At 39.5% G+C, this 144179-nt stretch overlaps 7 protein-coding genes across 12 annotated transcripts; 4 read left to right on the top strand and 3 right to left on the bottom strand.

Annotated features, from left to right (window-relative positions):
- The first annotated feature begins 725 nt into the window (after positions 1-725).
- LOC134656885 (DNA primase large subunit-like) lies at positions 726-2130 on the top strand. The gene has a single exon (XM_063512430.1). It carries the CDS (start codon positions 857-859, stop codon positions 2111-2113), a length of 1257 nt encoding a protein of 418 aa, XP_063368500.1. The 5' UTR covers positions 726-856; the 3' UTR covers positions 2114-2130.
- Positions 2131-2671: 541 nt separating this feature from the next.
- LOC134656876 (eukaryotic translation initiation factor 4E type 2) lies at positions 2672-7644 on the top strand. The gene is made up of 5 exons (XM_063512416.1): positions 2672-3130; positions 5741-5905; positions 6508-6630; positions 6793-6984; positions 7358-7644. Exons 1-4 carry the CDS (start codon positions 2918-2920, stop codon positions 6946-6948), a joined length of 657 nt encoding a protein of 218 aa, XP_063368486.1. The 5' UTR covers positions 2672-2917; the 3' UTR covers positions 6949-6984; positions 7358-7644.
- Positions 7645-20308: 12664 nt separating this feature from the next.
- On the bottom strand, positions 20309-28407 carry LOC134656869 (activin receptor type-2B-like). The gene is made up of 5 exons (XM_063512404.1): positions 28054-28407; positions 26062-26948; positions 23827-24194; positions 22828-22978; positions 20309-20489 (listed from the first exon to the last, which is right to left on the bottom strand). Exons 1-5 carry the CDS (start codon positions 28109-28111, stop codon positions 20340-20342), a joined length of 1614 nt encoding a protein of 537 aa, XP_063368474.1. The 5' UTR covers positions 28112-28407; the 3' UTR covers positions 20309-20339.
- A 164-nt stretch (positions 28408-28571) lies between these two features.
- On the top strand, positions 28572-33993 carry LOC134661954 (splicing factor 3A subunit 1). The gene is made up of 6 exons (XM_063518206.1): positions 28572-28820; positions 29221-29385; positions 30047-30368; positions 30697-31964; positions 32673-32860; positions 33843-33993. The coding sequence occupies exons 1-6, from the start codon at positions 28703-28705 to the stop codon at positions 33942-33944; spliced, it is 2163 nt and encodes a 720-aa protein (XP_063374276.1). The 5' UTR covers positions 28572-28702; the 3' UTR covers positions 33945-33993.
- A 2690-nt stretch (positions 33994-36683) lies between these two features.
- On the bottom strand, positions 36684-50531 carry LOC134656860 (xylulose kinase). The gene is made up of 11 exons (XM_063512393.1): positions 50402-50531; positions 49793-49875; positions 49251-49398; positions 47974-48150; positions 46121-46354; positions 45541-45697; positions 43936-44193; positions 42850-43023; positions 41488-41585; positions 40492-40576; positions 36684-36825 (listed from the first exon to the last, which is right to left on the bottom strand). Exons 1-11 carry the CDS (start codon positions 50456-50458, stop codon positions 36710-36712), a joined length of 1587 nt encoding a protein of 528 aa, XP_063368463.1. The 5' UTR covers positions 50459-50531; the 3' UTR covers positions 36684-36709.
- Positions 50532-62059: 11528 nt separating this feature from the next.
- Positions 62060-128010, top strand: LOC134661607 (diacylglycerol kinase theta). Of its 6 annotated transcripts, XM_063517781.1 has the most exons (18): positions 62060-62298; positions 101050-101129; positions 103345-103447; positions 105716-105927; positions 107352-107520; positions 112525-112668; positions 113803-114055; positions 114587-114786; positions 115372-115584; positions 116390-116524; positions 117571-117745; positions 119177-119325; positions 121325-121501; positions 121768-121894; positions 122194-122349; positions 123346-123502; positions 124503-124610; positions 127803-128010. In XM_063517781.1, the coding sequence occupies exons 1-18, from the start codon at positions 62169-62171 to the stop codon at positions 127908-127910; spliced, it is 2796 nt and encodes a 931-aa protein (XP_063373851.1). In that variant the 5' UTR covers positions 62060-62168; the 3' UTR covers positions 127911-128010. The 6 variants fall into 6 exon arrangements, with proteins under 6 accessions (XP_063373851.1, XP_063373821.1, XP_063373827.1 ...); XM_063517751.1 differs by lacking the exons at positions 62060-62298; positions 101050-101129; positions 103345-103447; positions 105716-105927 and adding exons at positions 106298-106512; positions 108012-108116; XM_063517757.1 differs by lacking the exons at positions 62060-62298; positions 101050-101129; positions 103345-103447; positions 105716-105927 and adding exons at positions 106298-106512; positions 108012-108116 and having other exon boundaries at positions 127698-127951.
- A 3599-nt stretch (positions 128011-131609) lies between these two features.
- Positions 131610-143876, bottom strand: LOC134656854 (F-box only protein 9). The gene is made up of 10 exons (XM_063512380.1): positions 143704-143876; positions 142919-143059; positions 142004-142132; positions 137195-137342; positions 136783-136931; positions 136319-136482; positions 135684-135878; positions 134976-135108; positions 133782-133895; positions 131610-132000 (listed from the first exon to the last, which is right to left on the bottom strand). The coding sequence occupies exons 1-10, from the start codon at positions 143704-143706 to the stop codon at positions 131824-131826; spliced, it is 1353 nt and encodes a 450-aa protein (XP_063368450.1). The 5' UTR covers positions 143707-143876; the 3' UTR covers positions 131610-131823.
- Between the last annotated feature and the right edge of the window lie 303 nt (positions 143877-144179).

The raw sequence follows: 144179 nt of genomic DNA, 5'->3' as shown, positions 1-144179 counted from the left end.
GATATCTAGTACCTTCTATGATCTGAGTTAATGATAAACAAAACTCAGCTGAGACCGTTGAAAACGTGTTCAAAAATGTTGTAGCTCCATTAAGGATTTTTTTAAATTCAATCCCCTGTGGTTGAAAATGGTTTTGAAATTTTAATTAGGTGGGTACTTACCTATTACCTACCTACTCCTAACGTAGGAGAATAAGTCGTTGGCGGAGTGTAGGTAGTGCAATATTATAGTTTTGTAAGTATCTATATTAAGTAGTTGTTTAACCCCTTGTGCTAAATAATGATACCTGCTACCTGAGCAAGTGAAAGACTCCAAAAATTAACCACGATGGTAGCGAGTGGATGGAAAAGTTGAATCTTGCGAGTGTTGCGAGGGTTTCAAAGCATAGGGGTTAAATTATTTTAACCCATACAACACTTAGGTGTTCTATCTTTTGGGTGCTAGTACTAGTGTAAGACAAAGATAATATGATTCTCTCTGTCTATGTTTGAAATGAGACAGTCCTTTGACAAACTATATAAAAAAATATGTATTTAATACCTACATTTCTAACACGGGGAAAAATTGTAATAGATTCTATTTAACGAAAACATTTATTTTAGATAGGAAGAATGAGATATTTCGACAAATAGGTCGAAGTATATTGGCTGAATGTGTACAACAGTTATAAATTTATCGGAACGCGTAACGGTCCGTCACTGTCACTGCTGTCACTGTCAGTTTCCTCTTTCTATGTTACAATTTCAAGGCGATTTGTTTATCTTTTATATCTTCTTAATTATTAATTGTGTTAAAATGAATTCAAACCCCTGTGATCACTAAGTTAACTCAGTAATTTACTGACGTAAGCTTCGCAATGTCTTTCTATTATTTAACACCCGTGAAAGGTGATATGCCAGCGCACTTACTTGAAACAATTGTCTCGACGAGATTGGATTTTTTAAAGGCTATTTACAAAGGAGATACCATTGTTTATAACGAATACATGGTCGAAGGAAGTATATACGATAACGTTGGGCACTTTATGTTATGTATCGTAACTATTTTGACCGGAAATACAGCCTTTTCTCAGTTCTTTCTAAAAGCAGAAACGGAACTGTTCAAGAGACGCATTAATACACTTTCTGCATACGATTTAAGACGATTTGCTAAGAGACTTCTAAACAGTATTAAACGTAGTGACGATACTCCTTCTTGTGAAGCATTGAAAGTATTGTGCCAGCATCTTGTGTTGAAAAATTTAGCTCACCATATTTCAATATCTCATAATACAAACTGCTCAATACATAGCATTGAATTAAATTTTAAACAATGTCTTATGTTCGTAGCTAGCAGGCAGGTTGAAATGAAACAAGGCATGGCGAAATTGCCATGTGGTAAATGGCTACAATATTTATTATCACTATTTAATACTAATTTAAGGTACAGAATATCTCAGACAGATGTGACACCACTAAGAAGTGATCCTCGCATCACTGACATGTTAAATAAAATAAGGAAAGACTTGATACCATTCATGAGCAGTAATACAGAGGTACTTCTCAGTAGAAATGTGGATAGTTCAACTAAATTCTTCCCACCATGTATGCTAAATTTGCATAGAAACCTGCGGGCCAGACACAGATTGTCTCACACACAAAGATTCTTCTACAGTCTCTTTTTAAAAGATATTGGTATGCCTGTGGAGGAAGCTATAGATTTTTGGAGAAATGAATACAAACTGAATCCAAACGGCACCCATGTTTGTTGCCACAGTTGGGAAAAAGATGAAAAAAAGTACCTCTATGGTATAAGACATATGTATGGACTTGAAGGTGGTAGAAAGAACTATACATCTGTAAACTGTCAAAGAATTCAAGGGTCAGATAATGCATGTTCAGAAGGTGGATGTCCATTCAAATTTGACTATCAACAGATGGTGAAGCTTCTTCCTGGATGCCCAGATAATGTTTTGTCTCAAATAAATGAATTTAAAAGAAAGAGGCAGTATAATGCTGCATGTAGGACATATTTACAAAGTAGTTTAAACACTGACTGTGATAGTATAAGCTTTAGTTTTACTCCTGTTAAATATTACATGATTGCATCTAAGTATGAAATGCAGTCAAATTGAAAGTTGTATTTTTTTCTACATCTGCCCTTTTTAATTTGGATAGGTACAGAAGTGCTGGTAGTTAACTAATTAATTGGTTAACCGCGTTTTTCTTCTGTGGCGTTGATGTCCGCACATCCTGATTTGATCCGACAATTTAATCAGATTGGCGAAAAATTGTCCTCGGCTGGACAGGCCTTAATACTCACCAATGTGGACGCTAGATGAGATTGACGCCAATTTATTTTCTGATCAAATTGGTCAATTTTATAATTCCGTCTGGACTGGCCTTAAAGAATCTGGTATAAAAGTGATACACACTGTCGCACCGCACCGCGACCTTGGTGCGGTGCGTAGTGTGTTACCACTTTAAGAATTAATATTTTTTGGAACGCGTCCATAATTTTACCAGCGGTGCATGTATCCGAACGGATTTAACCTACAAAAAATAAAAGTTACATAATTAAGTCTGCTATCTCACTTTACACTGTACATCCCTGGTTGATCTCTATTTCACTCACTCTTCATTAAAGTGTATTCCAATTCGGTAAGAGAACCCCATGCTGCTGACAGTGCTGACATTTGACAGTTTGATTCTGATGACGGATAGAAAAAGGTTATAAACAGAAAAAGAGGAAATAATAGGCTGATTTAGATAAATTAACAAATTTAGAGATTCTATTAATAACGTATAAGATAATTACTTTAGCCACTATAGTAAATATAAACAAATTTATTAACGTAAGCACCCGGACACCTGAGAAACCGCAACGTGTACTAGGTTAGGCCGTTAGCGAAACATGTTAGTACAATATTTAAAATAACATGACTGACAGAAAAATGTGCAAATTTTACAATTTGAATGTACCGGAGCGACGATCTGGCGAAGGCGGGGCGCAGAACCACAATGAGGAGGACGAGCGAGCGTTGGAGGAGGCGATCCCGCCAGTGGTACCCCCCAATGAGCACAAACTTGAATACAACTACTGGATGTGGTTCTCGCGACGAGGTGCCGCCGCGCGCTCCGGCTACAGCCAGGTAACTATTCACTATAAAATATAAAGATAAAATAAAAAATAGTTTATTCAAGTAGGCATATTACAATGCGCTTATGAACGTCAAATAAAGCTACACCGGCTCCAACCCTACACCTCTGCCCCGAGAAGATTTAAATCCCCCCTCAATTGGAGGAGGGTATCCCTATATGGGACCGGCAACAAACTCAACGGGACACATCTTTTGACAATATAAAAATACCTTCATTTTAGTGGTTAATCTCAGTGCAGCCACATAGGTTGTCGGTGGTGATCTTGCCCACAAAGCTGGTGGGCCTGAGTTTGTATCTCGGTAAGGATATGTGTTTGTGTGATGGAGTCATGGATATTTTCTGTATATCTAAATATTTATTCACTTCGTGCAATTGGATATTGACAACTAGTACCCAGACGAGAGAAACTGCTTACTTACTTTTGGATTAGGTTTGTCAATCTGTATCAGATTTTATACCAATTTTTCATTTTGACTCTTTGTATAGCTTTAATTTAAATAATCTCAAGTAAAGGAAATATGCCAATAGAACCATTATGAATGTTATGACAACCATTAAAATAACTGGTATATTTTTTCTAAGAAGATCACATTTCATATCCATAATTACAACATTATTCATGTATTTTATTTACAGTTTGCATCCTAAAAATTTACTTTAGGGTCAAAAAATCTGTGGTCTCCAAAATATGGCTCAAGCCCTCACTTTTGAGATGTAGAAATGCCCCTTGCATCAAAAAGCAATGCTGGTCAAAGTGTTCTTATTGCTTTTAATTATAAATATTTCTGCTATGCATTCAATTCATTCCTGAAAAATGTGCATATTGTGCAAATGAAACAATTTAGGGACTGACAAAAGTTTGTTCAGCATAATAGGAATATTGTGAAAGTAAACGGATTCAGGTACATACCTACTGATGAATCATATGGTGACAAAGCAAGTGTAAACTTTTTTGCTAAGTTGTTGTTTGGGAGTTGATTTACGTTTCAAGTAATTATAATCATTATTCTTACTAATATATTGCATGTTACTTTTACACACACACATGTGTTTTTAATTTGCCCACTCAAAATTATGACTTGGTAAAGTTGGTAACAATTAAATATATCAAGTTTTAAAAATAAATCTTAGAAAAATCTATCCATCGCCATCTTTGGCGGTCAAGGGGTTAAACTTTGCTCATCATCCTGGCCTGGTTTTGATATTATATTGCCTAATATAATATCACATCAATGCTCTGCACTTGAACTGTTTTTAAAGGAGTTTTTTGAGGGTGCACTGATAAGGATTCAGGCAAACACTACCGTTGTTCCACACTATGACTACCGTCAACCCCAGTGAATAGGGATGGCTGGGGTGAATAGGGACAAAACTTTAAATGTGATTTACCTGACAATTTCTTAAAAAATACACACAATCATTGTACAGTCAGTAGCAATAGTTGCTAAGCGGGCGAGGTGTTCAAAATAATCTTGACGCGACTTTATTCTTAAGAGAATAAGAGCGCGTCAAGGTAATTATGAACACCTCGCCGGCTTAGCAACTTCTGCTGCTGACTGTATCATTCGATTGAAAATAATAGTAGGTTTTGTATGATACAATTTGTGTGGGTAGTTATATTAACAATTTGACACTTGGAGACCTTATACATCTCTAAGTTTTAATTTTATTTTTAATTTGTTTGTACATATTTATATTTTTAATGATTCTGACACTTGAGAGACCTATACATCTCTTAGTCAATATAGGGCATTTTGCTTAGTAATTATGTGAAGATATACCGTTTTTCATGTAACATACAAGAACAAAATGTTGTGTCTCACAGCTATACGTTATTACAATTTAAATATTAATATGGCCCGGCAGCTTGAATATGTCATGCTCGCTTAAAAGTCTTTGCTTACGGTGGCGTTGTTGATCGGGTCGCCACTTTCCCGAATGAAGGTTGAGAGAGGCGATGGCTGAGATACGCGTCATACTCGTGAACGGGTGCTGTTTGTGGAGACTGGTCTATTTAAGCTAACACGAGCTATTATATTTAGTAACTTTATTTTTGAGTATAATTACATGGACACACCTCATTCAGTTCTCGTATGCTATTTTATTTTTACTATCATTTTCTTTAATTTAATGAATGTTTTAATTAGGTATACAGGATTTTGACTCTTGGAGACCCTATACATCTCTAAGGATAATTTGATTAACTACTATATATTGTAATCTTCTAGTTATGATGACACTTAGAGACATTTACAGCTCTAAATAATTTTAGATTATAGTTTTTGTATCTTTGTGTTTTTTTTTTCAATACTATTGTTATTGCGTTTTTTGTAATTCGACATTTAGAGGCTTTATACATCTCTATGTTAGTTTGATTTGATATTTACGGCTTAGTTGTATTTTATAATTATTGATGTGTTTTTTTTGCTGTATGTAAATTCCATATTGATGTGTAAAAGTGCCCTTGTGGCCTATTTGCTGAATAAATGTTGATATTTGATAATTTGATATTTGAATTGTCAAATGTCCCTACTCACCCCAGTCATCCCTATTCACGCGTACCCACGGTACGGTAGTTTGATAGACCATTATGGTTGCAGGCGCTCCGTCTGGTGGGTCGCGTGGGCAGCGTGGAGCAGTGGTGGGGCCTCTACGCGCACCTCGCGCGGCCCGCCGACCTGCCCCCGCTGTCCGACCTGCACCTCTTCAAACTGGGCATCAAGCCTATGTGGGAGGATCCGGCTAATGTCAACGGTGGCAAATGGGTGAGTTGTAGTAGTGGGTAGTTAAAACTCGCTCAGCTAGACGCACACAGAGGTTGCACACGGAGTCAGAAGAAACCTCGAACAAGATGGGAGGATAAACTCAATATCACAGCGGGCCCGAAATCGAGAAGAGTGGCCCACGACAGACCCCAATGGAAAGAGCTAGAGGCCTTTGCCAAGCGGCACACTGAGCTTAGAGACATACTCTAACTCAGAACAAAAGGTCTTAATAGATAGATAGCTAGATGTTGATGTCAACTTTAGTGAGTCTTTCTTTGAGACCACGGGGACAATGCCATCCTCGAAACTTGGGATTAGAACATATATACATACATACATATAATCACGCCTATTTCCCGGATGGGTAAGCAGAGACCACGGATTTACACTTCTTACGATCCTGACATACCTCTTACGTTTCCGTTATAAGTATACGCGATTTAGTGTGAGGTAGGATTTAGTCCACTAGGTTACAGACCACACAACACGCAAGACAGAGAGCGTGTTTGAACGTAAGTGGGTAGCAACTTCGCCTAGTTGTCAAGTTTGCCCTAGGAGTTAGCGCACGTCTTTTATTATATTTAAATGAATGCATATTGCAGACGGTTCGGCTTCGCAAGACGCAGACGGGGCGCGCCTGGGAGGACCTCTGTATGGCGATGCTCGGCGAGCAGTTCATGGTTGGCCGAGAAATCTGTGGCGTCGTGCTGTCCGTGCGCTTCCAGGTATGACTATGTCTCTGCCGTTTGTATACCTACAACCTTTGAGAAAGTGTGGTGATCCTAGTCCAGACGCTCTGTGCAAGGTTTTTACGGCTAGAGTATCTGGCATGATGCGTTTTAGTATCTCTTGTCGTCAAATACGTCCCTAACGATAGAACGTTACAGGAGGACCACCTAGCAGTGTGGCACCGGACGGCCTCGGACCGCGAGGCGGCGACGCGCGTGCACGACACGCTGCGGCGCGTGCTGCAGCTGCCCCCCTCCGTGCCCCTCCAGTACAAGGAGCACCCCGCCCCCCGCCCCGACGACGAGCGCTCGTAGCCCGCGCCCGCCCCGTGTGCCGTGCGCGTCCTGCAGGTACGTGTGCGCCGTTCCCCACACCTGCCCCCTCCGTGCCCCACACCTACACCTGCCCCCTCCGTGCCCCACACCTACACCTGCCCCCTCCGTGCCCCACACCTGCCCCCTCCGTGCCCCACACCTGCCCCCTCCGTGCCCTACAGCTGCCTCCTCCGTGCCCCACACCTGCCCCCTCCGTGCCCCACACCTACAGCTGCTCCCTCCGTGCCCCACACCTACACCTGCCCCCTCCGTGCCCCACACCTACAGCTGCTCCCTCCGTGCCCCACACCTACACCTGCCCTCTCCGTGCCCCTCTAGTCGATGGAGCACCCTGCCCCCCCGCTAAAATTTGTGCATCTTGTTTTATAAAAGTTTTTCTTCTTTACAGTATCCTCCTACAGCGCGGCACGGCACCCCAGGCCCGACACGACACGTCGAGGTAAACCGACGCATTTACCTGCCTTATATCTCAGCAGAAATCGGTGGCGCCCAGATATTTCATTAGAAACCTATGACTGGATCGCTATTTGCCTTGAGGGTTCTGCGAAATACGAAGTTTTTTATCTCTCTTTATCCTAAGCTTTTAGAAAAGGAGGGAGGTATAGACTTCATGTTTCGTAGGATTTTGCAGTTCTGTTTGTAATAGTATGGGTGCAGAGATATGAATTCAATGAAAATACGAGTATGTCGCTAAAAACAAAGCGAACGAAAAATAAAAGAAATTTCGTGATCTATTAAGTAGCAATTTGATACAGAGATGTATTATTGGTTGAGGCATTTAAAGATCAGAAATAAATTTGGATATGTCCGTGAAAACGTCTAAATTAAATCAATAAAAAAGTACCTTTAAATTTAAGACAAAAGTAGTATTTTACTATATATTCAGATCGCACGGATGCTTATATCGCTCCACCAATACTTTTTAAACTTAACTGATATTAACTATAGTTGCCAGCAATAAACTTTTAAATTACCAAAAATAACCTCAAATAAATAATTTAATGAAAAATCTTTTGTCTACGCCCTAAAACAGACTGAAAAATATCACTATTAGTAATAAGAATTGTTACCTAGTTATTAAATAATAATTTTACTAATCATTTCGTATTTGTGCCGCACAATAAATATCTTAAAAGCTTGGGTTATAAATAAACTAGTACAAGATCATTATCAAATAAATAGACGTGAGAAAGTTCATTAAAATTACTATTTAAATGAATTTTGAGGTTATATTTTTAAAAGCTTTATTGGTGGCAACACTGAATCGCGCGAGCAATAACTCATAATATATTGAGTTTATTGTCGATCCAGTTGTACATATATGCAATACAATGTATAACAATAGCTCGTGAACTCTCACTCATTTTCAGCGTCTTTTGGACGCAGCGCCGTTTTTTACTTATTAAAAAAAAAATGCTAAACACGATCTTCCAACACTAACTTACAGAACGGAACGACGCGGTACGGATCTGCCATATTTATATATTTGAACAGGTTTTAGTATTATGTCTGATGAAGTTAAAATAAATAAAATAATCATACTTACGACCCGTCCACGCCAAGCAAACGAACAGCTAACTATATTTGGTCAAGCAGATCTTGTCAGTAAATAAAGGTGGCAAAGAAAAATGTAGGCGCGAAGGGATATCCTCCCATAGAAATTTTGAATTTCGCGCCTTTTTTTACTGACAAGATTTGCTTGACCAGCTATAATGTCCTTTACAAACGTCACCGATAATCGCATGCGATTTGCAATAAATTGCGGCGTTTGATCCGTTGCATTGTAGCCGCAATTATGTAAAATCGCACGCCATTTATAGCATCGTTTGTAGAAGCCTTAATTTACTAATAGACTGATGTCATATGGCTGCGTTCCTCTCGGTTTTTGTTGATTGCTTAAAGTCTATTTTTTTATTCGGTAGACTAAAATGACATTTCATAGTATGAAATGACATTTTATGTTCATACTATGAAATGTCATTTAAGTCTACCGAATAAAAAAATAGACTTTAGTGTGGTCCTTGTTGGTTGCTCTGTCTCGGTTGCCTTTGGTTCCTTAGTGTGGACGCACCACTAGAACAGTGGCATAGTTTCATTTTCAAAGTACCCAATATATGTAGTTATGTTTTCATAATGTTCCCTCTTAATGTTTTTTTAGCTCTCATTTGGGATATAGTGTATGCACTGGCCATTTTATAACTGTTTTTGTCTTGTCATTGTGTATTTTTCGTCGATATGTTCAACTAGTATCCAAAAGAACTCTCAGTGTAATAGTTTCAATCAATAATATTAATACAAATTGTATGATATTGTATGGACGTAGTTCATAAGTATGTTGTATGATTTGAAGCCAAGTTGGCAGTTTTAAAAGTATAGTATAAATGAATTGAAAGTTTTAGATAAGTTGACTGAAATGAAACTGAGTGAGATTACGAATGATTTTGTAGCAATGCTCAACTCCATAGCCATTGACGGGTGAAATAATTAAGGTTTTTTGACTGTTAAATTATCTAGACGCAATGATATAAATAACTCCATATAAGTTATATGCGTTTCAAAATTAAAATGCTTAATTTGTAGGGATGTTGCGGATGCCGATTTTTTGACATCCGCGGATGCGGATTTTTAAAGGCTCACATCCGCGGATGCGGATGCGGATGTCAAGATAGGTACATAAAAAACGTCAAATATTACATTTTAGTAATTTTTATTTCAAAAAACCGGCCAAGTGCGAGTCGGGCTCGCGTTCCAAGGGCTCCGTACATTAAGTCCCACTCACGCTTGACTGCTAATTTCTAATAGGTTTTTTTGGCTAATGACTAAATTACCTAGCAGTCTAGCACTTAAGCCGATGCTAAGACGTTCCTGTACCAACCTGTTGATTGCGGATGTGCATCCGCATCGATTTTATGCGGATGCGGATGTTGAAAATAATGCGGAAGTTCCGCGGTTGCGGATGCGGATATTCGCAACATCCCTGATTTGTACAGTTGTTCTTTAGTAGCACGTGCTAACGAGCTCCCACACACCGAAAGGGACAAAGATGAATGATATACGAAAAATAATCAACAAAAACAGATTCATTCTTAGGTAATTAAATAAATATGGAAGTATTTTTGTGCTCCTTGTGTATGTAGGGTAAATGGTCAATTACTGACCACCCTAAACTAAAAATGAATTCTATTCACCTATAAATAATCAGAATTAATTTTAGTATAAGGTATCAATAACCCTTCAATAACTAGCCACTTTATACTGAAATGAATTATGTTTATTTTTTAGTATAACGTGGCCAGTTACTAAACAGTTGCCAGTAATTGACGAATTACCCTATAAACTATCTAAAGTAATATAATATCATTGTAGAGACCTAACACTTCTACCTTCATGTTGTATTCTTGAGGATGACAGGCAGTGAGGTATTCTAGTGACATCGATTTAACATCAAAAAGCCTTATTGTTTTTGACATACTAAAGCGACATCTATTGTGATTTCGCTGTAACTATGCCTACCTACAACTCGCCCATGCGATTCAGCAGAATCATTCTCACAACGCGCAGTGTACATAATAGTAAAATTGAGTGAATATCAAATGTTGTAATTGTGAGAATGTGTTGTATCGTCCATAGTTCTTGTACAGTTTAAACTGGTTTACTGAAAATAAAGAATCAGCCTTTGTATACTTTCAAACGTGGTTTTCTTTGTATTAAGATCCTTGTGTGTATTTGCAGTGGCGTAGCTAGCTGTAGGCGAATGGGGGCTTCGCAAAGCCAACCTTTTTATTAGGTACGTTGGGACAACACATCGAAAAGGGCCTCGCAGATGTGGACTTTGCCCACGGCTAGATTGGTTCACGCTACGCCACTGTGTATTTGCTAAATGCGTGTCTAAGGCGCTGCCTGACCACCATGGACAAGACGGTCAACATGTTTCATGTTTGTAGCTGGATACCAAAAATAAATGACTGCAAAGATATAAAATTGCCAAGCGCTATATACGCTATACACACCACACCTCGACAAAGAGTTACAAAATTGTTTTTTGCCCTCATCTTTTTTGTTTTTTAATATTTAAAAAAACCGGCCAAGTGCGAGTCGGACTCGCGCACAGAGGGTTCCGCACCATAAACAAAAAATAGAGCAAAAAAAGCAAAAAACGGTCACCCATCCAAGTACTGACCCCGCCCGACGTTGCTTAACTTCGGTCAAAAATCACATTTGTTGTATGGGAGCCCCACTTAAATCTTTATTTTATTCTGTTTTTAGTATTTGTTGTTATAGCGGCAACAGAGATACATCATCTGTGAAATTTTCAACTGTCTAGCTATCACGGTTCGTGAGATACAGCCTGGTGACAGACAGACGGACGGACGGACAGCGGAGTCTTAGTAATAAGGTCCCGTTTTTACCCTTTGGGTACGGAACCCTAAAAAGTACATTATTAATGGATTTACATCTCAAATTGAGTTTAGCACACAAATAAAACCACAATTTTGTCTAGAAAATATACTTTAATACATCAAATTTCAACAGACACGTTATTTGAAATAAAAATAAATGATATTTACGCTACCACAATAATCTCGCACTGAATCCTAATACCTAGTTACGTCTAGGAATAGGCTAACTTAGTTTACGTACACTAGAGCTGTGAACACGTGTAGGGACTGCTGTGGACGGAAATGTATGAGACCATACCCACACAAAAGAAAAGTATAGTTTTTTTGTTCTTAATATTTACTGACCAACTATAGATAAACTTTTTTTAATCCAGGGCACCTAAACTCGCAATTAAAGTAGTCTTACTCACGCAACGCACGCAAAAACAGTCTGTAATCTGGGCCGTATGCGTTGCGATAGCAAGACTAATTTCTTGGGGTGCAAATATTTAAAATGGCTGGTATAAGTAGTTTTCAACTATCTCTAAAACGCAAGCAAAAAGTTAATCTGCAATGTGTAGCGTCTGAAACATTTCCGTCAAATAATATTATGTGACCTTTAGCTACTTTAGTTAGGCCGTAGGTACTCTGTATTTACGCGCCTAGTTCGTTTGTATCTTCAAAAATATACAGTCCAAAATCTCTTTATAAAATAATGGGACTTAAGAGTCAGACGAACCTAGCCGCCGCCTCCATACAATCCAAGTTGGGCTTCTTGGAGGCGGGTTCGTGTGATTCTTAATTAATTTAATTATCTTTCGGTAGTAAGAAAATGCGACCAATGAACATAAATTGAGTAAAGCAAATAATTATTGATTGTAGAAGAGTGATAATCTAAGAAATAATCGTGTCTCGAGTTTGACAGCTTATATAGATGGCGTTGTACTGCGCATTATATGAGGTGACTGTTTGCCAAGCTTTAACAGCGCCATCTAGATCTGTCGTTAAATTCAATCAAGCATTTTCTTCGATATTACAACTTTTCTACAATTACAAAATTCGAATTAACACATTCACTGCCAGCGACTCGCTAGACGGGTTATCTAGGCTCTTTTCGCTACATACGGTTTATCCCGTGTTATCAGCTACGCTCGTAGCTGGGCGATGGCACTGAATGTGTTAATCATACCCAAAAGTACAAAACTTCAGTTTTTATAACCTGAACCTAAATAAAACTATTGCATCCATCAAACCAAACTGAACCCTATAATTACACAATAAGACCTATTCTCCCACATGCCCACAGCCTAATCTGACACTCACCTAAGCTATACAGTAACTATGTACATTTGGCAACTTGTCTTACGCTACTGTGATATGCTCGCGGCATAGGGATATCAAATAGTACCCACTGATATTTCGTTTTTTCCATCACAATGTTTCCAATGATATTCGTTTCGGGGGCGTGGTACCTAGTTATCTTCTGTTTCACAAGGATAGAATCTACATAGAAAACGTCTAATTGGTATTAGACGTTTTCAAACCAGTTCAAATCCAAATTAATGTAATTAAATATTTATCATTCAAAATCATCATTTAAAAGTCTATTCTACCAACAAACATAAGAAAACAACTGAAAATTTTCATTTGATTACTTTACCTCGCATGTGAATAAAATGCAACTTTGCTATCAGTTTTTGGACAATCAAGAGAGCCTTTACCAGTTGGTGTAGTGAAAATAACTATTTTATGATAACCCTTACCCACGCCCTTCTCTTCTTGTACTAACATTTATCACACATTTATTTAATCTTATATGTTTCTAATACAGTAAGCTTTAAAATAAGCTTCTGGCCGAAGGGTGTCGTGTTTCGGAGGTTCCGGGGCAAACTGCCGAATCCGACACAGAAGCAGCCGATGCAACGGAGCCACGCCGTTTTGTCGACTAAATAACTAGTGTTTAGTTTTAAGTTTATAAAATACATATGTATGTTAATCGGCAAGGTATTTGTATCGGTAAGCCAACTGACATTTTAGTAGGTACATAAAACCTTAATAGAATATCGCGAGTTTATGCCCAACAACAAAATAAGATAATTTTTATTGAATGATACAATAATAACATAATGCACCTGAACATCTACGTTGTGAAAAAAGTTTTTGAAGCAGGTAATAAAGCATTTCAGAGAACAAGTTCTATCAGTGATATCAGACCGCGACAACGCGACCTATTAGCCGTGCGCCGGCGCTCACTCACTACGGACTACTATAGAGAAATATAGTAAGACAAGAGTGCTCACTCCATACATCAGTTAGACTATTAATTTCAGTGTCTACATCTAGCATCGAGTAGCGGAACTAACAGTACTGCTACTTGACAATAGATGTAGCACCAACCGGAAAGTCTTATTTCAACAGCATAAGACTTTCCGGTCGGTGCTACATCTATTGTCAAGTAGCAGTACTGATAGTTCCGCTACTCGATGCTAGATGCTAATAGTCTTTTTGGTACTAAAACTGATGTATGGAGTGAGCACTCTATGTATTTTTTTCTCTATGGGACTACGCAGAAACTCGCCGCTTCCCCGCGCCCTTTCACTGCTCAATGCGCTCCTGGCACTGACACCTGAGTGCGACCTATTTGCGTGGAGATGGACGGAAGTGTATACTGAATGCTTGAGATTCTGTGAGGCGATGGATGCTAGGTGCTCAACTGTTCCAATGTAATTTGTCTACACTAGTGTAATGTGCTATTATTGTTGTTATAAGTATTATTGCTGTTAGTCTAAGTTTCGTGACGCATTGGTTTAGCTGTAAAACATGTAACGTGTAAACATGTTTATCAATAAAAATATCAGTTTTTTTTTCATGTACTATGTTGTGGCGTTAAAATAAATGTATTTCTTTTTTTCTTCTTAAATATGATAAATGTTAGTAAGAAGACCTCACATCCGTACATTCTACGTGGTGTGTTGTAGATCTATGTGTCTATTCTGATCGCTACACTTCAAACTCTTTATTTTTAGCTGGACTCTATTTAAATGCTCATATAGTCGATACGGAAACACGTTTCACGTAATTTGTGATAGCTATGTCTCTTTGTAACTCTTTTTATAAGAAAGGGACTTTCACTAGTTTTAAAGGGTACAGTCGCCATTAGATATATTGGAGCAGCCCAGGGGGCCTAGCCAAAATTACGATCGTTCGCAGAGAAATGAAACAAAACGCAAACGATCGTCAACTTGGCTAGGCCCCCAGGTGTTCACAAAAATCTAAACAAAGCCTCTATTATCAAGACGTTAAAGTGCATGTTCAGATGTTTTTGAGCATCTTAGCCGTTCCGATATATCAGATGACGAATGTACCTACAAGGTTTCGAGAAACAAGTTCTACACCGATCAAGTTAGGTTTAAGTCACAAACGACCTCGGTCTATAGGCCTACCGCTTAACTCAGACGGTAGATAGGTAAGAAGATGTACCTAAGGATTAGCTGCGTCATAAAAAAACTAGATTTAGTCCCAATTTAAGCTACCTTCTGCACGTTCGGTGGCAGCAAAGAGAATTGATTGTAATAGAAAGGTAAAGTCTAAGAAAAAAATGTGCCCCTTAGTTTGACATCCAAAACAGCTGGCGCTGTACTGCGCCATATGGTTTGGGTGTCACTGAATTGTCAAGCGTCATCTTTTGACAAGCAGGGTTACCGCAAAATGTATGAAAAAATGTACAGCGCCATCTCGTTTACCTGTCAAATTGGAAGCACGAAATTCTCTTAAATCTTACGGCAATATCGTCCATAACCGTACTTGTCAATTTAATTTAAACAGTAAGATTTAGCAGTACGGCTATGAACGTAAGTACCGCCGCCAAACGTGTTAATCAGCTCATCTACCTCACTAACCGTCCGAGTTAAAATATAAGGTAGTTTGATATATTAGTTACCTGATCTTATTTTAAAAATTAGTTTATTTAAGAATTTACCCCAAATTTATCTTACGAGCGACTAGCTCAAACATTATACCTAATCAATTGCTTTCATAGTTTGTATGATGAGCAAAAGTATTTAAAAACGCACAAAATAATGCCAGTCTTACCTATGGGGTCCCCAATATCTTCCATCAATATTATAATTATTTTACCTACTTTTCTTGATAGCGTAAAGTTACACTTATTTACCTCTTCTTCTTGTTTTCGGCCAAGAGCGCAACGACACATTCGAAACGTTAGGTAAGGACGAATAAATATTATATAAATTTACGCAATTGATGATAACATATACAAAATTCACGCAACTCCATTTCATACTTGGCAAGATATGTTTCTCTATGGGAACCCCATCTAAACTAAATAAACTTAACTTATATATAAGAAAAAAATATAATTGTAAAAACTATATTAGTATACAAAAAAAAATATTTATCTAAACTTCGATAATTCATGAATAAAAGCCGCTGTTTATTAATAAAGCTTTAAATTAATTTAGCGTGTCAGTGTAAATTACACCTTATGGCATCTTCTTAAAGTCCAAATAGTCCAATACTGAATACACAGGAAATACAACAAATGGAACAGTTTTCGATTAGGTAATATTATTAGCTAATTAACAAACTGATTTAGTAGGTAAGAGTTGCCGTGTCAAACATAATATTGCCTTAAGGTTGCGTCTGTCTGTCAAATTCATCATATTTCGTAAATAAATTAAATTAATGAAAATTTTGACAGCTCACTATGGGTTGACAGCTGCCGTCGCCATATTTAAAGTTGATCAGTTCGTTAACTTTGTTTGTGATGCAACATACCCTAATACCATTTGAGAAAAAATGTGTTGTATGAACCCGTGTAGCCAGTATTGAATTGACTTATTATAATCACTCGGACTACGTTAGTGTACCTTACAAGTAACACCGCGTGTCAACGCTAGTCAAAATCTAAGTCAGATTTCAACTAGTAATCGTAAGGCCCAAAGTACGTTATTTGCTTTTGACAAGATTTATATCAATTTGATAAAAGAATTTTAATTGTTAACAAGCACAGAAAAAATTAAAAATTGGAAAAATTACTGTCTTGGGTGAGACTTGAACTCACGGCCTCTGGAGACCGTTATCCACTTTTAAATTTATTCTAAGCTTGATAAAAGATAAGAACATTGGAGATGATATTATATTCCTTGTAAAAAAAGTGCTTGAACTTGATATGTACATTCTAATGTACACGGGCCTCACGAAGGTATACTTGGCCACCACAATCTATTGTTTACTCGAGAAATTTCTACCGGTACCGCCGTGATCCGGGTAGCCTACTTGTTTTGACGTATGCTGCGAGTGCACAAGAGTCAGAAGACGGTGGTCCGATCCCATCCTTGGGCACAGGAGGCCTTGGTCACTATTCCTTCCGTATGTGACATTTATATACAATGAAAAAGGTACATTTCTATACAAAAGATAATAAAGACTAATGGTGGTGACCAAGCCAAAGTTCACATAGGGATGTATTACTAGTACAGTCAGCAGCAGAAGTTGCTAAGCGGGCGAGGTGTTCAAAATGATTTTGACGCGAGAGCGTGACAAGGTAATTGTGAACATTTCGCCCGCTTAGCAACTTCTGCTGCTGACTGTACATCATAGTTTACTAATTACCTAAAGGCGGAATTAGATAATGGAGGACACACAAGAATTGCTAATTTGACAGAAATCTGTCAAACTTGTCAGAATTTTAAGGCATGAAAGTGCGATCTTCAAATGAAACCGATTAGTTAATTAGGTTTCTTTTTCTTAGTTGTGAAAGGTATCTCAATATAGAACGTCTAATTAGTCTAAAGTACATAAGGTTACTCCGTATTTACAGGTAAATTACTCCTAGTTTGACATATGGTTTTATATACATTTGATTTTCTACCTTACACCAACAGAATAAAGTTGATATTAAAAACTCAAAGCCCAATAGTGTTACCTGATGGTCATACCCTTTAAATACAGATTTAATTTTGTTCGCATTAAGGTAGAAAACACAAACTAAGCTACAAACTAGAGTAACCAAAGTGTACACGTCCAAACATTATTATAATTAATAATTAATATATCTCTTTTGATATTGCGATTTTGGTGTGCCGTACCTCAATTCGTACACGTAATGACATAAACGCTATTAAACGCTAACGTAATTTACTTTCTATACATCTCGCTCGTACTCGTATATTAGTGCGAACGAGATGTATGGAAAGTAAATTACGTTCTCGATAGCGTATATGTCAGTTTTGACACTGTCAGTGACTCATGGTACGAGTTCAGGGCATCTTGATACAGTTTGGAAACCCCTGGCTTATCGTATTGTTAACATATAAAGCCACATATCAACAAAAGTGTCACGACAAACTTGATTGCTAGTATCAAAGTAGCGCCGTCTGGTGATATATTTGATCCCTAAAATACATACCTAATACAGTCAGCGCTTAAACTTAGCACGGTCTTGCTTGCAGTTAGAGTGAGATGTTTTTATACATAATAATTACCTTTCTTACTCTAAGTGACAGCCTCATGCGACGGCAGCATGGTCTAGTTTTTATCGCCTGTGTGTCATGCGTCACTTTCGCACTTACTTGTTAGAACGTGACATGCGATAAAAACGCGACGCGCGTTCTTACACTGAGTCCACAAACTAGCTGATGAATCGAATGCAATAGCTATATTTGTGATTATTGATTTATTTTTCCATATGGTTTCTGCCGCTGACTGTACATAACAAAACTCGATAGTGTATTCATTGCATCGTCAATCATATTCATATTAAAGTGATAGTAATAATATCAAACCTCACACTATCTCTACACAATGATATATCGTAAGTCGTCAATAACTGGCCACCCTAAACTAAAAATGAATTCTATTCACCTATAAACAGAATTCATTTTTATAAGGTGTCAATAACTGGCCAAGTGGCCACCCTTCAATAACTAGCCATCTTATACTAAAATGAATTATGTTTATAGGTGAATAGAATTCATTTTTAGTTTAGGGTGGCCAGTTACTACACTGACGAATTACCCTATATGTACTTTAAAATAGTCAAATCCCGGTCATTGGTTAATCACATAATATACATTCCATGAATGATAATTTGTATTTTGTAGTCGCCTCTTAGTAACTGATTTTGTACCTTAATGCCGTTACTTAAGAATCGGTTTTAAACGTAACTGTTCCATTTCAAGATAACTTATATCAAAGCTAACAGTTTTTTTTAAAGAAATCCGACCCTTTGAAAGTATTTCTATACAATAAACAAAATAATTTCAGTTAGGATCAATCAAAAATATTACCTAACGTTTAGCACTTAATTATTGCACTGAAGTTATCCTTATAACAGTTGTAAAGAATTGATTTAACAAGCAACAAAACTACCACTCAATAATAGTCAGACGAACAAGTCATGTAAATCATAATCAACTTGTTCCTCTAAATTAAAAATGTTGAATGATTGTCAAATACAACTTTAACTCGATTTTGTAACAGAATGTAAATACACATATAAAGCGTGACAAATAAACTGTAATATGACAACTGCAATCAGCAACTTAGAATCATATTACTAATTAAATTCATTGTTATCATCCTGCTATTTTATATTTTTTTAATCTGGGAAGTCATTTATTTTAGTTGGAGCACAACAATACTATGTCATTCTTCGATTTCTTACTCGAATAGGCCATGAAATAATCATCATTTAATCATATGGTTGCATTCTGGTTTCAAAATCATTTCTAACAATGTTGTGAACACCTTTTTACAACAGAAATGACATTACTTCAAATGTTGAGATGTTGGAATTGTTGGATACACCCATATTTTACGATAACTTTACAGTTGACGTCAAAAATATGTATGTACGAGTATTTTCGTTACCCCCTCAAATTATTACAATAAAATTGTAATAAAATTGTAATAATTTGGGAAATAGAAGGGAGTTTATTTTATGCATAATAAAAAAATATTTAAATATCATTGAAGCCGTTATATAGGTAGGACTGCGCCTCTGGTATCACAATGATTTAGCTGCAAAGTACACATATTTTTGATATCAATTTTTAAACATAGAAAGTCTCTTACACATAGGTTTATAACCTATAAAGACCAACACTTCTACCACGACTCACGCGCTACCACTTCACAAACAGTTAAAACTTTAGGAAAAAATTCGTTTCATATTATAACACTTCACAAATCTATAGAAGATTTTCAGGCAAAAATGACTTTTAATAGTTGGAAATAAGATCCTTTTTGCCTAAAAACACATCTCTGTCTTCGAAAAGTCTTTTAGCTTCACTCACTAGTCTACACTGACAATTCGTAAACCTTATTACAAAGTCATAAGGCTCATCAAGAGCGTTGCTGTTCGTACCATCGTTCATGATAACTGAACTAAACATAGCTAAGATTTAAGGCCCACCAACAGTTAAGAATGTTAGTACACCAGCATCATAGCAAAATGCCTTAAAAAGTGATGTTGGGTCAATCAACTACGAGTATTTCTTGTTGTTATTCTGTCCCATCAGCGAGGAGACAAAAGTAGCATAGATTGTTAGAAGAACTGCTGTACCATGTTCTACTAACATGCTCAGTAGATGTCCCATTATGGAATAGAACTACCATAAAATGCAAGTTTGGTTCATTTAAATACAAAAAACCTAGAATTCAGGAGACCGTATACATAGCAACGCGTGACAGGAAAGAGTTGACAAACCCTGTTGAAGGCATAGTTTCAGATAGCGGCGCGCTTCCATGCGAGCCCAAAGGTCAAACTGCGAGTAAGATTATGATGATGATGGCCAATGGCCTTCGGAACAACTAACCATTGTCGTATCCGAAATCTCCTGCAGCCATGCTTTCGGCCTCGCGCCGTGGCTGTGAAATCTCGAGAGCTGGTCTCTACAATTAGTGTGCCTTATATCAAAGACAAAGTCCACGTCACTCACAGATCTAGAAGTGTATGAGGGGCGTGTGTCAGCAGGCGAGGTCGTGTATGAGCAGCGGGGTGTCGGAGGCGGCCTGGCGCTGCGCGCCGACGCGCTCGAGCACGCACGAGGCCGACAGGCGCGCCTCGGCGTCGTGGTCCCAGCACTCCTCCATAGTGTCGCAGAGGACGTTTAGGCCCTGGGGAATGAGAGTATATTATAGTATTCTGATGTTAGACGCATTGCAGTTGAGGGGCTGCCTGCGGTTTTCATCGATTTTTGACAAGTTTTGAATCTTATCTCCTACTTTGGCACCACAGATAGAATTATAAGACAAACGGCTATCAGTTCTTCAATCTTTTATCTCCATTTTTGTCGACCGGATTTTAAAAGAAATGAATGCTTATTTTTTTATGATTTTTTTGAACATTGTCTTAAAAAATACACTTTTTTCGTATCTAGTTTGCTGTGAAGGATCTAAGATATACGAAATCTACATATTTGGGTTCGTCTTTGACGTCTCGACGATTTTAATTTTAAACTAATTAACACAAAAGTTATGGCCAGAAAACCAGTTTTTTGGCCTAAAATTGTTCAACTTTGATGCCAAATATCTCGAAGACTTGCTTAAAGCCGTTGCTGTTAATATGATAAGCTACAAAAAACAGTAGAAAACTAAGGGATTCAGATCGAAGGTCATTGGCGTGGGGGAGCCCCTTAAGGTGGGGAGTAAAGTCAGGAATATGAAAGGAGCAAAAGATTAGGCGCGATTTGGTGACGCACGGGATGTTCCCTCCACCGCGGCGGGATGGCTGGCCGCAGTTTCCGCTGGACCACCGCCTCCTGCATCTCCTCAAGCCCGGGATGAGGGCCGACCTCCTCCTCCAGAGGCAGCCTGTATTGCGCTGTTGGCTCCACTCCGCCTTCGTCACATCTGGAAATAAGACTTGGTAACTCACGGGATGTTCCCTCCACCGCGGCGGGATGGCCGGCCGCAGTTTCCGCTGGACCACCGCCTCCTGCATCTCCTCAAGCCCGGGGTGAGGGCCGACCTCCTCTTCCAGAGGCAGCCTGTATTGCGCTGTTGGCTCCACTCCGCCTTCGTCACATCTGGAAATAAGACTTGGTAACTCACGGGATGTTCCCTCCACCGCGGCGGGATGGCCGGCCGCAGTTTCCGCTGGACCACCGCCTCCTGCATCTCCTCAAGCCCGGGGTGAGGGCCGACCTCCTCTTCCAGAGGCAGCCTGTATTGCGCTGTTGGCTCCACTCCGCCTTCGTCACATCTGGAAATAAGACGGTAACTCACGGGATGTTCCCTCCACCGCGGCGGGATGGCTGGCCGCAGTTTCCGCTGGACCACCGCCTCCTGCATCTCCTCAAGCCCGGGGTGAGGGCCGACCTCCTCTTCCAGAGGCAGCCTATATTGCGCTGTTGGCTCCACTCCGCCTTCGTCACATCTGGAAATAAGACTTGGTGACTCACGGGATGTTCCCTCCACCGCGGCGGGATGGCTGGCCGCAGTTTCCGCTGGACTACCGCCTCCTGCATCTCCTCAAGTCCGGGGTGAGGGCCGACCTCCTCCTCCAGAGGCAGCCTGTATTGCGCTGTTGGCTCCACTCCGCCTTCGTCACATCTGGAAATAAGACTTGGTAACTCACGGGATGTTCCCTCCACCGCGGCGGGATGGCTGGCCGCAGTTTCCGCTGGACCACCGCCTCCTGCATCTCCTCAAGCCCGGGGTGAGGGCCGACCTCCTCTTCCAGAGGCAGCCTATATTGCGCTGTTGGCTCCACTCCGCCTTTGTCACATCTGGAAATAAGACGGTAACTCACGGGATGTTCCCTCCACCGCGGCGGGATCGCTGGCCGCAGTTTCCGCTGGACCACCGCCTCCTGCATCTCCTCAAGCCCGGGGTGAGGGCCGACCTCCTCTTCCAGAGGCAGCCTGTATTGCGCTGTTGGCTCCACTCCGCCTTCGTCACATCTGGAAATAAGACGGTAACTCACGGGATGTTCCCTCCACCGCGGCGGGATGGCTGGCCGCAGTTTCCGCTGGACCACCGCCTCCTGCATCTCCTCAAGCCCGGGGTGAGGGCCGACCTCCTCTTCCAGAGGCAGCCTATATTGCGCTGTTGGCTCCACTCCGCCTTCGTCACATCTGGAAATAAGACTTGGTGACTCACGGGATGTTCCCTCCACCGCGGCGGGATGGCTGGCCGCAGTTTCCGCTGGACTACCGCCTCCTGCATCTCCTCAAGTCCGGGGTGAGGGCCGACCTCCTCCTCCAGAGGCAGCCTGTATTGCGCTGTTGGCTCCACTCCGCCTTCGTCACATCTGGAAATAAGACTTGGTAACTCACGGGATGTTCCCTCCACCGCGGCGGGATGGCCGGCCGCAGTTTCCGCTGGACCACCGCCTCCTGCATCTCCTCAAGCCCGGGGTGAGGGCCGACCTCCTCCTCCAGAGGCAGCCTGTATTGCGCTGTTGGCTCCACTCCGCCTTCGTCACATCTGGAAATAAGACTTGGTAACTCACGGGATGTTCCCTCCACCGCGGCGGGATGGCCGGCCGCAGTTTCCGCTGGACCACCGCCTCCTGCATCTCCTCAAGCCCGGGATGAGGGCCGACCTCCTCTTCCAGAGGCAGCCTGTATTGCGCTGTTGGCTCCACTCCGCCTTCGTCACATCTGGAAAATTTTACTTAATATTTATTTGAATTTTTAACATACTTATATCGTACTCGTTTATTATTTTAAAACAATTTAAACATTCTACGCACTTGGATGCGCACTCAGTTCTAACCTAGAAATGAGTCCGCGCGATACTTATATTGTAAGTGACTAACATGCAATGCAATACAATCTTTCAAGTCATTTTTAACCCACTTCTAATAGCCGTGTCGATCTGAAACTTTGACAAGTTACGGAAAGTTTAAAAAAAGTTAGAAACGCTCTCTTCATAGGAAACTAAGAAAATTTTCATTCTGGACACGGAAAATGTCGATCCCTATTTCTCTATGTGGAAATTTCACTATTTTTGAAACTTTCCGACGGCACACGGGTATTTTACATTTTGCCTTTCCGACGTCAGATCATCATATACTCGAACTAATCTGATAATAGAGCCAAAAGATGGATAGTGGAACTCTTTGGTGGCTTACTAGTAGATCCCTCGAGGTTCGCTTCACATGATTCTTTCTGACGAGTCAAATTTTTCGATTAGATATCTGACTGTACCTACTTAAATTACATTCTATAACGTGTGAAACGAACTAATTTTGTTTCAATAATTTATCGTAATACTGTGTGTATTGAAGTGGGTTTGATGATTATGCAACACCAACTCTTTTTTATTAAAAAAAATCACTGATGCCGCTATCAAAAGGTTGTCTAGAGGATAAATTATCGCTTTATAGCGATAACGATACATGTTGTTTGACTCTATCTTTAACAAAATATTTTTTTTGTATTGTACTGTAAAATACTAAGGCGAAAGTCAGCAACGCAGGCGACAGGTCGAATTATAAAAATCTTACCTCGAAGCGATCTCCCACAGCACAAGCGCGCACGCGTACATATCTATCCTCAGGAACGCGTCCTTCGTGAAGTTGATCGCTCCATCCAACACCTCGGGGGCCATGTATCGTCTCGTCCCGACTTGCCCATGGGCATCGCCACAGCCATGCCCGGCTACAAACACCAAGGCTAGACCGAAGTCGGCAATGCAGGCGGATAAGTCGGATTTTAGAAGGACGTTCTTGGACTTGAAGTCTCGGTGTGCGACGGCGGGTTTTCCGCCGCCCTCCTCGTGGAGATGGGCCAGGCCGCGCGCCACGCACGCCGCGATGCGCCAGGCGTCCGACCAGCTAAGGGTGTGCGCTTTAAGGTAGTCGCAGAGAGAGCCCTGTGGGACGTTTGTATGTTTTTATAGGAACGTGGAATATTAGTTAACTGCACACTATTCTTAAGCAATTCGATCGTTTCTTAGTCATGAGGGAAGAAGAATTTTTAAACGTTACAAACTTTGTATGAATATAGGTATAGAAAGTTTGATCAGACAATTGGGGGCGGTAATTTATGGTATCTAATAGAGATAATACCGCCCAAAGTTAAACGTGCAGTATTTAGTCATGATAAGCAGGTCAAACTTTGCATGTTCTTAGATACCTCATTGCCATTAGAATGTACAAAGATATATTTATTTTTAGACAGAATTGTTCTTTGATGGTATATATACTATATACTTTGAAATGGTGAGATTTCTACACTATCAAGTAAAACACAAGGTGTTATTATTACGATAGTCAATAAATAATCAATCCACGAGAAACACGTTTTTTTTTAAGTTGACAATTGTGCGACATATTTTGCACCATAATGAGTAGCTTTATTAAATTGTACAACGGGACTTAATCGCGTATCTAAGTTTTAAGATTTACCTCCGACGTTTCGAGGACGGCGTTGTCCCCGTGGTCTCGTCGTGGTCGTGGTCTAATGTGTAAAAATCGTGAAAGTTTAAATCAGTGTTATGAGTAGCTTTATCTAGCTACAGCCAGCCCATCGACACCCCATACTATGATAACTTAGGAACGTACTTGTTACCAACGTTGAGGCATAGTAAATAATCTTATCGAATTAAAATGACTGCTGTCGCATTTTGGTAGCACATACCATACTTGCTTTCAAACATAGACGTATTATACCTACTTTTCTTTAGGTTGGTATGATCGGTAAAACGTCTACCGTCATTCTAAATTGTCGTGAAAGCGGTTATGTTACGTGTTTATTTTTGTGTTTAGACTAAATAACTTTAGCTTTTATTTAAATGGGGGGCAAATCTTTAAGAAAATGTGAAGTTTGTGGTCAGGCGTGTAAGGAAACTTACTTCTGATATATTTTTGGCAAGATTTCCCCTTGATTCGAACAGGTCGGTAAACTGATGTTTTTGTGCGATATTTTCATTTTGAGTCGTTACCAGATACTAATTTAATTAGTTTGGAGTAGTTTTTATCGTTTACAATCCTTGATTAAAACGAAAACATTCTGTGAATAGATTCTTCTTGTAAAAAACTAGGTAACCTAAGACACTAATAGTGTGCGAACAACTTATCGATAATCCCTTTATTTCAGATATCGACTATGGGTAAAGGTAACAGGTAATGAGGATTTGGAATATTGACCTATGGCTATTTATATTTACAAAGGCTGAATGAAACTCCAACCTCTGAATATCTACAAGTGAATGTAAATAAGCCTGACAGCTTTTTCTCTTTGTGGGAAGTTGGAGTTCACAGCCTTCACAGGCAAGACTCAGTGTTTGCAGGAGTGCTCTAAAAGTAGATTGTAGCTTTAGTTACGTTCATAAGCGTATTGTAATATGCCTACGTAAATATAAAACGATCTGTATCTTATCTTTATTATGTAAAATAAAATTATTTTTATATTTTGCATTTATTTTATTAATCCACCTGATTCTCAATATTTACTTTTACAGTAGTGCAGTACAACAGCACGTATCGCACATTTATCGATATCGATAAACAGTAGGTACCGGAAGTGTCGAGCCCTAGCGTTGTTTTTTTTGTGTTGGCAGTATTGACATGTATTTGGTGTGTTGGCACAATGTACGTTCTTAATTCGGTTTAAGGCTTGTTCGAGAGTGCCGACTCTTAAAACGTAGTGATTTAATACTCTTTGGCTACAGCCTCAGTTTCGCAAAATTTACCTGGTAAAAATTTACTTCTAAAGTATTTCCTAATCCTAATACTAACCTTCTCATGATATGCAGTGATCAGCCAATACTCGGCTTGCAGATTGTCTCCTTTCTTATCCACGCCAATGTAATGCAGGATATCCTGATGGTCCATCCTCGGGAGCCTGTAGATCTCCTGCTCGGCCAGCCAGGACTGCTTGTCCTGCAGCGGGAACACCTTGACGGCCACGTCTTTCTGACCGAGCTGCGCGCGCCACACAGCCCCAAAGCGCCCTCTAGCCCTCACCTCACATAAGGTCACTAGGCCAACCAAGTCTACAGGCTCATTGTCCATTCCCACCCCCATAGACGGAGGCCTAGATAGAGATCCTTCGCCATTCGCGAGCTCAGCAAACGTACTGCCTTTGCGCCGTCTATACAGAAGATAACAGCCGACGAGAGCAATGAAAAGTATGAACAACGGTGTCAGAGTATAAGCGATGATAGCTTTCGTATCATCATCAGATCCAGGTATCCGTTCCATTGGTATTTCCTCTTGAGGCTCATCCGTAGAATCTGGAGGCGGTAAACCGGGGAATGTGTCATTAGTGTTGCACATGTCGCCTTCGCAGCAGCAGTGTAGCAGCAAGAGTTTTGCGCTGTGTATCCGGCATGGTGTGGGTTTGTCGCTGCAAGAGACAGTGTCGAGGAAGCAGCCTTTAAACTGTAGTGTGGAGGTGTTTGTTGTTGTATTGTAGTGCCATAACTGCACGCAGTGGTTGCTCTTGTCCTTTTCGACTGGTTGGCAGTCCTCTTTCTGGATGGGGTCGCAGGTGGGGTCGCTGGGATCACATATCGGTGGAGAGCCGTTGTAGTACGCGCAGTAACGCGTCTCGACGCCGCCGTCTTTCGGACGGGGGGGCAGGTGCTCGTCTTGTGGTGGTACTCCCAGAACTAAATGGAAACCTAGAAGAAACAATTGAAAATTGTTTTTTTATGTATTATTTGAATTATGTATATAGGTATGTATGTTGGGGGTCCCATTGTTTCCCATAAAGTTTTAAGTCATAATGTATTGTTTGTCATATTATCATTAGTCATAAAACTTTCAGGATTTTCGTTAGGTTATCCTATAGATACGTTAGGTTTGTTTTATGGCAATCCAGAAAAGTGACGCGTTTCTGAACCGAACCAAATGAACAATGATTAATGAAAATGCGGGCAAACAATACTTTTTGTTTTGTTAGTAGAACCTAATAGTAGCTAGTAGCATGGCCAACAATCTCTCTGCTTTGCCTTAAGGTTGACTGGTAGAGAATGTCTCTTTGCATTAAGTCCGCCTTTTGTACAATAAGTTTTCTTTTGTGCAATATAATTTAAATAAATAAATAGAATTTTGAATTTATGATGTGCAATTAGATTCTTCGAATTCAAGTGGCATGTCTTTTTTCAGTTTTTGAATTTTGATTTTATTTCTATTAATCAAATTACAATTTTAAATGACATATTTGGTCAGGAGCCAATGGCCTACCACTCCAAGGGTTATACTATTTATTGTGTTAACTAAATATATTAAAATTATACCCGATTCTACTAAGCAAAACCATCCAATGAATTCCAATGCAATGCAATGCATCTAAAGAAATCCTATTTGTGTGATCAAATGAAAGAGGAAGTCCAATTCACAAACTTTTATTCAATAACAACAACAACCACAAATGGGTCAGCCACTATTTTGCATAAATGATGCAAATTCAGACATTGCTACTAAAACCAAGAGTAAAAATAGATGAACTGCACAGTGTATGAAGTATATAGATTATAGGCATAGAGTTATGGCAAGCCTTCAGATCTAGCAGCAAACATAATCAAGATCTATATCAATGGAGCTAATAAACATTAAACTTCATTAATTTGAGATTTATCTTCACTAACAAACTAAACATATCTCACGATCACTGCAGATAACGTGACCGATATATAAATATATTCACATACGGTCCAATTTCCAAATATAGCGCCTTCACTTTGCGGCTCACAGTCAAAATTGTTTACTCAAAAAGTTACTTACCGAGAATAAACAACGTTGCAAAGCATATCTTAGCCGTCATCGTTATGAACGTAGCCATGATCAGGCTCCGCCGCTCACTGACCCTTCGACGCAAACCGATGTTATTTTTATTCTATCCCCCGACATAGAAGTCTATTTAGGAATTCCGTGCCATAAGTATATGACAGACAAACAACGCACATAAGATTCCTCTCAATCTCGGATCACTGAACACACAATCCCATAGAATATTAGGGCCGGGAAGTCCAAAGGCCAACAAACAACATAATAAATCTAGGCAATCACGTTAATTGAGTCAACTTTAATTTTAATTCCGAAAATAAAGTAGATAGTGAATGCACGGAAAGCTTCCCTCTTTTGACATTTGTAATGTAAATGTAGCCATATGAGAAAATTATATTATATATACAAAAATGCAAGCATATTTGAGACATACTTTAAAACGTTTTTGAACTTCGCATGCGACGCCATTTTGCAAGATTATTGACACTGACAGCCAACGTACTAGCGTTGTGTTGGTTGAGTGTATTTTTTATTTTACGTATGTATTTGAATTGTGTAAAATATTTAAATAATATCTAGTCTAAGAGAATAAGTCAGAAAGTAAACAGTGTAAGAAAGCCACATCAGGTGCCAGTTTATTGGCATCATGCCTTCAATAGACATGATGGGTCCTCCGGGGCAGCCGCTAGACGCGGCGCCGGAGGAGCCTCAGGCGCCCCCGCCGCCGGTTATCGGGATCATTTACCCACCACCAGAAGTCAGGAGTATCCTTTTCATCACCAACTATTTATTTAGGCGGTTTATGTGAGGTTACAACAGTTTTTTGAAACATAACCTAGTTTTGTGTATTGCGCCTATTTTATTTGGATATAGTTTTTATAATGCTGTTATTTAATAAACATTAATGATAAATAGATAGTTGCCCTTTAACTGAAAACATTGGTCATCAACATTGTTAAAACTAATTTTAATGTCTATAATTTGAATCATCTGCCTATATTCATCTTACTATTTATACTGTTTTCAAATCTGTTACGGAGAAATATGGGACTGACCCTTCTCTTGCATACCATAGATAATATAACATAGTTATTTTATTACACTTCATTTTTGTAAAAAATTCAAAGTTCCAGCACAACTAAGAACCTTAACCACTTTCCAAAGATATTGTGGATAAGACGGCCAGTTTTGTAGCTCGCAACGGGCCCGAGTTTGAGGCGCGTATCCGGCAGAACGAGCTCGGAAACCCCAAATTCAACTTCCTCAACTCTGGGGACCCCTACCATGCCTACTATCAGCACAAGGTCAAGGAGATCAGGGAAGGGAAAGGTATTGTATTAAAATTTATGTGATATTGGCATACCTCACGTAATTAACTTAACTAGGGCGAATTGGCAATGAAATCATGAAACACTAATCAATCCACACAATTTAACTTGAGTGCAATTTAGTGAATTTATCCTTTTTTTAATTAGTAAAAAGTGTACTGCGGTAATAACAATAGGGTATTTTCCTACTAGCTTGTCAAATCAGTTTCTTTTTTAGAACTGTCAAAACGATTTGCTAATATAATATGAAATTAATATGAAACATTACATTGTGACATCACGGTCAACTCACCTACTTTTTATATTTCTATCCGATTTATTAAATAGAACTTGTGTTTAAAAATAACTGCTATCTATATTTTTCTAATAATTATTTGGTGCTTTATTTCATGCATGGTGTGAAATAATTTATTTTAAATACAGGAAAATACCCTATTGTAAATTACGTACTCTCAATTGTTTTGTTACTTTTGTTTCAATCATGTTGGTTTTTTAATGAATTCACCATAAACTAAAGCTTTATGAACTTTTATGGACTGTAGAAGTCATTTAGGATAAAAAAGGTGACACTGAAAATTCAATAAATTTTGAAATAAATATTTTCAGTAAATCCAGACAAGTTGTTCAGGAGTATGATAGGTAACATTCTGTAATTCTCTCAGACACCGGCCCGCCACCGTCCGCCGGCGGCCCGCCCGGCATCCGCGGCGCCCTGGCCCCAGCTCAAGCGGCGCGACAGCAGGAGCTCCTCAAGGCCGCGGCCCCCGCCGAGCCCCCGCCGCCCCGCGACCCTCCCCCAGACTTCGAATTCCTCGCCGACGCGCCCTCTATCTCTGCTCTAGAGTTGGACATCGTCAAGCTGACGGCTCAGTTCGTGGCGAGGAATGGAAGGCAGTTCTTGACGGACTTGATGAAAAAGGAGGAGAGGAATCATCAGTTTGACTTCCTTCGCCCACAGCATTCTTTGTTCCAGTACTTTACCAGGTAAATTTTGTAGCGAATGGGAACTATTAGAATGAGTTTTACAACAGGATTTTTTATGAGGAATTGGTTCTTTTTGTCTCCAGAATCGCTTTTTGTAAAGCAACAAGCTTCTGAAATATATTTGTAAGAAGAAAAGGCAAACAATGAACTTGTAGCTTTATAAATTGTGACCCAGTTGACGATTTTGTATAAACGTTTGCTTAAAATATGAGAATATTTTCAAATTGAAGTTTTAATGTGTATCCAAATTAACACTAACAACACATGGTCCTCTTTCCAGTTAGCTTGGTCCCGTTTGGCATAATTAAATTACTTCATTTTGTACTAGGTTACTGGAGCAATACACCAAAGTGTTACTCCCACCAAAGGAGCTAACATCAAAGCTCGGGCAGGAGATCCGGACCGGGGCCCTCGACGCGGCCCGCGGGCGCGCCGCCTGGCTCGCGCACCAGGCGCGCCGCCGCGCGCAGGACGAGGCCCGCGTGGAGCGCGAGCGGCTCGCCTACGCCTGCGTCGACTGGCACGACTTCGTGGTCGTCGAGACTGTGGACTACCCGGCGGGGGAACCTGGCGACTTCCCCCCGCCCACCACACCACTGGAAGTCGGAGCGAGAGTGCTGGCGCAGGAACGCGGTGTGACTGCTCCTATTGATGACGATACAGAAATGCAGCTCGAGTCCGAATCGGAATCGGAAAGCGATGAGGAACTGTCCACTATGGAAGATCGTACGCAGCAGCAGCGACCTGATGATACCCGCGTCCAAGACATGGAGGAGGACAGTTCTTCGAGTGAGGACGAGCGCGCGCCGGCGCCTCCGCCGCCGCGTCGCCCCGCCCGCGAAGAGGCGCCGCTCCCGCCTCGTCTGGATCGCGTCGTTGTCAAGCAATACGATCCGAAGCAGCCGCGACCGGCCCCCGCCCCGCCGGGCGACGAGTGGCTAGTCTCCCCTATCACCGGGGAGAAGATCCCCGCGAGCAAGGTCGCCGATCACGTCCGCATCGGTCTACTGGACCCTCGCTGGCTGGAACAGAGAGACCGCGCGGCGGCCGAACGCTCCGACCGCGACGAGGCGCTCGCCCCGGGCGCCGCGATCGAAGCCAGCCTCAAGCAGCTCGCCGAGCGCCGTACCGATATCTTCGGTGTCGGGGACGAGGAAACGGCTATCGGTAAAAAGATCGGCGAAGAGGAGAAGCGACGCGACGACAGAGTCACTTGGGACGGGCACACGTCTAGCGTCGAAGCGGCCACGCGCGCCGCTCGCGCTCATATCACGCTTGAAGATCAGATTCAGCAGATCCATAAAGTCAAAGGGTTGTTGCCGGATGAGGAGAAGGAGAAGATAGGTCCGAAGCCCGTGTCGGCGCCGCCGCCGCCGCGCATGGCGCCGCCGCCGCCGCGCATGGCGCCGCCGCGGGCCGTGGCGCCGGCGCCCGTGCTGCTGCCGCCGCTGATGGTGCTGCCGCCGATGGCGCCGCGGCCGCCGCTGATCGCGACGCCGGTGGCGGGGTACTACGCCCCGCCGGTCGAGGAGGACGAGCCGGCGGCGAAGCGCCCGAGGACGGAGGACACGCTCGAGCCGGAGTCTACGTGGTTAGGTGAGTTTCGCGTCTCGTGCATCTCTCTTCAATATCCCAAGAATATCTCTTTGCATTATGTTTGAATATGCATATACATATCAGTGGCGGCGCGTCAAACATATCCATAGGCGAGCCGGGGCTAATTTGGCTTACATATGTCCTTTACAACTCTGCTCAAACGTCCAAAAACAGGCAAGCCGGTGGGAATCGGCTTTTATGGACGCGCCGCCACTGATACATATATGTATCTGTGTGTTTCTATATAATGTGTGTGAGAGAGAGAGACCCTTAAATATCGCATCAAGGGAGACTCGAACTAGTCGGATCCTGTAACCAAATCAACCAACCTGCAGTTCGTTTTTTAAGCATTAGAAAAAAGGTAAACAATCTTGACATGTATTTCTATTGAAGAATGGTTTTCAGAAATCAGTAACTACTTGTGCAAGCAAAAGATTGTAAATGATTTACAATTGTCACATATTTGCCGTGACTTATTTTTCGAAAGTGTTTTTCAATAAAAAGACACGTCAAGATCGCGTAGTCTTTTTCTAATGCTATAAAAACAAACTATAGCTAGACTGGTTTGCACGAAACTCAGCGAATATTTCCGTCACGTAGCGACATCTACTGTACAAATATATTAACTGTACCAACATCCAAATCATATTGAAAAGTAAAAAAAGCCACAACAATCTGTCCTTGTACTAAATTGATTCGTTTTTCCAGCGCGCCACGGAGGCGGTAACGTAGGCGTGAGCGTGATCCTCCCGGCTCTGCCGGAGCGCACGGAGTGGCGCCTGGACGGGCGCGCGCTGCCGCTGTCCATCACGCTGAGCGCCTCCGTCGCCGACCTCAAGACCATGCTGCAGCGCTCCACCAACATGCCCATCGCCAAACAGAAGCTGCAGTACGAGGTTAGTCGCTAATACAAGCAACTTCGTAGCACGTCACTCTATGCCGTAGCACATCAACCTTCGTAGCACATGACAAGCTACGCTACGTGTCTTTACCAGTGAGTGTAGTACTCCCGGCTCTACCGGAGCGCACGGAGTGGCGCCTGGACGGGCGCGCGCTGCCGCTGTCCATCACGCTGAGCGCCTCCGTCGCCGACCTCAAGACCATGCTGCAGCGCTCCACCAACAATACCAACATGCCCATCGCCAAACAGAAGCTGCAGTACGAGGTTAGTCGCTAATACAAGCAACTTCGTAGCACGTCACTCTATGTCGTAGCACATCCTTCCCTGCGTAGCACTTTAACCTTCGTAGCATATGACAATAAGCTATACGCTACACCGCAGGATCTATATCTGAATCCCTAAAGTCTTTTCTCCTATCTTTGCATTCCCTAATATTGTTTGTCATAATGATCAGTTGTCCTAACACTAAAAACCCTAATTTTGGTTTCCCTAATTATTGATTACTCACCCTAATGTTATTAAGCATATTTTCTTTTTTGCGAGGGTCGCAGTTCTAACCCTAACCTAACCCACTTTTGTGGCAGCAAGTTCTAAAACCTAACCATTTTTCAGAACCTTACATTATGGAAAATAATCGTTATGGCAATTGATCGTTAGGGCATGTGCCCATTAGGACAAACGAATTAGGGCAAGTGACTTTAGGACAAACGTAATTAGGGATTCAGAATGACACCACAGGAGGATGAGGTAGCACGATGAAAAGAGAAAGAAAAGGAAGACCTGATTTTTTTTCTAAAATTTATTTGGAATGTTATGACTTGGGTAGAAACCTATGCTGGCGCCATCTGTAAAATCCTCATCTAAAATAACGTTATTAAAATATAACATAACTATTAAACTACCACCATCAACATCATATTCATACTGAAGCCTAAGAAATAACTATTGCAAATTGAACTTTAATTTGTTGTCAACAGGGTCTATTCTTCAAAGACAGCAACACACTGGCGTACTACAACGTGCCGCCCGGCGCGGTCATCCAACTGCAAGTGAAGGAGAGAGGAGGACGCAAGAAGTAAAAGAGAGAGAGACAGTACATGCTTATTCTGGCATTCAAGTGCATAAGCTATATATCATATATCGAAGAAATATCTTTTTGAGAACCCATAAAATAATGAAATGTGCACTTAAATATTATTGAGTTGAATCGGTAAAATGACAGAAAATTGTATCTTGAAAAAAGGTGTTATGGTACTAGCAAACTAAATAAAACACATTATATTAACATATGTACGATTTAATTTAATACCACCATATATTCACTACCAGCATTTTCTAGGTGAATTTTTTTAGTGTTCAAATATTATCGATACCCTAACCACCTTATATAAAAGTGATACGAGTCTTTTTCTTATCTTCTCTTTGTAATTATTTAGTTTACTTCCACCAATAATAAAATGTTGGAACTTGTAGTCAGATAATAATGAAACAAAAATGAAAAACAGAATTTCAATGATTTTTTTATTAAAAACGCATAAAAAATACAAGCTTACAAAAGCTTCACTGCTCCATGTTACAGTTAAGGTTATGTAATATATTACAATGTAAAATATACAATTAAATATTGCACTGCAAGCACCATTACATAGTGATATGCTTGTGATGTAGTATATAAAGAAATGGTGTAAATATATTCTAAAATCTTCATAATAAACTTCAAAATATTTGTAAAGCTTTGGTTTCCTCCGAAAGCGGTGCCGTCATATAGCGGCCGTCTCCATACAAATACTACGACATCCATATTTAGCCGTATTATTTAGTATGGAGACGGCCGCTATATGACGGCACCGCTATCCTAGGAAAACCGATCTTAAGTAAGATATTTAGGTCACATGTAATATCAGATTCTTAGATCACAAACTAAAAATAGTTAACATAAAAATTAACGGAACACATAGTAAAGGCACATTTACAGGGTTCCAAATTATCCAGATAATTATAGTCTTTGATAACTATTGCGATAATTATCCGATAAATATCGTTTTCTTTAAATTCTTTGATAGTAAGAAATAAATGGGGCGTTTTTTGCTATTTTTTTATCATTATCAATTTCATTAAGTTATTATCAAATCGATAATTATCAAGCATAAAAAATCCTTTCGAACCCAGCACATTTACATTTAATGCTAGGTACTAATGGAATGTAAGTTACTTAAATGCAGAGACCAGACCGTCAAAAGTTTTACTGTCCAGTGAATCATTTGTAACTCGGCTACAACCCAGGCCAGGGGTCTCAAAACTACCGCCCGCTGAAAGTGAGAGAACCAAAGGTTTGGGCGTGGCCAAGCATCAAAAAGTTTTAACACCCCAGGGGCCCGTTTCTCAAAAGCTTGTAACTTGTAATACAAGCGGAAGTCCCTTGCTAACAAAAGCTGTCAGAAAGTGACATCCAACAAGCTTTTGAGAAACGGGCCCGTGCTATAGACTATCAGAAACAGCATCAAGGACAAATCACAAGAAACAATACTTAAAAAAATCATAATTGTGTATTTCGGGCGTAGAGTTGATCCGTAAATGCCGCCTGGAGTCTTTTGCCAATCATATAACGACCTTGAGGTTTTAAAATTAGAATAGAATTTTGATTGACATTTGGGATGCGTTATCGCATTCTCGGTATTCAAGGGGGTTAATGTAAAACTGTTTTTGTAAAATGGTATAAATCCGTCCTGAATAAATTTTATTCTATTCTATTCTAATGAAATGTCTTACAACACACGTCATTTGCCGAGCGTATGTTTTTTGACAAACCTGACACATTTGAACAAAGTTTTCATTCATTTGTCTTTTCCATACAATTTATGACAGGTTTATACTTTAGTGTATGCTTTTCCACTGGCAGTTTCCATCACATTTCCAAAATATGCTTTCCTGAGTATAAAAGAACATGTCAGCTATCTTGAGCATTTTTCAAACATTCCGTTATGGTCTTTCCTTCAAAAATAGATTCTAGGTAGTATAGATAAATTATATCACTCAATTCTATATTAAGGAACTTAGACCAAAAATTCATACCAAAATCTCACAGCTAACAGAAGTGCAAAAAGTGCATACATACATATGTATACGTTTAGTGTATCTTTGATACGTTAATATAGGCGTGCTCTATGTATAACAGAGAGACAATAAATTATAAAACAACATCAAAAATGCCTGAAATTAGGCAATTATAGAATAGTCTTAAATCATCGTATCTAATTTTATTTTTATTACTGTTATTTAGCGAAGTTTTAACTTTTTTTTTTCTTTCTTTTTAGTGTGCAATAAGTCATTTGACAGCAATACCGTTACCATGAGTTAATTCTGGCTGTATTCGCTAATAGTATCCTCAAACTAAAATGATAACCGGCTGACCGGGCATATTACTATTTATCTATTTTACTCTATGGTCGTGTAAGTGTTAATGAGAAGTTTTACAGTTTTGGATAATTTAGACTGCGTAAGCATACTCACAGCGCAGTGCATGTCGCGGAAATATAATTAACATGAACTGAAAGTCGCTAATGTATAGTTGGTCAAACCAATTTGTCAGTCAGTAAGAACCAGGTAAACTATACTCACCCTTTTGGGTGCTAGTACTAGTGTAAGACAAAAATAGTATGATTCTCCCTGTCTATGTTTGAAATGAGACAGTCCATTGACAAACTATAACTAAACGGCCGAGGTAAAGATCATGGTAAGGGTACAGCTTTGGTGTAGCATACTACATATAGTGTTATTTTACTTCGGCTGATTAACTCTTATGATTAACTAGCTTTGATATACGGTGTGAGGTGTAAGTAAGCGGTTACTGTAGTTTAGGAATGTCTTCGAGCATCTTGCGGTACCGGGCGAGCATGGGCGTGTAGATTTTCTCCGCATCGGGGTATGGAGTGGCTACCGGGGCTACCGTGGGTTCCGAACCTAAAATAACATGTTTTGAATTTTAGAATAGAATAGAATAGAATAGAATAGAAAAACGTTTATTGCAAAAACCATCTACATACAGCACCACACATATACATTTAAGAAAGAAGATCTTATACACTAAACAGTTAAAACTATTAGTAGCTTAAACTAACATGCAATAATAATCGTAGTTTTGATGCTGCTATAGAGGCTACAAATGGACACCACTCAGCATATGCTCTAACATAATATATATGCTATAGCGCTGGTCTTCCGTGGAGCCCAGGGCAAGAAGATAGCTCAGAACAGTAAAGGCAGTGTCAAAATGTGATTCAGTACCTAATTAATATTTAACACAAATTACAAACTTATACATGAAGACAAAGAAAAAGAAAAAGAAAAAAAAGTGAAATTTGATATGGAAGTGAGTGGGTTGGGAATATGTAAATATATATAGTCAGGCAAAGCATGTATTTAGTATAATAATATTAAATATAGTTGAGCATATATACATAAAAAAGGGAACTCGAATAAATAAAGAAATATAATATAAAATAGGTGAGTTGGTAGTTGTAAATAGGTTTACAGAAAAGGCAACGATCGACGGCTTTAACCAACAAAAAAAAAAAAAAAAAAAAAAAAAAATTATTTAGCTAAGCTGCATGGAACGCTAAGAACACGGCAGTTGCAAGCTGAAAAGATATTGTTTAAATTTAAGTTTAAAAGTATGTAATGTTTTTAAGTTACGTATTGGAGGGGGTATGTTGTTCCAGCATTTCGTGGCAGAATAGCGAAAACTGCCACGAAACGCTGCGCAACCGCCGCGTCTCGGACAGAGAAGTCGAATGGCATCTCTCATTGGGCGGGAGGAGAACGACAACTTGTTAAAAAGGTATTGGGGCTGTTGGAATTTTACTACACCGAAAAGTAGGGTCGCAAAATGCAACGAACGACGTGCTTCCATTTTCAACATCTTACCACTGTTAAGATAAGGGGTGACATGAGTACGTGGAGGGATGGGGAAACAGAAACGGGCACAAGCATTCTGGATGCGTTGAAGGAGTGCCTTCGAACGAGCCAGTAAGCAACCATTAATCACAGTGTCGACATAGTTGAGTTTGGATAATATTAAAGTGTCGCATAATTTTATTCTAAGGTCGACACTGAGATATTGACGAACCTGATATAGTACTTTCAATCTATAGTAGCAGTTTTTAGCGACATCGAGTACATTTTGTTCAAAACGCAAGCCCTCGTCTAAGAGTAGGCCGAGGTTACGGGCTGCAGAGACTCGTTCGAGGCGTTCCCTCCCGAGCATAACATTAATATCAAACCTGGTGACTTTGTCAACTTGGCCTTTAGTGCCAAGCACTAGAAACTTTGACTTGTTGGGGTTAAGGACTAAGTCACACTGTCCAGACCAAACGTCGATACGATCAAGATCCTGATTCAACAGCTCCACAGCAGTTTGTGTCTCCCGAGGATGGAACGTTTTATAAATTTGTAGGTCATCTGCATACATGTGATAGTGACAGTTCTTTATACAACTAGCAATGTCTGCCACGTACAAAATAAACAAAACGGGACCCAAAATCGACCCCTGAGGGACTCCGCAATTTACAGATACATTTAAAGAGTAATCTGTTAGTCCAGAATAATTACGAAGCCCAACTTTCTGCGAACGGCCAGAGAGATAGCTATCAAACCATTTTATGGTTCCGACGTCGAAACCATAGTAAGCAAGTTTAGACAGCAATAGTGAAATATTTATAGTGTCGAAGGCACGGGAAAAGTCTAGGAGGACTAGGATAGATGCCTCTCCTTTATCCTGCGCTGTTAGTATGTCATCGATCACGTCCAGGAGTGCCGTGGCTGTGCTGCGCCCTTTCCGAAATCCAGACTGCTTATTTGGTAATATGTTATTTGCTTCTAAAAAATCTGTTAATTGCCGACATACCACTTTTTCTAGAATTTTCGACACGAAACACAGAATGCTAATAGGCCTGAGGTCCTTTAAGTCAGTAGGTTGAGGTGTTTTGGGTATAGGCCTAACTATCGCCGATTTCCAGTCATCTGGAAAAACACCAGTGCAGATGGATTGGTTGATGATACTTGTGATGATAAATAGGGTTCTAGGCAAGGTAAGTTCAACCATATCCAACGTGATGTTGTCAGTGCCTACTGCATTGCTTGAAAAGGATTTAATGATCCTCAAAACAGTGCTTTCATCTACTGGTTTTAACATGAACTTCGCAGAACCAAATCTATGGAACTCATAATACATTAAACTGGTTAGGGTGACACCTCTTCTAGTAGGTAAATTAAGAAAGTGGCTGTTAATCTGATCTGGATTATTAAAGTTAGGAGGCAATTCATTACGCTTTTTAAAATCGGCTATGTTACTTTTGATATTTTGCCACAGAACTTTGGGATTATTTTGATTGCTTGTAATATATGTCTGATAAAAGGCTGATTTTTCGGTAAAAATAGCTGCGTTAACTATGTTTTTTAAATCCTTATAATATTTTTTATGAGGGTCAAGCCCAGTTCGGCGAAATCTTGCGTGCGCTACATCACGGAGCCGCATCATCTCCCTGACCGTGGGTGTGATCCAAGGATGAAGTTTCTTTTTTATTAGATTTTTTTTTTAACGGCGCGTGGAGTTCAAAAAGCTGTAAAGCTTTTACAGTACATATGGTGCTACTTTACCGCACTAGTGCGATAATAACACATTACGTAACTATACCGAAAACTTAAAGGGCCATATGTCTGTAAAACGTTGAACGATGCATGTGCGACTAAGTTCGTTTTTTTTTTAGCATTAGAAATAAGGTAAACAATCTTGATGTGTCTTTTAATTGAAAAACACATTTTAAAATTTACGGTAAATATGTAACAATTATGAATTTAATACGATCTTTTATAGTCTTTTGCTTTCATAAGTAAAAGTTATTGATTTTTAAAAAGTGTTTTTCAATTAAAAGACATGTCAAAATCGCTTACCTTCTTTCAAGTTCTTTCTAATGCTAAAAAAACGAACTATAGTGTCGATTTAATTTATCGCCACTCCTATTTTTCGCACTAGTATCGTAATGTATTATGTACAATTTTAATGATCCTAACGGTATTGGGAAACTAGGCGTATTTCTAAAATCACTTCCAATTTTATTTAACACCTTAAGAGCCAACAGGAGTGGTCATTTCTCCATACAAACGTACTCGACTGTTTCCTCCGTGGGTTTTGAAGCTAGAGCAATGATTTTTTCAACACAGATTAATATTGTCAATATCTGTGTCGGACCGTTTTGCTTTTTTTTGATATTTTTGTTTTTTAAGGCGCTAGAGCCCTTCAAAAATGGCCAAAATGGCCTAATTGACTATGCCGCAATGAGAGGCGTGCTATTCAAAACTGACATCAATTAGTCAAAAAAGCAAAACGGTCCGACACAGATAATGTCATAATCACTTAGATTTCCAAATTTGGTTACGATTGGTTAAGTTTTGGAGGAGGAAACAGTCGAGTACGAAACCTCGATTTTTGATATCTTTACGCAGGATTTTTCGCCTTGTCCTTATCGCACTAGTTTTAGGAGCCGCTTCCGTTAGCGAGACGGGTATATTTACCTAAAATACTTAAATCTTAGCTCCTGTTGGCTCTTAAAATCAAATTGGATTACGTACCAGGAAGAGAGACTCCCGTGTTAGCGCTCCAGACTTCGGCGGCGCGAGTAGCGGCTCCCAGGAGAGCGGCATTCGCGTGCTGCTTCTAAAACACGCAACATTCTATACAGGGTGCTTTATTTAACACATACAGTGCCGAAAACCCGACAATCGGGTATTTTTATGAATTCGTTCCCAGGCCAGACGACCCGATAGATTTATATGACGACTTTTTGCGGCCTGGCGCGGATGTCTTGTTTGGCTGGGTGGCAATGAATGTGTTAAATGGAAATAGGGGTAGCGAGGGTAAACCTGATACTGTGACTTAGTACGATTAGGACCACTAATGCAAGCGACGACGTTTAAAGTCGTATAACGTTGGATACCTAATGAAATAGCTCAACGTTTCGTCAGGGGGGCGAAACTTATCCTTTCGGGCATTCTCGGCTCTGTTCGGAGAAGAAGATGACAAGGCCAATTTTTTTTTAATGTTTAGAGTTTGGACAGGGGGGTGTCACTCCGCAGTTTAGGTACATTTGGCCGGCGCGCCCATCGGACAGGCGTATGGCAGTGGGATGCCGCTCGGCGTGCACGATAGCCGTGTCACGCGGCGCTCGCGCAAAATTGAAAATACATAATGGCTTCGAAACTTACTTCCGTGAGAATCAAACATACTATCTCCGGATAAAAAATGTATGTTTACATAATCAACGTTTGTAATTCCTACATATTTATCTTAAAAATAATAAATCAGTGGGTATAGGTATAAAAACTTGTCAAGTGATAACCCCGTGCCGACACTCACACCTCGGTCATAAAACTGCGGCGCGCAAAGGAGATTCACGGTTCGTGCGCGGTTATAAGTTTCAGTTTTGCTTGCAGGCGGCGATATAGGTGTAATTTTATACCTAAATCTGACTTTTGTGAAGGAGTGAATTTTCTGTACGGTAGTACTATTAGTTATTCTGTGGTTTGGAGTAACCAGTTTAAACAATTTCTCCAGTTACTGTTGAATACCTGAACATAGACGGGCGTGTTGAACACGTCGGCGAAAATTTGTAGCAGCTCCTTGTTTACACTAGCACCTCCCGTGGCGATCAAACGGGAGTTCTCGTCTGAAATAAACGATTTTATAAAAGCAAGGTAATCGAATTTAAACTGTTGTGAGACATACTAACATTGAATAATTTTACGGTCGGAAAGGAGACCTAGGCTCTCCGAAACATGTCGCGCGAGTGACTTAAAACAAGTGAGTTCAAAGCAATGTAACTTTGAAATAATGACATTATTAGCTATTTATAGTGTAGGGATTGGAATGAATAGTAATAAGTATATTTTTTTCATAAAATTGTTAGGTAGCGCCCAAGCCAGGCGGTGGTGGATGCCAAGTGAATGTCAGCTGTCGCTCCGTTGGTGGATTGACAAACGAGAGGCTAGTCAGCGTACCTAGTATATTTTCTTTTTTTTTACTTCTGACATATGTAAGTACAGTCAGCAGCAATAGTCGCTAAGCGGTCGAAGTGTTCAAAATGGTCTTGACACGACTTTATTGTTAAGAGAATAAGAGCGCGTCAAGGTAATTTTGAACACCTCGCCCGCTTAGCAACTTCTGCTGCTGACTGTATGTCAGCCTAATACAACGACTAAGGGTCGGTTGCACCAAACTATCTCTTCATTAAAGAGTTCGCTAAATTTTATTGTATGGAGAGTTTCATAATAAATCGCCGCGGCGCGCCGGGTGACGTTGGTCAGTCTGTCAAGTGCGGATGGTGCAACTGGCACCACAGAATAAGTAATAGTATTATCATACAGAACGGCTGAAGCGCTGGTGGCCTAGCGGTAAGAGCGTGCGACTTGCAATCCGCAGGTCGAGGGTTCGAACCCCGGCTCGTACCAATGAGTCTTTCGGAACTTATGTACGAAATATCATTTGATATTTACCAGTCGCTTTTCGGTGAAGGAAAACATCGTGAGGAAACCGGACCAATCCCAATACGGGCCTAGTTTACCCTCTGGGTTGGAAGGTCAGATGGCAGTCGCTTTCGTAAAAACTAGTGCCCACGCCAATTACTGGGATTAGTTGCCAAGCGGACCCCAGGCTCCCATGAGCCGTGGCAAAATACCGGGACAACGCGAGGAAGATGATGATTATCATACAGAACGGCCACACACCGCCCCGCCCCGACTCGCATTACCTCGCCCCGTGACATGAATCTGCCGGACTTCTGGCGTACTCTCAGTGAAGCAACTTACCCACACATACACAATGACGTGCACAATAAACGTGCCGTGCACACATATAAACGCAAATTATTTTTGATGTATGGCGTGTCCGCTCTGTGCTGGCATTAAGAAATAAAATAATGTAATGAAACTGACCTAAATGGAAGCCCATATCCTCGGCATGAGCTCGCCGCGCTAACGCCTGTCCCTCGAGCAGAGCGCGCGCCTCGAACTGCGGCGCCGGGGCCGACACCGCGCGCCCGGCACTTTCCACCAGCCAACGGCCCGGGGCGCAGCGCGGGACGATCTCTGCCGTGTCGTAGTAGATACCTGGAAGGAAAAACATAGTTGACGTTATTTGCTTATTTGTAAAATGCTTTCTGATTTGGACCTTACATCCAACTTTTAATCCGGTTCAAATCCTGGCTCGTACCCGTGAGTTTTCTGAACTTATGCACGGGATATAATTTGATATTTAACAATTTCCCACACAGCTTTGGTGAAGGAAAATATCGTGAGGAAATCTGCATATATCTGCGAAGAAATTCAAAGTTGAGAGTGGGGTACAGTGAATCACTTTTTTGTAAGATTTAACTCTTATTATACCTAATAAGAGTAGGGAAGCTCGGAAATAAGGTTTAAATTGGAGAAAGATCCAATGTTACCCATGTGTGCCATGTTTCAGTAAAATGTCATTCAATAGAAATTGCTAACTATGTAAACAAACCGCCATACTAAAATTGACACTGAATGTCAAATTACTAGTAAGTTTTGTTTACATAGTTCGCAAGTTCTATTGAATGACACTTTAGCTCTCAAAATGTCATTGAAGGTGTCCCAGCTAGCTCCAGCCAGCCTACCCCTATAATTCTGCCTAGTGAGTGACCCGTTGGCAAGACATAGTAAGGTCATGAAACAAAACAGTATAACACTTACCCATATATCCGCTGCTGGCCTGGTGGCCAGGAGTGCGACTTGAAATCCGGAGGTCGCGGGTTCAATCAAACCCCGGCTTTTGTACGAAATATCATTTGATAATTACCAGTCGCTTTTCGGCGAGGAAAACATCGTGAGGAAACCGGACTAATCCCAGTAAGGGCCTAGTTTCCTCTCTGGGTTGGAGGGTCAGATGGCAGTCGCTTTCGGCTTTCGTAAAGGCTAGTGACCACGCCAATTCCTGGGATTACTTGCCAAGTAGGAGCCGTGTCAAAATGCCGGGACAACGCGAGGAAGATGACTTACCCATATACCCCATATTTCCTCTAACCGTAGCTCTCAGAAGGTCATTGAAAGCGTCCCAACTAGATCCAGCCAGCCTATCCCTATGATTCTGCCTAGTGAGTGACCCATTGGCGAAACACAGTAAGGCCATGTAAGGGGCCTCGGCTGGCCCCACAAGGACGTGTCCCGCGGGAGGGGCCTGCGCTTGGTCGAGGCCGAGGAGGATTGTGTCTGATGTGCCGAGGCTGAGGCCTACCCAGCCAGGCCGGAGGCGGAGACCTGCGAAAAAAAAAGATTAACTATGGACCATTTTGGCAAATTAGTTTTTTAGTAGTCGGATTTCGGTGAAGGAATAGGCTACATGACTAATTTTTTTTTATGGTATCAATCGATCGGGTTTGTTTTTAGGATCAAATGTCTATATGGGACCCATTGCATTAAAGTAACACAAAAGTCAGAAATTGTAGTCAAAGTCCGACAGTCGCACTTCACTCGCGAAACGGCCAGAGGCCGTGACGTCATCGCCCATCTTGTAGTATGGACAAAACAAGAAAATTGCGTTTTTGTCGGTGAAATATTGCGTTTATGTATATAGTTGCTATACAATATTTTTTTGGATGAAATGTAAGGAATCGAATGGTACCCTTACTTTTATCGTTTTTGGAAGTTAAAAAAAAACTTAAATTTTGAAACTTTCAGGTCCTGTAATTTTGTAATTTTTCAATATTTTATTTTAATATCCACATTATTGTGATAAATTGCTCGTTTGCTATCTATTTTACTAGATTTTGTTATAAAATTCAACATGTGTCATCATCCCTATTAATTGTGAGGGAACCAAAGTAATTCTTTTAAAGCCTAGTTATTTTGTGGGTTGGTCAAACGGCAGGCACTTTCGTAAAAAAAGATTGCCACTAGTTTTAGGGATTAGGTTGCCGAGCAGACCACTCTCCATAGTTCCTTTGAAAGACATGTATTTAGTTTGATACTTCTATGAAACTTATTGTATGCGAATATAACTTTTATTTTGATATGTTTAAAGTATAATTTACAACAACAATGTCAACAAAGATAGGTTATCAATCGTCTAATTTATCCAGATCGCTGGTGGTTGTATTTGCTAAATGATTACATCATCTGATCGTCGTTATCTTATCTAAGACGCATTATTATGCCTGCTCCTTATCCATTACTCGAGATAGCACTGAATTACTTTATAACGGGTTAGATTATAATACAAACGGCAGGTTTGGGTTATCTTATTAAAATAGACTTCCTTGAACACGTGCAAATTAAGAAATAAAACATTAAAACAATTGTGTTTTTCGTCATTTCCGTTCAGACGACGTTGCCATTTTCGATTTTCTAGCGAATGTTTTGCAAATACAGTGTCGAAATATATTTTCATCTGTGTTGTTAGATTCAAATTAATACAATACTTATTAGCTTTTATAAGGCAGAGGAAATAATGTAATTATGAACTTTATTTCAAAGTGATAGGGTTAAATTTGTCAAATTTCTAAATTCAGGTTAAGTATGGCGTGATAGTAGGTACCTAGCAAGCTCATCGAGGTTTAGTACCGACACCACACACAAATTTTTAGTTAATTTATTGACAAATCTCACCCGCGAGAGCGGAGTTGTTGTCGCCCGTGAACGCGACCACTTGGCAGTCGGGTTTGAACCCGTATCGCTCCACGAAGTACGGCGCGATGGTGCCTAGCACGCTCGCCGTGGGTACTGGAGTACCCAGTTTGTCTGCTAGTGTTTCATCGCCGCAGGCCTAAAAAAGAAATATAGTCATATGTATTTACTGTATTTCATATAAATTATTTTACACCATGCATGAAATAAAGCACCAGAAGATTAATAGAGAAAAGTAGACAGCAGTTATTTTTAGACACAATTTCTATTTTAAAACTCATATAAAACTATAAATAGTAGGTAATTTGATTGTGACGTCACATGCTAGTGTTTCATATAAATTCCATAGTAGCAAAATCGTTTTGACAGTTCGAAAAAAGAAACTGATTTGACTAGTAGTCAAATACCTATCCTATTATTGAGCAATTTTACACAAATTGACCTAGTTTCTCCATGTACTCAATCAAGCTTGCATTACTCACATGTATTGCACCATGTGCTCAATAGAGATAAATACTAAGATATCTTAAATAAAATCCATATTTGAGCAACAAAAGCTTACCTTAAGGCACTCTTCACTCCAGCTCTTGCTATGGACATCAAGCAGATTCATCCCGGAGCCATCAGACAGGTCAATCTCAGCTATCCGTCCCAGGAACAAGCTACAAGCGAATGAAGACACTAGGGATATTCTCGAAGCCGCCTGGTATACCCTGGGCTTCGTGCGGAACATTTTACGGATCTGAGAGCCTGTGAAACGCTCGTAGGCGGTGGAACCTGTGATTTTGGCGAGCACCTGCAATGGAAAAAGAGATTTTTTGTTTGGCAATAGAATAGTTTTTAGAATGTAGGCATACATATACCTACATCATTTGGAAATCCTCGTTGGGGTAAGATGTAATGTAAGATCATGGTTAAAATGGTGCTAAAACATTCTAAATGTGATAAGCAGGGATCGGATATTCGGATCGATATTTACCTAAACTTGGCAAAATTCCGGAAATTGTTGGGAAAATATGGAGTCGGCTTCTTTTTTATTATAAGTTTAATAAATATGCTCCGGGACTCCGGGATCGCACGAAATGACATAAGATGGTACAAATTTACCTACATGTTTAGTTTATGGCTATTTTTGACAATTTTTGTAAGGAAATATGTTGTTATATAGATCTAACAAGAACAGTGTATGTAGTGTAGCCGCAGCGTGAATTGGCAAAATAATGTAAGCATTTCTCTATACATATCTTACATAACTATTTACTACTTATTATAGTAGATTCAAGGGTTCTGTAATATAAGAGAATAATAAAACATTTTTTTTGTATAACACATATATGTGACGTTTTCAAGCAAAAGGTACAATTTTGTCAGTTGTACATAAGGTTCACGTCTAGTTAAATCTTGATGGTATTCGTGACACTATGATTTACTCTCAACACCCCACTTAATCTCTAAGATAAAGCCCACGTACATACCTAAAGTACACGTGGTGACGAATTTTCTTTGTATTGCCCGTCTTTTTTTACCTGCTATGCGTAAGACAATGGCGGTAGGAGAGATAGCGGAAGGGAAAAAATTTGAGACCACGGGCATAATGTCGTCCTTGAAACGTCGAAGGAAAACAATTTCTAAAGTACTCGTAGTTTTAAAAGTACTAGTACTCACGACAAGTTCCGTTAAACTAAGTTATGATAATGATATTTCGCTAGTTGAATAAATCTCAGGTACATTGAATTTAATATTTCTCCATAGTAAATTACATTAAATACATAATAAATAAGCGTATTAAAATGTTCAAATATGAGTTTAGATTGCCTTGTTACATAGTTAACAAATCCCGGGAAATTTATTACGAAAATAAAGTTGAGTCCGTCTCCATACCGTTCACGCCGCCAAAGTTTAGGTAAATATCAATCCGAATATCCGATCCCTGGTGATAAGTACAATTTAATCGTCTTTTATTTACGTTTCGTATTAGACATCTGAATTGCTGACGTTGCTTATCGCAAATCCGATTACTTCGCGCCAAGTCAAACAATGTGAAATTTAGCTTAAGTCTGTTACTGTGCATCACATTACAACAGTTTTTATTGTTTTTTTTTCGTTTCTGCTTATACTCATATTATCTTTTTTAATGTAAATTATTATATCGCGATATTATAGCCGAAATTCGGGAGAGCACATGTATTTGCGTACCTGACATATCCAAACTGGTTTTGTTGGGGTACCCCACAGAATTACCCTCATATTTCAATACACTACATAAATTATTTTTTTATTTCTTTATCAGTGGCTGACTGTCATATGCAATGGTGAGGTAAGGCCAAGGCTCACCTACCATTTGGTTATTGGTGTCACAAAAATTTATTTAAAAAAAATGGATATGTTACAGCTGTAGAGGTACAATAATCTTACCTCTGAACCTCCAACAGCCTCCTCTAGTGCTCTGCAGTCTACTGCAGTACTGGAATCCATCCAGACCGGTGAGTCAGCCACAAAGGCAGTGGCTAGTTGCGTGTGCAGGAACTCATCGGAAGACAGTTTCGAGAGACGGGCTTCACCATCTTTGGACCACCATACTGAGCCATGTTGCTGCAAGGTTTCATATAATGATTTCAAGATTCAAGGGACAATCTAACACAGTTCAACCTAGCCCCAAACTATTTTCCTCATATTTTTCATTACACTGGAATATAGTCTAGAATTTTTAAATTATATTTATAAATGCTGTCTTTGTTTGGTTCCAGTTAAGATAAGATAAGATAAGAATTGCCTTTATTGACCAAAAAAAATAAAATTCATTACATTACATTTAAATTGATTCACATTTCATTTAACATTTTTGTTAAGTAATTTTAATAAATATATTTTTAATGTTATTGTTTTTTTTATTACTTATTTAGTCTGCCTTCTTCGCATAGGCATTGGTTCCAGTTAAATAATTTAAAATACAATTAAAAAGACATACATACAGTCAGTCATACTTACAAACTAAACTAACTAAACATTGCTGCCGCTCTAGAATTTGCCTTTAAGGATATTTAGCCTGTGTTCTCAGTGCCTATAGGTGTATGAAACACTGGGGATAAGGTCAAGTCAAGCATGATGATTAGTGCATCCAAAGCGTAAATATGCACATTTTCTGGAAAGTATAACCTTATGCAATTTACCACAGACATCTTTGACATACCACTCTGTGAATGCAACTGCCTTAATATTTGAAAAGAGTTCAATTCATTTCAATTCCATGGAAACAATTATCCAAGCCTCCTAAGGCCCAGCCAACATACAAATGAAAAATTCTAAATTTGCCACTGAAATTTGAACCTATAGGTACCTAGGTATAGGTTCAAATTTCAGTGGCAAAATTACCAGTGACAAAATCAACTCTAGAGTTGATTTTGTGTTGTTTGAAAACTGAACGAAACAAAACAAATGCAACTCTTGAATGGAATATGATTTAAATTTCATCAAACTGATTAAGTAGTATAGGTAGGATCTTGAGCCTTAGGAGCATACATCAATATTTTGTGATGAGGAAATAATGTACTACCCTGCTAAGCCGAAAAGCGCGAAAACTTATACTTTAGTTTCTATAGCTGAGAATTCCATTTTCAAAATCATTTGTTTTTGAGATAGCACTACTTAGCTTAGGAGGGCAGTGTAGTGAGTGTAGTTAAGTTAAATCAAACCTGTGCAGCACCAGACAGTGCTTCAACAGTGGAGAAGTCTACTCCGGCAACTATGAGCCTGTCCATCACCATGTCAAGGGCCTTGACCCATAATAGTGGTGGTGCCGTCACCTCACCCTGCTCCCCTCGCCGCACCCCACCGGCAGTCCTGAAATGGAAAATGTTCTTTATATTAAAACTATAATTTTAGGAATAGATACATACCTACTATACCTAGGTATTCTACTTCCGGATTTCCTCTTTTTGGTGTTACTTACATACTTAAAAAAACTATTACATGATTCCTTCTAGTCCCAGAGTGCCTACCGCGAACCACGTTTGTCGTGTTGCCTCCCTGTCACACTTACGTACAAATTTACAAGTGCGACAGAGAGCCAACATATCTAACGTGGTTCGCGGTAGGCCCTCAGTTATAGGCAACTGGAAATACCTTATATATTAGAACTTGATTTTTTTTAAGATTTCGCATGAAATTGAGTGTGCACTATTACATTAGTAGAACTTACAGATAACAAAATAACTGCAGATTTCTGTACACAAACCTGAACTCTGGAAGATCAACATCAAATTCAACATCGGCCTCTTGCAATATTCCATACTCCTCATCTATTACTAGTGCCTTGAGCTGCAACAAATATTTAAGAGTTTAAACAAGTTACTAAAACTGTTTACAAGAATGTAATGTGAAGTATGACTTCATTCCAAGCTAAAAGTTTGTAAACAAGAATGGTATTTGAAAAATTGACGATATTATCTAATATTTATCTCTTTATGTACGTCAACTGCAATGGTAAAGTGCCTACAAATATCAATTGGTCAATCAGTTAATGAATAAAGCACAGAGGCATCAGAGGCTATCTCTTTAAGTTCAATGTCAAACTATATACTTGCTGTTTTCGTTGCTATGATAAAACTTTGAACAATAATTTTGTTCAGGCTTAAATAATTCATACTACCGCAAATACGCACCTTATTAGCATTTCAACAAATCACTTTCACGCAATCACTAATTATAAAAAGAATTCTCAATAAGCACTAAGTTATATCTGCGCGCGCTTAAATCATTATTGTAACAAAACTTTTGCGAAAAGAAAACAAATGAAGTCACTACTGAAACACAGCCATTAATCATGTTTTTTTTTACAACTCACCCTCTGTGTACTAAAATCAAAACCCAAAAAAGTTTTCTTCCGTGTGACTTCGGTCATTTTTTGACAGCCAAAGTGAACTATACTACCTAGGTGCGTTCGGGAGCGGGTGTGTTCACCACTTCGCACCGCTCTCGTGACTGAATGCGGCGGCTAATAAAATAAAATATTCGTCACAATATAGCGCGGTTTCACGCTATCACATTTTATTGCTCCAACTCCAAGCTAAGAATTCCTTAATAAATCTCGTAAAGTTTGATTGACATAATTTTGATAAGGAATGCATCGTAATCGTGTCGCGCGTTAATATAGTAACACATGATTCACATGAACTACAATAAACTGCCTATTAAAGACTAATACCTAATAATTAACTCTAGAGCAAAAACTACTAATTTTATTAAAAGAAAATAATAGGTCTGAGCCGTGAGGCGAGAGCTTTTTTTTAAAATTATTAACTGTTTGGCGTAGGAAGGGCCAGATCTAGGGTAGAGCGAGTGGAGCGGCCGCTCTAGGCGCCGGATGATAAGGGGGGCGCCAAAATGGCTAATGGCTCCTCTACACGATGGGCCAGCGCCGGCCACTCCAATAAGGGACGCATTTATGCGTTAGAGGGAGCAAGTGATATTGCTATCTCATTCTACCGCATGGCTGCGTCCCTTGGAGTGGCTGGCGTTGGCCCATCGTGTAGAGGAGCCATAACGAGAAAAAAAAGCCCAAAAGACTTGGGCTTGGGCGACGCTATGATTGGTCGAATTTATATGTTTTGTCCCTCACGGAGGCACGCGTAGACCACTTCTATAGGATGCTACCTTCTATGGGTTCCCTAGTTAGCATAGGGGTGACCGGATTGAAAAGGTTAGGAACCACTGTGATAGATAATTCAGAACGGAGCTACCTACACAGCGCTAGAGAAGGAGTCAAGCCGATCTGAAATATGCTGGTTGCCCAGTTGCCGACAGTTCGAGTCGCTCTGCGTTGGATTCGGTCCAGAGGATATGAAATTATTAAGTACATATTTCATGCATCCTTGCACAGTCCTTATGCATAATAAAGACGAACTTTACGATTATAGGATGTGAACTAAAACCTAACAATACAGAACCTAGATCTGTCTATAAATGGGTGTGAAGGTAGTGGTCAGGTGTGTCGTAATTTCCGTGCTGCCTAAATAGGTTATACTCGTAGGTAGCGGGGCGGGCAAGTTCAGTGACCTATTAAAAGATGGTTGATGTAAATTTTACTGCTTATCAATTTTTTTAAGGTTTAAAACCTTTTAATCTGTCGCTGAACCTAGACATATAGGTACATAATAAACATAAAACGAACTCAAAAATAAATCAACTTTTTAATTTACTACTTAAATTTAAAAACGTAAAAGAGTGTAGGTACCTCTTACCTACTCGTAGTAAATACGAGTACCTAGGTAAGTAGGTATAAATATGAAGAGGGAAAAATAAAATGTAAGCTTGGGACGCAAAAAGTACTTAATTAAAACTAAATGAATACGAAACGCACGTCGGTGTACTTGTGATTACGTCGTGATACTGAGGGCCTACCGCGAACCACGTTCGACGTATTGCCTCTCTGTCGCTCTTGTAAATTCGCCCGTAAGTGTGACAGGGAGGCAACACGTCGAACGTGGTTCGCGGTAGGCCCTCTGATACCTACTCCAAATTCCACGTTCGTTATAAAATAACGGTACCTACAGTATCAAAGAGAATAAAGAATGAACGTCCATCCGTATGCGACTTATGCGCTCACAACAACAACAATCACATCATACCATACCTAATTTATTTTTTAAGCGAGCGTGAAGCGCGAGCGAAGCGTCTCTGTTTCAGCTTGGACATAAATTGGCTCTAAGGCACAGTCGACTTCAAATATTTATGTTTACACTTGTGCACCTTGTTCCTTTGTAATAAGGCGAAAAATTGTACAGATCGCATTTCTCGGCTGATTCTTGTGAAATGCGGTAAGTAAGCATTTTTGGTCGATTAAAAAAAATACCGATGTAGTGTAGGTACTTATACATTTATTCAATTGTATGACTTACTCGTATTAAGCTATACAAAGACAGACTCGCCAGTCGCAAGGTCTACGACAGCTCACAGAGTCACTAGGTAGATATACTTAGGTAGGTGAGAGAGGTGAGTCACATGAACTAAATATAGCCCACAGCGGCCACAGCCATAGCGTAGCCTATGTATGTGTCATTCATATTACCTAACACTGCCTACTAAAACTTTGGAAGCAACTCAAGCAACAATTTGTGTCGGGAGCTATAAAATATGGTATCTTTCATATTTTAGCATTACCTATAAACAAATAAAAAGTGGCTGTTAAAACCTGGAAAGCCACTACCTACCTATGTCGATAGCTACGTATATGATTAGGCGAGAAAAGGGTCCAAACAAATATCTATTTCCTAGGTAATAAGGTAAACGTACTGATGCTCGTCGCGGTCCCATCCCAGTACATGTCATCTTGAAACTTAATTCATTGCCAATAGAGGTGACATCAGGGTGTCATCTATTGGGCATAAGCATGTCGAGCACTAGTACGTTTACCTTACCTACTCTTAGTACTTTACCCTTTTATTTAAATTTATAAAAACAAAAGAGGACGAAAATACAACTTTGCTATTACTATTTTGTAGGCGCTTATTAATATGACATTTTTCTTGCATGGACTGGACTGGACTCCCTAAACATAAGTATTCTGAGCCTAGTTGGAGTTCTGAGAACTTCATGTACAAAATATAGATGATATTTAAGGAAATCATCGTCAGGTAGCCGGACTATAATCCCTAACTAATCCCATATTTTTCCCTGGGATCGAAGGTCAGATTCAGATACCAGTCGCTTGCAGGCCGAAACTATAGTGCTTGCGGCTCGCTCAGGTTGCTAATGGCCTCTACAAACGTAAGTGATAATCATATGCGATTTGCACGCATTTGATCGATCTATTGAATTCGTTGCTCTTACTTTGTCAGTATTATCTAAAATTGTATGCTTATTGTTGCAAGGTCTGTAGAAGCCTTAAGCGGATTTCATGGGAAGATTTGGTTGCCGTGGCAACCTGGACAAACGCTAGGAATATCTTAGTGTCAAATTGTGTTGTAATACGGTGGCAGAGTAACAACTACACGGTGTGTGTATAACGGTCGCGGTGTCTAATCACTCGGAAGCACACTCCCTGTCACTGATATAGCTCGCACAGACCAACACAGTGTCGTCACTTTTAAACGGGAGTTCTCAGTTCGGCGCGCCCTTAGCAAGTCCGTCGATAGCGGGGGTGTAATGGAACGCAAGTTGATATGAATGGAATATGGAAAAAATTGTTACGAAATTTGGTGGTTGCCTTATATCGTATTTGGCCGCTGTTATTCTCATGTATAGGGTGACAGTTCAGTATGAAAAAAACAGTTCCAGTAAATTTCCGCAACATGGCGCGTGATCATATTTATATTCCGGTCGGGCTTTTAGCCGAAGTGCGTCGTGCTTCGGAGGTGGCAAAATGCCGAATCCGAATTACACGATCCGCAGAGGATTCAATGGAGCCACGCTGTTTTGTCACTATAGTGTTTTTTAAGTTGTAAGTTTATGAAATGTATTGTATGTTAATCTGTAAGGTAAGTATGTACTATTTATTATGGCCCTTTTGTTAGGCAAAAAACGTACACTTGCTTATAACTTATCTGACAATAAATGTTTTTTTTTAAGGAGTTGGCGATGAAAATGGCCCGCTGTTGAATGTTCTGCGCGTGTATCGGCAGGGAAAGTCGCTCATTACGTCCGGGACGGTAATCGCGCCTTTGACACTAAAATAGAGGCGTTTTTACCTGCCTACGGAAAGGTCGCAGGCCTAAACATGCTAGCTGCCTAACGTACCTACTTATTTGAGCTAGGGCATGTCTGAAGTATGAATTATAACATCTAGGCAAAACTAGGGCATTCATGCACCTGAAGTTGTGGCACGTCAGAAATATCTATAGATAAGCCGAATCCTATAAACTGAAATAAATGTCATATACCTACCTACTAAAAAAAAGTGACCAGCGGGCTTACATAGCTTTTAGAGGCTTTGGAGGCCAGATTCGAAACGTCGAAAATGTTGAAGTGGGTACATTTAATGAATTAGGTAGGGGAGGTAGGGTACCATTTTGGGCACCCCTACCTCCCCTACCTACATCATGAAAAACGCTTCGTTCGTGATTTGACTCTTAGGTAGTCAATTTTTGTTTGCATAGGTACGAGTACCTATAATGCATAAACTGAAAACCAAAATAGTTATGTACATTAATTTTGTATCAAGCAGAACGAAACAAATTTAAAATGGGAAAATTCAAGGTCTTGGGTGGGATTGAACATTGAACCCACTGCCCATATCCGTGTGGTGGTCAGTGAATTTTTCGACTTTTAATTTGTTAATTTCTAAGCAAAATAGTTACACTTTTATAGGTAGGATGTTTTTGTTTCATATAAACAAAAACTACTAAGATTTTTATTTTTAAAACCTGAATACCTATTATGTTGAATAAGGCTTCGTTGTTTTGAATTTTAAATCCGAAATCTGAGAGTAGGCGGCAAAATATGTTCTACAATTTGTTTTTCTGTCGGCCGCGCCGCGCGCCCACGCGGCGTCATAATTATTTTCAAAACATGGCGCTGGAAAAGTCGGATCTCCTTGGTAGCCTCGTAAGGCCCAAGGTCCTTCATACAGTATTTATTCAGTTTGACGAGATTTAAATCATATCCAATTGGAAGAGAGTTGCATGTTTTTGTTTCGTAAAATTTTTATACAAAGCAAAATCAACTCTTATTTCCTACACTATAGGTTTAAATTGCAGTAGCAAATTTTGGATTTTTCATTTGTATAGCCGGGCCTTAGGAGGGGTACACAATCGTTCACTCGCAGGTTAGCTGGAAGAAATCCCTAAATAGCGATAAGTTCGCCTTTGTATTATTTCTGTGAATTGAAATTTAACGTAGAGCCCGATTCAGTTTTAACAATTCGTTAGGTATGTATGATTTTAAACTAGTTTTGATACGATCTTGAAGATCGCTCACGCGGATTGGTGCATACGAAATGAAAGTGAAAGTCGTGAGATGCGTGCCAGCAGCCTCCCCTAGAATCCTCGAGAATAAATCTTGTAACTAAATGTATGCTCCTTTGCCCCTCCCCCTCCCCTTGGCCATCGGCCATATCAACTAATACTCATGGTCTACTTATATTATACTTATATTTACCTAAATTGTTAATTGAAAGTACCTACCTACCCTCAAGAAATTACTATAAAAGGTTATACTTTTTCATGTTTTTCTTATATATACATGTGTGTATTTTACTTTCCTCGTATTTGAAATGAAAAGTAGAGTGATTAAGCCAGGTGAAAGGCATCATATCAGCCACGGATTATTGTAAGACAGAAAAATCTAAATTTTAATGCCAGACCCAGTTATGCTAAAAAAAAACGAACTATAGATTCATGCAGAAAAATCATAAATATGAATATGATTTTTTTTAAATTGAGTTGAGAACAGAGAGCACAAGGAATAAATGTATTTGTTCTGGCCAGTGACAAAATTATGGCTTCGCCCAGCGAGTGAAGCTCCCTGAAAGATACAACAAAAAAAATATTATGGATTTTTTTTATTGGAAACGCAAAGGGATTTTTTTTCCTGCCAGTGATAAGATATTTGACGTTTTTGAAATTATACGACGAAAAAAAAACTTAAATTTTTTTTTTTTTACTTGGAAACAAATACCTCGCAAAGGGAAAAAATTAACATATTTTGTTCTAGCCAGTGACAGGCGTGTCTCACTCCGCGATTTCGTCGCTTTGCTACAGGTAGCTAAAAGTACATCCGTTCGGCCCCAATTTTGGGGAAAGCCATAAGCCGCGCGTGGCGCTGTCGTCACCTAGCGGCCATATCTGTGCTGATCGTAACAGACGCGTTTTGTTAGAGAGTGAGTCTTCTGTACTTAGTACTATTATTTATTCTGTACCAGTGACAAGATAACATTTGACGTCTCTGAAACAAACGACGAAAGAAAAATTATAGAGTCCGTCTAAGTGAGGAACAAAGTGAGGGAGTGTCATTATAAACGTCATATTTTCATAGAAATATGTTACACTTTGTCATTGCAAATGCCATAGTAACTTGGTCTGACTTTAAATGCATTTTTCCGGCCGTGATAACATAATGATGTCGCTGAAAGAAAAATCATAAAGAATTTAGTTTTTTTTTTAATGTGGAACATAGCAAAGGCAATGCCGGCCAGTGGCAAGGCGGCGGCGGCTCTGTGCGAGCGGAGCGGGATGCTGCGCTCCTTAATATTGTAAACAAGAGCTTTTTCGATTGGTGGGCGGCACCGCGCACGCGCCGCGCGCTGTGACTTTGTAGGGAGGTCGGGAGTTTAAGAGCCAACAGGAGCTGAGATTTAAATATTTTAGGTAAATATACCCGTCTCGCTAACGGAAGCGGCTCCTAAAACTAGTGCGATAAGGACAAGGCGAAAAATCCTGCGAAAAAATCTCAAAAATCGAGGTTTCGTACTCGACTGTTTCCTCCTCCAAAACTTAACCAATCGTAACCAAATTTGGAAATCTAAATGATTATGACATTATCTGTGTCGGACCGTTTTGATTTTTTGGCTAATTGATATAAGTTTTGAATAGCGCGCCTCTCATTGCGGCATAGTCAATTAGGCCATTTTGGCCATTTTTGAAGGGCTCTAGCGCCTTAAAAAACAAAAATATCAAAAAAAGCAAAACGGTCCGACACAGATATTGACAATATTAATCTGTGTTGAAAAAATCATTGCTCTAGCTTCAAAACCCACGGAGGAAACAGTCGAGTACGTTTGTATGGAGAAATGACCACTCCTGTTGGCTCTTAATACGGGTTGGCTTACGCCTTAAGGATGACTCACGTTAAACCGGGCTGGGTCCGGGCCGGAGCTTCCGGCGCTTCGTTTTCTATGGAAAGCATCACGTGACTACCGGTCACCTGTCATAGAAAAGTAGGCCCGGACCCGGCCCGGTCTAACGTGTCATCCTTTAATCGGTGCTTACAAAGCTAAGGAGTGGAAAAAGTTGCTAGTGATTCAAAAAATTAGCAGTAGGTAAAGTATTCAAGATGTTACTAAAATTAAATAAAAGATACGTAACCTAGGTATAGCCTGCTAAACACTGCCGCTAATGTCGTTACTAAAAAAAAATTAAAAAATGAATAATTTATCATAGGTATAACTATAATAATGCACTTGAACGTATGATCTTAAAAAAAATTAAATAGAGTTAGACCAAGAAAAGTCTGCAACGATTTTGAGATTTTGATGTCATACGAAGTGCAATAATGCACTTGAACGTATGATCTTAAAAAAAAATAGAGTTAGACCAAGAAAAGTCTGCAACGATTTTGAGATTTTGATGTCATACGAAGTGCAGTGTTTTTTATACGTCATAATTTCATAGAAGTTTGACGTTTAAAATAACACTTGCACTGGGTGTGCTATCAAAATCGTTGCAGACTTAGGTATCTTAATCTAATTCTAGCTACAGATATTTTAAATAAAACACATTGTAATTGTAAGTAAGTCTAAATATTACATTGCTAAAGTTTCAAATCGCTTAAGTATGTACGACGGGCGAGTTTTTGAACGATGAAACCTTATAGTAATTAATGTAATAAACAATTGACATTTAATCTAAAACCTAAATTATTTGACACTCATAACCTATACGAATTTTATTTAATTTTATACGAAATTTGCTCTGACCAATTACTAATTATACATAAATTCAAATATTATACATAATAGCATGCAGGGCCTGTAATATAATTTAGTATTAAGCTAGATATAAGACAATTTGTGTGCCCTAACGGGGTGTCATGGAAGCTTCCTGAATAATTGTAACAACATCCTATGTACATGACTATACAAATAAACATCTTATCTTATCTTATCTTATCGACGTGTGTTTTAATTTTCCAATTTCCATAGAAATTTTAGCTGAAATTTTCATTACTGTTTGGTAGTAGTCGGCAAATTCGCCAAGTTTTTTAAATATTCGTATTCGGCTGAATTATTCGGTTAAAGTGTCGTCATTCGTCAAATATTTTTTATTATGTTTGTCTAGTTACGAGTGTTACGACACTGTAATTGTTGGTATAGGTAAGCTCCTCCAGAACTTTTCAAGTGCATAAACTTAGATACCTATATAATGAACCAATAGTTGGATATACTACGTTGTTGTTGTTAAATGAATAAATCAAATAAATGTCACGATAAAGCCGGGGACGCACTTATCCCACGTACTAGACGTGTGCGCCGATTAAAAAATGATCGGCGGCGGCGTTTGCCAAAAAATCGGCGGCGGCGGCGTGTTTTCGGCGTGAAATCGGCGTGACCTTGACTTTCAGGTTTCTAAGTAAAAATCATTAATTTGTCGTTTTTTCTTGAAAATTTGATTATTCCAGGTTGGTGGTTAGTGAACTACGTAATCTACGTATAGTTTTGAATAGGTTGTGAGTAAAATAGGGTCGCGTTTGTAAATGAATATAGGATATTATAATAAATTGATTTTCCTAGTAACTGGCTTGCATCAAGGGGTTACCTGGTCCCAATTACTTTCGATCCGATCTGTATCTCTCTGTAACTCCGTTTTCTCATGCTTTCCATCGCTTTATCTTTAAATATCCTTAAAATTTGCTAGACATAGTGGACTATTATGGCTTCCATTTAATGGTTTTCTTGTCGTACAAGCACCAGGCTCACTGAGACGTATCTTCATCTTTCTCGTTTTCTCATTGCTGAGGATTGCGACCACTTGTAATTTGTCTCCATTTCGTGCGTTCGCGGTCATAAGCCGCGTGGACTGCACGGTGCAGACTGCCGCCAGCCATCGACTATCTCACACATGCTGCACTCCGAGCACGTTTGCCATTAATTGGGCCTCAATTCATATGTTTCTCCAGATTATGCGTTGGAAACCGTATAATATGGCCGAAAAAAGATGTTGTGGAGAGCCGAGTGGCCATATTGAGCTCTCTCAGAATTAAGGGGTTTGTTCTTCTAGCTGCCCTAGGTATAAGCAGCAGTCTTCGCCAACACCACATCTCAAAAGCGCCAACCCTTCGACGTCACACTTTTTGAGGCTCCACATTCGTACTAAGTGCACTTTAGTTGCACGTCGAAGCCATAGCACTCTTAGCAATGCCAGATCTGCGGCATATCTCGACGGTGCAAACCGCCGGCACTGGTTATCAACCCAAGATATACAAACTACTTAGCTTGCTTTTTCGTAATCGCCGAGTGCGTCGGTAACTCGGAATACGTTTGCCCTGTCTACTACTATTACTTTGGTCTTGGAATCTTAAGACCTCTCTAGAACTTTCAACTTCCATTTTCTTCAGAAGAGCCGCCATTTCATTGTATTTATTTCTTGATGTTATTCCTGTCAGCCAGTCAACAATAATACAAGCAAGGATGATGATCGCAACATTAGCTAGTTAGTTTTCCTTTTCTGTCGCACCTTGAGGTCCCATGGCACATGAGCCCTGTTTTATAGTTAATTTCAATGTAAACATTTTCATGACGTACCATTCTAACTTCTTATGTTAGGTGAGGGCATAAAAAATCTAATAATCTAATAGTTGAATGAGAATACAAAATTAACAGGAAAAATCCTACTTCATATATTACTCCCTCATCTTTCTTGACGCTGAACACTGAGGATAACTCAGTTACTTTAATCTGTGTGTCATAACATAAAGTTTGTGCCACTGGCTTAAATCCGTTTCATTTAAAAATAAATGGTAAGTAACAATTGTACAACAGGAACATATATGTATAATACAAATAAATCCAAATTTTAATCCAAATACCAAGTTATAATAGCTGATTAACAACACTCAAGGTCACGCCGATTTCACGCCGATCATTTATCGGCGGCGGCGGCGTGGCAAAAAAACCCGGCGGCGGCGGCGCGCCGGCGCGGCGCACACGTCTACCACGTACGCAACGTATGCAATGCATTATGAGATCTGCACCCTAAAATTTGTATGCTTAGAAATATACTTGTCATAAGCAACGCAACGCATAACAAGTATATTTCTAAGCATAACAACTTTCAGGGTTCAGACTGTCATAATGCATTGCATACGTTGCGTACGTGGGATAAGTGTGTCCCTGCCTTAATTCCTTTTGAGGTAACAGAAGCAAAGAACTAAAACTGTACGGCAGCTAGATATGAGCGCCGATAGGCATATAGCCGGCGGCGGCGCGCCGGTCAAAATTGGTCGGCGGCGGCGGCGAATCGGCGGCGTGGCCTTGAAATACCTTCGATTAATGAAAAAAGAATTCAAACCAAAATTTTACCGAAAAAACATGTTTTTGCTGTAAGAAAGTTACGAAATAAATGCATTTTTTATTTTCAAGGATAATTTATTGAATAATGGTACGAAAAAAATAGATATCGTATAAACTGTGGATAAGCGGTATCGCGCGGCATCAGAGGCGGTCTTAATCATGGCGAGGCTTTGGCCGGAAGATCTTAGCGAGGCCCTTATCTTATGTACTAAGTTAAAAATTGCGGATTGACTGTATCAGGGAAACGTCTTGTCGACAGAAAAAAAAACGAGCTCCGTCATTAACCAATATCGACCAAACAAAACCGATTTATGTCAAAAAGTAAGGCCCAATGCCGAGCTTCATATAACACCGAAGAATTGATTTCGACGCCTTCCAATGCGAGGCCAGAGGATGAGCTGCAAGTAAGCATACAGCTAAGAATCGAACGCCAAGTGTAAGCTTGGCTGACGGCTGAACGCCTGGAGCATTGAGCTGCGAGAGAGCAAAGCTTGAAATTTCAACAGTGGCCAAGTTTAATTGAGACCCGATTCCGACGCCCTTCCGTGTGAAGCCAACGGCCCGGACATTTGGACGTGAAAACGCTTAAAATCTCAAAATTAACCCCATTTTATACCTTTTAAAGACGTTTAACCATGCTTGCAATGGTTAAATTCGCGGTAAATGACGGATGGTTAGCTGGCAAAATTAGTTATGCATTGGATCGGTAATCCAAAGATGTGGGTTCGAGTCTCACGTTAGCCAGAGTTGATCACATTAAATTTTTTCATTGTGATTGACATGTCTAGTGTATATATACAATCTATAAATTGTAATGTGGAACGTTCCATAATAAAACTGGAAGGTAATCAGTATGTTTATTACAAGCATATTGATGTTAAAATTGATATTAAATAATTTCGTTTCCCCAAGACTAGTAGCGCGGTTACTAGACAGATAAGTTTGCATTTGCCTTCGATATTTTTGAATTATATGGGCCTACAATACCTTTTCAATGCCTATAAACTATTCGAAGTGGCGCCGTTAATGATCTAAACTCGATTAAAAATATATTATCTGATTCTGAAAGTAGTAGTAACTACCAAGGTCACGCCGATGCCACGCCGATAGCGCAACGTCGGCGGCGGCGGCGCGAAAATTTTGTCGGCGGCGGCGGCGCGCCGGCGCGGCGCTCATATCTAACGGCAGCACAAGCTCACACCAGTGGTCCGGGCAGGGCGGGCTGGATGCGCGCGCCGCTCGGTCGGGCGGGGTCGGGGGGTGGCCGGGCAGCGCCGCGGACACGCAGACGCGCCGCGATGGTGGGCCGCGACAGCCGCTCTGTGAGCGCGGCGCGCCCCTGGGCGCCGCGGCATGAGTAGCGCCCGCCCGGCCGGCCCGCGCGCCCGCCATGGCGCAGGCCGCGCCCGCGCCTCACCGCACGCACTCCTTCGCCAAGAAGACCTTCCACAAGCCCACCTACTGCCACCACTGCTCGGATCTCCTCTGGGGCCTCATCGGCCAGGGCTACGGCTGCGAAGGTACGCGCATGCGCGCCCGGCGCGTCGATACCGGCCACGATCAGGGTTATGCAACCCGGGGCACGACCACCTGTCCGCGCCCTCGACCTTCCTACCCTTAACCCTCGCGTGCCGTGCGCCGCACGACCGGACCTGAAAACCCGGAACGACTACCTTTTGTGAGAGATTTTCCACGGTCCCAGTTTTAGCTAGTGTAAATATATGTGGTGTTTCTGATCAGGAGATGATGGCCGGCGAGTGGACGGAGCATATTGATCGATCTGTTTTGTAAGAGGTTTTTTCCTACGGCGGCGGCGCGCGGCGCGCGGGGTGCGGTTGGTACCTACCTCCTAAGCTAGACGTGGCCGATCTGCCGATTTGGTCCAGTACGGATATGATGGTCGTTCTTGTCTACGTGACAGCGTGATAAAACGGTGTCCGTCACTTTCTTTCCCACGGTGTTAAACAGTGACAGTTATTTTATCACGTGGATAAAGATGGATAATAGGCTGGCAGGTCTGTAACCATTCCTCTATCCTGCTCCATCAATAACATATTAGACAGAGACGGATGCGTTTGTCGTCGCTCGAGTCGTCACTGCCACGTCTGGCTACTGCGCACCAAATTTTTAACAGCTTTCATTTGTGTCTGTCGTCCTGAAAAACCTTTTCTCTTTTGTGTACAATTATCATTATTCTAGGTAAGAAGATTCTATATAACTTTCTACCTACGTATGTGCGTGGAAATCTCCGTAAAGATTTGGGCGAGTGGTATGGCATCGTAATGATAATGATTTGATTAAGTTTTGAAATTGTATTAGTTGCCAAGCGGACCCCAGGCTCCCATGAGCCGTGGCAAAAATGCCGGGACAACGCGAGGAAGATGATGATGATGAAATAGTTCCCAAATAATCGATACATAATACTAAGCAGGTAATTTTCAGAAGTTCGATCGAAATACATTACATCTCCAAAATAAGTATAGGAACAAAATTAAGCGTGATGCACTTGCAATACTCATTTCGGTAGATCTTTCCTTTACCTATCTATACGTAGTATCGTCCAACCAAGCAGAAGCATAAATAAACGTTAGCATGAAATACCTATCTGTAAGCGCTGGTGCTCTAGCGGTAAGAGCGTGCGACTTGCAATCCGGAGGTCGCGGGTTCAAACCCCGGCTCGTACCAATGAGTTTTTCGGAACTTATGTACGAAATATCATTTGATATTTACCAGTCGCTTTTCGGTGAAGGAAAACATCGTGAGGAAACCGGACTAATCCCAATAAGGCCTAGTTTACCCTCTGGGTTGGAAGGTCAGATGGCAGTCGCTCTCGTAAAAACTAGTGCCTACGCCAATTCCTGGGATTAGTTGCCAAGCGGACCCCAGGCTCCCATGAGCCGTGGCTAAAATGCCGGGACAACGCGAGGAAGAAGAAGAAGATGAAATACCTATCTGATTCATTTATTGACTACTTAAGTCCTTACCATGCACGGTATTAAACTGTATCCAAATCCAAAATGAATATCTACATATATCAAACAAAAAACTATAAGGACATAGAAAGAATAAAAGATACCTACTTCATTTAATAAACTTGTGATTGCTTAAATGGTAGCTTTCTAGTTGCTAATTCAATTACCTTTTCTTTAATTTTATGACATTACGTGTCAATATTTTACTAAAAACTTGAAACATCACTCGTGGTCGCCGTATCCTGATATTTATTTTTATACCAAATAAAAAACGAATCATAATAAACAGCAAACAAGGAAAGTTCACTTCAAATAATTTAACCATTTTCTTGGCAAACTATTTACACAAGTTACATATTTTTTCTACGCGCATTTTTTGCTCTATCAGGCGCAATCAAAGCTTGAACTCATGATTTTTTTTAATTTGCCAAGAAAAGTGCCAAAGCATATTTTTTCACAAATTCATTCAAGTTAACTACCAAAAATATTCGCATAAAAAACACTTTAATTGTGTACAAATAAATGACCTCGCCACTTTTCATACTACGAGTACTTTAACTTTATCGTTGTTTAAAGAAATTACATAGATTGCATTCCATGGTTTTACACGAACACGGTATTTTCAGGGTTTCGTATCTCAAAAGGAAAAACGGAACCCTTATAGGATCACTTTGTTGTCCGTCCGTCCGTCTGCCTGTCAAGACCAATGGGTAAGGGAAATAAAACACTCGGGAACGCTTAGAGGTAACGAGTTGAAATTAAAACCATCCAGTTAACGTAAAAAAAGATACGGCCGTTTATGCCGCAAAAAACGTATCTTTCAACACTCCCAAGGGAATCAAAATGTATAGGGTACTTCCCTTTGACCTAGAACTATGCAATTTGGCAAGTAATTTACATTACAAACCGCTTATAAATGTATTAGAGTTAGATCGACTCGAATTGCGATAACGTCATTTTCCATGTACTATCGTGGATATGCACGCTGTTACGCTTTATTAACGTAAACTATCCTTAAATGGTTGACTAGTTTACTAGTAAAGAATGTTATTTGGCATGAAGTCGGCCATTTGTAAATTTTTTATTGTTTTTGTGGAATAAAGAGTAAATAAATCAACGAAATAAATAACCCGAACTATATTATTTACTAGCAACCCGCCTCGGCTTCACACGGGTTAACAAATTATACACAAACCTTCCTCAAGAACCACTCTATCGATAGGTAAAAACCGCATGAAAATCCGTTCAGTAGTTTTTGAGTTTATCGCGAACATACAAACACACAAACAGACACGCGGCTGGGGACTTTGTTTTATAAGGTATAGTGATATTTTGGAAGTAAAATTAGCAACATTTTATTCTTCTGCTTTTTCCTAATCAGAACACGATGCCGAATATGCCCCTGAACGGATCCCACTATTATTCTATCTAACACCTTGTGAGCTTATTACGTACCTAAGTTGGGTGATGCGATTATGGTATCATCGAGCTGATCTAATGATGGTGGCATTAGGAACTCTGGGATAAAACAACGCAATTCATCCTCATTGTGTTTGGGTTTGTTAGAATTATTTCGAGGAGTATTAGTTGACAAAGAAGTACACAGTGATCTAAAAAGTTTCTATCAACAATTAAATTATTGTCATTTATTTTATTTTAATTAATACATTTTTTAGGGGACATCTTACACAGATCAGCCTAGCCCCAAACCATAGAGAAAAAAATACATAGATTGCTCACTCCATACATCAGTTTTAGTACCAAAAAGACTATTAGCATCTAGCATCGAGTAGCGGAACTATCAGTACTGCTACTTGACAATAGATGTAGCACCGACCGGAAAGTCGTATGCTGTTGAGATAAGACTTTCCGGTCGGTGCTACATCTATTGTCAAGTAGCATTGCAGTACTGATAGTTCCGCTACTCGATGCTAGATGTAGACACTGAAATTAATAGTCTAACGGATGTATGGAGTGAGCACTCTTGTCTTACTATATTTCTCTATGCCCAAACTAAGCAAAGCTTGTACTAAGGGTGCTGGGCGACGATACATACTTACTTATATAAATTCCCGTACCGGGATTCGAACCCAGGACCATTGGCTTCAGACTTCAGAGGCAGGGTCACTATCACCCACTAGGCCAGACCGGTCGTCAGATATACATAAAACTTATTTCAGTTAATCTTTTTGATGCATTTGAGTACATATATGATATTTTTATTTCCTCATATTTATATACTATTAAATTGTAATAATTACCGATATGTAAAATCTCGACGGAAACATCGATTTGTCAAAACGAACAGTACCTAAATACCTACGGTTATTTCTGTCTATTTGACATTTGAAGCCTCAAAGTAAACGACGCGTAGCCGCCTACGCTACGCCCGCTACGCCGTAGCTCGTAGGGTCTGCGTAGCTTCGTAGAACGTCTACCGCGCTACTGCCCCAATAATATCTATACAACTCTCAACTTTATTTAAGACGATTAAGGTGTAATATTGAGTAGGTTATATATATTTGTGGATTTTTAGGAGTAGGAGTGATTTTGTTAATGTCTCACCATACACGCGCCACTTGCACTATTCCACTAACCCGGGGTTAACCGGTTAAACCCGGAGTTATCATGGTTACCAGTACAATTTGACACAGGGTTAACTGTTTAACCGGTTAATCCCGGGTTAGTGAAATGGTGCAAGTGGCCCTAAGGGGTGAATATGTAGTTCATACTGAACAACTTTTACTATGGGTACCAACTTCGAAAATTCAAAAAAACCTGCTTTCTCAGACATTTCGGAGAATCATATGTCAATGTTTTCTATAAAACAGCAGATATTGTTCTCGATTACAATGTTCGCTTTATAGTAAAAGTCGTTCGGTATGACCCAGTTATTCACCCCTCAGATTATGGTCACGAGGACTTTAAAAATAATGATAACAGTTGACAGTATTATATGTACATTTATCGTTTTTTAATGAGAGTATTATGCGTTTCTATAAACGCATAAGTACGCCTGACCAAAACAATTAAAAACTAATTTCAATACATAATATAGTTAGCGCTGAGTTTGAGACTATTATGCTTAATGCACAACATTCATTCAAAACGTACAACGCCATCTACTTCAACTATCAAATTTCCTTTGTTTATTTGTCTCTTAATTTACCCATATAAATGATCCTTCCTTTACTGTTTTACATTCTATTTGCCTTTAGCAAACCGCCCCAGTTTCCACTCAAGTGTATACGCTTCCACACAATCGCATTGAGCTAAGAATCGCCACCCAATGACGTCACAGTAAGCCAACATAACAATGTATGCACAATTTTCCTCTCTAGAACAAACCCAGGCCTGCCAACACAATAACCGCGCATTATTTCATTATGCCACTATCGCGCACCACAGACAAGCACATTGTGGCATAGACAATGGACGCCGGCATTGTGCCAGATAGCGTGTGATGGCGGGAAATGGAAATGGACAAGTTGTGTCGTGTAGAGTTGTTGGATGGTGTGGGTAAGGATGTACGTTGTCTGTGTTCGAGGTCGCGTGTGATATGTCCGGGATGGTACGGGGTACTGTAAACATTGAGGTATATATAAGAGACGACATCTCGAACAAAATGTTTCCGCACCTCAGAGAAGTGCACGCATGCATGCGAAGCCGAAAATTGTTAATAAAGACGCCACGAGTATTTTTTGACTCAGTTAAACAACGTTGCATACAATACTTTTTCTACGACCAAGCACTTACTTTGAAATGAAATGAAATAATAATAAAAGCAAAGAAGTGCATGCACTTCTCTGAGGTGCGGAAACATTTTATTCGAGATGGCGTCTCTTGTTATACCTCAATGACTGTAAAGGATGTCAAAGATTTGGATATGCGAGTTGGATTTGAATGGACGAAATACTAAGGTATAGTGAATACGGAGCATCTATCAAAACATTTGGTTTAAAAGAAAACTTTCCAAAACTGACTATTTACAAAAATAAAACCTGTTCACCAAATTTCACGTGAGTGTTTCGTGTTTTTTCAAACAAATTATTTCACTCCATGCACGAAACAAAGCACCAGAAAATTATCAGTAGGTAAAACATAGACAGCAGTCATTTTTTGACAAAATCTAATAAATCGTATAGAACTAAATAAGTAGGTGACTTGAACGTCACAAGTTACGTTTTCTTATAAATTCCATTTTGGCAAATCGAAAAAAGAAACTGCTTGGACTAGTAGGAAAGTACCGTATTAAAATTTCGTCATTCGATTTTCACGGTAGGCCCTCTGCTTCTTTGGTACACGTACATGTATGTTTGGTATATTACCTATACTCGTATACACATACATATATTGCTAATAAGCATTACTTGTAAGTTTAAATGTGGGGGCGATGGTACTTAGGCACGAAGATATAGGTACCTATGGTAATCCAAATATTCACGTACGATTTCTATTTTTAGGGAGAGCAAAAACCGGTATATTCGCATTCGGCAGGAGACCCCTTCCCTTCCCTTCAACTCAGAGGCTAAAAATAGAATGCCTGTATTGAATCAGAAAATATCAGTTAAGGATTTTCAAATGACGAACGAGGTTTTAAGTATGATTCTTAATTTGGAAGTCGAAATTAAGAAACATACTTATTGGTATTTTATTTAAGTTATAGGTAACCTACAGGTGTATTTAGATTTTTATAACAGGTTATGAATTAGATCTGGATTGGTTAAAATGGATCTAATTCATAACTTGTTATTAAAATCAGAATACGCCAGTTACAGCTGTGAAATACACTTATTTAGATAATATTTATCCGAAGCTTCTTATGGTTATTGGTTACAATTTCGTTTGCCAAAAAAATATTATTATTTTTTAACAAGCAGAGTCGTCTGTGAGCGATACTTATTTCCTTTAAGTATATAAAACTTGTTGATGGGGGCGCATATTTGCTAAAAAAAGTTGTATGATGATCGATAGAACATATAAATTGTTGGCTTAACATATCCTGTACGGATATGATGGTCGTTCTTGTCTACGTGACAGCGTGATAAAACGGTGTCCGTCACTTTCTTTCCCACGGTGTTAAACAGTGACAGTTATTTTATCACGTGGATAAAGATGGATAAAGCTATCCATAATAGGCTGGCTGCCCGAGTCCCAGAGGCAATTATTTTATTTTTGAACATATATAATAAAATGACATTTTGAATACGCACAATATACCTACCTATTGTATAGTACCTACACAGAGAGCTTGGTTCGACTAACAATTTAATAAAATATACCTACTCATTCACATCCACTATTCCTTCTATAAATAACCATCGAAACACTTCGTTTGACCAATTCATTGTATCCATAATCGCTCTGATAGTTATTAGTCTCCTCAAAACTCGCCTTTACCACTCGGTGTTACAGTCCAAAAGCACGAAGGCTGCAAGCAGGGCTACGCCCGGTGTATGTAGGGCAGCCGTGACGTCACTGGTGGTGACCCAGTTCCACTGCCATTGAGAGACGCGCGTCAATGGTCCCCCCTGCATGGACCCCCTGTAGGCGTGGCAAATAATTTTTTGTCAGGAAAATTGTGACGTCACAAAGAAAATTCAGATTTTTAGCAATATTTTAACTTGGTATAAAAGTAAAATTCTGAATTAGGTCATAAAAGGGTTTGCTGCAGAAATGCATTTTTTCGTCATTGGAAATCTGCTTTGATAGTTGAAAAAAAAATGAGTTAACTTTAGGAATTTTAGGAATATTTGTATTAGGTTTGCGTTTAGGGGAAAATATTTTTATTGCTAATTTAACGGGGAAAGTACGTTTAAAATAACACTTACACAGTCTGTGCTCTCAAAATCGCTGCCAACATAGCTTGGTCTGACTCTAATCATCATGTTGGCTAAGATTTCCCTGACTTCATTATATTAATCAGTCAATAAAGGACTGTATTAAAATAATTTATGTTTTATCATATTAATCAAAATTTATTTCCTTAAGTTCTGTTATTTTTTGAATTACTATTATACTCAATGAGTTCGGCTATTTTTTTCAGTGTTTCGGACTCCGACAATTCATGTTTAACTGTTGAGTGTTGGCAGTATAAGCAGTATTTTGTGTTATTTCCTAAAGGTAGCGGCGTGTAATTTTCAGCCTATTTAATAGATTAAATATCTGCCGATATATGCAAAATATTACCTTTAATACATTATGTAACGATAAATCCGTTCTAAAGCAGCTTTAACTCTTTACACAACCTACAATAGCCGGTATAATCCGCAACCTTTCCCGTTTCCCGTGTAAAACAGGCACAAAGACGGCGCCTGCACTCGCATTCATCGCCGCATATAATATTTATCAATGCAAGCGCTCAACGGAGCGGCAAAGCTTTGTATTGTATACTTTGTCCCTGTACTTTAAAGCGTGTTTTACAGAATTTCAAAGATATTGACATATATATTTTTAAATTGAATACAGGGAAAACACTTTGTCATAAGATTATTTTATCAAAAGTATTATAAAATGTCTCAAATATGTGCAGCAATCAGTAAGGAAAGAGTTGTGTGAAAAAGCCAGGTTTTGAAAGAAATATAATTTAATTTATTATTTATTATATGACCCCATTTACTGCGCCATTCGGATTTGAAATACATACATATATGGATAAAAATTACTCTGACAGCATTATTTACTCGTAACTCTTTACAGAAATTACATTATCAACTTTCTCATTTCTCGTGTAGGTAAATATTATGACCGGTACAAAGAAGTCTGCACTCGCATTCATCGCCGCTTATAATATGTATCAATGCAGGTGCTCAATGGGACAGCAAAATATTGCAATACTTACTTTGGGGAACACCCAAATATTCCGAAATATGTTTTTCCGACTTTCATAACCTCGATTTTCATAATCCCGATTTTTTATATGTCTGCGCTTTGATACGAAAGGGCGAAGGGGCTGCTTTGCCGGAGCAGATCCGGAGCACAAATCGATAAATTCGGTATTAAAAAAATGGGGATATTTAAAATAGGAGTCACGTCAAATCGGAATTCAAATTTTTAGAATAATGGCATTTAGGAATTCGTGATTCCAAAAATCGTAAATGTTAATTTCGGTGTTTATCACTATCGGAATTTTTATATTCCGAATTATGTGGCTCGGAATTTAAAAAAATCGTCTTTTTTGCTATTCGGAAATATACACTTTCGTGATTTTCATCGTTCGTAATTACGGCAGTCAGAATTTTGATGGGTCGAGCATTTAAAAAAAAACCGGCCAAGTGCGAGTCGGACTCGCGCACGGAGGGTTCCGCACCATCAACAAAAAATAGAGCAAAACAAGCAAAAAAACGGTCACCCATCCAAGTACTGACCCCGCCCGACGTTGCTTAACTTCGGTCAAAAATCACGTTTGTTGTATGGGAGCCCCACTTAAATCTTTATTTTATTCTGTTTTTAGTATTTGTTGTTATAGCGGCAACAGAAATACATCATCTGTGAAAATTTCAACTGTCTAGCTATCACGGTTCGTGAGATACAGCCTGGTGACAGACGGACGGACGGACAGCGGAGTCTTAGTAATAGGGTCCCGTTTTTACCCTTTGGGTACGGAACCCTAAAAACGAAGTAATAAAATTCGATATTCTAAAATTCGGCATAAAATATTTCGGAATTATGTAGTGTACCCAATACTTTGTTCCCGTTCGTGCTTTAGCTACCCTCAATCATGTTTTAATATCTACAGTGTACCTACAAATAATTTTAAGTAAGATTTTCTCAATAATCTCAGTCTATACACAGAAGTGGCAACTGAGAGCAGAAAAAGCCAGGTTTTAAAAGCGACATATGTATATTTTTAGAAATTTCAAAACGAATTAAATAGCAGCTGTTCTCATTTCTCGTGTAAAACCGGAACAAAGACTTATTTGCAGACTTCTGCACTCTTCTTTGTGCAGACTTCTGCGCTCGCATTCATCGCCGCATATAATATTTATCAATGCAGGTGCTCAATGGAGCGACAAAGCTTTGTATTGTAATACTTTGTTCCTGTTCGGGCTTTAGCTTAGGTAGTATTTCTGCCTATAAGTTTGTACAGAAATAGGAAGGGCGGATGGTAAAGTTAGCATCTATGTAGCGCATTAGATTATACATTAAAAGTATTTATTGGATGACTGTAAGTTATGTACTTATTTAAAGAATTATTTCACGTATTATGCACGCATCTCCTCATTCACTTTACTTGCCTGTTAATCGGAGCTTTGAGTAGTAGTATGGATGGCAGATGAACGAGATGAATTTTATTTATTTGTTGATCATCCTTAAGAAAACCGCCGTTTTTTGCCTCTACTTTTAGAGCACTGTTTTGTCTTGTAAAAAATATACTTACCTATACAGCTATGAATTATTATAAGGATTCTAGTGTGCGGTGATTCAGGTCTAAAAGCCTTCAAACTCCTGCACCCTAATGTGTAAGTTGCATCACTCGTTAGCGCGTTAAGGGCGGCGCACACGGCCCGACAATTAGGACGTCCCGCGGGGCGCGTAGAGCTGACTTATTGTTCTTTGCTCTTACTTTTATTACGAGAGCGCATAAGTTCGGGAACTTTAGTATGTTTACGGTGACCGTGGTGTTTTTGAATTGTTTATGACATGACAGTTGTATTTTAGAATGTGGTGTTGGGACTGTTGGGTAAGGGTGCGGCCACATCGTGATTCGGCGAATATTCCTGATGGTGTCTCTTTCATTTCCCTTGGATAGCGAAAGAGACGCCATCGCGAATATTACCTGAATCCCGATATGTGTGGCCGCAGCATAACGTTTAGACATCAAACTTTGTATATTTCGTTCTTGCATTTTTTTCAAAATGGCGGAGCATATTTCTTCAGTTATAAGTTATGCTCGCGAGGTCTACAGCTTACAGAGCGCCTAGTTAATTTTATGTTTCTTGCTCAGACGAGCGACAGCGGCTGAGACCTAAGACTCCTCTTAGACTGTATTTAACTTCCTTTTGAGCGCAGCATCTCACTGCATACAAGTACTCCTGCATTCATTATGCACGTGTGATGCACTAACGGCATGCGAGACACCCCGGCTAAGGCTGACTAATGAGTTCCTTAGTCTTTGCTTCAGATGTCATGATTATTTAAACATACTACATACATAGGTATGTGTAGGTAAAGCAGGTAGTCAGCATCAAAAAAAGTAATGAATCCGACTACTCGTCAAAAGTGTCTACCATTTTCTAACAGCTTAACGAAAAGAGATATAGTTTGTCAAAGGACTGTCTCATTTCAAACATAGACAGAGAGAATCATACTACCTTTGTCTTACACTAGTACTAGCACCCAAAAGAAAAGGAAGAGTATAGTTTTCCTGGTTCTTACTGACTGACGAATTGGTTTGACCAACTATATGTAAATGTATCAAAGTTTAGTAAAAGGTCCCACTTTGTCGATTCTTATAGTTTCCGAGTTACGGGCAGTTTAGTGAAAACTGGCAAAACTTGTCGAAAATCGGTTTTTGACAAAATCTGACAAATATACCCCAGAAGCATCTGACTTGATTGCAAGGCTAAACAACAAATTTAAGCACCTTTTTAATTAGTGCCTCAAAGTTCATAGTATCTATTAGGGTCCCACTTCGTCGATCGATACCTAATTTTTTTCTCTAATTATATTCTATGACGTGATTGCCAAGTTGTTTACGCTGAGCAACTTTTTTTCTCAAACCACATTTTATATCGTATTTGGTAAGTTCCGCGGTCAATAAAATTTGGCAATGACTACAATGTGGGTCAGTCCGTCCACAATGGCTCTATTTATACCGGTGTTAAAATACCCGCTATTCCTGTCGCGGCCGAAATAGCAGGCCGCTTGCCCACACACACTTTTGTATGTTGTAAACAAATTGTTTACATACAATAATATAATGCCAGTTATAATGCCGATTGGCACATCACATGTGGATCAGAATCCTGGAGGTCAATTCTAATTTGACAGTTTATAACGATTTTGATACGAGCTTGACGATCGTCTTAGTGATAAGCGCGCATCTCAAGCAAGACTCGCTACATTTCGCATCCACCTATCAGTGTGTGCAATCTTCAAGGTTAAATCGCTGAAATCGCTTATTCTTATTAAATTAGATGACTTCAACAAAACACATTAACCACGTACACCAACACAACGAAAAACTATTCTATTGTCGTAGAGATTTGATTTGTATCAGAAGGTTTCTTGGGTATATGACGTATGATAATATAATTTTTAAGAAAAAAAAACCGACTTCTATGCGGCCCGGTGAAAGATTATTGTAGATGGTGCGCTATGTAGAAAAGGAAGCATTTCGTTTCTGTAAGGTTCGCGGTTCTAACCTAACCTAACCCACTTTTGTTCGGTTCTGTGAGGATAGCAGTTCAAACCTAACCTAACCCACTTAACGGCGCATGCGGTGCGGTGTACGGGGGTTTGAGCGGGAGGGGTTTGGCCTCATCATACTTTATACCTACATTTTATGGTAGGTAATCATGATATAAGAGGTCTAATCATTTTATTAAAACAACGGTATGTGTGATAAAAATACATTTATTTGGCACAATGAATATAATCTCTTTGAGCCTGATTAACCACACGCACGCGACAGTAGGTATACACTTAGACACATACTATAATTATTATCTCGGGTTCTCACAAAACAAAACGAACTGACCTGCTCACAATTCAAATACCTTCTACCATTTTTAATATTGATCGACCTTATCGTTCGAACGTCACCCCACGAATGATCGTTCAATATTCAAGATGGAGGGATCGATCACGTGACCATTCACGTGATCGATCATTACAAATACTTTTAAAAGTCACTTAGCTTATTTAATCTAGAAAAATGTTTTATAAGTACTAAAAATCTATATAAACCACACAGTATCCTTACAGCTCGGCCATCCTGCTAGAGCAAGTCCCTTTGCTCATCTACAATTACCATTCGATTAAATGTTAGATATACTGGTTTTATAACAGTATATTACAAAATAAAGTATATTTTAACTAAGTTATACGAATTTATATGATCACTTTATTTATTAGCATTCATTTAATTATTTTTAATGAACTCATTGAACAACGTCAAGAAAGCCTAATCAATAGCACTTATATAACACATAATAATCAAACAACATAATGTTATTATATTTTAGGATTTCTATTAGTACACACACACCTCTACCTAATTACAGATACAGATACAATTGAAAATTCGAACTTACAATAGTGCAATATTAATTAAAAAATTATCAATTTATCTAAATTACCTATGTCCTAGATCCTAGACTAACAGCCATGCAAATTAGCCATGATGATTACTCAGACCCATTTGGACTTTCGGTGTCGTCACTGCCAAATTCGGAACTACTTACTTACTTTACCATGCTTGTTATCAAACACAACCAAGATTTTAATTTATTTATCGCACTTATGTTTTCATAACGATGGTTGCCCTTTTCCGTGTTAGTGGTGTATCTTCGACTACTTAGCGGTCGTTAGGAAGGCATCTAATAATCCTATACGGTCCCTGGTATTTGCTACCCAATTTTGATTTACCACCACTCGGCACTTCTCTCCTAACGCTCACTAGGTCCGTGATTAATCTAACGGGTGTTCCAAAATAGCTCATGTAGTCGCGGAAGACCTTCACCGTTGTTGAGGTCTTTGTATTTCGAACAGGCTAGATGTTAATGAATTTAGAAAAGCTGTCATTTATAACAAGGAGGTAATCACCGTGAGGGTCTCTAGTTCAAATGAATGCGAACGTTGCTTATCTGGTTTAGTTTTCCGGCTAAAGTACGAGACTGGCTTAAAAGGGCCTTCGTCACTTTTTTTTTTGGAAAAGCAACTGAGTCTTACGTTTCGGGTCATAAATATTGAGAATAGATCTAGATATTAGTTTTCCCTTTAATGAGTTGAATGCATCATCCTGGTCACTGATTCTGGTCACTTCCATTCATTGCCTTTCTTCAGCATGTCTGTCAGTGGTCTGCGTATCACAGCTAAGTCACGTACAAACCTGCTAAAGAAGCTTGCCAAGCCTATAAATAGCTTTAGAGTCAATCCACCTATCGTTATATTGACTTGTACAATATATTATAATCTTTCATAAGTAGCCATAATTTCCTTGTATTCAATCTTAATTTTTATTGTAACCTCTGTATTTATAATTATAATTTTGTTCAATAAAGATCCTCTTCCCCATATATCTTAATTGTTATTATTTTTATTATTTTATTTTTATGACATGTTTCCCTTAAATCTAAATCTTACGTATTTTAGTAGGTAACATCTTAATTTAATCTATTCTGTATTTTTAATTTAAGTTGTAATTTTAATTTTTTTTTTTATGTTTCCCAGCCTTTTGAGCCATGTTGCTTGATTAATAAAATATATAATAATATAGGTAATCATAACATCAACTTTTTTTTTTATTCCTGTACGGTCACGTTAGCTTTTGTCTTACCTAATTATCGCTTTACGCGGCCAGCTACACCTACCGTTACAGGCAGGTTGCTAGTGTCAAAATTTAATTCAATTTATTCCCGTCGGTTTTCTATTTAGAGTTAACGCACTACCCAATACCCATATTGACAAAACACAAAAGATTTGTATGTATTTTTTTTTATCAGGATATCGATAATAGTTATATTTGGAATTGTTTCTCTACTACTACCTACAGAAGACTGGAAGATGACCTAGCTTCCCACAGGTCCGCTGTCTTTTTACCCAGGAAACTTTTGTGTTCTTCCTCGTTACAATTATGACAAACAATTTTATTAGAGGGTTAATCCGATTGTTTTATAGTAGGGTTATCTAACTATTTCCTATCTTGTCCCTGCTTATCAAATTTTTGTCCTATTTCTCTGTTAAACCCCACCTTAACTGTTTCTAAATACTTAAGACCCTCTTCAGGTTCACGAAAGCACGGTCCTCTATACCATCTAACAAGCAGTCAACAACAGCTTTCCAACCCTTAATACAAAATCTGTTTAATAAATATAACTTTGTCATATAATAGTGCTCAAGTGAATCTCCATATTTAGCTTTCTTGGAGAGCATAGTTGTTAAAAGTTCCGCGTAATCATCACAACATGGGAAAGATTCTACAAGTTTCTTTTTCTACTCCGACCACGTGTAGAGGACAGTGCTAGGATCCTGGTACAAAGATTTAGCAGGGCCTGTAAGTTTCGGAAGCGTAAAATGTATAATCTCTTTCTCTGTCCACCCGTAAATCTCAGCACTCCTCTACTTTGTAAGCCATGTAAGAATGGTTTAATCTTTCTACATTGGATCGGACTCGTGAACATTATTTAACGACAATTTAGAAGATAAACTGCCTTTCATATCTTTTATGGTGTTCAAAAATTTACTTATAACATTTTCACCAAATTCGGGTAGTTTACTTACGCTATCACTAGTGATGGGTAGGCCATCAATTTAAAATGAGTTTGTATGAGTACCTCATTTTCTAAAATGAGGTGTTACAATGTCTTACTTCAAATGAGGTGAGGTACTAGCATATTTTCAGCGTCGACTATTCCATTAATTCCAACGGCGACAAAAATATTTAATGTATATACATATTTATGTATTCATCACTTCCTTTATAAATAAATAAATAGTAACATTTAATTGAAGTGCAATTCTGAAGGTTAAGAATAGAACTTTTAGGAGAAAGATAATTTTAGAATCAAGTAAAATGAATAGAGGAGTGAAGTAAGACATTTTTGCGGTACGAAGTACTGCGACAAATTAACAAAATGAGTGGTACAAATGAGGTGCCTCACGAGTGAGCGGCTCAACACTAGCTATCACGCCGTTAATTAAGACTATGTTTGGGAATTTTTTGAACCGATCGACGCTCGGAGAGTGAGAGTATATATAACCTTTTATGTCCAGAGGTTATGCGATAGTCATCATCAGAACTGTTATTATAAATATATTGCCTATTTCTCTCCATGCGTCCATACCGTCTTGGGACTCACATGATGTCGTGGGTGCTTATATATAATTATCCTCGTTGTCTTCATAAGAGGAATTCCGCGACCTCCGCAATTTCCGTCGGGCTCGTGCGTCCACATATGGTGACGTGCTTCTACTGCGCGGAATGTGGCTTGACGGTCCACCGTGGCAATCTCTAACAGATTCCCCGCGCGAGCGGCGGCGCCAAGAGGCACTACCATTGTAGCCGCCCAAATTTCGTGTTCGCGAACATGAATCTCTCTCAAGCCGTAAATCGCGATCATATTCTTCATCATGCAGCAAGTGTTTGCGGCTTTGCCTTCCTTTCAGGCTCCCTTCCGCTCCCTCACTTGGCATCGCATGCAGCAAGTGTTTGCGGCTTTGCCTACCTTTTAGGCTCCCTTCCGCTCCCTCACTTGGCATGCCAGATGACTTACGCGTTGGACGTTCCCGAATCTCACATTCGTTAACGTCCACTTCTGTGACATTAAGATCTGAACTTCGCATCTTTCTGCCTGCCATTAAAAAAATGGACAAACATCAAAGACGCGGCCACGCTAACAAGACTGGCCAAGAATAGAAACGACTTTGCAAAGGTGGCCACCGACGCCCGCTAGGGCATGACAACAGAAGAAGATCTCTCTGCACCCACCATCGCTGACCTTATCGTCATTTACTGTCCATGTACGTACGGACTAAATAAGAACATTTTTTTAATACCATGGCTGCAATAAACGATTATGATTATGATTACGTCCATCACTGAAACTTATGGGCACGTATTTAACCGGTCATCTAATTAATCAAATTTGGGTAGTTTAAAAAATAGAAATGGGTACTAAATTAATAGATTGGCAACAAAAAGGGAGCCTTAAAATATATCAATACGAGTTGTATTTTATTACTGTTACAGCTTTTTGTTTACTTTTAGACAGGTACCAATTATTTATTTGGCATCTGGAGACCATTTTATGAAGCACATTTTAAAAAGAAAATGGCTATCTATTAATTCAAAAATGAAGTTCTTTTAAAATATTTTGTTTGGTTACTACCTCTACACTGACTACACAGTCAACCTAACATGCTCCTCCTCGCCTCGCTCGTCGTCGCACCTACTCTGGCAGAATACAGTGGTAACTATTGAAATAAGTAATTAAAAATTTAAAGACCTAATGGTACAATGGCCATTAGGTGTTTCATGATTAGGGATTTCGACTATAAGTATATCGCTTTGCAATATTTTAGTTATTATTTTAGACGCCAACCTATCACTTCAAGTTCCCTATATGTTTTTTTTGGTGGCTTGATTTTGCTGCCAGTTTTTTTTTTAATAATTATCATGCTTATATTTGAGACTAATATAAACTTATTGGCTCTAAACTATTAATGCACAGCCAAATAATATTATTGTATGCCCAATGAAAGTTCCTGTTTAATATTTCAGTTGCCCCGTTAATAATAAGCCAAACTTATATTTGTACGGTTAATTATCGCCGCTCCTTCCAATTTTTAACCGTCCTTACAACCATTACGAGTGTTGTAGCGTCATCTTGCACTATATGGTTAAAAATATGATTAGAATAGTACACGTTGTTTTTTTAAAAGAGCTCTATCAGCTGACAAAGTACCTTGATGTCAGTTAAGTACCTTGATGTCTAACACGATTTAAACCCGTAATATCAGCATTTCCAACAGGTTCTAACAACCCGAAATATTATCATCCCTGCCAATTTATTAAATTTTCACTAAGTTCAGGGAGTTTTCAGGGGCCTGAAAGATCTTTACAGGTTGTTTCTAATGAAGTTCTACACAATATCAAAAGAAATGCGTTCGTGCATTGGTGGGTATCCAAGAACCCGATAGCTGCAAGCCACATTTTTTTGAGCACGGCATACTTACGCTGCCATGTCTTTATATTTTAGAATTATGTATTTATGTCAAAAAAAACATACACTTGTTCAAACAGCTGCCAAATCGAAGGCTAAAATACAAACTTGAGCTACCCGCGCCTAAATTACAAATATATAGGAAAAAGCCCTCTTTATGCAGCAGCTAAATGCTACAATCATATTCCAGACTTTATAAAGGCAGAGGAAAGGGATACAACATACGCAAAAAGATTGAAATGGTTCCTTGCGAGAAAAGTGTATTATTCTATTAATGATTTCTTCGCAGATAGCTTTAATATGTAATTTATTAGTTCTATTTATATAATTTAATACGATGCTACTTTTTGTGCTTTATTGCATGACATATGTAAATATTATAAATCTTAGTTTAAGGAAATGTTTGTCATACCCTTTTAGGGTCCATGAGGTACTTACTTGTTTAAATGTTGTAACATCTCTTGTTGTAACCATGGTGCAATAAATAAATGATTGATTGATTGATTGATTTGTAGTTATAATAAGTTTCAGCTGCTTTCAGCAGCCTGAAATATCGTTTCAGGTCGTTTCTAATGAAGCTCTACACAATATCAAAACATTTGAAATATTCACAAGTTCAGTCACTTTCAGCAGGCTGAAATATCGTTTCAGGCCGTTTTGAATGAGGCTCTACATTAATGTAGAATTGAAACTTTTACAAATTTCAGTTATTTTCATCAACCAGACATATTTCAGGCCGATTCTAATAATTATCTTCACTGTATCAAAAATTCTAAATTTTCATCAATTATCAGTGTTTTTCAGCAGCCTGAAGCAACGTCGCGTCGCAGGGCGCGTCGAAACGGGTTCATTATTTATTTTATAAAAATGATTTTAAATTCTCCTCATCATGGTTACAATAAAATTTAATTATCCGTACCATTTACGAAGTATTTAAGCATGAATCTATTATAAGGATTTATTTCTTCATTTACCATATCGTTTAGTTTCTTTATACTTATAATCTGGTCATTATTTGAATAAACAACTATTATAAATATAGACTTGTTCACATGAATGTAACACGTGCATACTCAAACTCAATGTAATTCGAAGAATAAAAGAAAAACGAAAAGGGAAAGGGAATGGGAAGTTATATTGCATTGCCTTATTAGCATATCATCACGCATCTAGTTTTAGGCAAAACTTGAAAATATAATTATATTTACAAGTACCTACACTAAGATAAGAATAAACACTTAATTGCGAACCAATCAAAACATTATTAAATCTGACCGTCGCAATTGAAATACATTGTATAGGTAATAAAGTAAATAGGTATTTAATAGAATGCAACACCCAACCTTAGGTATTGGAAATTATAATTATCTTTGTAGTGTAAAACTTGTAACTGTTGTTTTTTGTCAAAACAGCTCAGAACAGGACAATACGTTTTAACGTATGCATGCACTCGTTTCATAATATATTTCTCACGTAAACAAATTTGAGATCACGAAATCAAAACGACTCAAATTGTTATTACATTACATTATTTTATTATTTCGTTTACTTTCCTAGTTGTATTAAGCTATCATTATTTAAGTGTGAGCACGAACCTCACACTAAAAAAATATTTAGTCAAAATAAGTGGTCAACAAAAACAATATCATTTAATTGTTATGTGTCATTATTGTATTCATTGTGCCAGGGCCGATTAATTAACTTTTGCAGGCGGGATAAACGAGTGATTTGTAAAAATACTCGCCTATCCTCACTTCTGAGATATAAGAGGTCTAATCATTTTATTAAAACAACGGTATGTGTGATAAAAATACATTTATTTGGCACAATGAATATAATCTCTTTGAGCCTGATTAACCACACGCACGCGACAGTAGGTATACACTTAGACACATACTATAATTATTATCTCGGGTTCTCACAAAACAAAACGAACTGACCTGCTCACAATTCAAATACCTTCTACCATTTTTAATATTGATCGACCTTATCGTTCGAACGTCACCCCACGAATGATCGTTCAATATTCAAGATGGAGGGATCGATCACGTGACCATTCACGTGATCGATCATTACAAATACTTTTAAAAGTCACTTAGCTTATTTAATCTAGAAAAATGTTTTATAAGTACTAAAAATCTATATAAACCACACAGTATCCTTACAATAGTGGTTTATTTAGTTTAGGTATCATGGTGGTTTTCCAGGTCAAGGTCCGGGTCTGTGTCCGAGTCCGGGTCCGAGTCTGGGTCTAGTCCAGGTCCGAGTCCGAATCCGAGTCCAGGTCCGGGTCCGGGTCCGAACCGGATCCGGGTACGAGTCCGGATCTGGATCCGAGACCGGGTCCCAGTCCAAGTCAAGGTCGAAATTTGAAATCACCAAACATGTACTATGCGTCGTTGAAGAGTTCTGTTCTGATCATCATCAGCAGTTCCAGTTCATCAAATGCGACAGTTTTTAATGTTAATGCTTTATTTTATGATGAAAATACAGAAAATTATATACGTGTGCCTTTAAGATTTAAGGAGTTCCCTCGATTTCTCATGGATCCCATGTTCAGAACTTGAGCTTGACATAAATATGGCTTAAAAACCTAACTTGCTTAACAAACATAACGAAAAGAAAAAATCGCCAAACGCGAGCTATGCGTCGTTAAAGAGTTTCGTTCTGGTCATCATTAGCAGTTACACTTCCTCAAATGTTACTTTTTAAATGTATATGCTTGATTTGTTGATTAAAACACAACAATCACTATATGTATGCCTTTAAGATTTGAGGAGTTCCCTCGATTCCTTATGGATCTCATCATCAGAACTCGAGCTTGACAGAAATGTGGCTTAAAAACTAAACTTGCTTAACAAACATAACGAAGAGGACAAATCGCCAAACGTGAACTATGGGTCGTTGAAGAGTTCTGTTCTGATCATCATCAGCAGTTCCACTTCATCAAATGCGACAGTTTTTAATAAAAATGCTTGATTTTCTGATGTAAATACAAAAATCTCTATACGCACACCTTTAAGATTTGAGGAGTTCCCTCGATTCGTCATGGATCCCATCATCAGAACTCGAGCTTGACAAAAATGTGGCTTAAAAACTTAACTTGCTTAACAAACATAACGAAGAGGACAAATCGCCAAACGTGAACTATGCGTCGTTGAAGAGTTCTGTTCTGATCATCATCAGCAGTTCCACTTCATCAAATGTCACGTTTCTGAATGTATATGCTTGATTTGTTGATAAAAACACAAAAATCACTATATGTATGCCTTTAAGATTTGAGGAGTTCCCTCGATTCCTCATGGATCCCATCATCAGAACTGGGTTTTGACAAAAACGGGACCATTCTGTATAAATATACATACAATCAAAAAAAGAATTTTCAAAATCGGTCCAGTAATGACGGAGATATGGAGTAACAAACATAAAAAAAAATAAAAAAAATAAAAATAAAAAATAAATAAAAAAAACATACAACCGAATTGATAACCTCCTCCTTTTAGATTTGGAAGTCGGTTAAAAATGGAATAGAATAAATATAAAATATGCTTATATATTACGCGACAAACATTTGTCTGTCAGCCGATCTCCGCGGCGGTCTTACGTCGGTCCGACCTAGTTCCGCGCCGCACGTGGTCGCAAGTTCCTGGCTGTGGGAAGCGCGTGCTGGGGGAACTAGAAAAGTAACTTTATAAGAATTTACGTTACAAGCTATAAGTACAGCTTGGCAAAAAAGAGTAGAAATTAAAAAGTGGCAACATTGCAGTGTCGTCCCTTTCAAACCAATATACAGGGTGGCCCATTTAGATCGGTCAGTATGGGAAAGTCTGAAACTATAAGACATACGAAGATCTGTTCTTAGGAACCATGTCATCGATTTTAATAACATGAAAAACTTACAAACTGAAACTATAGTGGTTGCACACAAGCAAACCACCCGGTTACAGGCCATCGGAGAACGGCTTAATCGTACCGTTTTCCGACATACTTACCTATTAATTATACATATAATTTTAATTTTGAAGTTATCTCGGAAAATATGCAATATTTGGCCACCCCACCCCCAATTATAAATAAGAAAATAGACCATTAATCGATCGTGTGTCGTAACGTAAGTCGATTTATTTAAGGAAAAAATATACAATTTTGTAAAAAAAATGTGTAATTATGGCCCCTTAGTGCGAGCCCAACTCACATTTGACTGGTTTTTAAAAGTATGTAAATATCACACTTTTCTAAAACCCCAGAAAAGTCATTACTGTTACTTGAAAATAGGCTCAAGATGCCAACTAGCGCCCGTCACGCCAACAGTTCAACATAAATTTCAACATAAAAACGGTTTTCCAAAATTTTATTATAACAAGAAACCTTCCCAAACTACACCTTTGAACCAAACACTCCACACATTCCCATTTCAGTCTGTACCATAATTCAATATAATAGAAACAGTAATTCCCTGGATAATAATAATCTGTGCAGCGCGCGCACTCCCGATCGCTGACGTCACGGGTGACACAGTTGCCGCGACCCGGTTTACGAACGGGCCACGCTGGCCGGCGTTTACATTCGAATTTCGAAAACCGTTCGGCTTTTGACAACCATTATTCTTCTTCTTCCAGTGCCATCTCCTACCGGAGGTTGGCTATCATGAGGGCTATACGAACTTTAGACACAGCTGCGCGGAATAATGAGCGTGTGCTCTGTTTGAACCATGTACGGAGATTTTTGAGCCATGAGTTACGTCTTCGTCCGGATGATCTTTTCCCTTGGATCTTTCCTTGGATAATGAGTTTAAGGAGTTCATACTTCTCGTTTCGCATGATATGACCAAGGTACTGTAGCTTGCGTTTTTTGACTGTCTTTAAAACAACCATTATTGCAATGTTTTTTTAAAGAATTATGGCCGGGATGCGAGTCCTAAGCCAATTAAGTAACCCATTGGAATAAGGGATGTAGAGTCTGTGCGAAAAGAGAAGAGTCGTAGAATGTATTGGATTCCACACATGCTACGACTCTTCTCAAATTTAGCTGCCTTTCTCTAACAGTTTTTGGTTTTAGAACGGACTACGACTTTAAATTTCGAATGATATCGTTTAGTAATTAGTATACTGGGTCAACCAAATCTTGTCAGTAAATAGGAACAAAAAAACTGTACTCATCCTTTTCTTTTGGGTGCTAGTACTAGTGTAAGACAAAGATAGTATGATTCTCTCTGTCTATGTTTGAAATCAAACAGACCTTTGACACACTATATTAGTAGTTCTTAACCTTTTGGAGAGAGAGAGAGAAAGATCTTTACGGAAGTTTTTAACAAGATACCAGAGGGCATCAACTCTTTGTAAGTCGGTACCTACACCTACCTATGACAAAATGAACCCCTGTAATTTTTTATCCGCCAAAGTACACAATTTTTATACGGCACCCTAGGGAACTTACATTGTGTTGATATTTTAATTTAATATGTAATCAATTAGAGTAATTGCATTTGCGGCAACTAGGTCAGAGAATGACGTCACGGCACGCCATACTAGTTTTAGTTGCACTTCGTTTTAAGCCAGCGATTGATTTTACAATATGCTACGTGTTTTCTAATACGTTTTTTAATACGCCGGTCTTGGAATGATACCTATAGAATACATAGATACATTATTATATAGGTACATACCTAAGTACCTATATTATTAAAATTAAAGAGCGACCAGTCACGCGAAATATTAATTTTACTGTCCGACCGAAGAATAGGTTTCGGCTGGTTTCGCCATTGAGGTATATACAAGAGACGACATCTCGAACAAAATGTTTCCGCACCTCAGAGAAGTGCATGCACTTCTTTGCTTTTAGTACGTCACCGACCACTGACGAGATGCCACACGTATACAGAAAATTAAAAAAAAAAATTAAGAATTAAAAAATGCCTTCGTGCGTGTTAAAAAGTTGCAACAATAGCACAAGAAAATATAATAAAAGGGATGGAAAAACATTTCACACAACATTTAGTTTTCAAAGTAAATGTTTGGTCGTAGAAAAAGTATTGTATGCAATGTTGTTTAACTGAGTCAAAAAATACTCGTGGCGTCTTTATTAACAATTTTCGGCTTCGCATGCATGCATGCACTTCTCTGAGGTGCGGAAACATTTTGTTCGAGATGTCGTCTCTTGTATATACCTCAATGGGTTTCGCCCAAAAAACTGCCAAACCTATCGGTCGCGCCGAATCTGTATTTTCGCCAGGTTTAGGCCGAAGGTTCGATTTCGGTCGGACTCTATTCATTTGTGAGCGACGACATCAAGCGAACGAAATAATAAAAAATGTGAACTGTTTAGTCTCTAGTAGTAGGTATTTCACTTTCGTTTAAAAATAACTCAAATGAAAAAAAAAACATCCAACAAGGAACTATAAAACGTTCGTTCAGAAACAAATGGTAATTGATTTATCTTGTTTAAAATGGATAAAAACTACTAATAAAGAGCTGTATTTGTTTTAAATTTAAGCTTAATAAACAAGCAAGTTAACAAGCATTAGAATTTAAATAAAACCTTGTACTTAATTTTAAAAAACTTGAACAATATACTGGACACAAATAAACTACTCAGGGCTACTTGCGCGTTCCAAGGTTGTAGTTGCTACACTAACGGGTTAAACTGTACTTTATAAACGGTCAACTCCGAGTTAGTTGGCTAACCCCCTGGAACGCGCAAGTGGCCCTTAATACCAGGTAGCCCAAAAATACGTTGACAACAACTTTTACTGCAGCATATTATTGATAAGTTTAACAAACGTTTGCGTTTGTGTATCAAAGCTAAAATTATTGTAGTTTTAGTTTTTAATTACATTTTGTAAAAGACGTCTACCTAAGTAGGTACCTAAGAATAATATAAAAAAATACAAGGTATTTTTGGAACATCCTGTAGGTACCATCAATAAGGTACGCCTCTATTGTCAAGGAGTGCGTGTTCAGATTTTGTGAACACCTTGGCCGCTCCGATATAACTGATGGCGACTGTATGTTTCGCTTGATTAAATATAGAGTATCGTAAGTGCATGGCAGTCAACACGGTGAAACGGTAGTTCGTATAGTTAGCCTGACAGACGCCTGGCGGTTAAAAATAACCGGCAGTTAACCGTGACGTGTACGTCAGGGCAGGCCGTGAGTTTTGAGGGTTGTTCCGGCTAATTATATCCTCGAACGTCACAAATGGACCTGCCGAAACCGAAACGAAAGTTTTTAAACAAAAGTGAAATACCCTCTAGAGGCTAAACAGTACACATTTTTTGTTATTTCGTTCGCTTGATGTCGTCGCTTATAAATAAATTAGTGTCCGACCGAAATCGAACCTTCGGCCTAAACCTGGCGAAAACACAGTTTTGGCGCGGCCGATAGGCTTGGCAGTTTTTTGGCTGAAACCTACCGAAACCGAAACTTCGATCGGATGGTATAATTGTGATGTAAACTATACCACGTGATGGTAAAGTTTTTTTAAAACCACATAATATTGCAATTTTTAAAGTAATGGTACTTATTTAAAATAACAATGTAATATTGCGACGTCTATGATGGAAACTTTGGATTAGTTTTATTATTCTAAATTTATACATCAGGTTACCAATTTTAAATAACAGGTAATTAGTCAACAAAGCCCCTATATATAATGGAGATATATATTGTTGATATTAATTTTCTCTGTATGTACTTTAATTTTTGATTACAACAGTATAATTATTTTTACTACTTATTTGTAAAATTAACAATTAATTAATGAACTAGGTTATATCCACATTAATAAACGAGCAATTCTTGTATATTTATATATTTCGAGGATCTTAGAAACGGCTCTAACGATTTCGATGAAATTTGCTACATGGGGGTTTTGGGGGGCAAAAATCGATCTAGCTAGGTCTTATCTCTGGGAAAACGCGCGTTTTTGAGCTTTTATATGTTTTCCGAGCAAAACTCGGTCACCCACATATTATTCACATTAATTATCACATGCTCGACGGCCGAATGTATTCAGGCTCAGATTCTGTATTGAAAGACAATTTGAAACATCCTGTACCAAATGTTCTTGTAAATGTAAACAAATGATACTTAATTGTATTGAATTGTACTGCTCTAATAAAAAAAATGTCTCGAGTATACAGGATGTCAAAGATAAACGTTCATAATCAAGTGAGGAAACCCTCTGCGTTGCCAAGCGCTGTCAATGAACACTTGGCACGCTTGCTCAATGAATAAGCGGTGCATTTTAAAACTCAGGAAACGATCGTTTAAGAAACTCGAATATACAGGGTGTCAAAGATGAACGATCATAATCAAATGAACACTTGGCACGCTCTTGCTCAATGAATAAGCGGTGCATTTTAAAACTCACTTAGGAAACGATCATTTAAGAAACTCGAATATACAGGCTGTCAAAGATGAACGATCATAATCAAGTGAGGAAACCCTCTGCGTTGCCAAGCGCTGTCAGTGGGGACTTGGCACGGTTCTCGCTCGACTAATAATGGGTGCATTTAAAACTTACTTCTTTCATGATATAGTGAGCAAACGAGTGACGCTCCCTAGTGTTGCCTGGTTTTAATATGGGAGAACGCTATTTTCTTGAGCGCTCTTTTTCAAACCCGGGTCTGATGATGGGATCTTGGCACGGAGCCACGGACTTCAAACATATCAGTTGATAGGGATACTTTATTTTATCCTTATATACTTATACCTTATCTACTGAAGTCGTTTTTTCATTTTTTAAAGTTTAATATTATTTTTATGTAATCTCTCATCTGGATGAGGGGGCCTAGCCAAGATGCCAATCATTTGCGCTATGACAATGAAACGCTTTCTATCTCTCTGTCACTCTTACATATTAGTGCGATAGAGAGACATAGCGTTTCGTTATCGTAGCGCAAACTATTTGCATCTTGGCCAGGCTCGACTTGCTTATTGATTCGCACGATTCGCACTGTGTCGTGTCTTCGTATCGCAAAACAAATCAAGATTGTAAAGTTCGAATTGGCCTCCTTTATATTTACGTTCCGAGTGTTTATGCGCCCGCGCAGGTGTCCCGTAGTTCCGGCTCTGATGTTTGTTTATAGCCAGATGGGCATAGACAATGTTAGATTACGGCTATTTTTAGACTTCAAAAAGAGGGCTCAATTGGACTGTTTTGAGCATGTTTGAGTACTAAGTAGGCATGCTATAAGTATGCACCGATACTGTGCAATTATATCGGGTCACTTTGTAAGAACATTTTTACATGTTCGTATTTGAATTCGGCGGCTTTTGCATTTCTTTTCCTTGAATCTATGCAACAAATGTAGTTATTAAACAAGCTTACGAAAATAAAACAAAAAGTTTGTTGAAAATACAAAGATAATTTGGTAAAAAAATGATTGTACCTATTGATTATAGTTCTATTGTGGAATTACGAATGAAATCCAAAGTCATAAAATTGAGATTTAGTAGTAAAAACTTATCCAAAACAAATTACAAAATGTCCAATCCAATATACCTAATCATTAAAACGATTAAACTCCATTTTAACCAAAATAGATTTTAATTTCAGAAATGTTACAATATGTACTTTCAAGAGTCACACGAACCCGACGCTCCCATACAATCGAAATACGCTCTCATTTTAAAACGACATTCTGAAATGACATGAAATTTAACACGACAATTCAAGTTACATTGTGTTTCTATATCTATGTCTGGTATTACCTACGAGTTTTCGTTGCTAGAACTTGTATTGTAGTAAATCAGACATATACATTTTTGTGGCAAAGACTAGATTCGTAGGACTCTTAAACCATCAAACACGTGGCGATAGTAATCCAGACACGTCATCTGTAACAATTGGAGGCAACAAAAGATCACCCAAAAAATCATGATTATTTTTCAGCGTGCGGCCTTCGGAGACGCGCGGGGGGCGGGGAGGTCGGCATTGACGTCACGCGCTCCCGCCAATAGCGCTGCCTTGCTACCATTCCCAACCCTCACATCCATAACGACACATCTACATATACAGTTCACATAATACCAACCTTATTTAACACCGTTAGAGTCGCTTTTTGATTGCAGCGTTTCAGTGCTTATGTTATAGTGGTTTGGATGTCGGCTTCCCCGTTTGGGCTTTGCTTTACGCTGTTAGTACTTATAAATTAGCTACAGATAACGAAATAAAATACTATGTTGTTTAATTAAATTGGGGAGCTATCATGAGGGCGGTGATATTGGGTTAGGTTAGGTTAGAAGCTAAGATAACTGAGCATGTCTTTATTCTTAAGAGAGTAAAAGCAGTGTGCAAATAATTTTAGACGCCTCGTCCACTTAGCAATTTTTGCCGCTGATTGACAGTAGCAGTAAGGATAATTTTTAGGGTTCCGTACTCAAAGGGTAAAAACGGGACCCTATTACTAAGACTCCGCTGTCCGTCCGTCCGTCCGTCCGTCTGTCACCAGGCTGTATCTCACGAACCGTGATAGCTAGACAGTTGAAATTTTCACAGATGATGTATTTCTGGTGCCGCTATAACAACAAATACTAAAAACAGAATAAAATAAAGATTTAAGTGGGGCTCCCATACAACAAACGTGATTTTTGACCGAAGTTAAGCAACGTCGGGCGGGGTCAGTACTTGGATGGGTGACCGTTTTTTTGCTTGTTTTGCTCTATTTTTTGTTGATGGTGCGGAACCCTCCGTGCGTGAGTCCGACTCGCACTTGGCCGGTTTTTTTTAGGGTTCCGAACCTCAAAAGGAAAAAACGGAACCCTTATAGGATCACTCGTGCGTCTATCTGTCTGTCCGTCCGTCTGTCACAGTCACAGCCACAGCCTATTTTCTCCGATTAATTTCGAATTTGGCACACATATGTAAGTTTGTGACCCAAAGACGGACATGTAACGTAAACAAATGAATTTTAAATATGGAGGCCACTTATGGGTAGAGGGTAAATGAGCAAATTAAAAAATGAAGTTTTTCAAACTATATCGTGTTACATATCAAATGAAAGAGCTCATTGTAAGAATCTCAATTTTTTTTAAATAATTTTAAGATAAATAGTTTAGCAGTTATTCAAGAAAATAGGCAAAAAATTACCCCCCCTTAATCTCTGAAATTGGGCCTAAAATTAAAAAAAAAAATACACAAAATAGTTCTTTACCTATAGATGACAGGAAAACCTATTAAAAATGTGCAGCCAAGCGTGAGTCAGACTTAAGAACTTAGTTTTTGATCTGACCCCTACGGGTTTTTTAAAGACATTATACTCACTTTTCATAAAAAAAAACATATTGTTAAAAATTGTGTAAAGTAAATCTTTATTTTTCAGTACATATTTGATATTGAGCATAAGTATTAAACAAAGAGGATAAGCAGGTACTCGAATAACATAAACCAAGAATAAATTATACATGGTTCCTACACTAGGCAGTGCCTGTCCCGTAGGTAGCCGACACAGTTACGAGTATTCAAACGACATGTAGCGCGTAGTTAACACAATCAGACATAGATTATTGCAGGTCATAATTATTAAAACGAAACTTATTTAAAAAATTACAAATAATATTAATATAATCTATGCCTGTAATGTACGGAACCCTTGGAACGCGAGTCCGACTCGCACTTGGCCGGTTTTTTTGATTAGATACAATTATCGCCAGTAACGTCTGGCGATAATTAAAAATAACTAAAACAGGAAAACAAACTTTTAATTAAAAACTGAGTTCCAATCCATGAATGTCACGATAGCAGCCTAATAATTAACGATTTATTTATAGTGGGTACCTACAACATAATTATAACGTTAGTGTTGGAGTTTATTTTTATAAATAATAACTTCATGTCCTACTTTAAAAACTTATTTAAAATGAAGCTTTGTTTTTAATTAAAACAAGTACATTCAACACACACACAAAACACGTACTTTTCAGTATTTGTATTTGATAAAGCGGCAACAGAAATACACCATCTGTGAAAATTTCATATATTGTTCATGAGAGACGGACAGTGGAGTCTTAGTAATATTTAGGGTCTCGTTTTTACCCTTTGGGTAGGGAAGCCTAAAAATATGACTATATAATTATACATAATTATTGTAAATATAACTGTAGGTACAGTACACTCCTGTCGTGTGGCGTAGAGTATTGAATACTTAATTTAGTAGCATAAGGTATTTAGTCCAGACAATTCAAACACTAAGTACAAATACGGCGAATGTCAAGTTTGTTAACGGTGAAAAACTGTGTCGAACTATTTGTGGAGTAGGTATAGTCGCCATCACATATACCTATCGGAGGGTCCGAGATGGTCAAACATATCTTAACATGCATTCTCCATTTCGTGATGCGCACTTATTGTTCTCTTCTGTTCTTGCTATTGTTGTCTGTTCATGTTCGTACATGTTTTGTGAACGTCACGAATAAAAATCTTTTATCTTATCTTTTTATCATTCTAACGCCTTGAAAATAAAGGCGTGTTCAGATATATATTTGTATGCACCTTGGCCGCTCCGATATCTCGGATGGCGACTGTACTCGTTTACTCCACAAATACTTTATACTATAGTCCTATGCAATTGTAGTTGATGTAATGGTATTAATAATAAAATACTTGCAAAAACAATTTGCATTATCCGACAAGTATAGACTACGTCCCTTGCGCGGTATGTAACCTAACCTACGTATTAAGGGTACATATAGGTGATATAGGGTTATTAATGTGCAATCTGAGAGGTATCTATAACACTTTAAACTCTCTTGTAATAATCTAGTCACTTAAATGTATGGCATTGGTGACTAGATTGGCACTTATTATAGCACAATTGTGGTGGCATTACATAAAATTTGTAAAACACTAAACATTGCAACATTAAGCACCTGTTGAAGCTCGCGTGCCCACGAGTGCCGGACACCGACAGTACCGACCATACCCATCATTTATGCACGGTGTGTACCCACTAAGGGCACAGGGCACCATCACGCGAGGGTAAACTGGAGAGGTATTCGACTTATTTATTAATTATTAAGGGCATCATTTGTGTCACCTAAGTACATAATCTTTGCCTAAGCTAAGTAGCTTATTCGAGTATTGACAACTCCCATTCGCCACTTGTCAGAAAGCTACATGCCTACATACATGCATACAAGCAATTTTGCCTCCTTTAAAAAAGATGTAATAGTGAACATGGAAGTAGATGATGTCCGTTTTAAAAAATCCAGTTAAAGTTTTCCATTCGTCTGTGAAAATAAGAAATTAATCCATTAAATATCGACAATATCGTTTATTAATAATATTGCCCTAATGCACGCTGCTGTCGCTGCTTGCAAGTCAATTTTGGAATATGACAGTTTAACACATTTTGTGTCAGAAAGTGACGTATGTATTGATATGACATGTGAAGACAGGAAGACAGCATCATTTGTGAAACTGATGAAACCTACTGAGTGGCTCTTGCCTGTGATCTCATATTACCATTAGAATTTTAAATTTTAAGATGGCGGTCGGGATTCTAGTTAGGCTATTGCCCCCGCTATTCCAGAGCCACTGTTTACTTTGGCATATTATTAACAGCTTCGCTTTTGTAAATGGAAACAGTTATCAAACTCTATACTTAATCTATGGTCTGCAATAACGACGATAAGAATATTAAAATTAACCGTTTAGATTCGGTTAGTCAATAAAAAACCTGTAGATGTTTTTGATGGGGTAGAGTCTGTGCGGAAAGAGAAGAGTCGTGGAATGTATGGGGCCCAATACATTCCACGACTCTTCTCTTCCCGCACAGACTCTAGGATGGGCACAACGCAATATTTTAGTAGCTAACTAAAGTGGAAAATGTGACGAAACAAGAGATGTAATTTTGCGCAAATTGTTTAATTTGTCCAATGAATGAAGTACCTAAAGACCAAAACTAGACAGTTTTGGTACCTATTTAATCAGATCAGATCAAGTTAAGTGCCTATTAGAAAAAACAGTATTTTATGTATTTTTTTCAGCCCAGTAATAATAGTACCTCTAGTTTCAAAGTTGGAGCGAAAACCTGTTCCAGTTTATCCTATCACGTTCACGGCAGCCAGTCATCTCTAACATCTCTTGCCTTTTTGCGTGCAACTCCGGCTGCAAAACGGAATTTTATTAAATCACATTCCACATAGATCATTTCCGATATTTTAATTACCTATATATTTACGCTAATATTTATTTTATTTGTAAATGAATGGCGGACGCCGTGCGGGCTACTGCGTCTATTCGCGGCACCGCCTCGAGGTTATTTAAACACGCAGTGACGTATGCCACGTCAGTACTACCAACCTAACCCGTATAGCTTCTCCTTGATCCGTGCCCTTCGATAAAGAACCTCGTCTTTATTGACAAGCGTGCGTAAAAATAACCCATAGACAAGATATTGGTTTTATGTGCGCGGAATCAAAAGCGCGGGAAAATTTATTGCGTTCTATGCTGATTATTAGGTGTGATGATTTGTTTTTAAGTAGTTGGATTGGCGATTCAGAAATACCTCTTTTACTGGAGATTTTATTAACTCTATACCTACCTACTGGTTTTACATTTGCTCATATGGTTTGAGTTTGACAATAGGTATTTACACATATACCTCGACATCAAACTAGTGCGCAATTGTCGCAACTCATTATAAATGTTTACCACATCATCATCCCTTTGTCAGTTGAACCATCGCTTGCCCCCTAAAGAACCCTTTAGTCTATGTCTAGAGCCGTCAAGTTTAAGCAGCCGCAATCAGCGTGCATTCTGCAAGGTTCAAGTAGCCCGTTATTATATCGGGCGGAGCTGCGCGCGCAGCTATCGATCGCGGGAGATGTCTCTCAGCCGGGAACAACACGTTGTCTATGGACAGATGGAATGCTACTTTGAATACTTGGAACGCTTCTATTTTTTTAACGGCTTTTTGTAACAATCTAAGAGGTTGATATACTATAGCTGGTCAACCAAATCTTGTCAGTAAAAAAAGGCGCGAAATTCAAATTTCTATGGGACGATATCCCTTCGCGCCTACATTTTTCAAATTGTCGCCTTTTTCTACTGTCAAGATCTGGTTGGCCAAGTATATTATATAAATCGTTCCTTACCAGCGCCTTATTACGCTAACCAATCTTTCTCATTTTAGCGGGCTTCTCTAGCTTGAGTGCAACCGGAAATGCACTCTAGAGAAGCCCGCGGGGTTCGCTTTTAAAATCTAATCCTAAGAATTGGTATAGGTACTAATTTATACAAAAGTTATTTAAATCAGAATTAATCCAGTTTACCTAAAATTGAGTTTTATTCGGTTTTCATCAGAGCAAATAACATTGAAAAAATTGGTACAAGCTGGGATTTGAACCTACAACCTCGGTTCAATGTTCAGCCCTAGTAGCACGGTCGCATTTTTATCGTTTATCATTATCACCATGCCTGTAACGTTTTAACAAGTATGTAAGTGCGAAAGTGACGGGCATAGTGATAGTCGATAAAAATGGAACCGTGCTGAGCCCGCAGAACTCTCCTTAAAACTGCGCAATAAATTCGGTAACATTCACTACGAAAGCACTTGTTGTGCTCCATGGTACGCCGGTGCATCACGTAAATTCACATAAAAGCCGGTGCTTTTGAACAATTCAGATGACACCCAAAAGCCATCACGTGGATAAAGCCATCCATAATCACTACTCCTTATAAAACAAAGTCCCCGCCGCGTCTGTTTATTTTATGTGTAAGTATGTTCGAACTCAAAAACTACTGAACGGATTTTCATGCGGGTTTCACCACTCACCTATCAATACGGTGATTCTTGAGGAAGGTTTAGGTGTATAATTTGTTAAGGTTTAGTCTCACCTGTGTGTCGCTAGTAATATTAAAAGTTGGTGTTATAGAGGTTTATATCACTCAAACTTTAAGTACCTATAAGTATACTAGCTGTTGCCCGCGACTTCGTACGCGTGGATTTGTATATTGGTGGTTATATATTCTATATTAGCTTAGAACATTATGCAGAAAACGATAGCAGTAGGGACTGCAGTTAATCATTTGTTAATTATTTACACAACCTGGCTACGAAGTTTCAAGCCCCTAACTGAATAAAATTGTTCTCGATATAATCCCCCTCAACCCCCAGCATATTTTCAAGTCCACTATTTAGTAAAACCTACTACCTAACTACCTATTTACGAAGTTTGAAGTTCCTAGCTTTAAATAAAATTTGAACTCTCTACCAACTTTCAACCCCTTCTTAAACCTTTTAGGGGATGAATTTTTAAAAAAGCTGAAATTACTTATTATGTATTATAATAATATGCCTTTATACAACGATTCAAGCCCCGCACTCAAAAAAATGTTTGACCTCCATACAAATTTTCAACCCCTTTTTTACCAACTTGAGGGAAGAATTTTCAAAAATGCCGAAATTACTTTTCTTGTATTCTAATAATATGTCTTTATACAAAGATTCAAGTTCCGCACACAAAAATGTTTGATCTCCATACAAACTTTCAACCCCTATTTAACCCTTTTAAGGGATGAATTTTTAAAAACGCTAAAATCAATTTTCTTGTATTCTTATAATATGCCCTTATACGAAGATTCAAATCCCGCACTCAATAAAATATTTGATGTGCATACAAACTTTCAACCTCTTTTTCACCACCTTGGGGGATGAATTTTCAAAAACGCTGAAATTACTTTTCTTGTATTCTAATAATATGCCTTTATACAAAGATTCAAGTCCCGCACTGAAAAAAAATGTTTGATCTCCATACAAACTTTCAACCCCTATTTAACCCTTTCAAGGGATGAATTTTAAAAAACGCTGAAATTACTTTTCTTGTATTCTTATAGTATGCCCTTGTACAAAGATTCAAGTCCCGCACTCAAAAAAATATTTGATGTGCATACAAACTTTCAACCCCTTTTTCACCACCTTGACGGATGAATTTTCCAAAACGCTGAAATTAGTTTTCTTCTCTTTTATTATAATACCTTTTTACGAAGTTTCAAGTTCCTAGCTTACAATAAAATTTGAACCCCAAGACAAACTTTCATCCCCTTTTTAACCCCCTTAGGGGTTGAATTTCCAAAAAACGTCCCATAGCTTTTTTTTGTAATCGGCTATTATGCCTTTCTTTTTATTTAATCGTATGGCAAGATTCGAGTCGCTTAAAGTATTAGAAAGTAATAAATAATTAAAGAACTATATCCAATGTCTAAGAAGTTTCAAAGCATTTGTAATGGATTCAAACTTTCAACCCCTTTTTATCCCTTTTAGGGGATGAATTTTCAAAAACGCTGAAATTACTTTTCTTGTATTCTAATAATACTATCTCGATATACAAAGTTTCAAGTCCCGCAATCAAAAGAAATTTTACTTCTCCATACAAACTTTCAACCCCTTTTTCACCACCTTAGGGGATGAATTTTCAAAGACGCTGAAATTAGTTTTCTTGTTTTTTAATATTATACCTTTTGATAAAGTTTCTAATTCCTAGTTCAAAATAAAACTTGAACCCCATACAATCTTTCATCCCCTTTTTAACCCCCTTAGGGGTAGAATTTCTCAAAATCGCTTCTTAGCTCTTATACATTTTATAAATGCAACCTCGTGTCCAAATTTTAACTTTCTAGCATTTGTAGTTTCGGCTCTGCGTTGATGAGTCAGTCAGTCAGTCAATCAGTCAGGACACGTGCATTTATATATATAGATAGATAGATAGATAGATAGCTGTTGCCCGCGACTTCGTACGCGTGGATTTGTATATTGGTGGTTATATATTCTACATTAGCTTAGAACATTATGCAGCAAAATATTGCAGTAGGACGGTTAATCATTTGTTAATTATTAATATTATACAACGCATGAGATTTGTCTTTCACAACCTACGAAGTTTCTAGCCCCTAACTAAATAAAATTGTTCTCGACATAATCCCTCTCAACCCCCTTAGAAGATTTTCATGTCCTCTATTTAATAAGACCTACTACCTAACTACCTATTTACGAAGTTTGAAGTAAATACAATTTGAACCGTATATAAACTTTCAACCCCTTTTTAACCATTTTAGGGGATGAATTTTTAAAAACGCTGAAATTACTTTTCTTGTATTCTAATAATATGCCTCTGTACAAAGATTCAAGCCCGTTCTCACAAAAATGTTTGAACTCCATACAAACTTTCAACCCCTTTTTCAACACCTTGAGATATAAAGTTTCAAAAACGCTGAATTTTTTTTTTCGTTTTAAAATAATACCTTTTTATGAAGTTTCAAGTTCCTAGCTTAAAATAAAATTTGTACCCTGTACAACCTTTCAACCCCTTTTTAAACCTGTTAGGGGATGAATTTTACAAAACGCTGAAATTACTTGTATTATCTTCTAATAATATCCCCAAATACAAAGATTCAAGTCCCGCGCTCTAAAAAAATTTTGATATCCATACAAACTTTCAACCCCTTTTTCGTCACCTTAGGGGATGAATTTTCAAAAACACTGAAATTAGTTTCCTTGTGTTTAAATTTAATATCTTTTTGCAAATTTTCAAGTTCCTACCTTAAAATCAAATTTGCACCCCAAGACGAACTTTCATCCCCTTTTTAAATCCCTTAGGGGTTTGAACTTCCAAAAACGTTGCAATTACTTTATTTTGTAATCGGCTATTATGCCTTTCTAAGAAGTTTCAAAGCATTTGTTATGGATTCAAACTTTTAACCCCTTTTTAACCCTGTTAGGGGATGAATTTTACAAAACGCTGAAATTACTTTTCCTGTCTTTTAATAATATCCCCAAATACAAAGATTCAAGTCCCGCGTTCGAAAAAATGTTTGATATCCATACAAACTTTCAACCCCTTTTTTACCACTTTACGGGATGAATTTTCAAAAACGCAGAAATTTGTTTTCTTGTATTTTAATAATATATCTTTTTACGAACTTTCAAGTACCTAGCTTAAAATAAAATTTGAACCACATACAAACTTTCAACCTCTTTTTAACCCTGTTAGGGGATGAATTTTACAAAACGCTGAAATTACTTTTCTTGTCTTTTAATAATATCCCCAAATACAAAGATTCAAGTCCCGCGCTCGAAAAAATGTTTGATATCCATACAAACTTTCAACCCTTTTTTCACCACCTTAGTTTAGTTTAGTTTAGTTTATTTATTTCATAATGATAAATTACAGTATAAATTATTCTTACGCTAATCTATATGAATTTACATTAAGAACTAGAACTTAGGGGATGAACTTTCAAAAACGCTGAAATTAGTTTTCTTGCATTTTAATAATATATCTTTTTACGAACTTTCAAGTACCTAGCTTAAAATAAAATTTGAACCACATACAAACTTTCAACCTCTTTTTAACCCTGTTAGGGGATGAATTTTACAAAAGGCTGAAATTACTTTTCTTGTCTTTTAATAATATCCCCAAATACAAAGATTCAAGTCCCGCGCTCGAAAAAATGTTTGATATCCATACAAACTTTCAACCCTTTTTTCACCACCTTAGGGGATGAATTTTCAAAAACGCTGAAATTAGTTTTCTTGTATTTAAATTTAATATCTATTTGCAAAGTTTCAAGTTCCTAGCTTAAAATGAAATTTGCACCCCAAGACGAACTTTCATCCCCTTTTTAACCCCCTTAGGGGTTGAATTTCCAAAAACGTCGCAATTACTTTATTTTGTAATCGGCTATTATGCCTTTCTAAGAAGTTTCAAAGCATTTGTAATGGATTCAATCTTTCAACCCCTTTTTAACCCTGTTAGGGGATGAATTTTCAAAAACGCTGAAATTACTTTTCTTGTCTTATAATAATATCCCCATATACAAAGTTTCAAGTCCCACACTCACAAAAATATTTGATCTCCATACAAACTTTCAACCCCTTTTTCACCACCTTGGGGGATGAATTTTCAAAAACGCTGAAATTAGTTTTCTTGTTTTTTAATATAATACATTTTTACAAAGTTTTAAATTCCTAGCTTAAAATAAAACTTGTACCCCATACAACCTTTCATCCCCTTTTTAACCCCCTTAGGGGTTGAATTTTTCAAAATCGTTTCTTATCTCTTGTACACTTTATAAATTCAACCTAGTGTGCAAATTTCAACTTTCTAGCTTTTGTAGTTTCGGCTCTGCGTTGATGAATCAGTCAGTCAGTCAGTCAGTCAGTCAGTCAGTCAGGACACTTGCATTTATATATATAGATTTATAAACACTTTTCGAGCGTAACATAATGACGGTAAAACCAGTAGGTTGTCGTCATAGTGGCCAAATTGTTAAGGGTGGACGCCCACTCTGTGTGGGCAGTGGGCACGTGGCTAAATGTACGGCCTCCATCAGCTGCTAACTTGTATAACCATTGTATAACCTTAACGGCTACCATCAGTTTGGAACTAACATAAACGCCGTCGAGAACGTAATTTACTTTCTATTCATCTCGCTCGTACTCGCATATTAGTGCAAACGAGATGTATAGAAAGTAAATTACGTTCTCGATAGCGTAAATGTCAGTTTTAACACTGTCAGTGACTCATGGTAGGGGCTCTTGTTATACAATGATATTATAATACATATATGTACCTACGTGAAAATGCACGCACGAATGATATCAAACGTTCGAATTGGCCTCTTGGTCTAAGCTTTAAATTTGAACCAAGAGACAAGAGTATTCGGTTCAATATCAATAGCACATAGAGTAGATTGCTCCCGGACGCGCCTGCATATTTTAGAATCATTTTTGTACCACACCATACGATCAATGAGTCATTGAATCTAATTTTTCCACAAACACTACCGGATAGGATCGATCAAGTTCACGGAAATGCTAAATCTGATTTCAATCGTGTTATACGAGTATACTTGATATATATAATATAAATTGTGACGTACGAGTAATGCTGAATCGGTCGAATATGCCTGTGATTGGTAAACAGGAGGTACCTATTTTATTTTATGAATCTGACAATGTAGTGGTCCCAGTTTTGCTTTATTAGATTTCTACTTACGGACACACACATATCTTCTAATCATTTTGAATGACATCGACATCTGACCGGCGACGATTTCGGAATTGGTCACATATAATAGTAAAAGTACCTACCTACTCGTCGTGCACCTAGACTGTATATTCGTACTGTATAATAAAAATAATCCTTATCCTTAGATACTGCGGTTTTGATAAGCATTAATGGCGTTATTCATAAACGGCTGTAGCTAACTTAATTAGTTGATGATCGTCGTTTGTCCCTATTTGTCGTTATGTCATAGAGAGGGACAAAACGACTATCATCAACTGATTAAGGGCCACCACACATACTCATGATGAATAACGCCGTAAGTATATTATTGTGTGATGTACATAGGTACATACGAGTATGTATGTACCTACTTATATTAAAGTTTTACATTTTTGTTTCAGTGTGCAACTTCATAGTGCACGAGCGTTGCGTGGGGCAAGTGGTGACGCCATGCTGCGGGGTAGCGCCGAGCCTCATCAAAGTAAGTTTTATCCTAACCACATAATAAATAATAGGGAGTACAAACTCATCTGTCAGGCCAATTCAAACAGGTGTCATTCTGAATCCCTAACATCGTTTGTCCTAAAGTCACTTGCCCTAACTGGTTTGTCCTCATGGGCACATGCCCTAACAATCAATTGTCATAACGATTATTTTCCATAATGTAAGGTTCAGAAAAATGGTTAGGTTTTAGAACTTGCTGCCACAAAAGTGGGTTAGGTTAGGGTTAGAACTGCGACCCTCGCAAAAAAGAAAATATGCTTAATAACATTAGGATAAGCAATCAATAATTAGGGAAACCAAAATTAGGGTTTTTAGTGTTAGGACAACTGATCATTATGACAAACAATATTAGGGAATGCAAATATAGAAGAAAAGACTTTAGGGATTATGATATAGATCCAATTCAAACGGGTGCCTCACTCGCACTTATACATGTACGGACAGTTCAGAGCCAAATTAACGCGCGAATGACTGCTAACTGATACGATACCAATATCATTCAAACATCGGTTTGACGTCAAGTGCACGTTCGAATTGGCCTGTGTGGCAGAAATATCGACTTGATTCGATATTGCTCCCGTGTTGATCTACATCACTAGCAGTCTGGTGTATTTGACATATGATTTGACAACAGTAGCACCGCACACCAATGGCGCACCAATGGGGTTGGCCCACAGAACATATTAAAGAGGTTAGAATGGCTATCGCGCGCAGTTAGTATCGGAACCGGTGTCGCCGCTCGTTCCTCTCCACATTTACTAACACTAGCGCAACGGTAATAAAAACTTGTGTGCGTGGTGAATGGATACGCCTCCTTTAGACAGATTTGATGTCTGGATTCTTAATCTGAACATTATTGTGGCGCAAAAGGCATGTTTACTTCGTTTTTCTGTCAGCGCGGGCGAGTAGCATGCGAGCGTTTGCTCAAAACCGGCGGCGACACGTACCCTGCTCGCATCGCCATTCTACTTGTTCTGTGGGTTGGCCAATCTAAGTATTTAACAGATGGCGCCAGCATAGTACAACCAGGCCTCCAAGAAAAGTGTCGAATTCATGTTATTTTTGGCATTTTTATGGCCTGGATTTTATATTAAGTACCTATTTATGGATATTTAAGCCGTCTCATAGAACCCAACTAGAAACAAGTGAAACCCATGATGGCGCCATCTATACAAATCTTTGATATCTAACGTCACCATCTGCCGACATCATTTGATATTTGACAAATAGGTCATATGAACATTTTGTCACATAATATCGATTACATTTTTCCCACGCTGTACGTTGCGTCGGTTTGAGTTCCATTACCACACACTTCGCACGTAGCTTATAAGCAATAACGAAATGCACTGTAACGTAAAACTAATATCCAATCAAGTTGGGATTTTAAATATTCCTGTGGGCCTCTGAAAATTAATATATATAAATTGCTACGACGTGCTACGCCGTAGACATATCTTGCTACGAGCGTAGCGTTCAATAAACCTTATCTACGTCTTTTGTTTAATTAATAATTTAAATGATTACCCGCGTTACCACGAGTTGGTATTTGAGATTTACGTTAGCGACTGCGTGACCTCGATCGCATTCCCTCTCTATCGCACCAATCCATCAGGTCGAGCGAGATGGACTGCGATCGAGTTTATCTAGTCGCTAACGTAAACGTCAAATGTCAACTCGTGGTACGGCTACTTGTCATGTTTAATGAATAATAAACTTTTACCTACACGTACAGTTTACGTACAGTTCCTTTACGTACAATTTTCAAAAGCAAACCGTTTAGGCAAAAATTTGTTGAAAAACATTACCTACATATGGTGCTAATTAGCGACGTGCCAATAGGTGTAATTCGCACTTCTATCGTACATGTATCGTACATTATGTTAAATAATGTAAATCCAAATTAATACCAAACAGCCAAGTCTTCGCCAATTAAGTACATAATTAATTAACCATAACATAATATTTCTTGTCATCTGCCTCATTTACATAAGTGTAGAGGGCATAGCAATAGGTTTCTTATCAGGACAATTTAACCCTTTAACGGTCCGGATTAAAAAAATCCACGATACAAGCCTCATTGCCTTTTTAGTCCTAAAAATTTCGCATTAGAAAAAAATACATTAAAGATGATGTCATAGGCTGGTCATTTTGCCATTTTAAATATAATTATCTAAGAATGGTTGTTCCAGAACCCAGTGGCCCACTGTTGGTCCGAGCCGGCCCATCACAAGCGGAAGTTCTGCACGGTGTGCCGGAAGCGGCTCGATGAACTGCCCGCTTTACATTGTATGAGTAAGTACAAGCTTTGCATTGTATGACTATGTACACGAGTACATACTTAGCACGCAAGCAACAAGCGTACGCAAGTGTCCGCACGGATTGGCCACGCTGACGCCGGCCGCCATACATTTGTTATTAAAACAAATGTATGGCGATCAGTGTAAGTGTGGAGTGAGCATGCTCGGATTGTGCGTTGCGAGGCCATTAGATTAGTCTGACCAGTGGCATAAAATAAAGCCTCGGCCTTACGGCCTGGCCACGACATTGCATAACTGGCTTCGGCTAAGGCTAAATTGACCGCTTTCGAATAGCGACGCCCCTCGCGGCCTACCGCCCAGGACCATGCTATGATGAGTTGTGATAAAGAGTTGCCGAGTTCGTTTTTTGGTTGCATAAGTTAAGTTGAATATATTTAACTGTCTTAGTTTATTGAATTAAAGTTACATTTGTTTTAATACTCTTTCTCATTAGTATATTTTGCGAAACAATGTCTGAACTATGAACAAAATAAATCGGCAGACTGCAGACTACTGTCAACCCATCGTGAACATCAGTTAATTAATCATTAGATATTTAATCAATTTCTTTTGTTTTATGCAGTTGTCATAGGAAGCCGAATGCAGAAAACTTCAGTGTTACATGTACTTAATTATGTTTAATTTTTACAGTAGTCTGTGCTAAAGTAAAATACGAATACCTAAGACACAAATTATATTAGACGCAAATTATTGCCAAAAGTAGATATATATTTTGACTGTATTTTGAAAGCGACAAGCCTTAATACGATATTAATAGTTTGTCTTAATCTGACATTCTCACTTATGTATTTTTTATAAGAAGAGGATAAAACATAAACTAACTAATGGAGGCTTGTAAAGTCATTCGACTAAGGGGATTATTCAATTATAGTCCGTCAACCAAATCTTGTCAGTAGCAATGTAAAGCAAACTAAAGTAGGGCAACACTCAAAGAGCAGTATTGCGCTAAGAAAAGCAGCAATGTACATCGAACCAAAATATTTTTTTTCCGCTGAGCGCGCCCTGCGTACGTCAATTCAAATTGTCACTCGCGGTTTATTGAAAAAATTTGAAACATGGACGGACAATTTAAAAGCGATGTTAAAACAATGTTAATCAAAATGATGAACAAATTTGAAGATATCAAAAAACAACTCCCTATCGTAGTGCTTATATTCTCTTTGTTCCCTATCTATGTCTTCTAAAGTTTACTAAAATAAAATCATATCAAAATGCAGATAATTAGATACAATACTTACACAACATAATATTTACAATATAATATGCCACTTGTTAATGAAAATTAGTGTACTCTTCTGGATGAATATGACATACCTGTGTAATTTTTTTGATTGGTATATATTGTACAATAGGATTACATATTAAAAATAAAACAACTGATATTTGGGTGTTTATTTAATTTAAAGGTAAATAAGATAAGGGTCACTTTAGCTTACACTATAATTCAGGTCATTAATTGAAAAAATATAATGAAGTTACCAATGTTACCGGGTCACTTACAACCAAGCATAATACTCTGTAGTATTCTATTGCATCTTTGTAAATAGTCACAACTGATTGCTGAAAATATTAGACATGTGGGCCTATGGACGGTTTCCAGGACACAATTTATGGTCTTGTTTGGATAGATTTAGGCATACGTTTTAATTTTATTTATGCCTTTTAACCCTAAAACAAAAAAACTGAACATAATCTTAAAAGTTCGAAAGAGTTCTTCCAGTATGTACTTGTCATAACCTCAATTTTTAGTAATGTTTACCATCAACGAGCATGATTGTACATTGTAGGCCCCTTAGCTTTGCTTATTCTTATTTAATGTATTGGTATTTAATGGTGACAGCAGAAATATCTCTTGAAACAGAAACGATTCAGAATGAAAACCAAATGAAAACAAATAAGGTGACGGCTGTCATTCATCAATCCACATTCCACAGATAAAACACAGATGACACGCATTTTGGAATTATTCGAACACAGTGTTGCTAACCCGCGATTTTTCAAATTTGCCGCCTTTTACTACTGACAAGATTTGGTTGACGGACTTTATTTTAAAATCTGTTGACTGCCATCAAGTTTTTCCCTAGTACCTAGTACCTACATCATAAACATAATCTACCTACGATTGATTGGATTTGTGCTAATAAGTAGTACCGCTAAAACCCAAGTTTCCTCGTAGTATTTGTTCAATTTCCCCTTGTTTCGACCCTTTTAACACAAGCTAACATATGCAATACTATTCCAGTATGCGAGTACTATGTCCACGGCGAATGCGTGGACTTCGCAGCCGCGGACTGCAAGGAGAACGCGACGTACTGCGCGGGCTCCGAGCCGCGGCCCGCCCACCACTGGCGCGAGGGCAACCTGCCCGCCAACTCCAAGTGTACGGCTTGCCGGCGCGCCTGCTGCTCGGCGGAATGCCTGACTGGGTACAGATGCGAGTGGTGCGGGAGCACGGTGAGTGGCAACCAGTAGAGGGCGGCACCCTGTCCGCCAACTCAAAGTGTGCGGCTTGCCGGCGCGCCTGCTGCTCGGCGGAATGCCTGACTGGATACAGATGCGAGTGGTGCGGGAGCACGGTGAGTGGCAACCAGTAGAGGGCGGCAACCTGTCCGCCAACTCCAAGTGTGCGGCTTGCCGGCGCGCCTGCTGCTCGGCGGAATGCCTGACTGGATACAGATGCGAGTGGTGCGGGAGCACGGTGAGTGGCAACCAGTAGAGAGCGGCAACCTGTCCGCCAACTCAAAGTGTGCGGCTTGCTTCTGACTGGATACAAATGCGAGTGGTGTGGGAGCACGGTGAGTGGCAACCAGTAGAGGGCGGCAACCTGTCCGCCAACTCCAAGTGTGCGGCTTGCCGGCGCGCCTGCTGCTCGGCGGAATGCCTGACTGGATACAGATGCGAGTGGTGCGGGAGCACGGTGAGTGGCAACCAGTAGAGGGCGGCAACCTGTCCGCCAACTCCAAGTGTGCGGCTTGCCGGCGCGCCTGCTGCTCGGCGGAATGCCTGACTGGATACAGATGCGAGTGGTGCGGGAGCACGGTGAGTGGCAACCAGTAGAGGGCGGCACCCTGTCCGCCAACTCAAAGTGTGCGGCTTGCCGGCGCGCCTGCTGCTCGGCGGAATGCCTGACTGGATACAGATGCGAGTGGTGCGGCAGCACGGTGAGTGGCAACCAGTAGACGGCGGCAACCTGTTCGCCAACTCCATGTGTGTGACTTGCCGGCGCGCCTGCTGTTCGGCGGAATGCCTGACTGGATACAGATATTACGAGTGCTGCGGGAGCACGGTGAGTGGCAACCACTTTGTAGACTGTAGGCAGTAGCCGCGGGTAACCTGTCCGCCAACTCAAAGTGTGTGGCTTGACGGCGCGGCTGCTGTTCGGCGGAATGCCTGATTAGATACAAGCGCGAATGGTGCGGCAGCACGGTGAGTGGCAACCAATTTGTATAGTACTAGCACTAACAAGTTGCTAAATTAACACCAGCCAACGTTTCACGGATTATAGATTCAAAACGTGATTACACAGAAAATCTAGTACGTGTTTTACGATGTTAGTTATAGTAGGTATGGTTAAGTGATAACAAACAACATACCTGTTCAGCGGTGCGGTGGTTGTAGCTGGTTCGTAGAGGTAGAAGAACAGAAACTCCGTCTTGTAGCCACAAATATATTTTATATAAAAGTAGAAAATTAACACGTACTATTCGTATAGGTGTAAAAATGTGAAGGCAATGTTAGTATGGTTTCTATGGTAACGAAAGTAAAAAGTTTTGTTGGACTTGCCAACAATACCTACTTACTAATTGACACTAAAAGGTTATCCTCTACTTTCACACACACACAAGTTTTGAAATAAGTACCACTTCTAAACCCCACAGTGCCACGCGGGATGTCGGTCGCTGATACCGGAGGAATGCAACTTCGGGATGCTCCAGCCCATCTTCCTTCCTCCTTCGGCGGTCTCCATCCCCCGCACAGAAGTCCCCATGGAGGCCATCATCGGCGTCCACGTGCGCCCGCCTCCCTCGCAACGGGACTTCGGCTGCCGTAAGTAGACTAGCTATATAGGTGGCCTACCGCCCGCCGCCGCTGCCGAACATGTGCCTCGCCATTCGCAGGCTTGGTAGCCGCTTGTAGACAGTCAGCTATCGCTCGCGACCACGATCAGATGTTGGTGTTTCAATTAGCTATTCCCCAATAGCCCGGTCTTTTTAGTCTGGTAGAAAAACGGACGCCGCGGCGCTTGGATTTTACACACACAACTTATAAGATTTTAGAGGAACGCGTGCGTTTTTCTAGCCATATTTTAACATCCATCAAGACTCATAAGCGTTCTTTGATACTAACTAAACAAAGACGTCTCACTGTTCCCTTGCCCGGTGTACGTTCCATCCCTCCGATTGAGCCTGGATGTGATCGTGGTTGTTATTCATCAAACATTGGCTATTAGAGAGTGAGTGGGGTAGGGTAGTTGCGAATACCGCGGCACATGTGGAGAGAGGTAAAAGTGGTGGAGTGTGAGCGGTGTCTTTGGGCAGCGCGGGACCGAGGCTGGGGACCGGCGCGGCTGGTGGTGCTGGCGCGGCGCCTGCTGCCGGCCGCCTGCAGCCCGCACGGAGGCGCTTCGCCGCCCTACTCGAGAGGTACGACGCATCATCATCGCTTGCACTGCCTCCTACATCGCTCTATCCAACTCTCTTCCTCAGTCGAGTCTGAGCTTGTCTGCGTGGAGTGTAGAGGCGGATAGTCCTTTCTCGGAAAGGGTTCACCAAGCTCGCGAAAATCACGACATTGCGCTTAATACGTAGACCATAGAAAGACCTTATCACTGATATCGGTGGTATTGCTCAAAACATTATTTTCAGCGAGCATCGTTGATTTTGTAGCAATCTTTTGCAGCTTCGTAGAAATAAAGGAACCGGTACAAACAATATCGAGGAAGGAGGTCAATTGAGTTTTTTATGAATAAGCTTTTAATCAGTTATTATGCTTAAATTGAGTATACCGCTACCTTAAACTCTACTCTGTTACAAAATTCCTACAAAAATTACGATGTGTATCCAATCTTAACATCTACATGAAAGCAACCGCGTCATTACAACTTCAAACCAACACATGGATTTTAATAGGGAATGAAGGCTTCCTTGTATATCATGCCAGCCTATATTAGATAAGGTCTGAAGAAGCAGCTAGTTCATGCTTACCTATAAACTAGGACGCAGTGTGGGCTACGGAGAGGACGTGAACATCAAAATACAACAAAAATAACAAGAATTACTCCAAATCAGGCAATTTTGAAGCTCACGATTCCATCCCATTGGGTTCGCATGTTAGTTTTCGGGTATGAGCATTATAACAGTCTTTATGCAATAATTTTACATTATCAAATAGTACTAAGACAGAGATCTAGTAGCAGGTATTACCGTCACACATAAACGGTTAGGTACAAATGGGTTTATGCAAAACCATCGATGTCTCAAATCATGTTCTGAAAGATGCTCACATTAAAAGCTAGCTGTACTTTGTTAAAGAGTCCGTCTTAGCTAGCTTTGCACCGACTTAAACAGAACAAAGTGAGGATGTCATTACAAAAATGTCATATTTTCATCAAAAAATGACATTGATGATGGCATGGCCACACTTTGTCATTGCAAATGCCATGCAGAGTTAGCTTAGTAACTCGATAATGATTGACATTAGTTTTATCAAAAAAAGAACTACAAAAATGTATTGTATATATCATAATTATATTCTAAAAATATCTTGATAAAATATCTTGTCTTGATCTCTGTTGTTTTGCTCATACCAGAAATGACCTATTACAGCTTTTGCTATGTGCTTCATTGATTTATCATTTATCCCATCACTGTCCATTACTATACAACTTCAAACTCAAAAGATCTATAACAAGGCTGTTACCAATGTCCCCCCTATCTCTGCGCATGCCTAAACTGCCTTATTTTGAGGTTAGGTGAATGGCGAACGTTGTAACAAGATAGCGATGAAAGAATATTATCATATTTTAGAAGAAAAACGAGTTTATATTTAAAAATAATTATAATCTTAGTTAAATGACTATAATTATATAGATTATTAATGAAATATTGGCAATGGCAGAATATTGTAACGTAATACGTGACGAGGCAACCACGCATGCGCGCGTCCTGTCAAAACCGGCCATTGTAAAACGAATCGAGAGAAGTCAATAAACACACCTTAATATTGGGAGGTTGTGGACTAAATGATGCAATCGAATATAAAATATTAAAGAAATATATAAATATAAGTCTGTCTTTTGATTATAGGTTTGTGTTCCAATGTATCGGTTGGTCGATATTTTTGGATTGTTTAGCGAAAATAATCTCTGATACAACAAAGGAGCTCTGTTATTTGGCTATTTAATCAGATTTGAATATCGCCTAGCCATTCATCTAATCTAAAAGATGTAATACAGCTTAGTGTAAAACTAACTACAACACGCAATGAACATTAGCACTATTACATTTACTTACCTATTTATCTGAAGACCATTGAGATATCAATTTTGTCCCTTTGACTTTTACACTTGGAGTTGACTTGATATCGAAGTTTTAAAAAGTCCTTTTTATCTGAAAATATATATAAAATATCGTCGTTAAATTATAAATACTCTCTGTACATGTACCGCTTTTGTCTTGGTGAAATTTATAATTAAAACAAACTATTTAACAAAGCAACACTATTTCTTTTATACAATGGCCACCGTCGGGTCAAAATGTGCGTGTTTTTAAATTCATGATAAATAGTTAAAAGTAATTCAGTGACTTCAACCGTGTAAGTAGAAGTCACTTAAAACTTCTAACCCCATTTTAACTCCGTTAAACCCCATTTGAAGTTCTTTCAACAGTTTAGGTTATACGTTATCTGTCAGTATATCTATAACTATTATATATTTCGATTATTTTAACCAGCTATATCGATCACTTAAAATAGACCTACACTGAGAGCATTAGGCCGTGTAAGCAATGAGCATTGAAGCGGTACCTATTGAGTGTGAGCCCTTATATAGGTCAACCAGCTACACCGTAGCACCACAGCGTAGCCCGTAGCAAGATTTTCCGCTACGAAATGAAAATCGTTCGTAGACCTACTATTACAATGGCCTAATGAGCTTAATCGGCCAAACAATAGCCTTTATTGTATGCATTCAGTAGAATCAGTATTTTCATAAAATAGTCTTCAAAGATATCAAGTCAAAATCCCACTCAGATTCCACTTTACCCTTCAGACTTTAAATCTTGATTGAAGCCACCTCATTTTCGTTTATTACTATAAAGACGCCGTCGCCCGAAGGATACTCGACACGCGGTATTCCATCATCAGGTATGGTGGCACTGACATATTGTAACACCGACATAACATCAACATCTGGTTGGCGTGCTAAGGGTCACAGTATGGTTGATCAGGTGGAACCCTGGGTCATGGAACTATGTATGGAACGAGATCTTGCACCGGTATCATCTCGAGGTTGTGGTGTAGATTAGAACCGGTGTTGGGAGTTGACATTCATAAATACATCGTAATACCTAAATTGAAGAATAATTACTTTCATTATGTTAAAATTACGTTGTCACGTTAAATGAATATTAATATAAATATATTTTACATGGTGCCATGATGCTGGGGTTAGTAAATATAAATAATGAATATTATAATTAGGTTTAACACATACCAAAGAAGATGGTCGCGTTTTATCATCTATCACCGTGACCGTCACTTTCTAACAAGAAATAAGTGCCTTCGAGAGTGATGTTTTAACGAAATTAATTATAATAATATGCAATCGTCATACACCAAAATGATATCCTTAGCACGCTAGCACTGGTCTCGCTTACAATTAGTCGATAAAATGACGATAAACTTATCGAAATTTAAATGTTCTCTATCGCTGATATAAATCTTGTTGTGTAATTCACGCTATGGCTACAGTATGCCTAACCACAGTTGAAAACTACCGTGCCTTAAGGGCTAAATTCGGATTATTAATTAGGTAAGTATGTGTTTTTTTATTGTCATTTTATCAATAAAGGTGCGAGGACGCTGGACCGCTATTATGTTTGTTTCCTAGCTGGCTTGGTGTTTACTGGGATAAGTGTTAGATGGCTGCACTATGTCTTTAACAGATACTTCAAGGGTTAAAACACATCGTGCAACCAGTATTAGTTTAATGTGTAACCTATCTTACATATCAAGTTGCCTCCAATTCCTCTTAAATATAGTTTTTATAAAAACTCTATTTTTAGGTTTTAATAAGCACATTTGACATTACTAACATTTTTAACGAGTTCTATGATGATATAACTTGATATGTGGGACAAATGGTAATAAAATTGATAACAAATTAGATGGATAAATTGTTGTAGTTATCCGCTAAATTAAACCATAAAAAGATGATATGAAATGGATACAATTAACCTTTTTCTGTATGCTTGGAAACCCCTTTAAAATAGTAACCTAAACCTACTAATATTAAAATCAAACTTCACACCATTACTGTTTTTAACTAGTGAAATAAATTTCTATGATAATATTCTCTTTTTTCACATCACGGTTAATTATACAAATAAAAAAAAAATAGGAACCTGTTTATATACCTACTGTGCTGATTGAGATTTATAATACTGATGCTTAAAGATATCACAATTCAAATTAATCTTTGATGTTACTGCATACTGCATTTGGTGTTGCAGACAAAATACTAAAAATTCCAACCCTTGGGATCACAATACTTGATTGGTCATATTTTGAAAATCTCTGTTTATCTTAAATCATCGTCTATTTGTTTTTGTGTTGTGAAAAGTCTCGAAATTGTGTTCGACCTATTAAATCATTAAAATAAACTTAAATATATTACGCGACATTACTGTCAAACTGTCTTCCATAATATCACTTACTGGAAGTTTTGTTTCGAAAAAAAGAGGACAGGAAGCTCAAGAATTTTCACAACCAGTATCCATATTGTATTATGCACGGGGTTGTGGGGGGCGTATGTGAGCGACATGGTGGTTACAGCGCGCAGCGTTAGCGAGGAGTTCTCCTCGGGCTGCGAGGGCCGCTCGGGCTCCGGAGGGGGCTCCACCGGCGCCCCGGCCGACCAGGACCACCGGCCTGATCACAAGCAACACCGGGATCGGACGCCAGACGACAGAGATGAAGGTATGCCCTTGCCAGATGTTTTTAGGGTTCCGTAGCCATATGGCAAAAAACGGAACCCTTATGGATTCGTCATGTCTATCTATCTGTCTGTCCGTCTGTCCGTCCGTATGTCACAACCACTTTTTTCCGAAACTATAAGAACTATACTGTTGAAACTTAGTAAGTAGATGTATTCGGTGAACCGCATTAAGATTTTCACACAAAAATAGAAAAAAAAACAGTAAATTTTGGAGGTTCCCCATACTTAGCACTCAAAAAATTTTTTTTCATCAAACCCATACGTGTGGGGTATTTATGTATGGATAGGTCTTCAAAAATGATATTGAGGTTTCTAATATCATTTTTTTTTTCTAAACTGAATAGTTTGCGCAAGAGACACTTCCAAAGTGGTAATATGTGTGTGTCCCCCCCCCCCCTGTAACTTCTAAAATAAGAGTATAATAAAACTAAAAAAAATATATGATGTACATTACCATACAAACTTCCACCGAAAATTGGTTTGAACGAGATCTAGTTAGTAGTTTTTTTTAATACGTCATAAATCCCCTAAATACGGAACCCTTCATGGGCGAGTCCGACTCGCACTTGTTTTCTATTTTTTTTTAGAACAGTTTATGAGTTATTAAAATCTTTTACTTTGAAAAATATTTGGTTGCGAAAAGGCCTTAAAAAAGTTTGCTAACGATTGCTTATCGTAATCCTTACTACTTGTATGAACTGAAGGTTTCTGAAGACACGTGAAAATAACGATTAAAACTACTAGTCTTCTCTCTGGCAACTCCATTGTTTACTTTTGCCCAACCCTACGTATCTCATTTTTCCTTTTTTATGACGATATGATCAAACATAAAGATTTAACACAGTAAATAGGCATCCTACTACTTACTACTGAAAAAGCAAACACCAAGTAGAGTTGCTAGAAATCATGGCATAATGACTGCGTTTATAACCAATGATTTTAACATCCCATGGATTGTACAGAGAACACTCCAATAGTGTTGACACTCTAAGGCATAACGAAAAGCAGCCAAAAGTCCCTTAATTTTTCTCTCAAACCATCTCAAACATATTTAAATACTTAAGAACATTCTTAAATAACGACGACATTATAACGTGCTGCTACTCCCCCAACAGAGGTAGTAAAGGTATACGACGGCGAAGCCGCGTGGTCGCGCCGGCTGTACCGGCCCGTGGTGGTGGGCCGCAACTGGAACGAGCGGGAACTGGTGTCCGCGGCGCTGCGGGCCTTCCACGTGGCGCGCGAGCCCGAGCAGTTCGAGCTGACCGACGCGCTCGCCGGCGACGAGCATCCGCTCAAGGACCCGACGCCGCTGGCGCGAGTGACCAGGCTGCCGAACAAGCGGCCTGCGCTCTTCCTACGCTTCAAGTACGTACTTCTGTAGGGCTAAGATGGCCAGCTCTTTATCATTTCCTATGGCTGTCACGTTCTAACAAATATGTAAGTGCGAAAGTGACGCATAGCATGACAGGTTATAAAAATGCGACCATGATAACTGGTCTGAACTATATAGAATTGACCATAAATATGCTTGCCCTAAAAATTTTAACTATATGAAACGCAAGCTCAGAAATACTTACCTGTACCTGGTGCCTGGTACCTGGTGGACTACGATTGATAAATACCATAAAAAAAGGTGATTATATAAGGTTCTAGCACAAGACCGCCTTGCTAGATGACAATTGAGGACAAGGAAGGGAGGGTAAATGGGACTAGATGCACGGTAGGGACCGTTTTTCGCGGTAGACCTCAGAAGTAGGAAGGAGAAGCCCTCTTGAGTTATATCGGTCATGTTGCACGCTCGTATCGGGTACATGTCCAAAAACCTCTGATATTGTTTATATGGCGTATGCATCCATACGGAATTCACAGAAGCTAACTTGTCCTCATGCTCTCCAGGGAACCGGAGACGGGCGGCGGCGTGGTCCGCGTGTACCCGGGCCGGATCGCCGGCGCCGGCGAGACGTACGTCACCGTGCCGTGCCGGGGCGAGCACACCGTCGCCGACCTGATGGCCACGGCGCTGGATCACTTCGGGCTCGACCCGGCACAGGCTACGCAGGACTACCGCTGCTCTGAGATCCTACTTGATCGCGGGGGTAAGATAGAGACAGACATCTTTTTATTCTGTTCTTCGTCGATTTTTAAAACAGATACAGTAGAAGCTCTCTCCAAACCCCGCTGCTTTGGGTTAGATATAACCCCAGCTGCATAAATGCATACGTACTTTATGAGTGGAATTAATTCATAAAGAGGTTATGCGCTTTTGCGACTTTTGCTCTTATGATAATGACGCCAGTGATACCTACCGGCTATAGTACGCCTATGCATAGCCGAGGCATGCTGGGGAGCTACTGTGTTGTCTAGTTGCTGAACTTCTCTTTAAAATGATCTCGACTATGAATCAGGGGTCGGAAATCGGTATTTGCTCCATACAAAAATACCGGTATTATTAGGTTCTTTTTCGTTCTTTGGTTTATTATTTCATTTTTAATAGGACAATTTAATAATACAAAGTTGTTACCTAAATAAATGCTTCAGTCCTACGTAAAGAGTATAAAATAATAAATAATATTGGGCTATTTCGGCATTTAAAAAAAATACCGGTTCCGAGCCCTGCTATGAATGACACTCTAGCGAAACCGCGCGTCAACAAAAAGCAATGATTTGTTTTTTCCTTATAGTATCGGAGCGAGTGTTAGAAGAGGAGGAGCGACCGTGGCGCATCGTGGTCCGGCTGGCCCGGGAGTCCGTGCGGCGGATGGAGCTGGCGCGCTTCTACCTGCAGCCGCGGCGCGACCCGCACGGGCCCACGCTCGCGCTGTTCGTGGCGTCGCTGCCGCCGGGCCTGTCCGAGAGGAACTACGAGAACATCCTCGTGGAGATCCTTGGAGCCGGTCAGTTCAACCCTGATTGTAGCATATTGATTTTTTTTTTTTTTTTTTTATTGAGAAACAAACAGTTTTATAATAAACATAAGAGCAACTTAGCTAATAGCTACAAATTGATTTATTTATAGACCTATAGTTCCCTATTTTAGATTTAAGCTAGTTTTTAATTTATTTTAGTAATACACTGTATATATCTTGTTTGTAAATAAATTATCTACAAATTGTATCGAGGTACAATTAAAAAAATAATAAAAAAGTGTAACCTTATAGTTGTACATAACAAATGAGTGAACAAGAGAAGATACTCAAAAAACCAGTGCCTACTATACTAATTGCCTATCACATGTTGCCAGCCATCGTAAAGCAGGCCTGCCAAGGATCTAGCTATCCCTATTGTTACGGCGAAAATCATGCAGAATGAAGAGCCTTGGTGCACAAAAGAATGACATCATATGGTCGCGACCCTCCGTCATGAAGAAACGAGGAAGAAATTGCCTATCGACCACAAGAGTCAACTGCTGAATTATTTTCGATCGTCACATCGTTGGCATCCATTGGCCCCCAGCTCCAAGTTATGAGGTCGCCCACCCACTTCGTCAATGGGTGCTGTTTTAATGATAGTTTATTGGACACTAATGCTTATCCGAATAGCCAACAGCGAAAATCAGATACCAAACTCAAGTAGGTAATCCAACATTGGTTTTACTGAGGTCATCATTAGTTTATAAACTCCTGGGATTTTTGCCACACTTATACTTTCAGCTTTCAGCCAACACTGATGGCTACCTTTAATAAACGTTTTCCTTTGCAGACAACAAGTTTACCTCGATCGGTCCCATCTACTACGAGTACGGGTCAATGGTGATCACCTACGAGGACGCAAGCAAAGCGGTGCGCGCGCTCTACGCTCTCAGAGAGGCCAAATATGAAGATAAGCATTTATTAGGTAACATTTTCAACTTGTCACTCTCACAAAAATAACAGATTCACCAAGGTTTTCCCATACGCAACATTTATTTCACAATAATTATCCTCAGGTTAGAAAACTAAGCACGACCGAGGGTGACGCCTTGCTCTTTTCATCCTTGTATTGTAGGATTTTTACATTTCTTTGACCAATTGATAATCTATATTGATAGCGCTTTAGAATTTACTTCAGATAACCAGATATTTGCAAATTCCGAATGGCTTTTGTACCTCCTGATGTAAATACCCTTTCTTTCTCTTCCTTTTTTATGACCAAAATGCATAAGTATGGTTTTTTATATGCAATGAGGTAGCCTAATGATAAATGATAGATATTTATTGGCAGACCTCGGTAAAAGATCCAGCTTAAAGAAAAACAATTGATTAAAGAAACAGGCAAACAGGGGATATTATCGCTAAATCGCGATCTCTTCCTTTGGGTAGCGAAAAGGAGTAGATGTTGCAATAAATGATAGGTTAAAGTCGTCTAAATACATGAGTCTAGTATTTTAACTGGATCGGGCATGAGGGGAGGGGGAAATGACCGAACGGGATAGTCTGATGTATCTTTCAGTAGGAGCAGCGAAAGCGCTATTATTGTATGTCCTTGTCACAGTCTCACATTTTCTTTTTATTCCCCACCATAAATTAGTATGGATTATGGTGGGCAACAAATAAATTCGACCAATCATAGTGTCGCATTGCGTATGTTTTGTCCCTCACGGAGGCACGCGTATACCACTTCTATAGGATCCTACCTTCTATGCCTAAATATGAATAAACCCTTGGAGGATACAACTAAACGGAGTAGCCATTGACAGGCTTTCCCCTCTGTCGAAAATAGGCGGCCAACGGTCATACACAATGTATGGACTGACGTTTATCTGACATGGCTATTTTTACGTTACGCATACATTTGACGTTCCCCTCCCCCGCAAAAATCGGCAGACTGTTTTGTACAGAAAATTACAGACATGGCGTCTCCGTTTGATTATATCCTCCAAGAATAAACCTGTCGTTTCCCAGTGATGCTGCTGCCCAGCATCGAGCCGGCGCAGGTGCCGGCGGGGGTGAAGCCGCTGCTGGTGTTCGTGAACGTCAAGTCCGGCGGCTGCCAGGGCCTGGAGCTCATCAACTCCTTCCGCAAGCTCCTCAACCCCTACCAAGTCTTCGATTTAGAGAACGGCGGCCCGCTTCCTGGGTGAGTTGCACTCTTCCAAATCTTCCTCGCGTTGTCCCGGCATTTTGCCACGGCTCATGGGAGCCTGGGGTCCGCTTGGCAACTAATCCCAGTAATTGGCGTGGGCACTAGTTTTTACGAAAGCGACTGCCATCTGACCTTCCAACCCAGAGGGTATACTAGGCCCGTATTGGGATTAGTCCGGTTTCCTCACGATGTTTTCCTTCACCGAAAAGCGACTGGTAAATATCAAATGATATTTCGTACATAAGTTCCGAAAAACTCATTGGTACGAGCCGGGGTTCGAACCTGCGACCTCCGGATTACAAGTCGCACGCTCTTACCGCTAGGCCACCAGCGCTTTTTAGTTACAGTTACACTCTTCCAAATATTACAATTATTTTAAATGGGTTACTCAAATACTCACGTATTACAGGTAAGTCGTACAAACGCACGGCATGTTTCGTTCCGTTTTTGAGGATCTTCGACTAGAAGCACTGACTGCACCCGCCTCTACTCTCTACTACGAGGATTTATTCTTCGAAATCTTCCTAGCGCTGCCTCGACTTTTGCCATGGCTCGCTTTCATCTTTTTGCTTAGAGAGCCTGGAGACCACTCGGAAACCCAATCAAAAGATTTTGTGCAGACTACCATGCGGGCTCACTGACCCAAAAAGTATCTCGGCCTCTTAAGAGCCAACAGGAGTGGTCATTTCTCCATACAAACGTACTCGACTGTTTCCTCCGTGGGTTTTGAAGCTAGAGCAATGATTTTTTCAACACAGATTAATATTGTCAATATCTGTGTCGGACCGTTTTGATTTTTTTGATATTTTTGTTTTTTAAGGCGCTAGAGCCCTTCAAAAATGGCCAAAATGGCCTAATTGACTATGCCGCAATGAGAGGCGCGCTATTCAAAACTTATATCAATTAGCCAAAAAAGCAAAACGGTCCGACACAGATAATGTCATAATCATTTAGATTTCCAAATTTGGTTACGATTGGTTAAGTTTTGGAGGAGGAAACCGTCGAGTACGAAACCTCGATTTTTGAGATTTTTACGCAGGATTTTTCGCCTTGTCCTTATCGCACTAGTTTTAGGAGCCGCTTCTGTTAGCGAGACGGGTATATTTACCTAAAATATTTAAATCTCAGCTCCTGTTGGCTCTTAACACTATAAATTATAAATCACTTCATGCCAGTTGATATCACTAAGACTGCCAGGCCTTTAAGGGATTCGTCCTTACAGCGGTCTCCAAGTTGATCAACTGAACGTTCACCAGAACTGGACACTATATTTTTTTGCGGATAGCCAGGATTTTTACCCTGTCTCCATCCGTTATCAACCGCACTTCTTACCACTAGATCACCAGCGTTTCATACCCATGGTTCAGTACCCATTTTATACGTATCCTGGGTAATAAAATAATATTGAGGTTAAATTCCTAACAGGCTGTACGTGTTTCGTCACATTCCCAACTACAAGATCCTGGTGTGCGGCGGCGATGGCACCATCGGCTGGGTGCTGCAGTGCCTCGACAACGTCGGCCAGGACTCGCAGTGTTCCAATCCTCCTTGCGCCATCGTACCCCTGGGCACAGGTGAGTTCTTAGGATACTTGCCCACTACGTCACTCTGATGGCTACTAAAATAGGCCCACCGATGTCAAAAGAGGAAAAGAAAATTTGGAGGAAGGAGAAAGCTGCCCAAAGAAGACATAATTCCGTATCTTATATCCACTTAAAACCTCTCTGGTGTTGCGGGTGCACCTTGGCCGCTCCGATATATCTGACGGTGGCTGTACATCTGCGTCTTCTACAAAGTCGCCCATGAGTGTCCCAGTAATCGATGGTTCCTAAAGTAGGTATCACAGTTCATTAGGCCCATTAGGCCCTTGCAATAGTAGGTCTACGAACGATTTTCATTTCGTAGCGGAAAATCTTGCTACGGGCTACGCTGTGGTGCTCTACGGTGTAGCTGGTTGACCTATATAAGGGCTCCTAAACAGGCATACAGTTCGTCTAATAGTGAGGGCTGCCGTAGCAGAAGGGCAAAAAAACTTCTGGCCCTTTAAAAATTTCCACGCTCCCGTACTGTAGTCTCTCGGCAGGGAGAACATTCCACTTCATTCAAGTTGCATCTAGTGCAAGTTGCTTCTTGCGTCTAAGACGGCTCTGTTCTTAAGCTTAAGTACCTATGTACTTTCAACATTTCATACGAGGGGCGTTCAATAAAAAGTGAGAATGAGTATGTTATATACAACTTTTATTAAATGTTATTTTATTTTTCGACATAGTCACCTTTTAGCATAATACACTTAGTATATCTTTTTTCTAAACTTAATATTCCATTTCTAAACAAGGTTTTATCTTGAGTACTTAAAAAATCTTGTACTGCAGCGACTACCGCGTCGTCGTCTTCAAATTTCTTGCCTCTTAGGTATTTCTTCAATCTCGGAAATAGGTAGAAATCACTAGGGGCGAAGTCTGGTGAATACGGAGGATGCTTAAGGATATCGAACCCAGCATCACGTATTGCAGCCATTGCAACGGCGGACTTGTGTGCCGGTGCATTGTCCTGATGGAACAACACAATTTTCGAGAGTTTACCTCGCCGTTTTTCACGGATCTCATTGCGCAATGTTGCTATTTGTTTGGCATATAAAGAGCCCGTAATAGTGGCTCCATGCTCGAGATACTCAATCACTACGACCCCTTTACCATCCCAAAAAACAGAGCCCTTGACCTTATCGGCAGATGGGCCCACCTTGAATTTCTTCGAAGTTGGAGATGATGGCCTTTTCCATGTCATAGACTGCAGTTTCGTTTCAGGGTCGTAATGATGGAGCCATGTTTCGTCCATTGTTATAAATCGCGCCAAAAAAAGTTCCCGGTCTTGCTGTATCAGGTCCAAAGCTTCTTGACAAATCTCGACTCTAGTTTGTTTTTGCGTATGTCAGTAAGCATTCTGGGTACCCAACGCGCTGATACCTTTTTCATACCCAAGCGTTCATGTAAAATATTATGCACGCTCCCCGTTGAAATCTTTACATTTTCAGCAATAAAACGAACCGTGACACGACGATCCGCCAAAACGAAGTTTTCGACTTTTTTCACTATTTCTTCAGTTACTGCTGTAGTAGGGCGTCCGGAGCGGGGATCATCCATGGTCGATGTTCTTCCACGTCTAAATTCGGCGCACCAACGTGCAACTCTCGAATACGGAGGAGCATTAGACCTTAAAGTGTCCCGTAAATCTAAATTGACTTGGTCCGTAGAAAAATTTTTCAAACACAAGTATTTAATAACGGCGCGCAGTTCAATTTTCTCCATTTTCGCTAACGTACTCAACAGCATCGCAAAGAAATCGCCGTATTTTTTTTTTAAACAAAAAACAGTTAGTTTTTTTTTTTCATGGCAATCAGCTAGGTAGATTAGCTTTACCGGCCAGTATTTACTTTCCTAATATTTAAAGAGTTTGCATCTCATTCTCATTATATATTGAACGCCCCTCGTACTTATATAAGTGTGAATGACTTCATATTTTGCGTCCATGTTCGCTAGTTCCATAGACGAAACTGTAATATCTTATTATCCCCAGGTAACGACCTAGCGCGCGTTCTGCGCTGGGGCTCCGGCTACACGGGCTGCGAGGACCCGCTGTCCCTTCTCCGTGACGTCATCGACGCGGAGGAGATCCGCCTCGACCGCTGGACCGTGGTGTTCCACCCCGAGGACAAACAGGACGAGCCGAAGGAGCTCTCCAAACAGTTGCCTGGTAAGCACATTGGTATCTCCGCTATTAATTATACCTAGCGCTTTTCATAAAATTCAAGGATTCCTTTTATAAGCTGTGTTGCATTCGTGGTCGTAAGTTTAGAAGAACAATACGTTTGCGGCACGATTGTTGACGGTTTCAACATCATCATACCGTTTGCTTTCTAAGACAGCTTTATATCTTTGTTCCATTGACTCGTTCCAAATGTCAATTGATCTCTCCTCATCATGTTAGAGGTTTACTAATGGTGGTTTTGCGTTTGACAGGGTCGCAGAGCGAAGACAACTCGCAGATCCTGGTGATGAACAACTACTTTGGGATCGGAATCGATGCGGACCTCTGTCTCGACTTCCATAACGCTAGGGAGGAGAATCCCAACAAATTCAATAGCAGGTAGATAAAGAAAAGACTCACCATTTTAACGCGTCGAATGATCAATCAGCTTTCTCTATTGCTAAACCTGCTCCATAAACCCATGAGACAACAGTTACATGTACATATTTTTGTTTGATGATTGCATCTTTATCTAATCATACTTTTCAAGAAATCCATATGACTTGTACCAGACATGATCTTGATAGCCTTTTATAAACTTGCACACTTCCAGAACTTGACTTAGACAAGATAATGCCGCTGTCTTTACTGTAATTATGCTGTAGATGCTTTAACTATACGATGCCTATGAATTACAGGCTCCGCAACAAGGGTGTGTACGTGAAGATGGGTCTGCGCAAGATGGTGGGTCGCAAGATGTGCAAGGACCTGCACAAGGCGGTGCGACTGGAGGTGGACGGGAAGCAGGTGGAGCTGCCTGCCGTCGAGGGCATCATCATTCTCAATATACTCAGGTACTCCATCAGGTCTACTAGACCTGTATCCAGGCAGTGGCGGATTTGTCCTAAGGCCGAGTAGGCCCGGGCCTAGGGCGGCCAGATATTTGGGGCAGCAGTCTATATGATGGGTGCTGAGAAAGGGGTGGCTAGAGCTTACTACAGGACCTGGGGCCTAGGGCGGCAAAGGCTGTAAATCCGCCACTGTATCCAGGATATGCAACCACTGCCAACAAGTAATCACTCCGTCATTCAGCTCGAGAGAATCAAAGGATGATCTGGTTCCAAGACTTCACTTCTGGTTATGATACCTGTTCTATTACAATTCGTTTATCCGATGAAATTTTTTTGCGAAAAATTTGTTCAGTTAGGACGTGTCGTGTCAAAAAAATCCTACTGGGGCAGATCTTAGCAAGTTTAAAAAAAACAGTTATTGATAAACAGAAGGAATCTCTTTAAAATATAATCTTTTACATAGATCTCGTACTTAAGATGGATGGATTTCCAATGATCTGCAAGCAACACAGTCCAATAGGCTACATGACTAATTTTTTTTTAAAGGAATTAAAGTAACACAAAAGTCGGAAATTGTAGTCAAAGGCCGACAGTCGCACTTCACTCGCGAAACGCCCTATACAAAACGGCCAGAGGCCGTGACGTTATCGCCCATCTTATAGTATGGACAAAACAAGAAAATTGCGTTTTTATCGGTGAAATATTGCGTTTATGTATATAGTTGCTATACAATATTTTTTTGGACGAAATGTAAGGAATCGAATGGTACCCTTACTTTTATCGTTTTTGGAAGTTAAAAAAAAACTTAAATTTTGAAACTTTCAGGTCCTGTATTTTTGTAATTTTTCAATATTCTATTTTAATATCCACATTATTGTGATAAATTGCTCGTTTGCTATCTATTTTACTAGATTTTGTTATAAAATTCAACATGTGTCATCATCCCTATTCTGCTGTTGGAACTTTGAAGCAACGGTTCAGTAATAACCCCTTGTTCAGCTGGGGCTCGGGCGCCAACCCCTGGGGCCCGGAGAAGGACGACCAGTTCAGCAAGCCCAACCACTGGGACGGCATGCTGGAGGTGGTGGGCGTCACCGGCGTGGTGCACCTCGGGCAGATCCAGTCGGGGATGCGCGGCGCCATGCGGATAGCGCAGGTAACTTTACACACAGTGTCTACATCAATCAATCTTCCTTGCCGTATCCGGCAATGGCGACTCCATCAACAATGCTTATCCGGAAATCGAAACGCTCTAATGTGGCTCGCAAAACCAAACTTTGTCTTGAAGATGCGGGTACACGATGCGCCATAGACTAGGAATCCTCTAGACGGAGTTTAGAGCAATTATTTCATGAAACCGATGCTGCCAAAAATACGGGGGTGCGGGGGGACGAAGTGAGCGAATCCCGTGCCGTGATTGGTCCGTTCAAAGACACGGACCAATCACAGCACGGGATTCTGACACTTTGACTCGAAGATGGAGTAAAACTACCGTATATAGTGGCAGAGGGGGTAGCGTTACTATACTCAGTCTAGAGGATGTCTTGTCTGTGCGATGCGCAATGGAGTTGTCCAGTCGAGTTGCGGGTATTGTAGGAGGGCTTAGGTCGCGTCGCTTAGCATCTAGGTCTTCCAGACGCTGCTGCTCAAATTGCTCTATACTTTCTTATAAATACTAGACCGCCATTTCGTCTCATACAAGCACAGATGACGCTCATCAACTCATGGGGTCAGACGACCAGTTCAGTAAGCCCTACCAACTATTTAAAAAAACTTTAACGGTGACGAATGTCAACCATTTAGGCACGTCACATAATGTGTCTTGAACATGAGTGGTGGTAGTGAGAGGTGGCATATGTGCCCTGTTTCCGAAACCTAGAAGGTTACAAACTAAGAATTTAAAATTCATACATAGGTATTGTTGCAAATTTGGTCTGTAGGTCTGTAAACCTTTGGTCTAAGAGCCACACAGGTCAAACAAATGTAATTTCAGAGCGAGATTAGACACTGGATGTAAGAAATTCAAAATAAGATGTGAATTAATCAGTGTCCAGTCTGGGTTTATTTGGTGTTCATTGCATTGCAGGTGCAAGATAAAAGAGTTTTGATAAAATTTAATTTAGGGGGCAGGATCAGTAATAAACGTGTCGTTCCAGGGAGGCCACATAAAGATCAACCTGAAGAGCGAGATCCCCGTGCAAGTGGACGGGGAACCTTGGGTGGCAGCGCCTAGCGAAGTCGTGGTCCTCAAGTCCGCGCTCAAGGTACGTCCGTGATTGTTACGCCATTTAGGGTTCTAGTTAAATTGGACATTCCATAGCGTAAGTATGGAACAACCAATTTAGCTAGGACCCTAAATGGCGTAACAATCCCGTGTGGTGACTGTACAAGGAGCATTCCATGAATAATTTTACGGTTTAGACTCACGCAACATGTCTCTGAGAGCCTAGGTCTCCTTTCTCAAGTCCGAGCAGCGTTCACGACGGCCTTGTATCGTGTAACCGTAAAATTATTCAATGTTAGTACCTATGTCTTACAAGTTACAACAGTTTAAATTCGAGCATTCCATGAAGTGGTCTACAGTGTCCCGTACAAACGCAAATTTTCTGAATATATGTAGGTAAGTAAAAAGGCCCAGAGTAATAATCATTAGCATTAAACATCGAAAAAAAGTTTTGATACACGAAATAAAATGCGTTTGTACGGGACAGCGCGTGGAATACTTCACAAATGTGTTTGGTGCTGACGGGCGCTAATGGCATTGGGTCATTTGTATCAGCATTGATTCGTTAAAGTATCTCTCTTTCTTTTTAGTTTTAAATTTTTAATATCATCTGGCCTTTCTGACAGAGGGGAGGCCTTTGCCCAGCAGTGGGACACACTATTAGTAGGCTAATATTTTTTTTTTAAATCATCTGGTGTAGTATCGTAAAGCGTAAGCGTAAAGTGCCTAGTATGGACCATGGACCTACTGGATCCAGCAAAATATAGTCCCAAAATATCATTGTTTTCGGAACTCGTTGAATTTTAATAAAACTATGAATGTAAGCTTTGAGACTTTAGTTTAAGAAAATTTATTAGGGTTTAGTATGCTATAAGTACTTATTTTACACAATTTTTAACTGAACCTCATCAGTTTGGATGACTGAAGGAACTCTTAGGGCTTTTAAAAAAATCCATTTCCAAAACAATTGCAAATGCACAATGCCATTAACGCCGGTTTCTATCAGTAATTGATGTCATTATTTTCGGCATTACACGATCAAAAGAATCAATACTCAAAATTAATATAGATTTCTGACCTTCCGTCTATTTAATTATTTCAAGTCGACGTGTAAGCCTATTTCTGTATACGCTTCAAAATTTTATGTTTACTGCATTCTATTTCGAACGTTCTATTTTTGACGTAGCGTAGAATGCAGTAGGCATCTACGTTTGCATGTGCTCGTTCTTTGTGCCCTCGAGGTGGGATTTCATAGTCTTGTGAAACGGTGAAACACAGCGATGCTTACCTTTATTCAAAGCTCGATAGGCTGGACAGTTGATTGACTCATGTGCAGTATTTCTCGTATTCATACGGTGTTTTCACAGCTGGAAGCAATATAAAACGTTTTATTACACAAGTACCCACCCTCGGAGACTTTTTAGCTGCATCTTTTAGTATTACCTTACCAATAACCACGAGTAAAGAACCTCAGTACTTTATGTACCGAGACTGACTGAAATAGAAAGACACGTTCGTTTCCGTGAAAATACAATGGAAAATAATTATGCACTACATCTGTAACAGTTTTTAACAAGGACAGAATGGAACACTAGTTTCAACAAACACATATTTATAAGGTGCATTGGGTTATAGACGTTTCTCATTTTCAAAATTACCCCGCTTTCGAAATACATAGCTTAAACTTACTTAAACCGCAATGCACTTTCTATGATTCTTTAGTTAAATCAGGAAGCGTAATATAAAATTATATTATATTTGTATCATATTTAATGTTCGGAATACGCCTCCCCAGACCAGAATATGTTATTTTATGAGCAAGCTCTTGTGTTTCACAATAAATTAAAATATAACGACGTGAAATCCCACCTTAAATCGTACTTCCATACCACAAAGTGAGTATGTAACGCCTTAATTGGAAATAAACTATACTGTGTTCAAAGAAAAATACTGACTAGATTATTGTAAACCACATAGAGAATGAGATTATTGAGAGGTGGTAGGATATTACAATTACCTACATTAATAAGGCAACCTAACCTATCCGAGGATGCAACCTTATTGTAGCGTCTGAAAGCTCATCTATTTACCTATCAATTTTAAATAAGGCTTATTTAGACGGTGGTGCGAGAACTTACATGCGAGTTTCATTAGTCATTACATTGCGGTAATATTATTAAAATTTGTTCAGTCAGCCGAATTGGATGTAACCTCAATAGTCCGCTATGTAACTACACTAGCATGCGAGTTCGCGCGTTTTCTAAATGAGCCCTTAAAGTCAAAGTTTGTCCTTAGCTCAACTTATGCATTTGGCATAGGTACCTACTCAAACAATACTACATAACCTAGTCAGTAATCTTTGAAGCTCAAAATTCCCGAGTCGAGTACCGCCCGAGCACAAACTCACGCAGCACAAACCTTTGCATGGCGCGTGCGGCCCAAGAAGTATCTTCCTGGGTCGTGCAGCCTATCCTAAGATACCGCCCGTACCCACGTTACAAGCCGAGCCACCGAACATTGTTAAGATTAGGATGTTTTTAAAGGCTGAGAGGCTAAAGGCCAGTTGCATCAAACACACTTGGGGGCTATTCATAAATTACGTCATTTTAAATTAGGGGGGGGGGGGGAGGTCTGGACATCGGATGATGGTAGCATGACGTAGGAGGAAACGGGGTCATTCGAAGCATGATTTTTGGATGACTTTAGAGGGGGGGGGGGGGTCAAAAATCGTCAAAAATAGATGACGTAATTTATGAACAGCCCCTTGAGGGACTGATCAATATTATAGAGCAGTGAACAATATAACTTTCCATACAAAAAATAGCCAACATTTTAACGGTAACGGTTTGGTGCAACCGACCCGAGATCCGCTGGCGTCTGTCAATTAAGCGTTGGCGTCTAGTCAACTCTACGGCTGCCGCTCGACGCAACGGGCAACTGCGCAGCGAGACTATTTTCCATAGCGCCGAGTAGATGGCGAGGCCGACTAGACGCCAGGGCCTCTCTAAACATCGCAAAAAGTAGGGTCCGTTCGGTGGGTCGGCGGGTGGGTCCGGGCGGAGCGAGGTAGGGCGCGAGAGGGCGGGCGTCACTCGGCTCTCGTGACGCTCGGTGTGTGCACGCGCAGGCGACGATGCTGAAGAAAACCAAGCGCGGGGCCGGCGGGGCCGGCGCGGCGGCGGGCCCGTGACGCGCGCCCGCCCTCCTCACGCCGCCCCCGCCCCCCCCGCAGGCCTGCATGCTCAAGCAGCGCGGCAAGGTGCGCCGCCGCAACACCGAGCCGGCCATGCCGCCGCCGCCGCCGCAGCCGCCGCCCCCGCCGCCGCCGCCGGACACCTGAATCTGGCTCAGCGAGCGCCTCATCTGAGCGCCTGCGCCTGCCTCGGGCTCAAGGCAAGCGCGCGCGCCGGCGCTCGCTGCAGCATCATGAGTGCAGGCCGAGCCGCGCTCCACCGCGCTCGGCCCGGCCGATCAAACATTATTGTAAATAAATTATTAAAAACATATAAAAATATTAATTAAAAATTATATAATAATAATAAATTTATAATATAGTCTATAGTTTGTGTTTTATTTATTAGTCTTGTATTATTATTTGAAAATGTGTAAAATAAATATTAACTTATGTAAAATGTTTGTTTTATTTAATACCCGATAGGTATGGAGGGCTCAGGAGTGTAAACTATTTACACTAGGTAATTTATTAATAGGTATTACTTATATTACCTATATATAGATAAGCACCTATTGTTTATTATCTCTTAAGTGTAAATAAAAAATATTAAGTATCAGAATACAATGCATTGATAAGTAGGTACCTAGGTAGGTTCCATAAACTGCGCTCTCCATCTGTGATGTGAGTGTGAAGTCAAAAAAGTGGCATTTCTTCAAATAAAAACATCACTTTTGACACTGACATATCTGATCCATGTCGTATCTTTAGCAAATTTTTGACGTATCTTAAAGTTCGAATCAGGCCGATAGTGGATACATAAGGCCCTTTATACACAACGATACAGTCGCGTCGCGTTTCAATCTTTATGCAATATGCAATTAATTTGAATACTGCTAGTGTTGCGAAGCGCACACGAGGCCGTCAAATGGGCGTTTTGTCGTTGCAAAAAGTCGCAGTGTGTAAATCCATAATGAATAAATCACACCCACATGACGACAATTTAGTTAGGACCTGTACAGTGTACACACCTCACCGATAATTGCATGCAATTTGCGTGCAAACACTTTCACTTAGGGTGCATTAGGGTAAATGCGAAGGCGGGGTCAATTTCGAAACTGGCAAATATCTACTAAACTAGAAACACTTTCTACTGTAGCAACAGTACGCAAGATGCCATGTAAGCGTTGCAGCGGCGTAAGTGTTGCTAAAGTATGAAGTGTTTCTACTTTAGTAGATATTTGCCAGTTTCGAAATTTACCCGCCTTCGCATTTATGTAACTTCGTATACGATTTGTTGCATGGTTTGTAGAGCCCTTTAAATAGGTATAAAATAAAAATGTTGCCGGCCATAAATTTCCAACAGACTGAACGTATATGAGCTCCGCTCGCTTTATGATTTTTGATACATTTACGAATATGATGGATTGATTGAATTATCGCAATGTGTCGAAAACTTTTTTTTTTTCTTTTTTTTCGTCTTTTTGGCCCAGTGGTTGACTGGTAGAGAACGCCTTAAGGCATTAAGTGCACCATTTATACTTTTTTAAAGTACAATAAAGTATAAATAAATAAATTATAGAAGTTCAAAAATTGCACAAATTGAGGAGATTATTTCGGCACATTTTGTTATGCCATCAGTAAAAAACGCATTATTTTGTTATGAATTTTATTCAACATTCCCTTACACCTAAGATTTACAAGCAACAGCAGATGAATGCCTACAAAATGTATAAACATTTTAAAAATTAGTAAGTAAAAAGTGTTTGACACTTTGAATATAAACCTAGTACATTATGCTAGAAGTGACAAGTGAAAAAAGTCTAAAAGTCGTACGTAACACACTATCGCGCCGCACCGCGACCTTGGTGCGCCGCACACATAAGTAAGAGCGACAAAAGAGATATCTGTTTCTCTCTCACTTATGGGTGCGACGCACCAATGTCGCGGTGCGTTGCGATAGTGTGTTACGGCTTTAAGTAAAATAGCAACAGACTAGTGATTGTTTTATGTTTAACATAAAACATTTTGTCCCTTACTTGCACGTATTGTAAATGAGAGAGGAACAAATGTTTCGTGTTAGACATAAATGCAATCATGCTATCAAAGCAAGACTTTATCACAACACCAGAAAAATATAAGTATAGGTCAGGGATCACCAAATGGCGGACCGCGGTCCGGATCCTGACCGCCGACTTATATTATTTTTTTACTTATTTAATATACCCTATTCCTATTAGAAATGGACCGCGATGGTCATATTATTTTACAAACCGGACCCCTGAAGAAACTAATTGGTGACCCCTGACACAAGACTGGGTAGATTTAAAGCACATTGAGAAAATATAGCTAACAGTGTTTGCTTACCTACCCTTAAGTATAATATTCTTATTTATTTATTTGTACATTTAAATTTTTACCAGTTATATCGCTAAAAAAATATGATTTATTTAATTAGATATTTATCTAGTTTTTTTATTTATAATATTTTTAGAACAGTGCCAATGGGACGATTCAGAGTGCGTTGCGCACTAAACAATTTGGTGAAATGCGGAAAAGATTAAAAATGTTGTAAGTATTCAATTCATACATACAATAGACTAGATTTAATCGCATATCACAATCTTGATAGCAAAATAAATCTATCATAAACTTCTATACCTATTACAAAAAAGAAAATTTAAATCTACCTACTTATACTTATAGTGATAAAACTAAATTTACAGGAAAAAACATATAATTATATATTTTTTCTCGAAACAATGCGTACCTAGTCCAAAGACACGTACGTTTGTGCGTACAAAGACTTGTATAAAACGATTAGTCCTTAAATTTGCAACTGAAAAGTAAAATATCTATATGTAATAATAATGTACTTAAAAACGTAGAATATGTGTGATGTGAAAGTCGTCAAATATAAGTTTAACTTTTATTATCGCTGTAGTACAAGTTCTGCTACAAGCTACGAATAGTTGACTATCATTTTCTGTGTGTATTAATTTGTCTCAAATAATGTAATAAAATAAGTACAAAAAACTTTTTTGATGTTAAGCCGCTGTGTAAAATTCTAAATAATAATAATAACATTGATTTATATTTATAAAGACGGGCCTAACTTAATGCCCACTAAGAATGGTGCCAGTACAGCGGTGTCACGCACACGAATTCGAGTCACAACGCGATTGCTTGATGAGATGAGTCCGCATCACGCGCGCGATTGGTCGCAACTAGTTGCGTTAGACTGCACGATTTGCTCGAATTCGTGAGTGATACCGCTGAACTAGCACCATTCTTAAGGGGCCCACTGATTACCAGTCCGCCGGACGATATCGGCCTGTCAGTTAGAACAAGAATTTGATAGTTCCGAACATCTGACAGATCGATATCGTCCGGCGGACTGGTAATCAGTGGGCCCCTTTAGTGCCCGTAAGGCCCGTCTTTATAAATACATGTAAGTCAATGGATAAAAACTAACCAGTCCGCATGAAGATTGTTGTTATTCCAAAACCCAAGGTCACGAGTCTCCTGCTTGCGTGCCAATTACCTGTAAAGATGTTTATATTATTGGATTTCTTTTTACTGTGGAATCTTTAAGAGAGCAACGTGTGACGTCACAAATCACAATATTTAAAATCATCAATAACTAGGTACCTATTAAATAAAAAAATATATAAACCCCCGACGCCATAGGCCAATTATCTTAAACATCAAACCTCTATGAAATTATGACGTATAAATAACACTTGCACTGCGTGTGCTATCAAAATCGTTGCAGATTTATCTTGGTCTCAGCTCGGGCGACAGCTCGAACTGCGTCCACTGCTCCTTGCGGGCGGTACATGTAGCCTGTATGTAGTACTAGTGGTACATGTAGCCTGTATGTAGTACTAGTGGTACATGTAGCCTGTGTACAGTGACTCACAGCGGCGCATGAGTCTCGGCGGTGTAGGCGCGGACTCGGCTGAACGCGAACGGCGGGAACTTGGCGGGCGACAGCTCGAACTGCGTCCACTGCTCCTTGCGGGTGGTACACGTAGCCTGTATGTAGTACTAGTGGTACATGTAGCCTGTACAGAGTGACTCACAGCGGCGCATGAGTCTCGGCGGTGTAGGCGCGGACTCGGCTGAACGCGAACGGCGGGAACTTGGCGGGCGACAGCTCGAACTGCGTCCACTGCTCCTTGCGGGTGGAGACGCGGTAGCCGCGCCATTGCAGCTGCCAGTTGTTGCGGTTGCGGACTGAGCGCAGTTGGAGCTCCTGTAAAAAGTGAACGTAACAAAACGATAAGTGAACGTGACGTCAGATCACTGAGGGCCCATCTTGAAGTATGGAAAATAAGTAACGTTTATGTATATAATTTCTATACAATCTTTTATTGGTTTTTTGTGTCGTGCTAGTCGAAATTTAAATATTCGATCCAGAAATTTGGACATTGATGTATTTAATTGTTCCATTCCTTCGGTGAAGCGAAAATTAGCGAATCTATTTTTTAATCCACTTTGATCCCGATTGTTTTGTTTTCATAAGTAATAGGTTTGCGATTTGTCCGAGTGCTTAAGTATTTACGTGCCCTGTATTTTTACTGTCAGTATTGTTAACAGTTCTATATCCTTGATAATGATAAGTTCTGAGTTGCATACAATTATTATTGTTCTTTTGGAAAATATTGTTTTTTTCTTTTTTTTGAAATGTATAATACGTGATAGCATTGTGTGAAATTGCGCGCAAAGTTTGATATATTGTTTATTCCATTTCTATCTGTGAGTACCTGTAATTGGCTTTGTATTGTTACCTAAATCTGTATAATGTTTTTGTAGCTGTTGGTACTCCTGAAAAATAAAAATAAATAAATAATAAATAAAATGTAAGGCATCGAATGGTAGCTTTATTCCTTTTTGGAAGTAAAAAAAAACTTCTAAATTTTTTTTAAATCTTTTATTCATGATAAACTAACATACATTTTATAAATTACATAAAACTCGCCAAACTGTGGAGTTTGATGGCGAACTTTTAGGTCCTGTATTTTTTCATCATTTCCATATATTCTTTATTCTACTCCCGTACTTTTATTTGTCATTTAAAGGGCCGTGCATACACCTTTAAAACCCTACCTTATAGTTGTCAAGACAAGTCTTTAGTCTATTCCCCAAAAAAGAGTTTGTGCATACACGCAGTATCTTTTTGGCGATTTTACGATACTTCCTGTAATGACCACTTAAAAAATATTGAATGAAATACAGTGTTGCCAACCTTATTTTAAATGTCATCTCTGACAAATAAGTGAACCATAGACTTTTTTTTTTATTTAATTCATTCATTCATTCTTTTCCCGCCAGTACCCTCCATTTTTGCTACTTCTTGAATTAAAAATATTTGTTAAATTTGCAATTTTATTTCAAAGTAAGTGCTAGGTCGTAGAAAAAGTATTGTATGCAACTTGGAGGATATAATCAAACGGAGACGCCATGTCTGTAATTTTCTGTACAAAACAGTCTCCCGATTTTTGCGGGGGAGTGGAAACGTCAAATGTATGCGTAACGTAAAAATAGCCATGTCAGATAAACGTCAGTCCATATATTGTGTATGACCGTTGGCCGCCTATTTTCGACAGAGGGGAAAGCCTGTTAATGGCTACTCCGTTTAGTTGTATCCTCCAAGGTATGCAACGTTGTTTAACAGAGTCAAAAAATACTCGTGGCGTCTTTATTAACAATTTTCGGCTTCGCCTAAATTGTTACTCACGCCACTCGCCTTTTTTGACCTCTCTTAAACAACGGTTGCATAAAATACTATTAATATCCACATTACTGCAATAAATTGCTCATTTGCTATCTATTTTACTAGATTTTGTTATAAAATTCAACATGCGTCATCATGCCTATTACCTATTCTATTTCGATGTTTTCGATAAGTTGCAGTAGCGGAGCGTCTATACAACTCGATAATTGAGCAGTTTTTCCAGCAAATAATATAGAAAAGCCACGAGCTTTGAAAATATACAAGATATACTTGTAAGTTGTAACATTAAAATAACATACCAGGTGATAGATGGTGTCGTGATGCTCGTGGGTCTCCTTGCGTCGCGACCGGAACCGCGTGTTGGTGGTCTGTGCTGGTTTCTTGTCGTTGCTTTTCTTTACCACGATCACAACCTGAAGAAGATATGTCCAGATTATACATTGTTAAACACTTGCAACTTGCAACAGTTAACCCTTAAATGCATAGTGTTGCCAAATGTCTACAAAGCATTAGACAGCTCACAGATTAAGGATTAAACAAATTCTAAATGTTCCTGTATATTATTTCAATAGTAAAACTAATAAATTTTCCGAATTATTACATAAATTTACGCAGTATTTTAATTTATAAAAATTACATTTGTTTATAGACGAAATATCGGAAAACTTGGAAAAACCTGGAAGTTGATGATTTTTAGTATGTGATTTTGGGCAGATTTTTCGGGGTTTGTAATTATTTTATATTTACAAACTTTATCATAGGAACATCATAAATAGTGTACCTTTCTGATGTTAGTTACGATTTTTCCTATACCCTTTACTAATAGTTATATATTTCCTAAAATATGATTTAGCCTATGCAACTTTCAACACTGATTTCGCAGTGAAAATCGATGATATATTTTTTTTACTATTTTTCCTAGAAACGGCAAACAATTATGTGATACATATATTCATTTCGGGCAAAAAGAAAAAAATCATGCATTTAAGGGTTAATGACAGAAAATTAAGTAATAATGGCAGTGGAAAAGTCAACAATATATCGATTAAAAATTCGAAATAAAGACAGGGACGATAGGCGCTGCCGGCTTTTCAGTTGAGAAACTCGTCAGCAGTCATTCACATAAGAACCAAGTAGGAATAAGTGTACTGTAAAGGGATACGACCTAGCAGTGGAAGATAGATAAATATTCCACTAACCCGGGTTTAACCGGTTAAATCGGGAGTTACCCTGGTTACCAGTACAATTCGACACTAGGTTAACGGTTTAACCGCTTAACCCCGGGTTAGTAGGATGGTGCAAGTGGGCCTAAGATGATCTTCTGTATATTCTTTTCATATACTCTTATTTGAGCTACGATACAATAATATTAGGCTGCCTCTTCTGGAATGCGTACACCCATTCTAACTGACAGCGAGATCACATTCTAAAATTAAATATGGCATAGTTGCCAACCACTGACCAAAAAGCTGTAAAGGTTTTCTTTACAGTACCTTGTCTCCAACAAGTCTGTAGTGCCCCGGCAACGCCCCAGGCGCTAGTCGCTGCCGGCTCTTCAGCTGAGACACGCAGGCCACCGGCTCGTCAGGGGTCGTCCACATTATAACCACTCCGTCTGCGAAGAACCTGAACAAAAAGAGTTAAAGGAGTTTGAACCTTTTGAGCAGTAGTTAAGACTCCATATTTAAATGGCAGTGTCAATTGTCGCGCGGAACTGAGCGTTTATGTCAATTAAATATGGAATGTAACTACTATATAGAAGGTTCATGTTCATTTGGCTGTAGGTACTAAAGACAGTCGGATATTAAAAAATAACAATGGGGTGTAGGGCAATAATAATCCAGCATTGGAACGCGCGCAGCGGGCACCTTACGTCGGGCTTTAGGCTGCAGGACACGCGGCATTGGAGCGCGCTCAGCCCGCACTTTACGGGGTCTTTTAGCTTGAGGGCGCCAGGCATTGGAGCGCGCGACTTTAAGTCGTGCTACGGCCGACACTTTCACATAACATTTACATGTCAGCCGGGTAGTAAGATCCTGGGTCGTTGTATATACATGTACCTGAGGTAGCGGTATTAATCGATGAGGTACCACGGGCGGTAGAACTGGTCCTGGAAGGAGTTCTCCCCGTAGCGCAGGTAGGTCGTCTTGCAGATGTAACAGCCATGTAGTAAGATCCTGGGTCGTTGTATGTACATGTACCTGAGGTAGCGGTAGTAGTCGATGAGGTACCACGGGCGGTAGAACTGGTCCTGGAAGGAGTTCTCCCCGTGGCGCAGGTAGGTCGTCTTGCTTATATAACAGCCATGTAGTAAGATCCTGGGTCGTTGTATGTACATGTGTCGCCAGGATGTGCAGCCGTGGGCGCGCGGCGCGTCGCAGTCTATGCCCCATGTTCTGCGGAAAATATTGTGAGTAGAATGATTGAGAGGAACCTCAAGGTTACTAAGCAAGCGCTCAGCAAGCATATTATTAACTTTTGTATTAATCTTTTGTTAAGAAATTGGGAGTCTGTAGCGCCCTTCGTAGCGCGTTCAAAGTGCGCGTATACCAGGCGCCTGCTGAGCCCTTAAGTTAATTAGGGCGGGGGACACCCGACTTTCGGAGCGAGTTTTGCGCGCTCCTATATACACGGCACCTGCGGCGCGGTGCCCATGACACGAAAAGGTCAGGCCTGTTCAGAGCGAACTTGGTGTAACGCCTGCTTGATGTAATTTCGCCGTCGCAAGTACTTCAAAAGGCAATTATTCGTTTCCTAAAACCCAACATCTCATGGCGACCCTGCCAATCCGGCATACAAGCAACATTAGCAAGCTACATTAGCGCATTGAACTCACTTTACACACAACGCCCGCCAGAGGTCCATATCTCGGGCCGCCACGTATAGACCTCGGCATGACGCTGCCAGTCGCTCCAGGGAAGCTGCGTCCAACTCTGAGCTGACCACCCATCGCATAATCAGCAGAATTACTTCATAAGGTAGCCAGGATATATGCGCGCCCTGAGGAAAATCAATCTAAAAAAATCGCGTTTTTTTTCTACTTTTCACCTAATCAGAACACGATATCGAATATGACATTAAACGGATCCCCACTATTTTTGTAACATCCTATTGGCGTTATTCATAAAGGCATTAACTAATTCAGGCTTACAACGCAAAATCAACTCTATTTCCTACAGTTTAGGTTCAAATTTCAGTAGCAAATTTGGATGTTTAGTTTGTATGGCTGGGCCTTAGGAGGACAAAGTTATGAATAAGAGTTGTATAGATTTATATAGGTAAGTTGATCGGAATACTAACCCTTATGGCAACTTCTGGTTCGCACAGGACGCCCTTTTTCGCTTGCAACCGCTGCAATCTTGTGAGTATGTCCTCGCCTTCTATGAAATCTTCATCATCATCATCAGCTTCCGTCTCCACGCGTACCACCTCTTCTGTTTCTGACTCTTCTGTCAAATGATGGCATGGTTAGTTTACAGAAATACAAAATAAATTGTTAGCCGTACAACTCAAGGCGGATATGACGGATCGGTAATATTGTATGGCATCGTACAATACAACGAGCTATAAATATGTGTTGATGGAAATACCTTCTGGCATGTCCCGCGGGTCGGGGCTCTCATACAAATGCGTCTGTACGTCGGGCAGGATGCGCATGGCGCGTTTGTAGTGTTGTATGGCCTCATACAACTAATGTATGACCTAGATGTACCTTCAGGCATGTCCTTCGGCTCAGTGCTTTCATACAAGCGCGTTTCCACGTCGGGCAGTATTTGCATGGCTCGCTTGTAATGTTGTATGGCCTCATACAACTTTCCACGTCGCTCTAGGTCCACGCCCTCGCGAAACAGCTGCTTTGCCTGTTGCCATATTTAGTATGTTTTAGTGAAATTAAAGTGTTTGAGATGACATAATTTAAAATAACAATGTTCTCGTATGTGGACAGTGTCAGCAGTGATATATCATTAAATTCTTTGAGTGTGCTGTGGTATAATCCGGTATATCTGAGCGGCCGAGGTGCTCACAAATATCTGAACACGCCTCTATTGTAAGGGCGTTAGAGTGCGTGTTCAGATATTGTGAACACGTTGGCCGCTCCGATACATCTGATGGCGACTGGACTAAATATTAAAGTTGGTACAACATTGACCGTAACTTTTGTAAAATAAAAAATAAAAAGCCTTTCATTTCCTGTTATTTGTTTCATCAGTTTAATATTAGTAAAGTTAAAAAGAAACCTTAATTTAAAATAAAATCTACAAATTATTAGCTCTGTCTGGTAAAGACAGCTCAAAGGATTTGGTATTGCAAACATTTCCAAAATGAAGGAACTCCTAAATATATTTAATTTCCAATGCTAAAAAAACTATTTTTGGGAATTAAATAACATTAAATGTCTTTTATATTTAGTTTTAAGTTTTAAATTCGGTTTTGTGTTAGCATAAGTTTAATTTACTTGCTTTTTATTGTAATATGAGATGAATGTTAAATATTATGTAATAAACGAATAATCTATCTAATACCTTTAAACGAGCAATTCTTGTTTATTTAAATATATATATATATATATATATATATATATATTTGGGGGATCTCGGAAATGGGGGTTTTCGGGGTCGAGAAATCGATCTAGCTAGGTCTTATCTCTGGGAAAACGCGCATTTTCGAGTTTTTATATGTTTTCCAAGCGAAGCTCGGTCACCTAGATATTGACATTAAAGGTCGAGGTTATCAAACGCTTTCAGGCGCGGATCCACCGTTGTGGGCACGGTGGGCATGCCCACAACCCTAAATAGTATGTCCTATCGATTCCCTGACTAGCCGATTTTTCACAGACGCTTTGGCAGAGGAAGGTCGGCAACGCGCATGTAACACCTCTGGAGTTGCAGGCGTCCATAGGCTACGGTGACTGCTTACCATCAGGCGGCCCGTATGCTTGTTTGCCACCTATGTGGTATAAAAAAAAAACCTTTCACAGAATTTCATTGCGAATTAACCTATTGATATGCAAATTAACTTTACTAGACTGATCGTTTGGTACCTAACTGTCACGATTACCCGAGTAACCATTTGTTGAAAGTGTTGAAACAGAGTAGGTAGTGTGATCAACTGGTAGTCTGGCACCTATGAATTAGAAATTCCCGTAATTTAATAATTTTAATATCAGCTGACACAGAGTCCTAATTATTTGCAAGCATAAAGATTATTTACTAACAGGGGCAATTATTTTTAGCTTATGGGGTCTTAGAAATCGTAAACTTTCACAAATATTAGTACAATTTCCTAAATCAATAATGCCAACTTTTAATTTACAGGTGTATTTAGGGGTTTTTTTTCCACGTAGTTAGAAAAGTGTTATCTATGCATCAATGTTGTAAGTAACGCAATTGCTAAATCACTAATTTACCTGTAACTTTAGTACTTTTAGTAGTCTAGTCTTCAAGCTCAAAATGATGAAAAAAGCGGCCAAGTGCGAGTAGGACTCGCCCATGAAGGGTTCCGTATTTAGGGAATTTATGACGTATTAAAAATAAAACCGGCCAAGTGCGAGTCGGACTCGCGCACGGAGGGTTCCGCACCATCAACAAAAAATAAAGCAAAACAAGCAAAAACACGGTCACCCATCCAAGTACTGACCCCGCCCGACGTTGCTTAACTTCGGTCAAAAATCACGTTTGTTGTATGGGAGCCCCACTTAAATCTTTATTTTATTCTGTTTTTAGTATTAGTTGTTATAGCGGCAACAGAAATACATCATCTGTGAAAATTTCAACTGTCTAGCTATGACGGTTCGTGAGATACAGCCTGGTGACAGACGGACGGACGGACGGACGGACGGACGGACGGATGGACGGACGGATGGACGGACGGACGGACAGCGGAGTCTTAGTAATAGGGTCCCGTTTTTACCCTTTGGGTACGGAACCCTAAAAACTACTTACTAGATCTCTCGTTCAAACCAATTTTCGGTGGAAGTTTGAATGGTAAAGTACATCATATATTTTTTTTAGATTTATCATTCTCTTATTTTAGAAGTTACAGGGGGGGGGGGGGGACACATTTTACCACTTTGAAAGTGTCTCTCGCGCAAACTATTCAGTTTAGAAAAAAATGATATTGAAAACCTCAATATCATTTTTGAAGACCTATCCATAGAGATCCCCACACGTATGGGTTTGATGAAAAATTTTTTTTTAGTTTTTGTTCTAAGTATGGGGAACCCCCAAAATTTATTGTTTTTTTTCTATTTTTGTGTGAAAATCTTAATGCGATTAACAGAATACATCTACTTACCAAGTTTCAACAGTATAGATCTTATAGTTTCGGAAAAAAGTGGCTGTGACATACGGACGGACAGACGGACAGACAGACAGACATGACGAATCCATAAGGGTTCCGTTTTTTGCCATTTGGCTACGGAACCCTAAAAATTGAGATAAGTTGCACCCAAAAATACGTGTGATACCTGATTCGATTCGGAATAATGTCTAGAAAATGTATTCGAAGCGCACATCAAAAATTGCTAAAGTTATAATTAACATTAAAAAATACATAATACATAAGTATGGTATTTCGTTTTTGGCCAGTAAATATCTCATAAACTAATTGGCGTGAAAAGGTAAAATGTTTTTAAAGGTATTAAATATTTATTTAAAATTTGGAAAAAACGAATGGTGTAGGTATGGTGTATTTTAAACATGTTAATGCATGTGTACTACTGTTTACTACTGTTAGAAATTTCTAGACATTATTCTGAATTCAATGAGGCATCACACGTATCTCTAGGAGCAGTATCTCTACTTTCCACCACCCTGAACTCGTCGACTAGACTATCTACTTAACGAAATCTTTAAAAAACCGGCCAAGTGCGAGTCGCACTCGCGCACGAAGGGTTCTGTACCATTACGCAAGAAACGGCAAAAAATTCACAGAAGATTACTCTGCCAAATGAAATTCTTACAATAATTGTTCTGCTAATTAACACAAAAGCGAATTTAACGGTATGTGAACCAAGACTTGTGACGTCATCACGATCTACTGAGATCTGGATGGTCGTTCAAGAGCTTGGAGGATATAATCAAACGGAGACGCCATGTCTGTAATTTTCTGTACAAAACAGTCTGCCGATTTTTGCGGGGGAGGGGAACGTCAAATGTATGCGTAACGTAAAAATAGCCATGTCAGATAAACGTCAGTCCATACATTGTGTATGACCGTTGGCCGCCTATTTTCGACAGAGGGGAAAGCCTGTCAATGGCTACTCCGTTTAGTTGTATCCTCCAAGTTCAAGAGTCATGATTGTTCATGAGCGAGTTCGACACCTAATACTCTGACTCGTACTTGAAGATTTTTGGGTTCCTGTGACCACAACCTTTCTTGAGGGCTGGATCCGCGCCTGAACGCTTTCCCAAATTTTTGCAATTTGCATGTCTGTACTATGGAATAGACGCAAAGGCCAATGATGATGATGATGACTATGCTATGAGTGACACATGATAGAATTACCTTATCCTCCTCAGTCAAGGGTTCTGTGGGTTCCTGCGTGGCTGACTCGCGCTGCGGCGACGGCGTAGCGTCCAGCTCGCGCTGCCACTGCTGCCGGAGAGCTGCTGTATGTGTTACAGTCTGACAGAGACAACAGTCACACTACCTTGTCCTCCTCAGTCAAGGGTTCTGTGGGTTCCTGCGTGGCTGACTCGCGCTGCGGCGACGGCGTAGCGTCCAGCTCGCGCTGCCACTGCTGCCGGAGAGCTGCTGTATGTGTTACAGTCTGACAGAGACAACAGTCACACTACCTTGTCCTCCTCAGTCAAGGGTTCTGTGGGTTCCTGCGTGGCTGACTCGCGCTGCGGCGACGGCGTAGCGTCCAGCTCGCGCTGCCACTGCTGCCGGAGAGCTGCTGTATGTGTTACAGTCTGACAGAGACAACAGTCACACTACCTTGTCCTCCTCAGTCAAGGGTTCTGTGGGTTCCTGCGTGGCTGACTCGCGCTGCGGCGACGGCGTAGCGTCCAGCTCGCGCTGCCACTGCTGCCGGAGAGCTGCTGTATGTGTTACAGTCTGACAGAGACAACAGTCACACTACCTTGTCCTCCTCAGTCAAGGGTTCTGTGGGTTCCTGCGTGGCTGACTCGCGCTGCGGCGACGGCGTAGCGTCCAGCTCGCGCTGCCACTGCTGCCGGAGAGCTGCTGTATGTGTTACAGTCTGACAGAGACAACAGTCACACTACCTTGTCCTCCTCAGTCAAGGGTTCTGTGGGTTCCTGCGTGGCTGACTCGCGCTGCGGCGACGGCGTAGCGTCCAGCTCGCGCTGCCACTGCTGCCGGAGAGCTGCTGTATGTGTTACAGTCTGACAGAGACAACAGTCACACTACCTTGTCCTCCTCAGTCAAGGGTTCTGTGGGTTCCTGCGTGGCTGACTCGCGCTGCGGCGACGGCGTAGCGTCCAGCTCGCGCTGCCACTGCTGCCGGAGAGCTGCTGTATGTGTTACAGTCTGACAGAGACAACAGTCACACTACCTTGTCCTCCTCAGTCAAGGGTTCTGTGGGTTCCTGCGTGGCTGACTCGCGCTGCGGCGACGGCGTAGCGTCCAGCTCGCGCTGCCACTGCTGCCGGAAAGCTGCCAACTCGTCCGAGCCCTCCTTATTCTGAATTTAAATATAAGTTTGTATATCATGTTTAAATAATAACAAGGAGGGATCCTGTTTACAATTAGAGAGAGTATTATTAAGCCAATCAGTAATCACTTTTACTTATATTTTTCATAGGTTTAAATAAAATTAAAATTCCTATGTTAAGAGAATTAAGTTCGCCATTTTACCATCTTATTGTAAGTGTGCAATAAATATAAAATAAAATAAATAAATATAATAAATTAAGCTTAAATTTTCAGTCATTGTTTTGCTGACAAATTTAGACCCCAGGGAGTTGAAGAGAATGTTTTTATAATTTAATATGAATTAATAATACATTTTATGATGAACAACTTTTAGAACAGTTATTTTACAACTGCAACCATTCTATTTTTGTAGAATGTTTTTATAATTTAATATGAATACCTACGTTTTTTAGAACACAAACAGTCATAATAAACATATCACATATGTAGTACACAATGTACAGAAACTGAGAGGTGATACAAACAGACCTGGAGGTTCATTAAACACAATATTAATAAAATAAAAAGGTAGGTAAGAACAACGTAGTAAGTAATTTAAGAATACATAACTAAGCACACAATCTAGGAACAATGAAAACGGGCCACGCTGTGTGTGTGTGTGTGTGTGTGTGTGTGTGTGTGTGTGTGTGTGTGTGTTTTTATAATTTAATGTTAATGTTACATTTTATGATGATCAACTTGTGGAACAGTATTGGCTTCTATTTTGTACAAAAATGATTTACTTATAAAGTAATCATAGAAAATTATAACAAACCGAAGAATCATCATCATCATTGTCCAAGCTCAAGTCCTCAAGAGCCTCTGCAACCTCGAAGAGTGAAGAGGATGAGGGGTCCTCCTGCTCGCCTCCGTCAGAGTCGGTGCTTGTGCCGGCGCCAGCGCCTGATGAGGATGCCTGCAGACATTATGGTGTTTGACTAACAAAACAATCAAATCATCTTCTTTTTTCAAATTGTGAAGTTTATACGAAACACAGACGTGTACAGTTTGTCTAAGCTTACTTTGGACCAATTTCATTAGGACAAAGCCACCTTGCTAAATTTAGCTAGGAGTAAACGCCAGAAATTAGACCTTAATAATGACTTTTCGACACTTTGTCATAGCAAATGACATGCAAAGTTATCTTGGTTCGACTCCAATGCATGCTCAAGTTACCTACACTTTAAAGTTTTTTTTTTTTTCGAGTTTATGAAACAGATATTGTGTTAAATAATGTTTTATATTTTGTTTTTCCAATAAATTTCTAGTGCTTATTTCATGTATGGTGTGAAATAATTTATTTTAAATACAGACAACATCCCCATTGAAGGTTTAAAAAAATATACCTTTATTTAAAACTCTCAGCTGAACCATAATACCACTACACCTTATAAAACAAAGCCCAACACCACATTTGTCTGTCTGTTTGTATGTATGTTCGCAATAAATTCAAAAACTACTGAACAGGTTTTCATGTGGTTTTCACCTATAAATAGAGTGATTCTTGAGATAACGTAATAACATAATATAAATAACGAGTAGGTATCCGTGGACCCTCACCATGTCTCTTGTCGCTTCGAGAAGTGATAAAATAAATGTTAAGTGATATTAGTATTTTAGCAGCTAGTGCCACGGGCATAAAAAGTCGAATTAAATTGTTATCAATTAGTACAGCATGAAAAATTAACAAGTAAAAATTTGTCAATTCGGGATTATTTTCCTTCCTCTCATGTCATGTAAATGTCAAACGTCAAAATAAACGGGTATGTCAACTGTCAAGCAAGGATTCGTTCAGATATTATCAGACTTATCAAAAAATAAGATACTTTTTTAGGGTTCCGTACCCAAAGGGTAAAAACGGGACCCTATTACTAAGACTCCGCTGTCCGTCCGTCCGTCCGTCCGTCCGTCCGTCTGTCACCAGGCTGTATCTCACGAACCGTGATAGCTAGACAGTTGAAATTTTCACAGATGTATTTCTGTTGCCGCTATAACAACAAATACTAAAAACAGAATAAAATAAAGATTTAAGGGGT

The sequence above is a fragment of the Cydia amplana genome, chromosome 2 (genome assembly GCF_948474715.1).
Source record: "Cydia amplana chromosome 2, ilCydAmpl1.1, whole genome shotgun sequence".
NCBI lineage: Eukaryota > Metazoa > Arthropoda > Insecta > Lepidoptera > Tortricidae > Cydia > Cydia amplana.
The sequence above is the reverse complement of the archived record's forward strand: the minus strand, read 5'-3'. Positions and strand labels throughout refer to the sequence as shown.

Bases quoted from the DNA above. Each gene is read 5' to 3' on its own strand.
- LOC134656854 (XM_063512380.1), bottom strand. The intron at 137,343-142,003 runs GTAGTGTGACTG...ATATGGCAACAG, and splicing joins CCTTGACTGAGGAGGACAAG to GCAAAGCAGCTGTTTCGCGA. The intron at 133,896-134,975 runs GTACTGTAAAGA...TATCTTCTTCAG, and splicing joins ACAGACTTGTTGGAGACAAG to GTTGTGATCGTGGTAAAGAA.
- LOC134656885 (XM_063512430.1), top strand. From the start codon at position 857: ATGTCTTTCTATTATTTAACACCCGTGAAAGGTGATATGCCAGCGCAC.
- LOC134661607 (XM_063517781.1), top strand. From the start codon at position 62,169: ATGGCGCAGGCCGCGCCCGCGCCTCACCGCACGCACTCCTTCGCCAAG. The intron at 112,669-113,802 runs GTATGCCCTTGC...CTCCCCCAACAG, and splicing joins GCCAGACGACAGAGATGAAG to AGGTAGTAAAGGTATACGAC. The intron at 114,056-114,586 runs GTACGTACTTCT...CATGCTCTCCAG, and splicing joins GCGCTCTTCCTACGCTTCAA to GGAACCGGAGACGGGCGGCG.
- LOC134656860 (XM_063512393.1), bottom strand. From the start codon at position 50,458: ATGACCGAAGTCACACGGAAGAAAACTTTTTTGGGTTTTGATTTTAGT. The intron at 49,876-50,401 runs GTGAGTTGTAAA...TATTTGTTGCAG, and splicing joins TTGATTTTAGTACACAGAGG to CTCAAGGCACTAGTAATAGA. The intron at 46,355-47,973 runs GTAAGATTATTG...TTTCCATTGCAG, and splicing joins AGGCTGTTGGAGGTTCAGAG to GTGCTCGCCAAAATCACAGG.
- LOC134661954 (XM_063518206.1), top strand. From the start codon at position 28,703: ATGCCTTCAATAGACATGATGGGTCCTCCGGGGCAGCCGCTAGACGCG. The intron at 30,369-30,696 runs GTAAATTTTGTA...ATTTTGTACTAG, and splicing joins TTGTTCCAGTACTTTACCAG to GTTACTGGAGCAATACACCA. The intron at 31,965-32,672 runs GTGAGTTTCGCG...TCGTTTTTCCAG, and splicing joins GCCGGAGTCTACGTGGTTAG to CGCGCCACGGAGGCGGTAAC.
- LOC134656869 (XM_063512404.1), bottom strand. From the start codon at position 28,111: ATGGCTACGTTCATAACGATGACGGCTAAGATATGCTTTGCAACGTTG. The intron at 24,195-26,061 runs GTTAGTATTAGG...AACGTCCCACAG, and splicing joins TCACTGCATATCATGAGAAG to GGCTCTCTCTGCGACTACCT. The intron at 22,979-23,826 runs GTAAGATTTTTA...AAAATTTTCCAG, and splicing joins CTGTGGGAGATCGCTTCGAG to ATGTGACGAAGGCGGAGTGG.
- LOC134656876 (XM_063512416.1), top strand. From the start codon at position 2,918: ATGACTGACAGAAAAATGTGCAAATTTTACAATTTGAATGTACCGGAG. The intron at 3,131-5,740 runs GTAACTATTCAC...TTATGGTTGCAG, and splicing joins CGCGCTCCGGCTACAGCCAG to GCGCTCCGTCTGGTGGGTCG. The intron at 6,631-6,792 runs GTATGACTATGT...AGAACGTTACAG, and splicing joins TGCTGTCCGTGCGCTTCCAG to GAGGACCACCTAGCAGTGTG.